Below are 144179 nucleotides of genomic sequence, written 5' to 3'. Positions count from 1 at the left end.
GCACGATATTTGCTTTCATAGTATAAAACGCACAAGCTCAGAAGGCGAATATATCATAAATATCCGATATCATCTTCGATAGTACTTCAGTCACATGGGGGATAAAAAAAGTATTAGAGTCTTATTTGTGCCTTTACTTCTTTTCATACACAATAATATAACTTTTAATGACCTCACTGACAACGAGATTGGTTGCACATGGTCGGCTTTCTTATTGATTGATAGCTGTACGCTTTCTTATTGATTGATAGCTGTACAGGTGAGAGAGTACACACCGAATGTCTTCGGCATGTACCATATAAAAAAATACCAAGAGCGCTAAACGAACCTAAAGCATGTTTCATGCTAGCTGATCTGCAGACTGCATTAGGGTTGATTACTCGGGAGATCTGCGTACCGTGACGTCATAACGCGGAAAAGTGGCACAGGGGATGCGAACGGCGCGACGTTAGCGTCACGTGTTCTGTCTCTCAGTGCTCTCTTGTGCTACCAAACAGGGCCGCGCAGTGAATAGCTGTGTAGAACATCATTAGGCATTTGATATAATTTATTTTTCATAAATTAACTTGCTAATGGCCTTCTCCTTTTCCTAGCGCCTTTATTTTGAAGGCAGGCAAATTACCACAAGTCAGAGGGAGAAAATGGAAGCGAAAAGAGCGAGTTGGTAGTCGTTCATACTTTCTTCTTGCTCTATACGTATATAGTACAAAAAAGAGACCGCAAACAATGAAGATAATTATAATGCGCAAACATAAACTGCCGTCAATACTGTCATGACACACAGACACAAATGGAACATATAAAGTTCAATTGAAAGATTAGAATTCTGCAATAGATATTTCATTCGTAGGTAAAGCAGAGCTTTTGTAAGCTAGAAAGTGATGAAATATCACGACCTCTTATTTTGAATGAGTTATTTTCGACACAACCCGCAGTGTGACATTGAGACGACTAAGGGTATTCACACATTTATATCATTTTCGCTTCCTCGTTGTGTTGTTAATGCTAATCAATAAATGTTACCAATATCTGCTTCATTCTACAGTGTTCTGGAGCAGAGCGTGGCACACTGAGGGGAGAGGAAACCAAGCTGGCTCCTCCTGCTGTCGTCGAAGTGCGGCTGTAAGGAGGGGCTGTTACGTTTCAACAAACAGGGCTCGGTTGTGCGCCTCTTGATTTTTCCCACTCGTCACATCGCCGACCCAGGAAGCTGTTAGGAAGCCACTGAACACCGCTTCCCATCGCCGATATGGAAGTGTTGCAGCGTCAATTGAATGTGTTTTGAGGTGGTGGCGTTGAAGCAGTGGAGGAGGCGTCCTGTCGTTTTCCTCGTATTACTTCACGTGACATGAAAGGCGATTGGAGTTTGCTTGACACGTGCCAATTTTGGAACGATGGCAGCGTGCCCATCTTTCTTTATTGACCCTGATTTCAATCCTGAAACAAAGCTTAGATGTATATATCTCTCTCCCGATACTATGTGCAGCTGTTCTTTTAATTTGCATGCTGCACTTCGGAGCGAGTGATTTGAGGCATTTATTAAGCGCTAGTGTTCTGCAAAGTAATGTCCATGGTTTTATTGCGGTAAACAGTAACATGCAATAACGCGGACGTGTGTCTTTCAGCGTGTCTACCACCATGTGTTCCAGTGCAGAGAGCAATCTTGTCCTTTTGCATTACCCTGTCCGTAAAGTGTCAATAGTCACGCATTCAGAGTTGCGTTGCATAATTGTAATCCTCATGCCTGATGAAAGTAAGAAATAATCCATGCGTGCTTCCGCTGTGCAGCCCGAGCTAGCATTAAGAGCTGGAATCTGTTCGCTACCAACACTGAATGTGAGAGACTGGAGGCAAAAACGCGAATGTATTTGAACTTGAACGTGACGGAGTTTCGTTTATTTCCTTCAACAGATTCTCATTCGCATTTATAGCATTGTATTTAAGTTTCTTTTTACACCGGGGAAACGTCAAGTATACAGTACCACGCACTCGACATAAGCTATCAGGTATAGTTATATTATCGAACCTTTTACCTCGGTATGTAATGCTACATCGACATTCAGAGTGCGTTTTGTTCTTGAACTAGAAATATAACAGTATGTATAAATCTGATCTCTAACCACGCGTTTATACTACTGTTGTGGAAGTCAACGGACAGTTAGCTTCCCAGACAGATAAGAGTAGTGATGGTAGGTATAGCCATGTATCGAGATTGCCTAACTCTATTACGATGACATATCCACACTGTGGATAATTGACGGCATGTAAATGGGGGGCGGAGAGCAGTGAAGGACTAGGCGCACTGACAATTTTAGTAATTTTGCCACCATAGAGTGAGTTTCATTCACACAGGAACCACTCATCTTGTGTTAGTAGCAGAATGTCATAGCCACAGTGGCACGTGAATAAACTGGAGAACAAGTTCGTTGTCGACAGATTTGTGTTTTTGTTGCCTGTAAGTAAAGATTGCAATAAATGAGCGTGTCATGGCAAAAAGACTGTTTGTGGACATTTAATAAATAAAGTGCATGCTGTGTATACAAGAAATGCAGAAACTTAGCACTCCCAGGGTTAGTTTAGTAGCAAAACATAAATACCCCAGAAGGTGGATGGCAAAACGGCGCCGCGGTAGCTCAACTGGTAAAAGTATCGCTTGATCCACTTGCATGTCCATTGATTTAGCATGTCTTTATTTCAATTTGTAAGTACAAGTGATTTACCCTATGTTTTCCTTGTGGGCTTCTTCTGATATGGTTAATAAGAATCGGGCCTCTCGGCTCCCTTTCTTCTCGATCATTACATTACGAGGGTCTCGAATCCGGCGACATTGATGCCTTTAGGTAGCTTGTGTGCGTTTATAGGCCGGTTGTCGTCACCCAAATAGATCATGTACTCGTGTCGCCTGCGACAAAACGGATGTTCCACATCCGACGCCTAGGTTCGTGAGTGGTGGCGCTGGCTAACACTCCCAGGGTTAGTTCTAGCAGTAAACCGAAGAGAGTGAATGGCTAACCGGGGCCGCCGCAGTAGCTCAATTGGCAAGAGCATCGCACGTTTGATGCGAGCACGTCGGTTCGTATGTCACCTCAGTTATTCCTCATACAGGTCAGTTATTCCTCATACACTCATTTCCATCAGCTTCTCATTTCTATAATTATTAAGTGTGTAATTTCCACTATGGTGCTCCTGGTGTCCTTGTTGTTGCCTTATGATATGGTCAACAAAAATGGGGGCCCTCGGTTCCCTTTCTTCTGGTTCGTTATACATATATATACGGAGAGAGAGAGAGAGACAGAGACGTGAAGAGGGAGGAGTGGTAATTTTCGGCAAAGAACCCCCCCCCCCCCCCCCCCTGAAATAAGTTTCTCGCTACGCCACTGTCTTCGTCACCTAGAGACGCACTTGTCGTCGGCTTCCCACTCATGCCAGCGTATCATCGATATCGCACTCTCTTATGAATGTTTCCCGTACGTTTAATGAGCGCGACTAGATCATCAAGGCATATTGGAAAATTTTCACTAAAAAAATACACCACGGCGTTTTGCGCATTACCACTATAATATTGGGCACGCAGTCCAGTAAGCTTCACGTTGCAATAAATCAACGGGTACCATAGAGATTGGTTGCCAGTCCCTTTAAATCGTCGTTTGCAATCTTTGCGGGGCCTGTTGAGGTGAACGAGTGACTTTCGTAATTCGTAAGAAAAATACCACCATTTCCAAGCGAGGGCCAAGGAATGAACGCGAGAGCCATGATTATGCGAAGTGCAATGTACGTAGCTGTAGTGGCAGCACCAATTGGAGTAAACGTAGGCAGCCTATGTAAAAACGAGCTGTTGCGTCAGACCATGCACATATGTTTCAACCTTGCCATCGGAAAATCTCATTTTATGTATTTTTTAAATGTTTATTTAAGCATACACTATAGACCCTCCGTTAACCCTACGCACAATCAACACAAGTAAAATATGTATTTTTTAACAAGAAAATATACACGTATGTCCGAAAAATTGCGTCCGAAAAACCTGATATCCCTCCTTCCATGTTCTTTTGTCTATTTAATAAGTAAAGCTAATATCACACGAACTTTTTTAAATATATCAGTTCGAAACCAGCAAAACAGTGCATGCTGCTGACAATTGACAAGAACTTTATCGAAGTGTCCCGAGGAACATTATTGGGGGAACCCAGTCACGTTGGCAGGGCCGGATTAAGAAAAATGGGGGCCCTGGGCTAATGCGCATGCAGGCCCCCTTTCCCTATACTGAACCTTTCCCCCCCCCTGTCGCCTGCTACGCTACTGGAAATATGTCATGTTTCATTTTAATTCCACGAAATTAAAAAGAACGAAGTGCGATCAACTGGATTATTATTATTGTTATTAATATTATTATAAGAAAAACAACACAACTTGTTTGAAACGCGTGCTGTTGTAAACACCAACACATATGTTCACTTTGTGACTAATCTGCATTCTGTTTTCATCAAAAGCTAGGCTTTAAGGAAAAGTTTAGTGCAATCAAGACGAACAAGACCATAGAAAATACAACACAGCTCAGATATCGATCCTCTGAAGCCAGGCATTGTTTGCATCACAAAGTTTAATCCCGGGAGGAGATGCATGGTTGTATCCAGAACATTCTTTATTGATTGATATTTATATACAGTATCAGATTGCAGTAATAGTTATGCACGTTACTCTCTAAATATGCAATAGACATATACAATACTTAAGGCAATACAAACACCATAAAATGCACTAGAATACCGATGAAAATTGCCAACTGTAAATACAAAACATTATTTGAAAATATTTTCGCTGAAGGTAAGACCAGCAAGGACGACACCAAATAAACGTGGCAGTATCAAAAACAACAAAAATACAGTTCTTTATAGGCACGCTAAATATCCCAAGAACAAACGTGAGACCAAAAACGAAGATTTCGATATCTTGAATTACACTGCTCGGCGTTTCATTACCAACATGGAGGCTGGGAGGCGACACAACAAACTCATTGGAACTATTCATGTATAGCACAAACAGTCCTGTTTTAAAATGGCATCTTTCGCGCCTTCGCTTTGGCGAAATCAAATATAGTCTCTTCGAAGGATAGATCGCGGCGGAGGTCACTTTCACTGGCCATGACAGCAAGCGAGTTCACCTTGTCGTCATGGAGGCTCGAACGAAGGCCATTTTTTATTACCGACAACTTGGAAAACGATTGTTCGGTCTCACAGTTTGCCACGGGTATGCTTAAGTACATTCTCAAAGCAATAGAAAGGTTCGAAAACATATCAATAACCTTTCTTTCGCGCAGCAACTTCATTCTTCCCAGGGGACTCGTGTCCTGGCATACAGAGTTGTGGAGAAAGATCGCAAACTAAACGATTTCAGAGGAAAATGCTGGCTCCAAATCATTTTTGTAGGTTTTCACGAACTTCTCAGCCTGCTGTGCCAGAGAGGCCTCACTCGCAACTTTTGTCAGCAATTATAAGAATCCGAACCTTTCGCACAGTTCAGTGTAGGCAGCATTTCGCACCCGTAAAGCAGAGTCTATAGACTATCAAGTACAGCAGTGTAGGTCTGTATACGATAAACATTTTTCAACCTTGTAGCGCACTATCTCGACTGTGTGTGGAGAACAGTGCGCGCGTCCTCGACTCTCCGTCGCTGGAGCCAAGATGAGTGCGACGAAGCGGGCTTTGTGCCTGAGCCCGCCACCGCCAACCTGGTCTGCTGTCAAGGAGGGAGTCCCCGAGGGAACGTAGTTCAAGGCCCCTTCCCACGCGCCGTTCGATACGCAAGACAATGGGCAGCCGGCCGCGCTGCGGGTGTCAGCTCGGGGAACAAAGGGCACCTTTCCTGACGTGTGCCCCGAGTTCGGGGAAGACCACCTGACCTCGGTTGAGGACCGTGAACCTCGCGCAAAGAAGTGTGTGTGTGAGAGTGTGTGTGTGTAATCCCTCGTGCAGAGAGGCGACTCGTTTACGATGACTGGTCCAACGTTTCCCTCACCGTTGGATCGAGGGTGGACCGAGTGTTTATACACCGTCGTTGTGCGGCTGCTCGATGGTACTTTCTCTCGCAGTCATGCTAGACTGATGAACTGCAGCATCCTGATGTAGATAGTGTAAATAAACCCATATTCCTCGTTCTCGATGAAAAGCAGTGCTTCCCTTTACCAACGTCCTCAGCGTGGGTAAGTTGGACGACGACATGGGCCAACTACCTTCTAATTCACGCCCGACTCCAATCTTGACAACTGATTACGAGTGATGGGATTGAGCCCCCAATCCTGACAAAGCTTGACTCCTACAATTATCACTTTAGATACCATTGGTCGTCAAGAGGGACATCACGGTATGGAGAAGATAAAAGCCGGTATGCGATTCAATTGGAGCAAATTCAAGAAAGCGTACGTACACTTTCCCATTTAAGTAGTATCGTAAAACAACTTACGTGAGTAAGGTCTGGAGTCGAATAAAAAATTTAAGAGAAGTATTTCGCACGATTCACTTCGTCAACGAGACGTTCCGTGACAGCCTTTGCCATATGCTCGATAAATTCATCACAAATGGTTTTTGACAGATACGATGGGTGACTTTTTCCTTTGTTCCCGTAGCGTTTGATGTGCTCCTCTGGAAAGGGGTCAAACTTGGCAATGGCCTCAAGCACTCCCACATAATTGCCATTTCTCGGTGAACCAAAAATCACCTCATTGCCCCTAAACGCTAGGTTGCGCTCAGCTAGAAGCTTAACTACAACGACTACGCGCTTCAACACCTCTGTCCTGTAAGCGGTCTCAGTGACAAGATGCTTAACCAGCTCCTTGTCAATTGTGCTGCTCGATTTAGAGCGGGCGAGCCATGCTGCCACGTAGTTCCGGTGCTGGACGCTATTTTCATGTCCGCAAACCTTTTGTTCTGCTCTTTTCCAATCATAAAGGCCTTACGTGGTGAAAACACTGGGGTTGCTTGAAATCGAAAATAGTTTCACATGAAGCAGCTAACAGAACCTTTGGACTCCGTGTACATTAACCAGTGTCGCTCATACGCCTCCCCATTTACAGCCTTTCGCACGAAAAGATGAGATGACATATAGCGTTTCTGAGTTTTGTATTGCCTTTAGGAAGAATGAAAGTTTTCTGCCCGATTTTGAAAATGCAATGACCATTTCTCACTGCATACACTCCGAATGCTGTTAGTAATAAAGTCCGGCCACTTAGCAGGGTCACTTCGGAGAATCACGCAACGTACCTCTTGCTGCGGGGGTGTCTCCACTTTTCTGTTGCCGCAACGAGAAGCCGTATCATTCGTCCTCCCGAGGCAAACTTTGTGGGTGGGAACATGATTATTTGAAGCCGTACTAACAGGAAACAAGTCAGTCGGTTCTTGGAGTGTTGTTTCTTGACGCTCATCAGTAGAAGGAGGCTCATTGGGGAGGTTTGGCACCTGTTGATCAGCAGTATAGTAGAAATCGGGCATGGCGGACTGGACACCTGAAGCTCTGTGGCAGGGGCCCGGCCGAGTAGCATAGACGTTGCTGACTCAATAACAGGACAGGGCTCGGTTAGCGTCGGCTGCTCAGAAATATGGACGACCGAGGTTGGCACCTTTTCACCGGATCCACACGACCGAGATGAGTCAAACCTTGCTTCTTGCGAGGAAACCGTGGTGATGGAGTTGGCAAGTCCTCCACTGAAGCACAGTCGGAACTATTGGGAGTTTGACACGGGTAGAGCCATCATACTGCTCCGCGGAAGCTGCATTCAGTAGGTACTTTGTCATCTTTGGTAGCTTCTTTTCGTGCTCTTCTCTTTCTAACTTCGCGTTTCGTTTAGACGAACCACTTTGATGCTTCAACCCGAGCATTTTCGCACGAATGGATGCTAATTGTTCACCGGGCACTTCGTCAGTCCGAACCGACCGTCGGTGTCCAATGGTGGCCCTCCCTATGACTGGCGCGCGCTGCCTGGATGGTCCGTGGCTGGCCGAGAGTGGTGCGTCCCCCGGGAGCTCCTCAGCGGGCGGGCTTATGCAAGCTTAACCGGCGGCTCGCGGCTGAATCGCAGCCCGCGATCAACTTTGTTTTATAAACGGGCGCCGCATCTCTCTGTTACTAGCGCCAAAGCAGGCGTTAACTTGCGCATATAGTTCCTTGTACAAATTCCCTCCTTCTCTGTACAAACTCACTTCTGCCGTTCCGGTCTCGTCTTCCAATTGGCTAGAAGTAATCGTCTGTTCTGTAAGGTTCTCGATTTTTCTTTCGCCCGTCGATGTAGCACGCGAGAACGAAGAAGAGAGCGCGACTCCTAGAGCGGGCGAAGTTACGCGCCCTCCGTCGTCTCTGAGTCATCTTCTTCTACTTCTTTCTGGAAAGTTCGGCGGCCAGTCTGACCTACTTTTTCCGTCGAGCGAGTGCGAGGGTGCGCAGCCACCAGGCAGGAATGGGCCCTGGAGATGCGCCTTCGTGTCCAGCTCTCCAACTTCCCTCTTCACTTTTCCTCAACCCTAGACCAAACAGTGAACATTCCATGCCCCATGGCACGCGGACAAAAGCACGTGCGACGTCTTCCTTCCTTTCGTGCCTAGACTATGCCATCGGACTCATCATCATCTGCTATCGGACTCATCCTCCCCCGCCCAAACTACCATTACGGTAAAGAAAGTCGAATGGGAGGCATTGTTAGGTACTGCCGCACATTCTTTCTATATGAGAAGGACAACGGCGGAACTATTCTATAGGTGGAGGCTGGCGTGTTGGTGGGGCAAGGGAGATTTTGGTCCTCATCCCACATTACATGTTTCAGGTGTTTCCCCCTTGCCCCTCGTCTCCAGACAGCACTGGACAGACGGACTGACAGGAAACCGCGAAATCTCTTCCAAGCAAACGCACATCGCTTCTTAAGAAAGAGAGCTCCGTCGGAGTGGCGGGGGATTCCTGTTTTTGCAGATCGACAAGCTCTCCCCAAATGATCAGGCTAAACGCATGCTGTTACATTAGGCGGGGGGCCCGTCTGCTCGTTCTGGTTATCTCGCTTCATACAAGTCGCTCGAAGTTCCGCTGCACATGGTTCCATATAGAAAGCAGGTTAGAATAAATGGGCCCCCTTCTCCTACAGTCCGAGCTTAGGCCCTGGGCTGACACCCTTAGACCCTCCCTTAACCCAGCGCTGCATGTTGGTGGCTGCACCCACGACGGTACCGGGAGGTGGTGACAATCTGCGACGTCGCGGGCTCTCTGGACGGCCTGTGGTTGGTGCGTGAATTGCGAGCTCTTAAGCAAGGCGTCCCACTGGGACTTGTATTGAAGATCGGAGCCCGCGTTGTACGGCCACAGCCAGAGCATGTGTTCGAAGGAGCAGCATGCCTGACCGCATTTGGAACAAGTCCTGGGAAGTTGGGGTCTATCCAACATAGCGCTTTGGGGGTGAGGTACGATCTCGTCTGTAAGAGGCTGAAAGTAACGGGCTGACCTCCGTTCAGTTTGGGCTGGCCGGAGGAAATTTCCTCCTGATTTGTCTGTAATGCAACATAACTTCGTGATAGTTGGCAAGAGGATCTTTGAAGAGGCGATCCTGTGCGACAACCGAACTGTTAGCTCGGGCGCGGTTCGTGAATTTTGGATCCAGGCAGTTGGCCCGCTCGTTAGGGTTGCAACCCGCTTGGTTAGTAATATCGTTCACGTGTGCCTTATATTAAAAACTTAGAGGCCATGAAATGAACAAGTTGAAGACAAATATCTTAATGAAACTTTGTCATTCAAAAACCTCATTTACATTTTTGTACATATAGATACAATGGCCAGGGAAAAACCTTAATGACGCTTTCCTTCATTCCAATGTTTTGCGCAGAAACAGCTGTCACCGGTCGTGCATTGCGAGTAACTGCACCGAAATTAGAGTCTCAAAAGGGAGCATATCTAAAAAGCAGCAGTTCTGCAATTACGAGGGCGAGGCAAATGAAAGTGAGCCAATGCGAATATGTGACAAACGGGGTGCTTTATTTAAAGGTAGCCTCCACGAGCATTTAGAGATTTGTCCCACTGACTTTCGGGTCGCGTGATTCCCGTCCCATAAAACTCCTTGGGTTGATGCTTCAAAGAAGTCTGTAAATGACTACTACAAGTCACCGTCCGACACGAATCAGGTTCGTTTGAGCTGCCTTTTTGCCCTAAAATGTGGAAGTTCCAAGGCGAAAGGTTTCGGCTGTATGGCGGATGTTGCAGCGTATCCCCCTTGAAGTTTGCCAGTTTTGTGTTTATCCCATCAGCAATGTGGGGACGGGCATTATCGTGGAGCAAGATGACCCCATTCGTCAATTTTGCACGTCGTTTGCCCTTGATTGCGACATGCAGCCGATTCGGCCTTTCCCAATACCGGAAACGATTGACATCCTTTCCAGGTTTAGCAAATTGAATGAATATTGGCCCTAGACAGCCGAAAAAAGTCAACAACACCTTTCTGGCGGAAATGACAGCCTTTGCTTTCGTGAGGGTGGTGAATTCGAATGTTTCCACTGCAAGCTCTGCAGTTTTGTTTCAAGCTCGTAAAAGTGACACCGTGATTTGTGCTTGGTCTCAACTGCAGACAAGAGGTCGTCACCTTCATTGTGATACCGGATCAGACGAGTCAAGGCAGCGCCGGACCTCTCCGTCTTCTGGCGGTGGTTCAAAATCTTGGGCAAGCATTGCGCACAAAAGAGCCGATAACCGAGATGTTCATGAATTATGATGTGAATCGAACCTGGGCTGATGTTCGCACACTCTGCCAGTTCATCGATACTTATTCTCAATTCTTGCCTAATCAGCTCACCAACCTTTGCAATCGTGTTGGGGGTGTTTCCGCTGTTCCTTTGGCTCGGTCTTGGATCGTCTTTGCATCTTTCACGTCCTTGTTTGAACCATTTGCTCAAACACTTTACAGTGGCCAAAGAAATGCCATGTTCAACGCAAAAGGCAGCCACAAGGCTACTAATTTCCTTTTGGGAATCTCTTGCAGCCGTCAAAAACCTCACGACACCAACTTTGGCGCGTCCATTAGGTCCTGTAACCATGTTCAACCAAGTTTATCAGAGCATTAAAGAGCATTTATCCTCACACCTGCCTGTAGCTTTGTAAATGAGAGATGCCTGTGTGCTACGCGCATGCCTGGCAGATAAAGAAGCAAACAATTATTGCGTAGGGTGGGTTGGCTCACTTTCATTTGACTTGCCTTTGTACATTAAAAATGCGAAGATACAATGTGATATACAAATGTGAAGACACAGCTTCATAGAGGGCAAAAGAAGTGTCACTGGAAACAAAGTTCACTGCACGTATGCACAAATCCTCGCAACAAGAAAATTGAATATAGGATAAATCTAGATATGTAAGAAAAAGCGACTGTATTTCATGCGGCAAACAAGCCAAATAAACATGTTGTGAAATCACAGATCGCATAATCCTAAGGCCCCCTGATAATCGCGGTCGACGGGAGAGGCAGCGCGCTTCCTACGCGCTTTTCCCCCTTGCACCCACAAGGCTGCGCCATCATCGTCGGCACGCATGCCAATATCCCCCCCCCCCCTTTTCACTCACACATACAGCATGCAGCGCGCGGTCATGATGTTACCGCCCTCGGAATTTATACGCAACATGAGGGAGATGGGGACGGCAGGAATGTGCCTGGAGTGTCCTAGGAGAGAAACAAAGAAACAAATAAACAAATAAAGTGGCGTGGCAAAGTACGTCCCGAGCGCATGCCAGCTAGCCGGAAGATTAGGCTATTGTGTCATTGGGCCCACGAGAAGTGCAGATAAAGTAAGATGCCAGAAATTTCATGGGTGCTCCTTTTTCTTCACAAGTGACTGTGGAAGTGTTCTTGACGTGCACAGAGGACTTGCCCTCGCCTCCTCCTATCGTTCCCACGCTTAGGCCGATTACTTCGCTTCGCGGTCAATCTCTCGGCCCTGTGGAGCCTTACAATACCCTTACCACGTTGGATGTTCCTGTTGGATCCTCAGACGTCAACAGCCTCTATGCTGTAGACCCGTAACTGCCGTTACTGCGCGCTCCTACCACCGGCAAAGCTACTCGATAAAATGCAAGCGGTCGCGTTTAGGCGACTCCAGATAAACACATACCCACACCCAAGGTACATTAAGAAAATCGCAGCGGGCAAGGAAAGCGACCAATGTAGGCTCTGTTCACAAACAGAGACACTCGCACACATAATGTAGGAATGCACGTCGCTCCCGTTTTCTCAGCCCCCGGTCAGCAGCGAGACTGACTGGACAGCCTGGCTCAGGTCCGGTGACGTCACCCGACAGGGTGAATTGGAGGACTGGGCGGAGAAGGCCAAGCAGGCCCAGGGCCTTACTTGAGCCCGAACCCTCACGCAACCTCACCCTTCCAATAAAGCTTACCACCACGAACACCACCACTTCCATTTAAGACGTTTTCAGCTACGTCATCGACACCGCCTTAAACCCCGAGCAACGGGATGACCTTCTCCATCTCCTCGACAAATTTCGCCCTGGTTTTGACTGCCATAGCGCTTCCCTGAGCCAAACGGAAACTGTATGACGGGATTGACACCGATGCTCACTCGCCGCTAGCGTAGCGACCATACCACGTTTCATCGACAGAACGCCGCGTCATTGATGAACAAGTAGGTGAAATGCTAAAGCGTGGCGCCATTGAACCGCCAGCTGTTTATTTTGAAAGTAGGATGCCCCGATCCGCTTTTGCGTCGATTACTGTCGCCTAAACCATCGTCAAGACCTAGGCCAGACTACGTGATATAGATCTTATTGGCGCGGTATGTATACACCACTCTGCAAAAGGACATTCGCTCTTGCATGGACTGTCAACGCCGCAAGCCTTATCCTTTTCGCTTCTCTGGACCAATGGAACCTTTGCAGTGCCCGACACTTTGAGCGGCTTGGGATATACCTATACAGGCCTCTCTGTTGACAATCGCTAGGTCGTCGTGGCTATAGACCACCTCACGAGGTATGTAGAAACGGCCGCTTTGCCAGCCGCGACGGCACCTCACGTAGCCTCCATCCTGCTTCGACGCTTCGTTCTACGTCACGGCGCCCCAGGCGAACTCCTGAACAACCGAGGCCGCGTCTTTCTCGCCGATGTCATTCCAGAACTTCTCACTGAATGCCGCGTTATTCATCGCTGTACGAACGCATTTCGGCTGCAAACAAACGGCTTGACAGAGCGCTTCAACCGAACTCTTGGCGGCATGCTTTCGACGTATGTCGCCTCCAACCACACCAATTGGGACCGCGTGATTACATACGTAACATACGGCTGCAATACGGCGCCCAAGGCGACGACGGGTTTTCTCCCTTCTTTCTACTGCATAGCCGAGAACCGTCATCTCCCATTGACACTATTCTTCCTTACCGTCCCCAATTTACAGAGGGTAGAATGGCTTCCGAAGCCTCCCGGTATACCGAATAATGTAGACAATTAGCATGCGCAATTACAACGCAAGAACAAGCGCTACAGAAATTTACGGTTTGCTAAAATGCCGTTGCGCATGCGCGAAGACGCCTGTCACGAGGGCCCTATATAGCGTCCATTTCATAGCTGCTATGTCGCAAGCGCTCTGCCCTAGCGGATTAGTGACGTAACGTTTTGGAAGGGTCGGGCGCGTGGCCGCGCGCCGCAAAGTCCCCCGAAAAAAAAAAAAAGCGCCAGGAGGCGCGCTGTTGCAAGCACTCGTGCCGTGTACCGTGTTGGAATGCTACTGGTAGCTCGATGTCGGTGCTGTGCCGAAAACATGCGTAGCGTAATACTGAAAGTCCACTTTCAGATAGGAATCCGCCAGGGCTTCGTCCGGGTCGTCCGGACTGCACCGTGAGCCGGGCAGTTGCCGCCTTTCATTGATGGCTGGCAAATTTAACGAAAAACCTGTGCGTTAAACTTGGCCCACACTTAAATACATCCCGCTGCTGACGAAGTCTTCTTGCAACGTCGGTCCCCACTTGCTGGTGGTGGCCGCGCGTACCTGACTTCACGTACTTGAAAGGCGCGGTAACACTGGGTCGATACGAGACCGACAAGACATTCACGCCGACGATTCACCGACTATCGTGCGCCACCTAAACCATTTCATCATACCAAGTGACAACGCTGCCACCGACGAGAGCTATTTCTCGTACTGCGACGGGCTTTCCTGTAGACGGCACCGGAAAAATCAGCGTGCCAACCATCGTTCCACCGAACCAGGCGCAATCGGCCGTCGAACCGGCAACACGGTAGCGACAGCGTCTTCGCTATTATATATAATTATACGTGCCCGAAATGAGCCAAACACGCCTACCAAGTTGAAGTTCACAAGCTTCAACCATATCAAGCCGTGCCCACGAAGTTTGAGCCAATGTCGATCCTGTTCAGCGAAGGCTAAGCCTGGCGCCGTCGAGTTCATGCACCCTCTACCGGTGGACCTGAACTGAACTGTTAGCAGTCACGTCGAACGAAACTGCTTATATAATGAAGTTCAGGCCTTAGCAATTTGAAATCAGCTACACTTCACTTCGCATGGCGCGCACACAATGCGGCCACACAGCGCTGTGCCAAAATCTGTACGTCACCGCACACCTGCAGGCTGTCGGGAAGATTCGCTATGCGCATACGGGTGGGCCTGTACATGTTTCTTTGCAGACACATTTCACAATTTCAGAGGTGCACTGTTTGCGTCGGCGTCAAACGGAATACAAGAGACGGCGCATTCGGTATACAGCAGCATAAACAACCGCCTCGCCCTGTTAAACCAACGCCGTGTGAGCGATGGCATCCGCGCGTTCTCGAGAGAGAATAAAACGGTCTAGAAATGAGCGCTTATGCGAGCACTGTTTTCACTGATAATGCTCTATGGCAGGCACAAGCAATAACTATGATGGAGGTAAAGAAAAGTGTGAATTGGTGATAAATTTACAGCCCGTATACGTATCTGGATAACAGGTGCCGTTGTTTAAGTGGTTCGACCACTCATATTAACACGTCTCAGGGTGTAACAACACAGCACATAGGCACGGATATGTATGTTTTGCTACGTCTTGGCATTATTTCATATCAGCGATGCGTTTTTTCCAGAATATTTGACGATAAGAACGATATGCGGCTGTAGATGTCGATATAAACAAGTGCGCCGTTTCGATAAATACGACGACGAAGGCTGCGCCAGAAGGCTTCTTGAATAAGCGAAATGTCTAAATAATGCGAAAAAAGAATACAATGCATAATTGCAGAATTCTGCGACTAATTGCAAGGCAGCCGCGTCGCCCAACGGAACTTGGCGTGCCTTTATCGGCCGCACTGCTTGCAGAGCAGCGCACTCAGGCCTGCTCACCCAGCCATATAGTTCCTCACTATATAGAGGGAAATCTGGCGCTGCTAGTACAGTCTAGCTGCGCTGTGGTATGCATGCGAATGCCAGTATATTGTTACTTCGGATTGGCATCGTTCTTGGAGAGCCAGGGAAGCACAGTGCCGTCTGTCCCAATGACTAATTTGCTGCTACACCAGCACGTAAAAAGCTGTTTTATGTTTATTATTACAGAAAAACAATGTTTTGTTTAACTATGAAAACTTGTTATTGCATCTGCAATTATATGAACACAAGGGATCCTTCCTGGTCAAAGCACCTTGACCCAGTAATAGCAAACTTTCGCCGCAAGTTGTTTTTTTCTAAGACGCGTATTAAAATCCTTCACACCAATAGTACGTCTTTTGGCATACAAAACACTCGTCCGCCCTGTTTTAGAATATGCTATAGTTCTATGGGACCCGTTCACTGAAAGGCGATATTGGAAAGTTAGAAAGCTAACAGAAAAAAGCAGTTCGATTCATCTACAATACATATGGTCGTACTTCTGTTACTAACCTTTTATCTCGGAGCGGCTTGTCTTCTATAAGTGATAGAAATCGTGTACGTCGTCTAAAATTCTTTTTCCAACTAATAAATGGTCACTACAGTATCGACCTGTCTCACATTATGACCTATACAACAGGTTACGCCACCAGACAGCGACACTCACTAGCTGTAACTCCATTTACAACACCTGTCGACTGCTTCAAATATTCATTTTTTTCCCTTGAATTATAGTAGATTGGAATAAGCTGGCCGATAAAACTGTAACACAGGACTCATTATCACTTTTCGAGACATATCTTTTTAATACAAAAAAAAATTTTTTACACTTGCTGAGATTGTTAGTGATAGCACCGTTTGACTGTATGATTGGGAAAGATCGCTGAAGTAACGTTGAAGCGCTTATTTTTGCGCCTGTTTTTTGCGCTTGTGTGAAGAATATTTTAAGTACAGTTCCCCATTTTTGTATTTATTTCATTTTGTAAACTTACTCGTGTAATACGCTGCTAAGGTCTTGTTTAAGATCGCAGTATTTATAAAGAAATAAGAAAAATGAAACGTAAAGAGTATCAGCGCGCCGCTAAAGCTAGTGAACAGACAAAATTCGCGCTCGCTTTCAAACAGTTTTTCGTCTGTTCTTGCTTTTCTTCAATCGGGCATGCATTGTATGTGAGTAAAGATGTAATTTGCGTGAATCGAAACATTTTATGAAGATTTTACTTCAAGAACACGTTATTTGTGTAGCCATACCCACGTTTTAGACGAAGCCTCTAACACCACCAGCCAACATAAGCACCGCAGACAAGTATACCGTCATTCCCGTGACGGCACAGACCCCATTAGGAAACTCCCATAGACGGTGGCCGCAGATTTGCCTCTGGGTGTTATAGTGAGAAACTCTATGTACCCAGCAGTCGGTGAGTGCTACATAGTTTCCAGGAACTTCATGCGGTCCCGAAGAAGCCATGAATGATGATTCGCGATCCACGAAACGCACAACCGACGTGCACTCAACGTGGGCGCAGGTACACAAATCAAGCAGCGAAAGCCCCGGGATCCTTCCAAAACGTCTTCAGCGGAATGGGGCATGGGGCAGCGCAGTAAAATGAAAAAGGCCGATTGCGACCCGGGTCGGCCTGTGGTGACTCTGTCTCTAATAATGGCCCGTTTCCGCTTAATATCCCTTCGGGCGTCCCATCGAGGACAGCACGGGGCAGGTCCTGTGCTGATGTCAACCACGTCGTTTTCCGCTTTCGTGGAAGTAGAAGCCCAAGGTGCACAAAACCAGTCCCCACGGCAAGGGTCAGCAGATCTCTGGAATTCTGAATGCTGGCAATGCATTTTTCGTGGAGCTCTGTGGCCTCGCACTATTCAGTGCTGAAGGGTTCGACAGTTTCGTCGAAGTTTGCCTGCAAAAAGGGAAAGCACTTCAAAAGAACAGGGTGGGTAGAGTGGGGTGTCATTTCCTCCTTCCTTCGAATCACTATATATATTTGTAATCACTCCCATGAAGTTCTCGTTGAAAGTGTGCAAAAGTGGTGCCTCTCTTTTTTGCAAGCAGTTTAGTCTCGCTTTTCCTCAATCGCGGTCGACACAGTATATAGGAGCAGGCTAGCCTGTCACCACGAGACCAAAGGAAGAGTCGCTCTGTGTCATTTCGCTTTTGCTTGCCTGCAGTGAAGTGCGTGGATATTATTTGAGTGCTCGCATCGCCTATCAGGACCGACGCCACGTGCAGCCGTGCGGGAACTCAACTCAAAGCATCCGGCACTCGTATAAGGTGAGTCAATAACTGTGTTTTCTCGATGCATTATATTACGGCAACAAATTTAGGTCGAAATTATATTTTACAACGTTTTTCTGAGCGCTCGCCCAACAAGCGTGGACGAATGTTTGGAAGATGACGAAGGCAGTGATGAATGTATGCAATTTACCTCGTTAATAAGAACTCGTGTAAACGGCATTTGCATCTTTTTTGGTTGTTGAGACGAGGGTCCGTAATTGCGAAGCAGTGGCTTTTTGTCCTTAGTGGTTGATGTCAGTGAGCCGCATGTAAAATTACATTAACACTATCTTGACAAGGTCACTACTACCAGGGCCGGGCGCAGTTGTCGCCTAAGCATTTGAAAACGGTATTTTCATTGCGGCGCTTCTGTCCTAATAGATGCTGAGAGAGGGACAACGCTTCGATAACGCTGAAATATTTCAGCATACCTCCTAGTGATAAAGTTGGATGGAAACTAAAATACTGCCGACCGACATAATCGTTATCGCTGTTTCTCAGGACAAGTCGGGCTATTATAGTTGTGTTTATTTACGTTACTGTAGAACTTCTATAGAAAGGGGGCATATTCTCTTCCTATATTTGCTGTCATACATATAAAGACATTTCAGTTGCATTGGGCACCTGATACAGTGGACGCGTTCAGAAATACTTTATTATACATGTCGGCGTCCCCCTGCACACTATGATATCTAAAATAATCACACGGAGGTATATCTTTTCATGAGAAAACGGATATTTGTGGGGACGACACGATAAGTAAGAAAAGAAATATATGCGGATTTCAACACTCGCCTTGAGCCTGCTATTAGTTTACTATACTGCTAAACGCTAGGCACCGCTATGAAGGCATGCGCTCGCCGTTGACAGTACAGACTGACGGCATATCGTCTCTAGCTATACGGGAATTTGTTTAGCACCGTCTATGCCGACAATCTACGTCTAGCGTGAGCTGCTCGAGAAAGTTGTTTATGAATGCAGGTTACTATGTCAGGACCTGCAAAAGCAGCTGTTCTGCACTATAAAAATTTACGCCCAACAGTGGCGCAACAAGTCCTCGCTGCAAATGATAGGTGTGATGCACAGAATCTGCGCCTACATGCCACTGTTATAGACCCCTTTGTAGTCTCTCTATCGGCTTTGTCCCGCTCTTATGATTCCTTGCTGTGGCGCTCTTACGAGCAGGCTCTGGCGCGCAGCTAAGGCAATTGCAGAAGCCATTACTCGCGACATTGCAACGACGACGGGGCGACCGCCTTCGTGAATGAACTTTCATGAGTCAAGATGGCGGGAGCGAAAGATTTTTGCAACTCGGTCGGCCATATTTGGCTCTAAAATTAGGTGGCAAAACCGCACGCCTTGGGAATACGAGCGCGCGGCTTTGCCAGCAGTGTTTTAGAGCGAAGCACACCGCGTCGTGGGAGGTGGGGGTGGGTCACTGGGTGTGCATACATGAAAGGAGCGAGTCTGCGAAGAAACGCGACGCTAAAAACTAGTTTTCCCCCCACCGCATCGAATGTGCACAATGCCCTCTGGAGCTCCCTGGCCATCGCTACATTAGCTTCTTGACAGCTTTAATTATACGTGACTCCCTTAAGAAGCTGCAACGCTTCCCTTTCTACTATGGTGCGAGTCCAGAGGGGGCGTAGGTAGAACTGTAAAGAGGAAGGAGGAGAAGAGGCAGTTCCCATACAAGGGAGGTCCGGACGGAAGGCAAGCAAACCCTACTACTATACGAGATGGCTAAGCTTTGGTACAAGGTACGGTACAGTATGTTGCTGCTATTTCTGAAAAATAAACACCTTGCAAATATCCAAAGGGGACAAACAACGCAGGGCCCGCAGAAGCAGAGCCGCATTAAGTAAAGCGCACTGCAACGTCCAGGCAACACTAGTCAAGCAGTCGACCGTCAAATGAACATTTCTGTGCCTGCCGGGGAAGCTTTGCTGCTATTCCATTCCTAGATGTCGTGGATGTGATTTCAACCACTGCAGCCGCATTTCGACGGTGGCGTAATCGAAAACGCACGTGCACTTGGATTTGGATTTTGGGACATGTTAAAGAGATCATGAAAGAATTTTGACGATTTTCTACAAACGTACTGAGTCGTTAGAGTAGGTCCTTCTGATCATTATTTGACGCATATAAGTGCTTTGCGTAAAGCGTGTAATTTATTATAAGGTTTTAAAAGTGCACATCGTTGCCAATCGCAGCACACTGCGCTGAGGAATTTTAAGCCGCTCCTACCCATATGATGGAAATCACCCCAATGGCGTAAGGAGAACGAGCTGTCCGATTGGCTGACCAGGGCGCGTGATCGATAATTTTTCCTACATTATGGTAAACAAATGAGTTTACGTAGCGGCTCGTAATATGTCAAGCCGCGACATCGTGTCCCTCTGTAAGCCAGTAGACGAGCGGACTGACTCAAGTGCATCGGACTGCCGCTATCCGATCGGCGCCAGGATTGGCGAGATTTCGGCTGTCACTTTACACCGGAAGATTACAAACGCCATAGCGTTTCGTGAGTCCGGTATTAGGGCAAACGCAAGTGCAAGGGGACAGGGCCCGGCCGTGTCCCCTTGCGTGTCGTTTCATAAGATGAACCTAAGCGCAAACGTGAATGGTCTGCACGGTGCAGCCACCTGGTGGCTGAGAGCTCAACCAGACACAGTAGTAGCAACAAAATGTATTCTTCTTTGCTGGTGGTGTAAATTTTTCGCAGGAGTGTAAATGTTTACACGTTGTTTTTGCAAATGTTCATAATGTTACACTTGGTTAGAGCAATATTAGCTCTTTGGCTGGTTAAGCTCTGCGCCCACTGGTGGCTGGACCGTGGAGAGCAATCAGGCAGCTGACGTACGTTTACGGATCATCAGTTCCTTTATCAGCTTGAGTTTATGCTTCCACCGTTGTGTCGAAAAGTTCCGCTAGTGTGTGCTTAACTGAATACCAGACACGTTCGGCGCTGCGACAGAATGGTCGCAACGAACGCTGCTTCGATGGCTCTCGGTTGGGGTCGACGGCCAAGCGGCTAGCGGAGAGGTTTCGCGCAGGCGGGGGGGGGGGGGGGGGGGAGAGGGCTCCAAAACAAACGGAAGTGGACGATGTGACGTCGCATTGTGACGCAGGACCAGTGAACGAGGAGCTTAGCCGCCATAGCTAGGCGAACGAATTGAGGAGGAAAGAGCCTGGCTAGGGAGGAGGGTACCTTGTAGTCGCTTGTAGCTTCATTAATACGTAACGCTGCGCTTAAATTGTGGTGCGAATGTTCTACTTAAGCTGTACCCTACGCATCTACATTTGTCTGCACCACTTCAGGGGCCCTTTAAATTACATTACAGTGTCGAAATGAACCCGGAGTCTGCCACTATGGCATGCCTCATACTCCAGTTGTGGTTTTGGCACGTAAAGCCCCATAAACCAATTCAAGTTAAATTCTCCTTCCACAACGCGATGTGCCATGCGAGGCAATGCCTATGGTCAACCCTCTCAGAGGTTATGAAATATGGCGCCCAAGAACGCCTCAAGCAAACCCCTCTCCCTGTGTATTCTGTGTACAACACAGACAAACAGCAGTGGTGCACGCAAGGTAACGTTTAATACCAACTCATCAGTCTCGCGTTGGATAAACGTTGCCGAAATTAAGATTTAGCCATCAACATCGGCGCTAGTTATCGTCAATCAAAGTATCCAACACGGAATGCTTCGCTTACATCTATTCCCACACTACGTGGGATATGCATAATTATTTCGTTCTCTTCCTTTCTTTTCTTTGTTTTTTACCTATGTTCCGAGTAAAAGTCCATTCGTCATCCGCAGTTGTCGAGCCTAGACTTTACGCTTACGTGCCTTAGTACTGTGATAGTACTTATGATAGCCGTCTGCCTATGAAAATAACCAAGACCCTGCGTAATCGCCCAAGTTGCAGACGCTGAGTCCAGCACGAACTGGAATCTCTTGCCTGCTACCTTGAATGATTCACTATATGGTGGCGACTTGTGCATATGGGCATGTGACTCGAGTACTCACTGAAGCCGGTCATTAAAATCTACAAGGTGGCCTAACGCTAATTAATTATACATTTAGAAGCAGAGGCATAATTATTTCACACGAGAAAACTGCTGCATCTCCTTTTACAAGGAAATGCCTCAATAAGTAGGTGATAGTGCGTTGTAGTCGCAGCTCCCGAGGCGGACACGAAAGACCTCTGGCATAAACGTTGGCAGCCAGCGCTTTTCGCGTTTCCTCAAATGAACGGAGAAATCGTGATGAACACCGGTGCCGCGTATTTACGCTGGTGTTTTCACAACAAGGGTTTAATGCTCCGGGTGCATATTGAGCGAAGCCGAAGCGAAAGGAAGCGTTTGATTCCTTTTTGTGCCGCCGAGATGCGGAAGTTACCAGCTGCAACGTCGACGTCCCTGCACTTGAGTTGCAGAACGCATGCGTCAGCAACGCCGTCAACATTTGCGCTCCTGGCTTGGAAATCCGGTGGTCAGGACGACATTTTCGGTCCAATGGACGGATGGGCGGCCATTTCGTTCTTGTAAGTGGCCACTCCGGCGCACATGTAAGACTCGCTTCCAGTAGCACACTCGTTGGAAGTCGGTTGCGGCTCGGCACTGCAAGTCTCCGCCAAAGCGATGATGTCTGTTTTCGGCATTGCGCAATCCAGTTAAATGTCTGGGGCGTGTGGGCTGAACATTAATGAACACGACTGAGACGTGTCCGTTTCTTGCGGCTCGTTGCAGTCTGTTGATCGCGTGATCAAGTGCTTAATTTCCGCTGGTTTCAAGTCACTGTTTCAATTTGTTAGTTAGAAGCCTTCAGCAGCGGTGGCACGCGATAGTGCGACGTACACGAGATGCAGATGCTGCCTCTTATCCTAGTCGTGCATAGCCTGTCATTTTTGGATGGTCATTGCATTGGCTTGTAAGAGGGGAAAGCTGACCCTCTCGCAAGTGACGTTATCGCGCATGTACGAAGTAACGGTCACATTGCGCCTCGGTATGGGAACCCACTGGGGTCATATTGGAGGCTGGCGCATTCTAGCGTGTTTTGCCTTGGCTTTTGCGACGACACCCGCAGATGTACCCGGACACTCCGAGTCACAGACATTGTGGATTGTCGTTCTCGTTATTTCCTATGTAGCTTAGTACACCCGACTTTGCCGCGGATTAAGCCGTCTTTGTTGACTGTTACAATGGTACGTTTTGCAATGTTTGATTTGAGTTCTCTGGGCACAGAACGTGCAGAGGCATGTCGTTCATTTACTCACTCCTTTAGTGAAGAGAGCTGAAGAAAGCATTGTTCATTTGCAAAGGTTTCTCGACTTATTCGGATGTACCCTTTCCCTACCTCCTCCCTGGGCAGTCGTTGCTGTCACGTGTGAACACGGAGGCAAGCGCAGCAGTCCCCGCAATGCTTCTGCAGGGGGAGGGAGGGGAGTCACACCTAATTACGGCGTCCAGAGGGAATTGTAGACCCGCTCTACCCAAACGTGGTTGTCGTCGCCTATCTTGCCTCCCGCACCCCTCCCGTGAGCTTAACCCCCCCTCCCCCCTCCCAACGCCCGCCGCCTTCAACGTGGCGTTCAAGTCAGCACAGCAGCAGCAGCAGAAAAGATGAAGATAAAAAAAAAAGCTTCGTTTTATAACAGCGCTGTCGCGTCCCACATTCCTTGCGGTTAATGCATGAAAACAGAATACGGCCCAGGTGTGTGACGAGCTGAATGCCATGCAGTCGTACATTGTCTGCATTGCCCTGCACCACCGTGTTGGTTCTAGCGATTCCAGTATGGCTCTCTTGTCACGTTTTTCACGTCGAGGACAAAGCTAACCGTGTTATAGGTCTCTTCAAGCCGACAACTAAGGCTGCCGGCATTGAATGGGATTCAAGCTCTGCAGCGCCATGCTAAGATAAAAAAACCCCGTTTTTTATTTCCTTTTTTTAACACACATAAGACAACCAGAGCCATTGGTGCCTCGTATGACGCGGTTTATGCAATATAACCGCGACAGCACTGGCGAATACATATCTTTCGGCCAGCAGCATCGAGAAGTAAGCACGAGAGATTTCAGCGAAGCTAGTCAATGAGCAGAAAATAAAGTGCTTCTACGGATGAAATAAAGGATGTGTTTAGCTTTTCTCGGCGTGTATTATTTCAGCACAATTTTAACGTAATACAAGAAATACATATAGGAATTCTACATTGCGTTTCTGAATTGTGGAAGAGGGCCCGATAATGAGCACATGTCTAATGCCCCTAAATTGTTTCACCAACATAACATACTTTCAATGAAATAAAAGCAATTTAAATTAGGCGGTTTTACGTGCCAAAAACACGATCTGATTAAGGGGCACGTCGTAGTGGGGCAATCCGGAATTGTTTCGGCCACCTGGGGTTCTTTAACGAGCGCCTAATTCAAAGTACCGGGCTGTTTTTGCATGTTTCAAGAAAATCAAAGCTGATGAATGTGATATTGCTTATTCCGCTAGCTTTGCGTTCTTTATAAACACCAACGAAACGGCATTGCATCGGGTCATTCTATGTCACGATTTATTAATTTATTACGCTTAACTGCGGGTTATGGCGCAGCATTTGTTAGCATATAGAGAGTAAGCAAACAATCGAGAAGGCAAAATATCTGAATGTTAGCAGAATCACAACTGCCAGTAAAAATGAGCGAAAAATGAGCCAAGGAGAAAAAATGTTGCTCTTAAATTAATTGCGCTGAAGCCTTTTTGAGAGTTTCATAGTTAAACCAAAATAACATAAAATGTAAGTAACACTCACAAACACGCATCAGAGTTTAGTTAGCTACCGCGAAACAGATGTCGACGTAATTTCGAGGCCGATACACGTGCTCGTACTTGCTTAGCCATGTTGGCAACATGAGCCCAATACCGTAAAACTATTCCAATCTGTTTTTATTCCCATCTCCTGACGTCAAATTTCCGTAACCGACGACGTAAGCATCAGCCGGCGACCTGCAGCGTTGTCTGAAAAGGCCAGTCAAAAGTTTGTATATAGGGGGTCACTTTCGTTTGCCTTCACAACGAATAACGCTGTCTACATTAAGCTGTTTTTCTTATATAATGGTCTGTAAAGAAGCGAGGAGTACGCTCAAGCAGAGAGGGCTTCGATGGGGCTGAGCCAGCGCAGTGAATGTCGATGACCGCGTAAGGGCGCTGGAGTCCCCGATTGGTCCGCTTCCCCTTACTTGGCTTGAGGTGGCTGGTCGAAAATCGCGGTGGCGTGCAACGGAAGGCTAGGATTGGACCATAGGTTTGGAGTGCCGTTAAAACGGATACTCAACAAGGAGGTGGCAGTGCGATGCCGTATACGATCCGAAAGGCTCAATAATATTATACTATCAGGCAAAAAGATTTATTATACGGAAATAAATCCACGCTCTACCTAAGGTGCGAGTAGCCAGTGCCTGAGCGCTCGGCGAGCAGCCATCTTCTATTCTTTTCGGAACGAGGCAGTCTTCGGCTAATGATAAAACAAATGCAGTTTTGTTCCGCATCTTAATGCATCTTTAACGCGGTCAGTTCTCGCGGTTTTAAGATGTTGCGTGCCAGACAGGCCAAGTGGGGCCTGAGCGGAAGCGTTTGCCCAATAGCAGAGTGCTAACAGCGAAATGGCGTCGAATGAGAAATGACGATTTTTCTTTCGTTCGGTGTAATCATGCATCATCAGCGTGTGCTCGTCATATCAGATGAGGAGCTAACATGGTTTTGTGACGTCGCGTGACCGACAGGCGAAGTCCAGGTGGCCCGAAAATGTCTTGACCAATCGTGGAGGACTGACTGCACAATTGGAATAGAAACGTTTGGTATAGCTTTACGTTATAGCACCCCTTACTGCGATCTAATTAAGACTCCTTGTAGCTCTGCTTTCCGCTTGATCTACGCGCTCTAGATGCGTGTACTCGTGCTTATTTGGCTGGTGCGATGTGTACCGGCCCAGTGGAATTAACGCTATAGCTGTACGTTAAGATACGCCGTTTTTTTAGAACTTTCATAAACAGACTGAGTCCAACGCTGTACGCTAGTGTTGTTTCGTTTTAAACTGGAGCTAAAAAATTGTACGTGCAGAATCTGCTCCGGGAGTTATTTGAATGATGCGTACGCATTTCGTAGTAAGGACGTGGTGTTGCGTGGTCGTGCGCTGGTGCGTATGGTACAATCGCCAGAACGACCGCGAAAGATTCGCGAAAGGGAGAAGCGTGGTTTCAACACCGAGCTGTTGAGTGAGACCCTACACGAGACAACGTAAGAGAGGCGAGTATAGAAGCAAAGTTCCCTCGTGTTATGGAGAGCCCGCAGCGGATGTGGACGTGTGGTGAACTGAAGAGGGAGACGTAGGAAATGAAACAAATGGATGCAGCTTAGCCTGGAACGTCGGCACGGCGTCGTTCTCGGTGTCGCTTGAGTTCGGCAGCATGTTGCTGTACCCGCTTTGCGCAACGTCGTTCATTTGTTTCTGGCGTAATCTGTGTTCACGCCGATACTCTGCTTTCCTGGGTTTCCGTTCTCCTTCACTAAGCAGTTGCGTTCTTGTTGGCGCCATTACGGTAAATACGACAGCGCTACGCCGACACCAACTGCAGCGCAAAGCGGCACCACGTGACTAATGAGGCAAGCAAACTACTGCAAGTGGCTGCTCCGCCGCTCTGGTGCGTGCCCGACTGTGCTCGTCACGTGGTCACAGAGACACGCTCGTGCAACTGATAGTGGGATCGTCCTGCCGGGCGCGTTGGTCGCGTCTGGTTACGTTGGCGGCGCCAGAGCGTCGAACCATCGGTCGCAGAATAGACGCAGGTTGTTCTCGACAACGTGACGTAACGTGTGGGCGCGCTCACGCTACGTCGGAATATATTTAGCCTTCTAAAGGGCAATTCCGCTGTTTTTAAAACCAGATAAGACGGTTGTCATTTTCGAACGGTATTGACAGTCCTGTCACCGGTAGGGTGGTGCAATTTGGGTGGGTTGTCTGCCTTGTGGAAGGTCACAATGAGTCGATGACGCGAGATCCTACACTACCACAGTGTAAACACGCATGGCACAGTGTACACGCGCGCTAGACACGCAATACACGTGGCGGTAACGACAAAGAAGCGGAGCTGATGGCTGTTGATATCTCTTGATGACACAAGTAGATGTTGAGATTTTCCGGATTAGACAGCGTCGATTTCCGGCAGGATTTCAGCGACAGTGGCGGCGTAGTCTATGATGTCCGAAACACAGGGTGGCTAGTAAAAAGACGTAAGCAGAGAACTCGTAACAGACATTTAAAATTCATTTTCTGCAAACCTAAATGTCTTGCAGCAATAGAGTTTGGCACCGGTTGATAACCCGAGTGCAAAAACGAGCGTATATTGGAGATTCTATTAATATCGTTGGATACCGAGAAATCGCCCGAGTTGCCCGTAAACGTTTTCCACCCGCCGCTGTCGCAGCAGAGGGAAAGGCCAACGCACGCGCAGACACCACTGGCGACTGCCTCAGCGAGGAGGAAGAGAAGGAAGGAATGCGCACACGAAGCGTCTTGCTCGCCGAAGGGAGACAGTAATGGCGAGCCCACACCAACCTGAGGCCTTCGAGTGCGCGGTGGGGAACGAGGCGAGAAACCGCGCCCAAAGGCCAACGTCTTTTCGCGGTTGCGGCCTTCTAAGCGTTTTATTGCGAGAGCAATTATATGGGCAGTCCAGGCGCATTCCTGCCATAGCCGTGAGGTTCCGTAGTCCAAGGGCGATAAAACCATCGCCGCGCGCAGGCGACGGTTTTATGCTGTATGTGCGAACGAAAGCGTTCGAGGGTGAGCCGGCGAAAGCGGTTCGATCCAGCACCTCGCGTGCGCCAGCGACGAACGCGAGCCGGAAGCGTGCCCTCTCCTCATGCGTGCGATGCACAGGGGTGAGGCGAGGGAGGCGTGGCTGTTCTCCGGCGGCTGCTAGGGTGCGCCGATGTCCTCCTCGCTCACCGCTCCGAAGAGTGGAGACAACCGCGGCGTCTACTACGGCGTATCACGCGAATGGTGGACGCCATAGTAGACGCCTTTGACGGAAGCTGTAGGCACGCGTTGCCGGTGCTCGTGTGTCTTGAAAGCGGTCTGCGACGTGGTGCAAGTGGACGCCTGCACGGGCATCGTCTTCAAAGCGATCTTTGATGTTTGTAGAGTGCGCGTAGTGCCGGTAGCTTGGTATGCGCTGTGCTTTCGGCGTTTTGTTCACGCTGAAGCGACAGATGCACGAAGATAAATTCATTTGGTGCTGCTGCGATTCCCCACTCCAGCATTTTGACAGCGAGTTTCCGCGCTCATGAGCGCGGTGGGTTCATTTTCACCTGTGCGTGCGTGACACTGCGCTTGTTAATTTAGATAAATTACGTTGGCGGGCTTGTTGGTTCCAATTCATGATAGAATGTGTAAGCGCGACTGAACAACGACGCAGAAAGCAGTCGACCCACAAAGACACAGCAGCCTGTGGATGTCTGCTTCTTTCTACGTCCTCGTTGAGTCAGGCTTACATATTCAATCCTTGCTATTTTCGATAGTAATGAATGTTTACAGATTATATACGGTTGCTAAAACTACTCTCCTTACCCGGTACAGCTATCCACTAATTTGCTATCGCAATCGGTGCTTCGCCTTTCGGACGAAACTGCGACTTTCTTGCAACCGTTGTGGGCGGCTTGGCGTACTTCTAACGTCAGGGAACTCGCCGTGGATTTGGCGACGTGACACAAATTGTTCATCACATAGGCGAGTAGTAACATTGCCCAATCTTCGCAGCGTTTCTTGTCTTTTACATAAATGGTCAATGCTTGGCGATATTCTTTCTCTTTGTGGTCAAAACATGCTATACAAGAGAACTAACATCCCTTGAGCGAAACGCGCTGGTCATCTATAATAGTGAAGCACCTGTTTAGTCGCTAAATCTTTGCCACACCTTTTTTTTTCTTCTGCGCGCAGGTTCTACGTGAGACGACTGAAGTCTGCATTCAGGTCTGCGTCAGCACAGCGTTTCGCCAAACAAGTGGCCGGTGAAGCATGTCTGAATCCACGCAAGCTCTCGTCACCAAACCTGCACCCGACCGGCTCAGCATCGACTGGGACTTGCTGAACATCCCATGCACTAAGAAGGATGGTGCCAGCTGCAGCCTAATGAAACACCGCCATGATTTGAACAAGATCCTACGAGGTGCTTGCCTGGAGCTTGGGGAAGATGGGGGAGGAAAGATTAGAGGTGCCGTCTTAATCGAGTGTGGCCAGGAACGCGCATGCGCGTACGGTGCACACGGCCCTGAGCAAGTCTCACGCGAAGCGAGGGCACTGGATCTCGCCGAGCGTCTACTCGCCCAGCATCGCTGCATCACAGCGATAAAATTCAGGTCCACTTGGATTGGTCGCGCCTCGATGCGTTCAGCAATAAATCGCAATCGCTTTTTGAAAAGCATTACCATCTGTCCAGCAAATATATCATCACCTCGGGACGAAGCTATCTTGCTCGAAATGCTCAATCCAATGCCACAGCGTGGAAATGTCGCCTTCAAGGTCAACGAGTTCAAGGAGGAACGGGGAGTCAACGTGGCCACGCCTGGAAGGTCACTCGGCTTAGGCATGGATCACCTGACAGCACTCGACGTGTCAGAGGTCGAAATGGCCGGTACTCAGGCGCATTGGCTTATCCGGGAGCTCACTGAAAACAAGAGCATCACTGAACTCGGTGTCTCACACTGCGTGTCCCGCTATCGCGACGAAGCCTCCAACGCACTGTTCGCCAGATACCTCGCCAAAGAAGACTGCGCGCTGCGAAAACTGACTCTCAAATCGACTCTCATTTACGGCAGAGGGTTGGACCTGGCCCTGACGGAAATCCTCGATGCACTCTGCAAGATGAGTGCTTTGGAGGAACTGAACGCAGACATCGTCTTGGCGCCCGTAATATTGTAAGTATTGCTTATAATTGCTCCACGAACAGATGGTACACCAACAGGGCATCTCGAAGCACGTATTCGCCCTGTAATGCCCAAAATGTCATTAGGAACATTAGAAGTATCATACTTAGTGTCAACTGTAATCTAATGGACACAACCTAACGTAATGCCTATGTTATTGTATTTCATGCGCTGTAGCGAGCTTTTGAATTGTGGAGAGTTCAGCGAAAAAATAATTATTTGTATATTTGGCCCACAGATAGAGTAAAAATAAAAGCGCACATGTTTGATACAGGGTGCTTCAGCGAACACTTTCAAAATTCTTTAAAGGTTGCCTGTAGCTGACAACTCAATTCTAGTTTATGAACCGGTCTACTCGAAGTGGTGGAAACTATTTGCACAAAAGATTGAAATCGAAAATCGACTTATTAAGAATTCACTGATTATCTTTCTAGCCGATTATCTTATGACCCGTATTGCAATTTACAACCTCTAGCAGTGGACTTCGCAAGGCGGGTCCACTTGGAACAAATTCTCAGGACGACACCTGTTTCGAGATATAAATCGGAGAAATGGAAAAATGCACCGCGGAGAAATGCATTCTTTCGTTCCAGTTACTTGTGTGCTTCAGTGCAAGAAACGACGTTTCGTTAAGAAATTAACTGGAATGCCAATGCATTTCTTCGCAAAGTGCGGGAATTTATATCTCGAAACTGGTGTCATCTTGAAAATTTGTTCCAAGTGTTTCCGCCTTGTGAACTCCACGGCTAGAATTTCTAAATTGCACTAGGCGCCAAAAATTGTAATTAGTTAAAAGCTTCATTAGTGAATTCTTATTAATTTTCACGCTTGCATCTCAATTTTTTGTAGAAGCATTGTCAGCCGTTTCGAATAGACAAGCTCATGAACTAAAGTTGTGATATCTGCCAAAGGAAACCTTTAAATGTTTGTTTATGTGTTCTCGTGAAACATCCTGCATTTCCTTGATGTCGAACTACAATTGGAAATTACGCGCCTATGAACGCGATTTACGTCGCTCCGAGTTAGCTGTTTTCTTGGAATTTGTATTGCCATTAGTTAAGATTGCCATTGGTGTCGTGTATTAGAGCTCCTGTTTTATTCGTCACTCTAGGGGACAGAAGTGAATGATCATTAGACAAAATTGAAGTTGCTCTTAAAGACACACGAAAACGCTCTTTTAAGTGGGTAGAATTACGTATCGTTTTCAAATTACTAGTACTTGAGAAGGGAAATGGTCACCACTACCAGGGAAAAGGCCAAACTTGCTTCTCGTTGAATTTTGTGCCGGAGCCTCAGCCCCTCATTTCGATACGGCCTCACGGATATCAAATTGCTTTTATTTTCATTTGCGCTGTTTCATTGACGCAATAGTTATCGACACCTTTGGATCTTTTGGAATATAGTGTGGTCCTCATTTGTCGAAACATAAGTTCTCTTCTACACCTTCAGAAACGTCGATTTCTGTTTCTTGCATTAGAATGCATTGGATCTCTCAAGAGCTTTTTACTTGAGGCATAATTTTTGAGCAAATAGCTTTTTTTATCCCTACATGTTTCCAGCATGAGCACGGTCACCCTCTTCGCCGAAGTCATCACACGGAGTGCCACACTACGGCGGCTGAGACTACCTTCAACGCATTGCGAATGTCTTGCGACATTCTTGAATTACACTCTCCAGCTTCCGGATCCCCAAGCTGCGAAGTGCATGGACTCCTTGTGCCAAGCCCTGCAGAAACAGAGCTCGACGCTCAGCCGGCTCTGCATCGACATGCGGATTTTCGGAGAAGCAGAGTGCCACGCCTTCTTCTGTGAACTCGCGAACAACAAGACACTGAAGACGGTGGTCGTCGACACCTTGCCCTGCATCGACGGACTCGACAGAGTCTCCAAAATTATCCGGGAGCGGCTACTCAATGACCGCGTTGTCGTCAAGGGACAATGCGCGCACGACAACACAAGGCAGCTGCAGCAGTGCCCGCAAATCTGCAATGCAACGATCAATGCGGAGATTCCAATTGCCAACGTCCCGCGCTCGATAATCCCATCTTTACGTGTTGTCAGTGGTTGCCATCACATAACTTCACTGCGGGTTCAAGGCTATGACTGCGAAGTGAATGAATATTCCGCCTTGACAGCATGTATAAGGAGCTCTACCGCGCTCACTGAGGTAGACATAGACTTGAAACCCGCCTGGGTCCTTGGGACAAGCCCGGAGCTTCGGGAAGTAGAGGGAGAACTGGTGTCAGCTCTCGCTTCTAACATCAAGCTAGCCAGAGTCAACCTCAAGGGTTTGCAGCTGTCCTACGACGACATGAACGTGCTCGCGCGAGGCGCTAGCAGGAGCCTGAGCCTCACCGAATTCACCGTGAGTCCTGTGTGCATCTATTACAACAGGTATGATGAAGGCAGCTGTCCTCTGCACGTGACCCAAGAGTTCCTCAAAGCATCCGACCACAAGGACGGCGCGCTGGCGGACATCATGGTATGACTCTCTCGTAAATATTTTTTTTTGTCCGTTCGCCATAACAAGGAAAGTGACAACATACTAAAGACAGCACCCGCAGAGGACTGTCCACATTGAATATTCTGAGAAAATTACTAGGCAGAACTCTTGATTGTCATTAGCATATTGCGTCATAAACCCAACCATTATCCATGGTCTGCGCATATGCACTATGACAAATAACATTGCTTTGAAGAGTGTGAGTACCTGCAAATTTAGAAATCGAAATGCTGTCATTAAAGGCGTCACACGAATGCTCAATGCCACAGGAAGGCGCAGACAAATGTACCTATTATCCATGATTCACATGTCAGCTGAATGATGAACTCGCCAGAGTGCCCTGTGGAAGACTCCGTATAAGACTTACGGAATTAATCTTGGTACCGACTAGTCGTACAGTAAGCTTCGCTGGGTCGTTGACACATAGACTGCGACACACTGCGCCTTTCTTTGCCTGCACCTTTTAAAGTTATGAAATGTATCGTTAGGTCTGATACATGTAAGATAAACCTCCGACATTTCATCAAATTGAACTTGATTTTCCCCTTCCGTTCACGTAAAGACGCTTGTTCGAGGTATGCGAGTCGAGCATGACCGAATCACCAGAAAAAGTTACTGCGAGAGCGGTTAAGTACTCGAAACTGGGTGTGGCACAACGATTATGTTTTTCTTTCGACGTCCCAAGCCACCTCGTAATCCCCAGCTTCACCATTTCCCTAAGCGCGAAGAAAAAAAATTACTACGGATTTGCACAGCCGACCACACTGGAATCTGAACTCCGTGCCACTGGAGCAATGTACATTGCAGAGTCGAACGCGCTAACCACTAAGTAATCGCAGAACATTGATGCTGGGTAATTATTTCAAGGCTTCACGCTCCAGGCGTATGCTCGAAGGAGCAGCATTGCAGTGCGCGAGGATTACATTACGTGGGCGCTGGAAAACAATGTGTTCTTGACAAGATGGCAGTGGTGTCCTTTTCGCGATGTTCCTAGTTGTCGTGCTCGTGAAAACAGCGTCAGCGGTGCAAAAGAGGCCCTAAGTGAAAATGATGATGATAAGCCTCAAACAAGGTACGTCACCACGACAGAATATCCGCCGAAATTTAAAGTTGGTGGAAAACAACCTGAATATGCATCGCCAACGTAGATGCTCAACAGCGACGTCTAAGCGTCAAACGTCGCACGCATATCTCGTGGAGCGGCACTCCGTTATTTAACTCCTCGCATCAGTTGTAGTGAAAGATGTTGGCTCCAAACTCTACTTGAAAGTCTCAGGCGGGAACTTCGAAACGATTCACCGAACCTTAAAACCATGAAGCGTTTTGATAGCGCAACGATTCGTTCATCGGCGTACTACATGCTGATACAAAAGCCAAATTAATGAAGCGATGGAAGGAGATTTGAAGTTTGTAAGACATTTCAAAAGCCCCGTTGGAGTGACTAGACGTTGCACTAAGACTTTCTGCTAACGAACGAAGGAAGTACGAACTGTGTCTCTTTTACAAAAAACAAATGAAAAAAAAAACGATTCACCAAGTTTACCTGAAGTATATTTAAATACTAAAACGTTGAATGGTTTCGAACAAAAGAAACGGTTACCATTAGCCTTTGGAATAATAATTGCGACTATAAAGTTCTAGAAAGCCGTACAGTTTACTAAATAAACATACGCTACTTCGACAAGGGGAGTGTGAGAATGCTAAAGTGTGTGTGTGAAGGTATTTCGAATGTAATAACATGTTCAGCGTCACGTAACACTTGATCTTATGTGAGTACGCATGTGGCCAATAAACCTTCGCTACCTAGTGACATCAATATTGCCAGATTCGATACCCTCGCCAATGGGCAAAAAAAGGCATGTCACACAGACGTTTAGCAGGAAGGGTGCTGGCCAACACTCCTACGGCCCTAGATCTAGTAAGTATCAATACCCAAGTTAGTCGCCGGATTAATGAACGTGGCTGTAGCACAATTGTTAGTCCAACGCACGTCTAATGCTGACGTTGTGGGTCCAGCTCCCAACGGCGACAAGTGACCTATTCGCCCACTTTCATTTCCCTTGTTCTTGGGTATTGTGTACATTTCAACAACAGCTGATTTCCCCAATGCGTGCCCAATATATATTCAGGGAAAGAGAGGATACGCGCTACGCAGGAGCAGCAACCATTCGTTGGAGACACGATTTACGACAAGTGTTTTTATTAAACGGCGAATGCTTCAAATTACGTGGGTCTTGACCGGGTTGCACCGGCTTAACGTTTAATTACACGACCAAGCTATCGTGTCAGCAGATGCCGAGTTCCGCGGCCCATTGCATTTCCAACGAAGCATGTGTTACGCACTACGGCCATGACGATGTGACAGCACGCTCGTCAATCACGTCGGGTGCCTGCGTCTACTGCACATATGCCAAAATGTTTTGAACGAATAGTTGGAATCAGCTCGCACAGCGATGATTGGAAATCGCTGGGAGAGGCCTTCGTCCTGCAGATGACATAATAGACACTGATGATAATGATGACTGTTATCTTTCTGCACCCACAATGGCGTTCGCCTGTATTGTGTGGTTGCTCTATGTGAAATCACGTGGTTGCACTGGATGGCGCTTGACGCCAAAATGCTCCTAATCACGTTGCGTAGGCTTCATATGGGCAATCTAGGAGATTATTTCTGCGACGATGCAAGCGATGCTACGATCGAGACGGCGCGTCACGTTTTCATAGTGTATGCACAGCTACCTTCAATTTCCTTATCGATTCGCACGCGCTAACCACTTCAGTTCCGTTTTCACGTACACTACCGAAGTGCTTCGAACGGTTTACTTTCGCAGGCTTACATTTCTTTGGCTTTTCAAACCGTGGCTCATCTCTGTACACGCAGGAAGTGACCAGGAGGAATGCATCCGCCATATTGGACGCTGCAGACTTCGTGCTGGGCGAACAAGATGGCGTCGAGGGTGCCCGCGCCATCGAGCTGATGCGTGAGCACCCGCGTCTCCTCGAAATGGTGATGGAAAGTGCTGACGTCACTAAGGCCGAAGCCAAGAAGAAGATCCGCAGCGCCCTGGTTCGCGTCCGCAGCAGTAGCATTGACGAATTTATGACAATGACTGGCGTCGTCAAGGAGGCGGTGGAGTGCCTGAGTCATCCCGGTGCCAGGAGACGTCAGCTAGCCGACATTGGCCACGACTGCTGGCTCCACATTCGAAGTTTCCTGAAGATAGCGGACGTCCGTTCACGTTGAGCCAGTCTAGGTCGGTGAAAACAATCTAGCGACTAATTTTTTTTTTTTCGCCGTCTGCATGGGGTCGGGGCTTGAAGGAATATCGCTAACCACTGCATGACGAAAGTGAATGTGGCTGTCTATTCACAAAAAGTGAAAATAACACGAATTTGTCGTGGATCGCTGGAAAGGAATTCGGCAGCAACTTGCGAAGAAGTTGTTAAGTTTGTCAGATTCCTGCTACGATCGCCATTAGCCTTCTTATGACTTAATCGTAAAACTCAGATTGATTTATCTATGTGCCACATATTTGCTTTGAACGCACAAGCTCAGAAGGCGCATATAACATAACTATGCAATATCGTTTTGGATAGTATTTCAGTCACATGGGGGATCGAAAAAAATTACCGTCTTATTTATACCTTTACTATTTTTCATACACAATAATAAACTTGTAATGACCCCGGTGACAACCACATTGCTTCCAGGTGGTCGGCGGTCTTATTCACCTATGGCTGTAAAGGCCACAGAGTTTATTGAAAGGTGAACATGGGCCATCCCGATTATGCAGGCCTTGTTAGCTCATTTGGTGAGGGTAAAATGGTACGAGGAGGTAGATTCAGAGTAAACGAGTAAAAAGTAAAGATGGTAGATTCACAGTAAACGAGCTTGACACTTGAGATTCCGTGTAGCATTTACCAATTCATTTTTTCCGTGTATATATAAAGGAAAACTGACATACCCTTTCATCTAGTCTTTTCAATTAAGGGAATGTCTTCGGCATGTACGACATAAAAAAATATCAACAACGCTAAACAAACCTAGAACGTTTTTCATACTAGCTGGTCTACAGAGTACATTTGCTTTCATTGCTCGGGAGATCTGTGTATCATGACGTCATTATGCGGAAAATGGGCGTACGGGATGTAAACATCTGTCTCTCGGTGCTCTGCTGTGCTACCACACAGGGCCGCGCAGTTAATAGCTGTGTAGAACATAGCTGAGCATTTTACGCGAGTTAATAAATTATTTTTCATAAGCTAACGCGCTAACGGCCTCCTTTTTTTAACGCATTTATTTCCGATGCGTAAAAATTACCAGAACGTAGAGTAACAATATGGCGCTGAAAAAGGCCAGTTGTTGGTCGCTCATATTTTCCTCTTGCTCTATGTTTATAGTACAAAAAACCGAGACCCCAAGTTATCATGCGCAAACTTCACCTACTGTCAATACTGTCACGCCACAGAGACGCAAACGGAACATATAAAGTGCGATTGATTAAAAGATTAGACTTCTGCAATGCATATTTCACTCGTAACTAAAACAGAGCTTTTATGAGCTAGAAAGTGATGAAATATCACGACCTCTACACAACCTGCAGTGTGACACCGAGACTACTAAGAGTATTCACACATTTGCATGATTATCGCTTCCTCGTTGTGTTGTTATTGCTAATCAATAAATTTTACCAATACCTGCTTCATTCTGCAGTCTTCGGCAGCAGAGCCTGGCAGCCTGAGGGGAGAAGAAACCAAGGTGGCTACTCCTGCTGCCGTGGAAGCACCGCTCCTAAATAGAGACTGTTACGTTTCAACTAGTAGGGATTGGGTGTACATATCTTGACTTTTCTCACTCCTTACACCATCGACCCAGGAAGCTGTTCGGAAGCCACTGAACACCGTTTGCCATCGCCGATGTGGAAGTGTTCCAGCGTCTATTCAATCTGTTTTGAGGTGGTGGTGTTTAAGCAGTGGAGGTCGTGTCGTTTTCCTCGCATTACTTCACACGACATGAATGGCAATTGGAGTTCACTTGACACCTGCTAATTTTGGAACCATAGCAGCGGGCCCGTCTTTCTCCATTGACCCTGATTTCAGTCCTCAAACAAGGCTTAGACACATCTCTCTCTCACCCGATACTATGTGCAGCTGTTATTTTAATTTGCATTGTGCACATCGGAGTGCGTGATTTGAGGCACTTATTAGGCCCTAGTGTTCTGTAACGTAATGTCCATGGTTTTGTTGCAGTAAATAGTAACACACAATAAAGCGAACGTGCGTCTTCCAGCGTGTCTAAGACCATGTGTTTGAGTGCCGAGACCATTCATGTAGTTTTGCATCACTCTCTCCGTAAAGTGTCAACTGTCAGTGTTGTACTGTGCATTGTAATCGTCATGCCTGACGAAAGAAAGAAATAATCCATGCGTGTTTCTAAAGTGGAGCCCGAGGTAGCATTTAGAGCTGGTATCTGTTCGCTACAAACATTGAATGTAAGAGACTAGAGACGAGAAGTCGAACGTAGTTGAACTTGAACGTGACGGAGTTTCGTTGATTTCCCTCAAGGGATTCCCATTCCTTTTTAAAAGCATTGTACTTTAGTTAGTCTGTTTTCACACAGGGGGTAAGTCAAGGATACAGTACCACGCACTCGACATAAACTGTCACCAATAGTTATATTATCGCAATTATTACCTCGGTATGCCTACATCGACAACCAGAAGGCGTTTCGTTCTTGAATGAGATATATCTTCGAATGTGTAGATCTGAACTCTAACCGCGCATGATGCTACTGTGTTGGAACTCAACGCACACAATTAGCTTCCCAGACCGGAAATAGTAGTGATGTTAGGTATAGCCATGTATCTAGATTGCCTAACTCTATTACGGTGACATCTTCCCAAAGTAGATGTTGACGGCATGTAAATGGGGGGCCGAGGGCAGCGAAGGACTAGATGCACTGATATTTCTAGTAATTTTGCCAGCATGAAGTGAGTTTCATTCACACAGAAACCCCTCGCCTTGTTTTACCAGTGAAATGTCGTAGCCACAGTGGCACGTGAATAATCTGTAGAACAAGTTCCTTGTCGACACGTTTGTGTTTCTTGTTGCCTGCATGTACATAAAAATTCCAATAAATGAGTGTGTCATATCAAAAAGACTGTGTGTGGCCTTTTATTGAATAAATTACATGCTGTGTACACTAGAAATGGAGAAAGTGAACACTCCCGGGCTGAGTTTAGTAGCAAAGCATAATTACCCCAGAAGGTGGACGGGAATACGGCGCCGCGTTAACTAAATTGGTGAGAGTACCGCACGTGTTACGTTGAAGGCGTGGGTTCGTATGCCACCTGCGGCCAGTCTTTTGTTTCTTCATCCACTGTGATTTCCATTAATTTATCATTTCTTTATTTCAATTAGTAAGGGCAAGTGACTTACCCTATGTCGTGCTTGGTGCCTTTGTTTGTTGGTTTGTTATGATATGGTTAATGAAAATCGGGCCCCTCGCTTCCCTTTCTTCTCGTTCATTGAATTACAAGGGTTTCGAATCCGGAAGCAGTGATGCCTTGAGGTAGTTTGTATGGGTTTACTGACCCGTTGCCGTCACTCAAATGGATGACGTACTCGTGACGCCTGCGGCATATCAGATGTTCCACATCCGACGCCTAGGTTCGGAGTGGTGGCGCTGGCTAACAGCCCTAGGGTTAGTTCTAGTTCGTTACATCGCCGACCCAGGAAGCTGCTAGGAACCCAGTGAACACCGTTTGCCATCGCCGATCCGGAATTGTTCAAGCGTGTATTCACTGTGTGATGGCGTTTAAGCAGTGGAGGAGGCGTCCGGTCGTTTTCCTCGTATTACTTCACGCGACATGAATGGCGATTGGAGCTTTCTTGACACGTGCCAATTTTGTAACGATAGCGGCGGGCCCATCTTTCTTTATTGATCCTGATTTCAGTCCTGAAACAAAGCTTAGATATATATCTATGTCACCCGATACTATGTGCAGTTGGTGTTTTAATTTGCATTATGCACTTCGGAGCGAGTCATTTGAGGCACTTATTAGGCGCTAGTGTTCTGCAAAGTAATGTCCATGGTTTTATTGCGGTAATTAGTAGCATGCAATAACGAGGACATGTGTCTTCCAGCGTGATTAAAACCATATGATCCATTCTTGTACTTTTGCATTACTCTCTCCGAAAAGTGTCAACTGTCAGTGTTGTACTGTGCATTGTAATCGCTATGCCTGATGAAATTAAGAAATTTTCCATGCGTGTTTCTGCAGTGGAGCCCGAGCTAGCATTTAGAGCTGGGATCTGTTCGCTACACGCATTGAATCTGGGAGACTGCAGACGAGAACTCGAACCTGTTTGAATTGAACGCGACGGAGTTTTTTTCATTTCCCTCAACGGATTCTCATTCCTTTTTAAAACCATTGTATTTAAGTTTTTTTTTTTTACATAGGGGAAAGTCAAGTATACAGTACCACGCACTCGACATAAACTGTCAGGTGTAGTTATATTATCACACTTATTACCTCGGTATGTAATGCTACATCGACAGTCAGAAGGCGTTTCGTTCTTGAACTAAATATAGCACAGCATGTATAGTTCTGATCACTAACCACGCATTGATGCTACTGTGGTGGAACTCAACGGACACAATTAGCTTCCCAGACCGAAAACAGAAGTGATGTTAGGATTAGCCATGTATATAGATTGCCTAACTCTATTACGATGACATATTGACACAGTAGATGTCGACCGCATTTAAATGGGGGGCGGAGTGCAGTCAAGGACTAGGCGCAATGATAATTTCTAGTAATTTCGCCAGCATAAGGCAACAGGCCGCCATTGGAATATGAACCTGGCAACGTTTAACGCTAGAACGTTATCTAGTGAGGCGAGTCTAGCAGTGCTATTAGAGGAATTAGAGGGCAGTAAATGGGATATAATAGGGCTCAGTGAAGTTAGGAGGCCAAAAGAAGCATATACAGTGCTAAAAAGCGGGCACGTCCTGTGCTACCGGGGCTTAGCAGAGAGACGAGAACTAGGAGTCGGATTCTTGATTAATAAGAACATAGCTGGTAACATGCAGGAATTCTATAGCATTAACGAGAGGGTGGCATGTCTTGTTGTGAAACTTAATAAGAGGTACAAAATGAAGGTTGTACAGGCCTACGCTCCTACATCTAGTCATGATGACCAGGAAGTCGAAAGCTTCTATGAAGACGTGGAATCGGCGATGGGTAAAGTCAAAACAAAATACAGTATACTTATGGGCGATTTCAATACCAGGGTAGGCAAGAAGCAGGCCGGAGACAAGTCAGTGGGGGAATATGGCATAGGCTCTAGGAATAGCAGAGGAGAGTTATTAGTAGAGTTTGCAGAACAGAATAATATGCGGATAATGAATACCTTTTTCCGCAAGCGGGTTAGCCGAAAGTGGACGTGGAGGAGCCTGAATGGTGAGACTAGAAATGAAATCGACTTCATACTCTACGCGAACCCTGGCATCATACAAGATGTAGACGCGCTCGGCAAGGTGCGCTGCAGTGACCATAGGATGGTAAGAACTCGAATTAGCCCTGACTTAAGGAGGGAACGGAAGAAACTGGTACATAAAAAGCCAATCAATGAGTTAGCGGTAAGAGGGAAACTAGAGGAATTCCGGATCAAGCTACAGAACAGGTATTCGGCTTTAACCCAGGAAGAGGACCATAGTGTTGAAGCAATGAACGACAATCTTATGGGCATCATTAAAGAGTGCGCAATAGAAGTCGGTGGTAACGCCATTAAACAGGAAAGCAGTAAGCTATCGCAGGAGACGAAAGATCTGATCAAGAAACGCCAATGTATGAAAGCCTCTAACCCTACAGATAGAGTAGAGCTGGCAGAACTTTCTAAGTTAATCAACAAGCGTAAGACAGCGGACATAAGGAACTATAATATGGATAGAATTGAACAGGCTCTCAGGAACGCAGGAAGCCTAAAAGCAGTGAAGAAGAAACTAGGAATAGGCAAGAATCAGATGCGTGCGCTAAGAGACAAAGCCGGCAATATCGTTACTAATATGGATGAGATAGTTCAAGTGGCTGAAGAGTTTTATAGAGATTTATACAGTACCAGTAACACCCACGACGATAAGGTGAGAGAGAATAGGCTAGAGGAACTTGAAATCTCACAAGTAACACCGGAAAAGGTAAAGAACGCCTTGGGAGCTATGCAAAGGGGGAAGGCAGCTGAGGAGGATCAGGTAACAGCAGATTTGTTGAAGGATGGTGGGAACACTGTCCTAGAAAGATTTGCCGCCCTATATACACAATGCCTTATGACCTCAAACGTACCGGAATTTTGGAAGAACGCTAACATAACCCTAATCCATAAGAAAGGGGACGCCAAAGACTTGAAAAATTATAGACCGATCAGCTTACTGTCCGTTGTCTACAAAGTATTTACTAAGGTAATCGCAAATAGAATCAGGAATACCTTAGACTTTTTTCAACCAAAGGACCAGGCAGGATTCCGTAAAGGCTACTCAACAATAGACCATATTCACACTATCAATCAGGTGATAGAGAAATGTGCGGAATATAACCAACCCTTATATATAGCCTTCATTGATTACGAAAAAGCATTTGATTCAGTCGAAACCTCAGCAGTCATGAAGGCACTACGGAATCAGGGGGTAGATGAGCCATATGTAAATATACTGGAAGATATCTATAGTGGTTCCACAGCCACCGTAATCCTCCACAAAGAAAGCAACAAAATCCCACTAAAGAAAGGCGTCAGACAGGGAGATACGATATCTCCAATGCTATTCAAAGCATGTTTACAGGAGGTATTCAGAGACCTGGAGTGGGAAGAATTGGGGATAAAAGTTGATGGAGAACACCTTAGCAACTTGCGTTTCGCTGATGATATTGCCTTGCTTAGTAACTCAGGAGACCAATTGCAATGCATGCTCGCTGACCTGGAGGGGCAAAGCAGAAGGGTGGGTCTGAAAATTAATCCACAGAAAACTAAAGTAATGTTTAAAAGCCTCAGAAGAGAACAGCAGTTTACGATAGGTAGCGAGGCACTGGAAGTGGTAAGGGAATACATCTACTTAGGGCAGGTAGTGGCCACGGACCCGGATCATGAGACTGAAATAACCAGAAGAATAAGAATGGGCTGGGGTGCGTTTCGCAGGCATTCTCAAATCATGAACAGCAGGTTGCCACTATCCCTCAAGAGGAAAGTGCATAACAGCTGTGTCTTACCAGTACTCACCTACGGGGCAGAAACCTGGAGGCTTACGAAAAGGGTTCTGCTGAAATTGAGGACGACGCAACGAGCTATGGAAAGGATAATGATGGGTGTAACGTTAAGGGATAAGAAAAGAGCAGATTGGGTGAGGAAACAAACGCGAGTTAATGACATCTTAGTTGAATACAAGAAAAAGAAATGGGCATGGGCCGGACATGTAATGAGGAGGGAAGATAACCGATGGTCATTAAGGGTTACGGACTGGATTCCAAGGGAAGGGAAGCTTAGTAGGGGGCGGCAGAAAGTTAGGTGGGCGGATGACATTAAGACATTTGCAGGGACAGCATGGCCACAATTAGTACATGACCGGGGTAGCTGGAGATGTATGGGAGAGGCCTTTGCCCTGCAGTGGGCGTACCTAGGCTGATGATGATGATGATGATGATGAAGGCAACTTTCGTTCACGCAGGCACCACTCACCTTGTTTTAGCAGCAAAATGTCATAGCCACAGCAGCACGTGCGTAAACTGGAGAGCAAGTTCCTTGTCGACAGATTTGTGTTTTTTGTTGCCTGTAAGTAAAAATCACAATAAATGAGCGTATCATGGCAAAAAGTCTGTTTGTGGCTTTATATTGAATACAGTGCATGCTGTGTATACTAGCAATGCAGAAATTTGACACTCCCAGGGTTAGTTTGGTAGCAAAGTGCAGATACCCGGGCTGGTGGAGGGCAAAACGGCGCCACGGTAGCTCAAATTGTAAGAGTATCGCTTGATCCACTTTCGTGTCCAATAATTTATCATTTCTTTTTTGAGTTAATCAGTACAAGTGATTTACCCTATGTTGTACTTGGTACCTTTCTTTGTTGGTTTCTTATGATACAGTTAATAAAAATCGAGCCCCTCCGTACCCTTTCTTCTCATTCATTACATTACGAGGGTCTCGAATCCGGCAACATTGATGCCTTGATGTAACTTGTGCGCGTTGATTGATCGTTTGCCGTCATCCAAATAGATCACAGATTCGTGACGCCTGCGGCAAAAAAGGTGTTCAACATCCGACGCCTACATTCGCGAGTGGTGGCGCTGGCTAACACTCCCAGGGTTAGTTCTCGCAGTACACCGCAGAGAGTGAATGGCAAACTGGGCTCGCCGCAGTAGCTCCATAAGTAAGAGCATGGGAGGCATGATGCGAGCACATCGGTTCGTATATCAGCTACGGCCAGTTCTTCATCCACTTTCATTTCTATTAGTTTCTAATTTTTTTAATTATTAAATGTGTAATTTCTCCTACCTTGCTCGTGGTGTCTTTGTTTGTTGGCTTCTGATATGGTCAACAAAAATGAGGCCCCTTGGTATATATATATATATATATGGAGAGGGAGGAGTGGTAGTTTTCGGCAAAGAGCCCCTCCTCCCCAGCAATAAGTTTCTCGCTACGCCACTGCCTTCGTCAGCTAGAGCTGCACTGGTAGTCGGCTTCCCATTAATGCCAGCGTATCATCGATGTGGTACTCTCCTATCCCTGTTTCCAGCATGTTTAATGCGGACGACAACATCGTCATGGCGTATTGGAAAATGTTCACTAAAAAATGTGCCACGGCGTTTTGCGCGTTCCCACTATGTGATTGGACACTCAGTGCACTAAGCTTCCCGTTGCACTAAAACAGCGGGTACCATAGAGATTGGTTGTCAGTCCCTTTAAATTGTTGTTTTCAATATTTTCAGAGAACTGTTCAGGCGAACGAGTGACTTTCGTATTTCGCAAAAAAAAAAAAATCAGTTTCGACGTGAGGGCCAAGCAATGAATGAATACGTGGTGGCCATGATTACACGAAGTGCAATGTTCTTAGCTGTAGTGGCAGTACGAATTGCAGTAACCGTAAAACAAAAAATGAAAAAACGAGGTGTTGTGTTAGACGACCTCTGTTTGAATCCTGCCATCAGACAATCTCATTTTATGTATTTTTTAAAAGCTTATTTCAGTATAAGCTAAAGGTCCTCCGCTGGAAGGAATTACATAGGGATGAAATGCAACATCGCCTGAGGTAACATGTAGCAGGTGACAACAATATGAAAAAGAAATATAAAAATGAAAGCCAATGTCTTTCTTTGCGAACAGCATTTTTCCTTATCGGGCATGTTTCAAATCTCTTTCCTGGGCCGATGCCGGAGGTAGTGCAAATCCGGGTCAATAATGTTAGCATCATTTCCAGGTTTCAGCTCTGTTATTGTTTCGCACTTCTAAAATTTAAGTCTCAAAGGAATTATGCATGCGCTGTCGTTGTTTGGTTTCATGGCATTTGTTTGTGGGATGCCATTCTCAAAATTCTGAGGAATAGCTTTGTCAAGAAAGTAATTCCTGGTGTGAGCATCTCTAGTTCTGGGACTGAGGATGCCTGATGGTGTTCTTTTAAGGAAGGCATCAGGCTTACCAAGCGCCGGGTAACAACAGCTGTGAAGATATTGTAGTGAACGATCAAAAGCGTGATTGTCCTCCATTCCTCTGGACGAACCGATGATGATGGATCGTGCTTAGGTATGAGCACAATGCGACCGTCGCAGAAACTACACGGGTATTCAAAGTCCTAAAGGCAGCGGCTCATAACAGATACTAAGGTGGCGCCAATATCTTCCCTGAGCCTTAGACAAAACTCAACGTGCAACCAGTCTGGCTGTAGGGCCGAGCCACGCTTCCTGGAAGATAATGCTCCCTTCTCTTCATCCGCTGATGGTCGCGCACAAAGGCGGTCAGCTACCTCAGGTGGAACCTGAGGCAGCGCACTAAGCATTGTACGAAATCCTCGAGAGCCAGGATCTATTTGCATAGTCGTACGGGCCATGTTTTCAAATTGCGTTACGTAGAGCGAATCATCACGCGTTTGAGGCGACGTAACACAAAGTGCTCTTGGGGCCGCCGAACCGAATGCATTCACCTGTCCAAAAAGCGAGTTTCTTGCAAACCGCAGAACTACAGGGTGTACGCAAGGATTACGTCTACATCGCCAAGCAGCAGCTGACAAAGAGGACGCTGCGATGAGGCGTTGGAAGCGGCTCCGTAGCTCACGCTGCCATGACCGCATCAACTGAGTCACTTGATTGACCCGAAGGGTGACACGGAGCTTCGTGGCAGTATCCGCCAGTTCTTCAGACACACGTCGTCTGAGTGCACGCCCCTCAATTGACACACTCTTGACACACAAGAGCGCGAGTGCGCGTGTAGATCACGGATGTCTAGACGCGAACGTTTAGCTGACGAGAAAGTTGGGACGCGAGTTTCAAGCATAACTGGTCTCTGATTGGAAATATAAACAGGGGATGAAGGTAAGGTTATCACATCAGATCGGGTGACATACTGAGCTAAAGAGCTTGGCACACAGGCGCGGTCTAACCTGCTTGACGAAGCGCCGCGTCGCCACGTCCAGGCAAATCAAGAACCACTAAAAAGACGATGTAAATCCAGCAACGAAAATTGCTGGACGAGGAGACGCAACTCCCGTGCGTTCCATTCAGGTCGACCCTAGCGCAGGCCTTGCACATCTGCTCGCGTATCTTAGACGCAGCTAAAATCCCCAACAAGCATCACGTGATGACCATCCTGGATATATATACGTCCAGGTCACGAAAAAAAAAATCATTGGACATCATTGGCCTGCGCGTGTCCATATATGCACAAAATCCGTAGCCTAGATGAACATAGTCCACAATCAAATGCCGATATCCGCCCTGTCCGATCATAAGATACATGACGATCTCGCAAGTGAGTTCTGTTGAAAATAATCATACCGACTCCACTAGAGCCTGATGCCCCTAAGGAGAAGGAAACACTCAAAATTATGTAGTCGCAATGCATTTGAAATGTTAACAGAGCAGATTCAATGGGTACAGTTAAACATAGGGCTCTTTGGTATCAGCAACATCTGTGGCACAAGCGTTCTATTGAATTTTTTTTTAATTTATGCGTCTAAGCTGACAAATATTTTTGGCGATAAGAAAGGAGAAAGCAATTTTTAGGCAAGAAACGTCACACCTTATTTCACACTCGCGAATTTACAGAATTGAATTTGTTCAAAGCACAGTTGTCACCGCTGCAGCTGCAACAGTGTTCTACATTGGCGTCTTTGACCTCGAATTTTGCCTCGCACTTTGTGAAGGGACTGAGAGCTGGCCAGAATGTGCTGTGAGATGCTGATCGAAATGAAATGACCCTGATTCATAGAGATAGAATGCAGCACGCTGTTCGCGATTTAAGTAGGAATTATAGTTTTATAATTTTGTGCGAGCAGCATTCCTCGGGATAGTTACTCGGGCGAGTTTCCAACACTAAGGTGCTAAGCGTGTGGCGCCCGCCTCGCACCTGCTTAAGCTTTTCCTGTAGTCTCTAGAGCCGCTCGAGTTCCCTCTCATCAACGGTCCGCCAGTTTTCCAAGAAAGTATGCCTTTAACCACTGGGAATCAACCATCGCGGACAACGTCAGGCTCTTTCCACGTAAGTATGAGGCTCTGGACAGGAGCTAGGCCGCTTTAAAGTAACCTGGGGCCTGGTGAACCAACCGACCCAGCCATCTTCCTGGCCAACATCCAAGGGACACGAGTTCAAATCCCAGACTTTCTTCCTTTTTTCCCCTTTTTTATCTCTTTTGTTCTAGTTTATCATTATAAAAGGGAATTACATATCTTCGCCACGACCGTCCACATGGGGACCCTCTTAAAAATTTTTTTTCATGGAACACTTGTAATTTTGTTTCCTCTATTATTTATGGCCACTAACGTGCAGGTCATAAACTACCCGGGCATGGCTCAGAGCGTGTGCACGCATGACAGAAGCACGGCAGAGAGGAAAGCGACGAAAGAAAGTGGGTCGTTTGTGCCTTTCATCCCGTCGCATGTGCACAATACCTTCTGAAGCTCCCTCGTCGTCGCTACATTAGCCTGCTGAGAGCTGTAATTATCTGTTGCCATAGGCTAAAGCATTGGAGAAGTTGCAGAGCTTGCCTTTCTGTTAACGTGCAAGGCTAGAGGAAACGAGAAGAAAAGGGGTTAAACGAGGGGCCCAATTTTTATTAATAATATCATGAGAAGCCAACAAACAAAGATACCAAGGAAAACTTATGGAAAATTGCTTGTTGCACCTCAACTCACGACTCCCGTACTGAACCAAACGTTGAATAAATTAAACAACTCCGTGAAAATCGCAACAAATTATCGCCAGTCAAACAAACAGCACAGCAAGCTTCGCTTACATCTATTCCCACAGTACGTAGGATCCGCATATCTTTCTTTTTCTTTTTATGTTTCTTGATCTGCAGCCGAGAGCAACCCCACGTGACGTCACCCTAATAACTTGATCTAACCTGCCGAGGATGACAAGGCCGCCTTTGTCGAAGGTAGACCCTCCTATCCAAACGTCATGCAGCCTGTCTGTGGAGCTTTATTCCTGTTTGTAACTTTTATACCAAAGCGTGGTACTCGATCTGTCGCCCCCTTGATTTTGAAGCAGTGAGCAGCATTCTTGAACCGTTCCGCAAACGGGTGAAAGTATTGGAAATTTATTATAACTTAAGTTCTATAATATTCTTTGTTTTTAATGTTTACTTTCGCTCCCAACGCAATCTCTTTCCGCCTGAGTTTGTTACAGTTGTAACCATGAAGTGCACTGTGCGAGCTACGCATCGCGAGCGCCACGCAAGTGGGGCTCGGGCTCGGCGTTCTTCCTGGTGTGTGACTGTCTAAGCCTACGGTGATGCGTCTTCCAGTCGGCGTCAGTCGTGTCTTCCACAGCCGTGTCAGACTTCTTTCTCATAATTGGTGGAGCTTTGCTGGGCATCGTGCTAGTGTGGAATTCCGCAGCCGGACTCTCCATGTTATTGTTTTGTTGCTTTACTGTTATATTGTACATTGCTTTAGGTTGGGATTTCCTCTCCCGTCACCAAGCTGTCATTGATTTCTCTCGTGCAGAAGTCGCCATCTCTTCGCTTGACAATGCCATATCTGACGACGTCCAGATACCTCCGCATACATCCGTTTTGGCACCTGTGCCCTGTTCCGTTGCCTCCGACTCTACCGTACTCTTCACGCCTTCCACTGCTTTCGTTCATCGCCACCTCTCCCCACACCGAAGCGCGCTGCTTGGCCTTCAAGCTGGTGCGACTCACCTACCTGTAATATACAACCACTTCCCCTTGCCGATTACGTTGCTTCGCGGTGAATCTCTCGGCACTGTGACGCCTTACGACACCCTTACCGCGTTAAAACTTCCTGTTGGATCCACAGAAGTCAACAGCCTCTTCTGTAGTGCCATAACTGCCACATCGCCTGAAGACGCTATCAGCCACGCCATCGACAACGCCTTAAATCTTCTCCTTCTCATCGACAAATTTCGCCCTGCTTTTGACAGCCACAGCACTTCTCTGGGCTGAACGAAGCCTGCATGTCACCGCATTGACACCGGTGCTCACTCGCCGCTAAGGCAGCGACCATACCGAGGCCTCAAATGGAACACGAGCTAGTGTTATTTGGGTGATGCAGTGGTGTTCGCGCCAGATTTTCCTACTGACTTTCGTCACTTGTAGCCGGCATTACGCTGTCTCAGTGACATTGGCCCCCAAGTAAACTCTAAAAGAAAGTCACTTTAGCGCACACAAGCTCACCATTCACGGGTATGTCGTGCCAAAGGACGGCGTTCATCCCTGATGCCGCCAAGCTGCGTGCTGTAAAGAATTCCCGAGACCCACGTCTCAAGAAGACTTTCGCGGTTTCATTGTCCTCTGTTGATACTTCCGCCGCTACATTCGACATTTCGCTTTGATTATGGCACCACTGACAGACTTCAATCCTTCCGCATGGTCCCCGCCTTGTGATGATGCCTTTGCGACGCTACGTCGCCTGCTTGCAACACCACCGATACTGTGCCATTTCGATCCAGCTGTTCCCACGGAAATCCATACGGATGCCAGCGGTGTTGGTCTTCGCGCTTCGCACGCCCAGCGAAAGCCCGGCGACAAGGAACATGTTGCTTACACGAGCCGCACTCTCACGAAATCTGAAGTCTATTATCCAGTCAAGCATAAGGAATGTCTAGCGATTATCCGGGCCATAACAAAATCTCGTCCATAGCTGTACGGCCATTCCTTCGTTGTCGTTACTGATCACCACGACTTTTGCTGGTTGTCATCCCTCAAAGATCCCTGCGGTCGCCTATCTATAGCGCGGTGAACACTGAAGCTCCAAGAGTACGACATCCGGTTTGTCTATATACCGCTCAGACAAGAAGGACGCCGTTGCCGATGATCTTTCGCGCTCGCCTATCCACTCCGACATCATCAGTGTCTACATCCTAGACGAACCATCTGATCCAATTGCTTTCGTCTAGATGACTTTGGAGCAGCACGGATTCCTCTATTTCATATTTGATAGATTACCCCTCTGATACGCCTGCGCGCCCGCCATTACGAGCGCTACGCCGCGAGGCGTCGCATTTCGCCATGCGCGACGAAATGGCAGCTATAGTAATACCCCGTCATCTCCACGCTGATGTATGCGCCGCCATTCCACGCCGGTCGTTAGTGCGCACACGCTGGTACCTCTAAGACTTACGCCAGACTATGTCATAGGTTTTATTGGCGCGGTATGTATACACAATTGTGCAAAAGTACATTCGTCCTTGCACAGAATGCCAACGCCGCAAGCCCTATCCTTGTCGCTTCTCTGGACCAATGCAAACTTTGCAGCGCCCTTCGCGAGCCTTTGACCGGGTTGGGATAGACATATACGGCCCTCTGACATACACAGCTGCTTGCAATCGCTGTGTCATCGTGGCTTTAGACCACCTCACGAGGTATGCAGAAACGGCCTCTTTGCCAGCCGCGACGGCTCGTGACGTAGCTTCCATCCTGCTTCAACTGTTCGTTCTACGTATCCGACGCTTCACTTGAACTCTTGAGCGACCAAGGTCGCGTCTCTCTCGCCGATCTCATTCCAGAACTTTTCAATGAATGCCGCATTATTCATCGCTGTGCCACCGCATATCGCCCGCAAACAAACGGCTTGACAAAGCGCTTTAACCGAACTCTTGGCGACATGCTTTTGATGCATGTCGACTCCAACCACACCGACTGGGACCTCGTCCGTCTCCGCTGTCACGCACGCCTGCAATACGGCACCCCAGGCAATGACGGGCTTTTCTTCCTTCTTTACACTAATGGCCGAGAACCGTCATTTCCCATTGACACTATTCTTCCTTACCGTCGCGAATTGTCAGAGGAATGCAATAGTTTCTGAAGCGTCCCCATATACCGAAGAATGTCGACAATTAGCATGCTCACTTACAACGCAAGAACAAGCGCTGTAGAAATTGACGGTTTGCAAAAATGCTGTTGTGCATGCGCGAACACGCCTGTCACATGCGCCCTATATAGCAGCCATTTCATGGCATTCACGCGCAAATCAATGTCACATTATCCAATCGTTGTCGACGGAACAGCGCTCCCTTTAGTCACCCACCAGAGATATCTTGGCGTGATAATAGACCGCAGCCTTTCTTGGACCAAACATGTTACTGCGCTTAGGGCTAAACTGACCAACTTCATACACGTTCTTCGTGTAATATCAGGACTGAGATGTGGCCCCTCTGAGCGAAGTTTGCTCCAAGTGTACCAGGCACTTTTTGTGGGCTACATACGCTACAGCATGCCTGTGTTATCTAACATGGGGCCATCTTGTATACGCACGCTGGAGAGCCTTCAGGCACAAGCACTACGAATATGTCTTGGCTTGCCACGCTGCACGTCAACTAAGGGTACAATAGCGGAAGCACGGGCTTGTGCTATCGACATATACAGGTCTTGTGAACCTGTGCGAACCTATCTTCGCCTGCTAACCAGACACTCACACCATCCACTGTCAACACTTCCAAGCACCAACCTTGACTGTGCTTTTTCTAAAGCTATTGCATGTCAGGCAAGCATTGTACCTGCAAGATTCCAGGCCACCGACATCCCCGTGACACCTCCATGGACATTGCCAAGACCACTAGTGAGGCTTCAGATACCCGGAAATCGGAAGAAATCTCACGTTTCCTCCATTGGCTTAAAGCAGCTCACCCTGTCCCATATATTTACATCATATAGTGGGACTGTACAAGTATATACCCATGGTTCGGTCACACCATCTGCCACAACGGCCGCATTTGTCATCCCACAACTTGGAATTACTCAACGATTTCGATTAGACCACAAATCGACATCTACGGCTGCAGAACTTGCGGGAGTACGAGAGGCTGTCCGTTTTATGAGAACGCCGACACCCCATAAATGGACGATATTGTGCGATGCCAAATCAGCGCTACAGGCGCTAAAATACTTTTTAAATAAAGGACCATACTATCTGCTCGTGCTGGAAATCGTCGAACTTTATCACAGTGCCGAGTTAAGTGGCCACGTGATCACCTTTCAATGAATGCCTAGCCATTGTGGTGTCTTTGGTAATGAACTCGCTGACAGTGAAGTAAGATCGGGCTCCTCTTCCTCTAATGAAGTACGGATTGCCTACTCGCGACCTGACACCAACTCCATTATCAAGGCACTCATGCAGGACCTTACAAAGGCTTATAGAGCCCACTCTGATAATATTCACCGACGTCTACATACGATTGACCCAGACGGTAAATTATGTTTGCCCCCGAAGCTTACACGGAGCAAAACATCATTGCTACACAGGATTCGGCTCGGCGTTGCTTTCACCCGTCGGTATACGCACACCTCATCGGCCAATCGAACAACCCTGATTGTGTACACTGCCAGATGCCCGAAACACTGCAACACGTACTGTGCCACTGCCCAGCATATATGCTGGAGCGAAGGACATTAGACAGTTTCCTAGCCAGCGTTGTCAGACAACTACTGTCGGAGGAAGCTATCCTCGGCCCATGGCCTGACACTGCAATTTCAGTGCGTGCAACAAAAGTTTTGTTGAAGTTCCTGCAGGACACCAAGCTCGACGAGCGGCTCTAGCGAGGCAACTGTCTCATGTACATAAGCGCTCACCACTTCTCTTATCATCATCATCCATCCCAATACTTTCACTCCCCTTCCCTCTTCCCCAGTGCAGAGTAGCAGACTAGAGCGCACTAGCTCAGGTCGACCTCTCTGTCTTTCCTATCAATACATTCTATTCATTCATTCATTCATAGCTGCCATCCACAATCCGCCTTTTTCATGGCGCGGCAGCGCATGAGCTCTGCCCTAGCGGATTAGTCGCGAAACAATTTGGAAGGGTCGCGCGCGTGCCCTGACGCCGGTAAGTCCCCCGAAAAAAAAAAGAAAGAAAAGCACTCCGACGCGCGCTGCTAAAACACTCGTGCCGTGCGTGTACCGTGTTGAAATTCTACTGGTAGCTCGACGTCGGTGCGGTGCCGAAAACATGCGTAGCGTAAGACTGCAACTCCACTTTAAGATAGGAATCTGCCAGGGCTTCGTCCGAGTCGTCCGGACTGCACCGTGAGTCGGGTAGTTGCCGCCTTTCATTGATGGCTAGCAAATTTAACAAAAAAGCTGTGCGTTACACTTGGACGGCACTTAATTAGATCAAGCCGCTTACGATGTCTTCTTGCAACGTCGGTCCTCACTTGCTGGTAGTGGCAGCGCGTACCTGCCTTCACGTAATCGTAAGGCGCGGTAACACAGGATCGATACGCGACCGACAAGACGCTCATTTCAACGAATGACCGACTATTGTGGGTCGCCAAAACGATCTCATCATACCAAGCCTACAACGACGCAACCGACGAGCGCTAATTGCCGTACTGCGACGGGCTTTCTTGCCGACGGCACCGGCAAAATCAGCGTGCTGACCATCGTTCGACCGAACCCCACGCGATCGCCCGTCGAACCGACAACACGATAGCGACAGCGTCTTCGCTTGTATGTACAATTATTCGTGCTGAAAATGAGCTAAAGACGCTTACCAAGTTTAAATGCACAATCTTCAACCATATCAAGCCGTGCCCACGAAGTTTGAGCCAATGTCGATCCTGTTCAGCGAAGGCAAAGCCTGGGCCATCGAGTTCGTTGACCCTCTAACAGTGGACCTGAACTGAACTGTAAGCAGTTAGGTCGAACGAAACTGCTTATATAGTGAAATTCTGGCATTAGAGATTTCAAATCAACTATACTTCACTTCGCATAACGCGCACACAATGAGCGGCAAGCGGTGACACCGCTGTGCCAACATCTGTGATATATGTATCTGGATCACAGCTGCCATTGCTTAAGTGGTTCGGCCGCTCATATTAACACGTCTCAGGGTGTAACAACACCGCACAAAGGAACAGATATGTATGTTTTCCTACGTCTTGACATTATTTCATATAAGCGATGCACCTTTTCCAGAATTATTGACGATAACAACGATCTGCGGATGCCCGATGTCGATGTAAAGAACTGTACCGCTTTGAGAAATCTGACGCAGAAGGTTGCGCTCGAAGCCTTCTTGAATAAGCGAAATGTCTAAATACTGCGTAAAAAGAATACAATAAGCGATGTCCCAGTGCTGAATTCAGAGACAAATTCCAAGGCCGTCGCATCACCCAACGGAACACGCCGTGACTTTACCGGCCTCACTGTTTGCCGAACAGCGCACTCAGGCCTGCTCACCCAGCCTAGAGCGAACCATATTACCTAGAGGGAAATATGGCGCTCCTGCGCTAGAGTACGCCCTAGCTGCGCTGTGGTATGCATGGCAATGCCGGTATATTGTGAATTCCCATTGGCATAGTTCTTGGAGAGCCAGGGAAGCACAGTCCCGTCTGTCACGATGATTAATTTTTTTACTAAAAGAGCATGTAAAGAAATCGTAATCTTTATTATTACACAAAAACATGTTTTCTTTAACTATGAAATCTTGTTATTGCATGTACAAGTATATGCAATGTAAAAAGTATCAGCGGGCCGCTAAATTTGCGAGAGAGACGACAAGATTCGTGCTCGCGTTTGAACCGTTCATCTTTTGTTCTTTCTTTTCTTCGCTTGATTATGAAGTGTAGGTGAGTGAACGTCACTGGAAGATGTATTATACGTGAATGGAAACATTTTATGAAGATCTCACATTAAGAATGCTTTATTTGTGCAGCCAAATCTAAGTTTTAGACGAACCCTGTTACAACACCAGCCAGAACCAGCCTCGCTGACACGTACACCGTCATACCCATGACGGCACACGGCCCCTTAGGAAATTCCCATAGACGGTGGCGCCAGATTTGCCTCTAGGTGCTATAGTGAGAAAGTCTATGCACCCAGCAGTCAGTGAGCGCTACGTGGTTTCCAGGAAATACATGCGGTCCCGAAGAAGCCACAAATAATGATTCGCGATCCACGAAACGCACAACCGACGCGCACTCAACGTGGGCGCCGGTACACAAATCAACCGGCGAAAGCCCCGGGATCCTTCCAAAACGTTTTCAGCGGAATGGGGCATGGGGCAGCGCAGTAAAATGAAAAAGGCGGATTGCGACACGGGTCGGCTACTGGTGACTCTCTCACTAACAATGGGCAGGTTCCGCTTAATATCCCTTCGGGCGTCCCATCGAGGACAGGACGGGGCAGGTTCGGAGCTGATGTCAACCACGTCGTTTTCCGCTTTCGTGGAAGTAGAAGCCCAAGCTGCATAGAACTGGCCCCCACGGCAAGGGTCAGCAGATCTCTGGAATTCCGAATGCTGCCAATGGATTCTTCGTTGGCCTCGGTGGCCTCGCACTATTCAGTTCGGAAGGGTTCGGCAGTTTCGTGGAACTTTGCCTGCACCAAAGAACGGGGTGGGGAGAGTGGCGCTTCGTTTCCTCCTTCTTTAGAATCACTACATATATTTGTGATGGATCACGAGAATTTCTTGTTGAAAGTGCCCACAAGTGGTGCCTTTCTTCTCGGCAAGCAATTTAGTCTCGCTTTTCCTCAATCGCGGTCGACTCAGTAGGAGCAGGCTAGCCTGTTAGCACGAGACCAAAGGAAGAGTTGCTCTCTGTCATTTCACTTTTGCTTGCCTGGAGTGAAGTGCGTGGATATTATTTGAGTGCTCGCATCGCCTATCAGGACCGACGCCACGTGCAGCCGTGCGGTACCACAACTCAAAGCATCCGGCAATCGTATAAGGTGAGTCCATAACTGTGTTTTGTCGATGCATTATATTACGGCAACAAATTTTAGGTCGAAATTATATTTTACAAGGTTTTTGTGAGCGCTCGCACAACAAGCGTGGAGGAATGTTTGGAAAATGACGAAGCCAGTCGCCAATGTAAGCGGTTTGAATTGTTATTGAGAACTCGTGTACATGGCCTTTGCTTCTTCTTTGGTTGCTGAGAGAGACATTTCGTCGCCGAACCGAAACGGCCGAGAGTTGGACGAACGTCGTTGCTCCTTAACGTCGTAAGGTAAAACTAGCGCTGCATGCCAGATCTTGCGTGCACATGCACGATATTTCAATGACGAACGCTGAAAACACGGGTCCGTAATTGCGAAGCGGTCGCTTTTTGTCCTCAGTGGTTGATGTCAGTGAGGCGCATGTAAAATAACATTAACACTATCTTGACAAGGTCACTACTACCAGGGCCGGGCGCAGTTGTCGCCTAAGCATTTGAAAACGGTATTTTCAATGCGGCGCTTCTGTCCTAAGAGATGCTGAGAGAGGGACAATGCTTCGATAACGCTGAAATATTTCAGCATACCTGCAAGAGATAAACTTGGATGGGAACTAAAACACTGCAGACAGACATAATCGTTATCGCTGTTTCTCAAGACAAGTCGGGCTATTATAGTTGTGTTTATTTACGTTACTGTAGAACGTCTGTAGAAAGGGGGCATATTCTCTTCCTATATTTGTTGTCGTACGTATAAAGACATTTCAGTTGCATTGGGCACCTGATACAGTGGACGCGTTCAGAAATACTCTATTATACATGTCGGCGTCTCCCTGCACACTATGATATTTAAAATAATCACACGGAGGTATATCTTTTCTTGAGAAAACGGATATTTGTGGGGACGACACGATAAGTAAAAAAAGAAATATATGCGAATTTCAACACTCGCCTTGAGCCTGCTATTAGTTCACTATACTGCTAAACGCTAGGCACCGCTATGAAGGCATGCGCTCGCCGTTGACAATACAGACTGACCGCATATCGTCTGTAGCTATACGGGAATTTGTTTAGCACCGTCTATGCCGACAATCTACGTGTCACGTGAGCTGCTTGAGAAAGTTGTTGACGAATGCAGGTTACTATATCAGGACCTGGAAAAGCAGCTGTTCTGCACTATAAAAATTTACGCCCAACAGTGGCGCAACAAGTGCTAGCTGCAAATGATGGGTGCGATGCACAGCATCTGCGCCTACATGCCACTGTTATAGACCCCTTTGTAGTCTCTCTATCGGCTTTGTCCCGCTGTTATGATTCCTTGCTGTGGCGCACTTACGAGCAGGCCCTGGCGCGCAGCTAAGGCAATTGCAGAAGCCATTACTCGCGACATTGCAACGACGATGGGGGGCCGCCTTCGTGAATGAACTTTCATGAGTCAAGATGGCGGGAGCGAAAGGTTTTTGCAACTCGGTCGGCCATATTTGGCTCTAAAATTAGGTGGGAAAACCGCACGCCTTGGGAATACGAGCGCGCGGCTTTGCCAGCAGTGTTTTAGAGCGAAGCACACCGCATCGTGGGAGGTGGGGGTGGGTCACTGGGTGTGCATACATGAGAGGAGCGAGTCGGCGAAGAAACGCAACGCTAAAAACTAGTATTCCCGCCACCGCATCGAATGTGCACAATACCCTCTGGAGCTCCCTGGCCATCGCTACATTAGCCTCTTGACAGCTTTAATTATGCGTGACTCCCCTCAGAAGCTGCAGCGCTTCCCTTTCTACTATGGTGCGAGTCCAGAGGGGGCGCAGGTAGAACTGCAAAGAGGAGGGAGAAGAGGCAGTTCCCATACAAGGGAGGTGGGAGGTCCGGATGGAAGGCAAGCAAACCCTACTACTATACGAGATGGCTAAGCTTTGGTTCAAGGTACGGTACAGTAGGTTGCTGCTATTTCTGAAAAATAAACACCTTGCAAATATCTCAAGCGGACAAACTACGCAGGGCGCGCAGCAGCAGAGCCACATTAAGTAAAGCGCCCTGCAACGTCCAGGCAACACTACCGAAGCTGTCGACCGTCAAATGGACATTTCTGTGCCCGCCAGGGAAGCTTTGCTGCTATTCCATTCCTAGATGTCGTGGATGTGATTTCAACCACTGCAGCCGCATTTCGACGGTGGCGTCACTTGGATTTTGGGACATGTTAAAGGGATCCTGAAACAATTTTGACGATTTTCTACAAACGTACTGAGTCCTTAGAGTAGGTCCTTCTGATCATTATTTGACGCATATAAGTGCTTTGCGTAAAGCGTGTAATTTATTATAAGGTTTTAAAAGTGCACATCGTTGCCAATCGCAGCACACTGCGCTGAGGAATTTTAAGCCGCCCCTACCCATATGATGGAAATCACCCCAATGGCGTCAGGAGAACGAGCTGTCCGATTGGCTGACCAGGGCGCGTGATCGATAATTTTTCCAACATTATGGTAAACAAATGAGTTTACGTAGCGGCTCGTAATATGTCAAGCTGCGACATCGTGTCCCTCTGTAAGCCAGTAGAAGAGCGGAATGACTCCAGTGCATCGGACTGCCGCTATCCGATCGGCGCCACTATTGGCGAGATTGCGGCTGTCACTTTACGCCGGAAGATTACAAACGCAAGTGCAGGGGGACAGGGCCCGGCCGTCCCCTTGCGTGTCGTTTCATAGGATGAACCTAAGCGCAAACGTGAATGGTCTGCACGGTGCAGCCACCTGGTGGCATGGAGCTCAACCAGACACAGTAGTAGTAACGAAATGTATTCTTCTGTGCTGCTGGTGTAAATTTTTCGCAGGAGTGTAAATGTTTACACGTTGTTTTTGTAAATGTTTATAATGTTTTACACTTGGTTAGAGCAATATTAGCTCTTTGGCTGGTTAAGCTCTGCGCCTACTGGTGGCTGGATCGTGGAGACCAATCAGGCAGCTGACCTACGTTTGTGGTTCATCAGCTCCTTCATCAACTTGAGTTTATGCTTCCACCGTTCTGTCGAAACGTTCCGCTAGTGTGTGCTTAACTGAATACCAGACACGTTCGGCGCTGCGACAGAATGGTCGCAACGAACGCTGCTTCGATGGCTCTCGGTTGGGGTCGACGGCCAAGCGGCTAGCGGAGAGGTTTCGCGCAGGCGGGCGGGGGGGGGGGGGGGGGAGGGGGTGCGCTCCAAAACAAACGGAAGTGGACGATGTGACGTCGCATTGTGACGCAGGACCTGTGAACGCGGAGCTTAGCCGCCATAGCTAGGCGAACGAATTGAGGAGGAAAAAGCATGGCTAGGGAGGAGGGTAACTTGTAATCGATTGTAGCTTCATTAATACGTAACGCTGCACTTAAATTGTGGTGCGAATGTTCTACATAAGCTGTACCCTACGCGTCTATATTTGTCTGCACCACTTCAGGGGCCCTTTAAATTACATTACAGTGTCAAATTTAACCCGGAGTCTGCCACTATGGCGTGCCTCATACTCCAGTTGTGGTTTTGGCACGTAAAGCCCAATAAACCAATTCAAGTCTCATACTTCTTCCACCATGCGATGTGCCATGCGAGGCAATGCCTATGGTCAAACCTCTCAGAGGTTATGAAATATGGCGTCCAACAACGCCTCAAGCAAACACCTCTCCCTGTGTATTCTGTGTACAACACAGACAAACAGCAGTGGTGCACGCAAGGTAACGTTTAATACCAACTCATCAGTCTCGTGTTGGACTAAACGTTGCCGAAATTAAGATTTAGCCATCAACATCGGTGCTCATTATCGTCAATCAAAGCATCCAACACGGAATGCTTCGCTTACATCTATTCCCACACTACGTGGGATATGCATAAATTTTCGTTCTCTTCCTTTCTTTTCTTTGTTTTTTGACTATGTTCCGAGTAAAAGTCCATTCGTCATCCGCAATTGTCGAGCCTAGACTTTACGCTTACGTGCCTTAGTACTGTGATAGTACTTATGATAGCCGTCTACCTATGATAATAACCAAGACCCTGCGTAATCGCCCAAGTTGCAGACGCTGAGTCCAGCACGAACTGGAATCTCTTGCCTGCTACCTTGAATGATTCACTATATGGAGGCGACTTGTGCATATGGGCATCTGACTCGAGCACTCACTGAAGCCGTTCATTAAAATCTACAACCTGGCCTAACGCTAATTAATTATATTTTTAGAAGCAGAGGCATAATTATTTCACACGAGAAAACTGCTGCATCTCCTTTTACAAGGAAATGCCTCAATGAGTTGGTGATAGAGCGTTGTAGTCGCATCTCCCGAGGCGCACACGAAAGACCTCTGGCATAAACGTTGGCGCCCAGCGGTTTTCGCGTTTCCTTAAATGAACGGTGAAATCGTGATTAACAACGGTGGCACGCATTTACGCTGGTGTTTTCACAACAAGGGTTTAATGTTCCGGGTGCATATTGAGGGAAGTTAAAGCGAAAGGAAGCGTTTGATTCCTTTTTGTGCCGCCGAGATGCGGAAGTTACCAGCGGCCAGTGCAACGTCGACGTCCCTGCCCTTGAGTTGCAGAACGCATGCGTCAGCAACGCCGTCAACATTTGCGCTTCTGGCTTGGAAATCCGGTGGTCAGGACAATATTCTCGGTGCAATGGACGGACGGGTGGCCATTTCGTTCTTGTAAGTGGCTATTCTGGCACACCTGTAAGACTGTCGCTTCCAGTAGCACACTCGTTGGAAGTCGGTTGCGGCTCGGCACTGCAAGTCTCCGCCAAAGCGATGATGTCTGTTTTCGGCATTGCGCAATCCAGTTAAATGTCTGGGGCGTGTGGGCTGAACACTAATGAACACGACTGAGATGTGTCCGTTCCTTGCTGCTCGTTGCAGCCTGTCGATCGCGTGATCAAGTGCTTAATTTCCGCTTGTTTAGGAGAACCATCTCGTCACGCAGTGTTCGATCCGTGGTATGGCTGCGATGCTGAAATGAAAAGTCATTGTCTCAATTTGTTAGTTAGAAGCCTTCAACAGCGGTGGCACGCGATAGTGCGACGTACACCAGCCGCAGAGGCTGTCTCTTATCCTAGTCGTGCATAGCCTGTGGTTTTTGGATGGTCATTGCATTGGCATGTAAGAGGGGAATGCTGACCCTCTCGCAAGTGACGTTATCGCGCATGTACGAAGTAACGCTCACATTGCGCCTCGGTATGGGAAACCACTGGGGTCATATTGCAGGCTGGCGCATTCTAGCGTGTTTTGCCTTGGCCTTTGCGACGACACCCGCAGATGCACCCGGACACTCCGAGTCACAGACGTTGTGTATTGTCGTTCTCGTTATTTCCTATGTAGCTTAGTACAGCCGACTTTGTCGCGGACTAAGTCGTCTTTGTTGGCTGTTACAATGGTACGTTTTGCAATGCTTGATTTGAGTTCTCTGGGCACGGAACGTGCAGAGGCATGTCGTTCATTTACTCACTCCTTTAGTGAAGAGAGCTGAAGAAAGCATTGCTCATTTGCAAAGGTTTCTCGACTTATTCGGATGTGCCCTTTCCCTACCTCCTCCCTGGGCAGTCGTTGCTGTCACGTGTGAACACGGAGGCAAGCGCGGCAGTCCCCGCAATGCTTCTGCAGGGGGAGGGAGGGGAGTCACACCTAATTACGGCGTCCAGAGGGCATTGTAGATCCGCTCTACCCAAACGTGGTTGACGTCGCCTATCTTGCCTCCAGCACCCCTCCCGTGAGCTTAACCCTCCCCCCCCCCCCCCGACCCCCGCCGCCTTCAACGCGGCGTTCAAGGCAGCACAGCAGCAGCAGTAGAAAAGATGAAGAGGCAAAAAAAAGCTTCGTTTTAAAACAGCGCTGTCGCGTCCCACATTCCTTGCGGTTAATGCATGAAAACAGAATACGGCCCAGGTGTGTGACAAGCTGAATGGCACGCAGTCGTACATTGTCTGCATTGCCCTGCACCACCGTGTTGGTTCTAGCGATTCAAGAATGGCTCTCTTGTCACGTTTTTCACGTCGAGGACAAAGTTATACGTGTTATAGGTCTCTTCAAGCCGACAACCAAGGCTGCCGGCATTGAATGGGATTCAAGCTCTGCAGCGCCATGCTAAGATAAAAAAACACAGTTCTTTATTTCCTTTTTTTAACACACATAAGACAGCAAGAGCTGTTGGTGCCTCCTATGACATGTTTATGCAAATTAACCGCGACATCACTGGCGAATACATATCTTTCGGCCAGCAGCATCGAGAAGTAAGCACGAGAGATTTCAGCGAAGCTAGTCAATGAGCACAAAATAAAGTGCTTCTACGGATGAAATAAAGGATGTGTTTAGCTTTTCTCGGCGTGTATTATTTCAGCACAATTTTAACGTAATACAAGAAATACATATAGGAATTCTACATTGCGTTTCTGAATTCTGGAAGAGGACGCGATAATGAGCACATGTCTAATGACCCTTAAATTGTTTCGCCAACACAACATACTTTCAAGAAAATAAAAGCAATCTAAATTAGGCGGTTTTACGTGCCAAAAACACGATCTGATTAAGGGGCACGTCGTAGTGGGGGACTACGGAATTGTTTCGGGCACCTGGGGTTCTTTAACGAGCGCCTAAATCAAAGTACCGGGCTGTTTTTGCATGTTTCAAGAAAATCAAAGCTGATGAATCTGATATGGCTTATTCCTCTAGCTTCGCGTTCTTTATAAACACCAACGAAACGGCATTGCATCGGGTCATTCTATGTCACGATTTATTAATTTATTACGCTTAACTGCGGGTTATGGCGCAGCATTTGTTAGTATATAGAGAGTAAGCGAACAATCGAGAAGGCAAAATATTTGAATGTTAGGAGAATCACAACTGCCAGTAAAAATGAGCAAAAACTGAGCCAAGGTGAAAAGATGTTGCTCTTAAATTAATTGCGCTGAAGCCTTTTTGAGAGTTTCATAGTTAAACCAAATTAACATAAAATGTAAGTAACACGCATCAGAGTTTAGTTAGCTACCGCCAAACAGATGTCGACGTAATTTCGAGGCCGATACACGTGCTCGTACTTGCTTAGCCATGTTGGCAACATGGGCCCAGTAACGTAAAACTATTCCAATCTCCTGACGTCAAATTTTCGTAACCGACGACGTAAGCATCAGGCGGCGACCTGCAGCGTTGTCTGAAAAGGCCAGTCAAAAGTTTGTATACAGGGGGTCACTTTCGTTTGCCTTCACAACGAATAACGCTGTCTACATTAAGCTGTTTTTCTTATATAATGGGCTGTAAAGAAGCGAGGAGTACGCTCAAGCAGAGAGGGTTTCGATGGGGCTGAGCCAGCGCAGTGAATATCGACGACCGCGTAAGGGCGCTGGAGTCCGCGATTGGTCCGCTTCCCCTCACTTGGCTTGAGGTGACTGGTCGAAAATCGCGGTGGCGTGCAACGGAAGGCTAGGATTGGACCATATGTTTGGAGTGCCGCTAAAACGGATACTCAACAAGGAGTTGGCAGTGCGATGCCGTATACGGGCAGAAAAACTCAATAATGTTATACTATCAGGCAAAAAGATTTATTATACGGAAATAAATCCACGCTCTACCTAAGGTGCGAGTAGCCAGTGCCTGAGCGCTCGGCGAGCAGCCATCTTCTATTCTTTTCGGAACGAGGCAGTCTTCGGCTAATGATAAAACAAATTCAGTTTTGTTCCACATCTTAATGCATCTTTAACGCGGTCAGTTTTCGCGGTTTTTAGACGTTGCGTCCCAGACAGGCGAAGTGGGCCCTGCGCGAAAGCGTGTGCCCAATAGCAGAGTGCTAACGACGAAATGGCGTCGAATGAGAAATGACGATTTTTCTTTCGTTCGGTGTAATCATGCATCATCAGCGTGTGCTCGTCATATCAGATGAGGAGCTAACGTGGTTTTGTGACGTCGCGTGACCGACAGGCGAAGTCCAGGTGGCCCGAAAATGTCTTGACCAATCGTGGAGGACTGACTGCACAATTGGAATAGAAACGTTTGGTATAGCTTTACGTTATAGTACCCCTTACTGCGATCTAACTAGACTCCTTGTAGCTCTGCTTTCCGCTTCATCTACGCGCTCAAGATGCGTGTACTCGTGCTTATCTGGCTGGTGCGATGTTTACCGGCCCAGTGGAATTAACGCTATAGCTGTACGTTAAGATACGCCGTTTTTTTAGAACTTTCATAAACAGACTGAGTCTAACGCTGTACGCTAGTGTTGCTTCGTTTTAAACTGGAGCTAAAAAATTGTACGTGCAGAATCTGCTCCGGGAGTTATCTGAATGATGCGTACGCATTTCGTAGTAAGCACGTGGTGTTGCGTGGTCGTGCGCTGGTGCGTTTGGTACAATCGCCAGAACGACCGCGAAAGATTCGCGAAAGGGAGAAGCGTGGTTTTAACACCGAACTGTTGAGTGAGACCCTACACGAGACGACGTAAGAGAGGCGAGTATAGAAGCAAAGTTCCCTCGTGTTATGGAGAGCCCGCAGCGGATGTGGACGTGTGGTGAACTGAAGAGGGAGACGTAGGAAATGAAACAAATGGATGCAGCTTAGGCTGGAACGTCGGCACGGCGTCGTTCTCGGTGTCGCTTGAGTTCGGCAGCATGTTGCTGTAACCGCTCTGCGCATCGTCGTTCATTTGTTTCTGGCGTAATCTGTGTTCACGCCGATACTCTGCTTTCCTGGGTTTCCGTTCTCCTTCACTAAGCAGCTGCGTTCTTGTTGGCGCCATTACGGTAAATACGACAGCGCTACGCCGACACCAACTGCAGCGGAAAGCGGCACCACGTGACTAATGAGGCAAGCAAACTACTGCAAGTGGCTGCTCCGCCGCTCTGGTGCGTGCCCGACTGTGCTCGTCACGTGGTCACAGAGACACGCTCGTGCAACTGATAGTGGGATCGTCGTGCCGGGCGCGTTGGTCGCGTCTGGTTACGTTGGCGGCGCCAGAGCGTCGAACCATCGGTCGCAGAACAGACGCAGGTTGTTCTCGACAACGTGACGTAACGTGTGGGCGCGCTCACGCCACGTCGGAATATATTTAGGCTTATAAAGGGCAATTCCGCTGTTTTTAAAACCAGATAAGACGGTTGTCATTTTCGAACGGTATTGACAGTCCTGTCACCGGTAGGGTGGTGCAATTTGGGTGGGTTGTCTGCCTCGTGGAAGGTCACAATGAGTCGATGACGCGAGATCCTACACTACCACAGTGTAAACACGCATGGCACAGTGTACACGCGCGCTAGACTCGCAATACACGTGGCGGTAACGACAAAGAAGCGGAGCTGATGGCTGTTGATATCTCTTGATGACACAAGTAGATGTTGCAGATTTTCCGGATTAGACAGCGTCGATTTCCGGCAGGATTTCAGCGACAGTGGCGGCGTAGTCTATGATGTCCGAAACACAGGGTGGCTAGTAAAAAGACGTAAGCAGAGAACTCGTAACAAACATTTAAAATTCATTTTCTGCAAACCTAAATGTCTTGCAGCAATAGAGTTTGGCACCGGTTGATAACCCGAGTGCAAAAACGAGCGTATATTGGAGATTCTATTAATATCGTTGGATACCGAGAAATCGCCCGAGTTGCCCGTAAACGTTTTCCACCCGCCGCTGTCGCAGCAGAGGGAAAGGCCAACGCACGCGCAGACACCACCGGCGACTGCCTCGGCGAGGAGGAAGAGAAGGAGGGAATGAGCACGCGAAGCGTCTTGCTCGCCGAAGGGAGACAGCACTGGCGAGCCCACACCAACCTGAGGCCTTCGAGTGCGCGGTGGGGAACGAGGCGAGAAGCCGCGCTCAAAGGCCAACGTCTTTTCGGGATTGCGGCCTTCTAAGCGTTTTATTGCGACAGCAATTATATGGGCACTCCAGGCGCACTCCTGCCGTAGCCGTGAGGTTCCGTAGTCCAAGGGCGATAAAACCGTCGCCGCGCGCCGGCGACGGTTTTATGCTGTGTGTGCGAACGAAAGCGTTCGAGGGTGAGGAGGCAAACGCGGTTCGATCCAGCTCCTCGCGAGCGCCAACGACGAACGCGAGCCGGAAGCGTGCCCTCTCACGACGCGCGCGATGCACGGGGGTCAGGCGAGGGAGGGGTGACTGTTCTCCGGCGGCTGCTAGGGTGCGCCGATGTCCTCCTCGCTCACCGCTCCGAAGAGTGGAGACAACCGCGGCGTCTCTACGGCGTTACTCACGGGAATGGCGGACACCATAATCGAAGCCGTAGGGATGCGTTGCCGGCGCTCGTGTGTCTTGAAAGCGATCTGCGACGTGGCGCAAGTGGGCACCTGCACGGGCATCGTCTTCAAAGCGATCTTTGATGTTTGTAGAGTGCGCGTGTTGCCGGTAGCTTGGTATGCGCTGTGCTTGCGACGTTTCGTTCACGCTGAAGCGACAGATGCACGAAAATAAATTCGTTTGGTGCTGCTGCGATTCCCCACTCCAGCATCTTGACAGCGAGTTTCCGCGCTAATCGAGCGAGATGTGTTCATGTTCACCTGTACGCGCGTGACACTGTGCTTCTTAATTTAGATAAATCACGTTGGCGGGCTTGTTGGTTTCAATCCATGATAGAATGTGTAAGCGCGAGTGAACAACGACGCAGAAAGCAGTCGACACACAAAGACAGAGCGGCCTGTGCATGTCTGCTTCTGTCTACGTCCTCGTTGAGTCAGGCTTACATATTCTATCCTTGCTATTTTTGATAGTAAGTGAATGTTTACAGATTATATACGGTTGCTAAAACTACTCTCCTTACCCGGTACAGCTATCCACTAATTTGCTATCGCAATCGGTGCTTCGCCTTTCGGACGAAACTGCGACTTTTTTTCAACCGTTGTGGGCGGCTTAGCGTACTTCTAACGTCAGGGAACTCGCCGTGGCTTTGGCGACGTGACACAAATTGTTCATCACATAGGCGAGTAGTAACATTGCCCAAACTTCGCAGCGTTTCTTGTCTTTTACACAAATGGTCAATGCTTGGCGATATTCTTTCTCTTCTTGGTTAAAACATGCTATACAAGAGAACTAACATCCCTTGAGCGAAACGCGCTGGTCATCTTTAATAGTGAAGCACCTGTTTAGTCGCTAAATCTTTGCCACACCTTTTTTTTCTTCTGCGCGCAGGTTCTACGTGAGACGACTGAAGTCTGCATTCAGGTCTGCGTCAGCACCGCGCTTCGCCAAGCAAGCGGCCGGTGAAGCATGTCTGAATCCTCGCAAGCTCTCGTCACCAAACCTGCACCCGACCGGCTCAGTATCCACTGGGCCTCGCTGAACATCCCATGCACTAAGAAGGATGGTGCCAGCTGCAGCCTAATGAAACACCGCCATGATTTGAACAAGATCCTACGAGGTGCTTGCCTGGAGCTTGGGGAAGATGGGCGAGGAAAGATCAGAGGTGCCGTCCTAATCGAGTGTGGCCAGGAACGCGCATGCGCGTACGGTGCACAGGGCCCTGAGCAAGTCTCGCGCGAAGCGAGGGCACTGGATCTCGCCGAGCGTCTACTCGCCCAGCATCGCTGCATCACAGCGATAAAATTCGGGCCCATTTGGATCGGTCGCGCCTCGATGCGTTCAGCAATAAATCGCAATCGCTTTTTGAAAAGCATTACCATCTGTCCAGCAAATATATCATCACCTCGGGACGAAGCTATCTTGCTCGAAATGCTCAATCCAATGCCACAGCGTGGAAATGTCGCCTTCAAGGTCAACCAGTTCAAGGAGGAACGGGGAGTCGACGTGGCCACGCCTGGAAGGTCACTCGGCTTAGGCATGGATCACCTGACAGCACTCGACGTGTCAGAGGTCGAAATGGCCAATAATCAGGCGCATTGGCTTATCCGGGAGCTCACTGAAAACAAGAGCATCACTGAACTCGGTGTCTCACACTGCGTGTTCCGCTATCGCGACGAAGCCTCCAACGCGCTGTTCGCCAGATACCTCGCCAAAGAAGACTGCGCGCTGCGAAAACTGACTCTCAAATCGACTCTCATTTACGGCAGAGGGTTGGACCTGGCCCTGACGGAAATCCTCGATGCACTCTGCGAGATGAGTGCTTTGGAGGAAGTGAACGCAGACATCGTCTTGGCGCGCGTAATATTGTAAGTATTGCTTATAATTGCACCACGAACCGACGGTACACCAACTGGGCATCTCGAAGCACGTATTACGTGCTACGCAGCACGTATTCACCCTGTAATGCCCAAAATGTCATTAGGAACATTAGAAGTATCATATACTTAGTGTCAAATGTATTTTAATGGACGCAACTGAACGTAATGCCTATATTATTGTATTTCATGCGCTGTAGCTCGTTTTTGAATTGTGGAGAGTTCAGCGAATAAATCATTATTTGTATATTTTGCCCACAGATAGAGTTTATATAATATAACAGAGAGTTTTTCAACAAAATCGGTCCTCATGGCTTCAAATAAAAGCGCACATGTTTAATACAGGGGGCTTCAGCGAACACTTTCAAAATTCTTTAAAGGCTGCCTGTAGCTGACAACTCAATTCTAGTTTATGAGCCTGTCTACTCTAAGTGGCGGAAACTATTTGCACAAAAGATAGAAATCCAAAATCGACTTATTAAGAATTCACTGATTATCTTTCTAGCCGATTATCTTATGACCCGTATTGCAATTTACAAATTCTAGCAGTGGACCTTGCAAGGCGGGTCCACTTGGAACGAAGTCTCAGGACGACACCAGTTTCGAGATATAGATCGGAGAAATGGAAAAATGCACCGCGGAGAAATGCATTTTTCGTTCCAGTTACTTGTGTGCTTCACTGCAAGAAACGACGTTTCGTTAAGAAATTAACTGGAATGCCAATGCATTTCTTCGCAAAGTGCGGGAATTTATATCTCGAAACTGGTGTCATCTTGAAAATTTGTTCCAAGTGTTTCCGCCTTGTGAACTCCACGGCTAGAATTTGTAAATTGCACTAGGCGCCAAAAATTGTAATTAGTTAAAAGCTTCATTAGTGAATTCTTATTAATTTTCACGCTTGCATCTCAATTTTTTGTAGAAGCATTGTCAGCCGTTTCGAATAGACCAGCTCATGAACTAAAGTTGTGATATCTGCCAAAGGAAACCTTTAAATGTTTGTTTATGTGTTCTCGTGAAACATCCTGCATTTCCTTGATGTCGAACTACAATTGGAAATTACGCGCCTATGAACGCGATTTACGTCGCTCCGAGTTAGCTGTTTTCTTGGAATTTGTATTGCCATTAGTTAAGATTGCCATTGGTGTCGTGTATTAGAGCTCCTGTTTTATTCGTCACTCTAGGGGACAGAAGTGAATGATCATTAGACAAAATTGAAGTTGCTCTTAAAGACACACGAAAACGCTCTTTTAAGTGGGTAGAATTACGTATCGTTTTCAAATTACTAGTACTTGAGAAGGGAAATGGTCACCACTACCAGGGAAAAGGCCAAACTTGCTTCTCGTTGAATTTTGTGCCGGAGCCTCAGCCCCTCATTTCGATACGGCCTCACGGATATCAAATTGCTTTTATTTTCATTTGCGCTGTTTCATTGACGCGATAGTTATCGACACCTTTGGATCTTTTGGAATATAGTGTGGTCCTCATTTGTCGAAACATAAGTTCTCTTCTACACCTTCAGAAACGTCGATTTCTGTTTCTTGCATTAGAATGCATTGGATCTCTCAAGAGCTTTTTACTTGAGGCATAATTTTTGAGCAAATAGCTTTTTTTATCCCCACATGTTTCCAGCATGAGCACGGTCACCCTCTTGGCCGAAGTCATCACACGGAGTGCCACACTACGGCGGCTGAGACTACCTTCAACGCATTGCGAATGTCTTGCGACATTCTTGAATTACACTCTCCAGCTTCCGGATCCCCAAGCTGCGAAGTGCATGGACTCCTTGTGCCAAGCCCTGCAGAAACAGAGCTCGACGCTCAGCCGGCTCTGCATCGACATGCGGATTTTCGGAGAAGCAGAGTGCCACGCCTTCTTCTGTGAACTCGCGAACAACAAGACACTGAAGACGGTGGTCGTCGACACCTTGCCCTGCATCGACGGACTCGACAGAGTCTCCAAAATTATCCTGGAGCGGGGACTCAATGACCGCGTTGTCGTCAAGGGACAATGCGCGCACGACAACACAAGGCAGCTGCAGCAGTGCCCGCAAATCTGCAATGCAACGATCAATAAGGAGATTCCAATTGCCAACGTCCCGCGCTCGATAATCCCATCTTTACGTGTTGTCAGTGGTTGCCATCACATAACTTCACTGCGGGTTCAATGCTATGACTGTGAAGTGAATGAATATTCCGCCTTGACAGCATGTATAAGGAGCTCTACCGCGCTCACTGAGGTAGACATAGACTTGAAACCCGCCTGGGTCCTTGGGACAAGCCCGGAGCTTCGGGAAGTAGAGGGAGAACTGGTGTCAGCTCTCGCTTCTAACATCAAGCTAGCCAGAGTCAACCTCAAGGGTTTGCAGCTGTCCTACGACGACATGAACGTGCTCGCGCGAGGCGCTAGCAGGAGCCTGAGCCTCACCGAATTCACCGTGAGTCCTGTGTGCATCTATTACAACAGGTATGATAAAGGCAGCTGTCCTCTACACGTGACCCAAGAGTTCCTCAAAGCATCCGACCACAAGGACGGCGCGCTGGCGGACATCATGGTATGACTCTCTCGTAAATATTTTTTTTGTCCGTTCGCCATAACAAGGAAAGTGACAACATACTAAAGACAGCATCCGCAGAGGACTGTCCACATTGAATATTCTGAGAAAATTACTAGGCAGAACTCTTGATTGTCATTAGCATATTGCGTCATAAACCCAACCATTATCCATGGTCTGCGCATATGCACTATGACAAATAACATTGCTTTGAAGAGTGTGAGTACCTGCAAATTTAGAAATCGAAATGCTGTCATTAAAGGCGTCACACGAATGCTCAATGCCACAGGAAGGCGCAGACAAATGTACCTATTATCCATGATTCACATGTCAGCTGAATGATGAACTCGCCAGAGTGCCCTGTGGAAGACTCCGTATAAGACTTACGGAATTAATCTTGGTACCGACTAGTCGTACAGTAAGCTTCGCTGGGTCGTTGACACATAGACTGCGACACACTGCGCCTTTCTTTGCCTGCACCTTTTAAAGTTATGAAATGTATCGTTAGGTCTGATACATGTAAGATAAACCTCCGACATTTCATGAAATTGAACTTGATTTTCCTCTTCCGTTCACGTAAAGACGCTTGTTCGAGGTATGCGAGTCGAGCATGACCGAATCACCAGAAAAAGTTACTGCGAGAGCGGTTAAGTTCTCGAAACTGGGTGTGGCACAACGATTATGTTTTTCTTTCGACGTCCCAAGCCACCTCGTAATCCCCAGCTTTACCATTTCCCTAAGCGCGAAGAAAAAAAATTACTACGGATTTGCACAGCCGACCACACTGGAATCTGAACTCCGTGCCACTGGAGCAATGTACATTGCAGAGTCGAACGCGCTAACCACTAAGTAATCGCAGACCATTGATGCTGGGTAATTATTTCAAGGCTTCACGCTCCAGGCGTGTGCTCGAAGGAGTGCAAAATGCTCATGCATTTCGTAGGCGAGAAGGAGCAGCATTGCAGTGCGCGAGGATTACATTACGTGGGCGCTGGAAAACAATGTGTTCTTGACAAGATGGCAGTGGTGTCCTTTTCGCGATGTTCCTAGTTGTCGTGCTCGTGAAAACAGCGTCGGCGGTGCAAAAGAGGCCCTAAGTGAAAATGATGATGATAAGCCTCAAACAAGGTACGTCACCACGACAGAATATCCGCCGAAATTTAAAGTTGGTGGAAAACAACCTGAATATGCATCGCCAACGTCGATGCTCAACAGCGACGTCTAAGCGTCAAACGTCGCACGCATATCTCGTGGAGCGGCACTCCGTTATTTAACTCCTCGCATCAGTTGTAGTGAAAGATGTTGGCTCCAAACTCTACTTGAAAGTCTCAGGCGGGAACTTCGAAACGATTCACCGAACCTTAAAACCATGAAGCGTTTTCATAGCGCAACGATTCGTTCATCGGCGTACTACATGCTGATACAAAAGCCAAATTAATGAAGCGATGGAAGGAGATTTGAAGTTGGTAAGACATTTCAAAAGCCCCGTTGGAGTGACTAGACGTTGCACTAAGACTTTCTGCTAACGAACGAAGGAAGTACGAACTGTGTCTCTTTTACACAAAACAAATGAAAAAAAAAACGATTCACCAAGTTTACCTGAAGTATATTTAAATACTAAACGTTGAATGGTTTCGAACAAAAGAAAAGGTTACCATTAGCCTTTGGAATAATAATTGCGACTATAAAGTTCTAGAAAGCCGTACAGTTTACTAAATAAACATACGCTACTTCGACAAGGGGAGTGTGAGAATGCTAAAGTGTGTGTGTGAAGGTATTTCGAATGTAATAACATGTTCAGCGTCACGTAACACTTGATCTTATGTGAGTACGCATGTGGCCAATAAACCTTCGCTACCTAGTGACATCAATATTGCCAGATTCGATACCCTCGCCAATGGGCAAAAAAAGGCATGTCACACAGACGTTTAGCAGGAAGGGTGCTGGCCAACACTCCTACGGCCCTAGATCTAGTAAGTATCAATACCCAAGTTAGTCGCCGGATTAATGAACGTGGCTGTAGCACAATTGTTAGTCCAACGCACGTCTAATGCTGACGTTGTGGGTCCAGCTCCCAACGGCGACAAGTGACCTATTCGCCCACTTTCATTTCCCTTGTTCTTGAGTATTGTGTACATTTCAACAACAGCTAATGTCCCCAATGCGTGCCCAATATATATATATATATATATATATATATATATATATATATACATGTTCAGGGAAAGAGAGGATACGCGCTACGCAGGAGCAGTACCCATTCGTTGGAGACACGATTTACGACAAGTGTTTTTTATTAAACGGCGAATGCTTCAAATTACGTGGGTCTTTCTTGACCGGGTTGCATCGGCTTAACGTTTAATTACACGACCAAGCTATCGTGTCAGCAGATGCCGAGTTCCGCGGCCCATTGCATTTCCAACGAAGCATGTGTTACGCACTACGGCCATGACGATGTGACAGCACGCACGTCAATCACGTCGGATGCCTCCGTCTACTGCACATATGCCAAAATGTTTTGAACGAATAGTTGGAATCAGCTCGCACAGCGATGATTGGAAATCGCTGGGAGAGGCCTTCGTCCTGCAGCTGACATAATAGACACTGATGATGATGAGGACTGTGATCTTTCTGCACCCACAATGGCGTTCGCCTGTAATGTTTGGTTGCTCTATGTGAAATCATGTGGTTGCACTGGATGGCGCTTGACGCCAAAATGCTCCTAATCACGTTGCGTAGGCTTCATATGGGCTATCTAGGAGATTATTTCTGCGACGATGCAAGCGATGCTATGATCGAGACGGCGCGTCATGGTTTCATAGTGTACGCACAGCTACCTTCAATTTCCTTATCGATTCGCACGCGCTAACCACTTCAGTTCCGTTTTCACGTACACTACCGAAGTGCTTCGAACGGTTTACTTTCGTAGGCTTACATTTCTTTGGCTTTTCAAACCGTGGCTCATCTCTGTACACGCAGGCAGTGACCAGGAGGAATGCATCCGCCATATTGGACGCTGCAGACTTCGTGCTGGGCGAACAAGATGGCGTCGACGGTGCCCGCGCCATCGAGCTGATGCGTGTGCACCCGCGTCTCCTCGAAATGGTGATGGAAGGTGCTGACGTCACTAAGGCCGAAGCCAAGAAGAAGATCCGCAGCGCCCTGGTTCGTGTCCGCAGCAGTAGCATTGACGAATTTATGACAATGACTGGCGTCGTCAAGGAGGCGGTGGAGTGCCTGAGTCATCCCGGTGCCAGGAGACGTCAGCTAGCCGACATTGGCCACGACTGCTGGCTGCACATTCGAAGTTTCCTGAAGATAGCGGACGTCGTGTCACGTTGAGCCAGTCCAGGTCAGTGAAAACAATCTAGCGGCTTTCTTTTTTCGCCGTCTGCATGGAGTCGGGGCTTGAAGGAATATCGCTTACCACTGCATGACGAAAGTGAATGTGGCTGTCTATCAACAAAAAGTGAAAATAACACGAATTTGTCGTGGATCGCTGTAAAGGAATTCGGCAGCAACTTGCGAAGAAGTTGTTAAGTTTGTCAGATTCCTGCTACGATCGCCATTAGCCTTCTTATGACTTAATCGTAAAACTCAGATTGATTCATCTATGTGGCACATATTTCCTTTGAACGCACAAGCTCAGAAGGCGCATATAACACAAATATGCGATATCGTTTTGGATAGTATTTCAGTCACATGGGGGATCGAAGAAAATTACCGTCTTATTTATACCTTTACTTTTTTTCATACACAATAATAAACTTGTAATGACATCAGTGACAACCACATTGCATCCTGGTGGTCGGCGTTCTTATTCATCTATGACTGTAAAGGCCACAGAGTTTATTGAAAGGTGAACATGGGCCATCCCGATTATGCAGGCCTTGTTAGCTCATTTAGTGAGGGTAAAATGGTACGAGGTGGTAGATTCAGAGTAAACGAGTAAAAAGTAAAGATGGTAGATTCACAGTAGACGAGCTTGACACTTGAGATTCCGTGTAGCATTTACCAATTTATTTTTTCCGTGTATATATAAAGGAAAACTGACATACCCTTTCATCTCGTCTTTTCAATTAAGGGAATGTCTTCGGCATGTACCATATCAAAAATATGAACAACGCTAAACAAACCTAGAACGTGTTTCATACTAGCTGGTCTACAGAGTACATTTGCTTTCATTGCTCGGGAGATCTGTGTATCATGACGTCATAATGCGGAAAATGGGCGCACGGGATGCAAACATCTGTCTCTCGGTGCTCTGCTGTGCTATCACACAGGGCCGCGCAGTTAATAGCTGTGTAGAACATAGCTGAGCATTTTACGCGAGTAAATAAATGATTTTTCATAAACTAACGCGCTAATGGCCTCCTTTTTTTAACGTATTTATTTCCGATGCGTAAAAATTACCAGAACGTAGACTAACAATATGGCTCTGAAAAGGGCCAGTTGTTGGTCGTTCATACTTTTTTCTTGCTCTATGTTTATAGTACAAAAAACCGAGACCCCAAGTTATCATGCGCAAACTTCAACTACTGTCAATACTGTCATGCCACAGAGACGCAAACGGAACATATAAAGTGCGATTGATTGAAAGAATAGGCTTCTGCAATGCATATTTCACCCGTAACTAAAACAGAGATTTTATGAGCTATAAAGTGATGAAATATCACGACCTCTACACAACCAGCAGTGTGACACCGAGACTACTAAGAGTATTCACGCATTTGCATAATTATCGCTTCCTCGTTGTGTTGTTCTTGCTAATCAATATATTTTACCAATACCTGCTTCATTCTGCAGCTTTTGGCAGCAGAGCCTGGCAGCCTGAGGGGAGAAGAAACCAAGGTGGCTACTCCTGCTGCCATGGAAGTACAGCTCCTAAATAGAGACTGTTACGTTTCAACTAGTAGGGATTGGGTGTACATATCTTGACTTTTCTCAGTCCTTACACCATCGACCCAGGAAGCTGTTCGGAAGCCACTGAACACCGTTTGCCATCGCCGATGTGGAAGTGTTCCAGCGTCTATTCAATCTGTTTTGAGGTGGTGGTGTTTAAGCAGTGGAGGTCGTGTCGTTTTCCTCGCATTACTTCACGCGACATGAATGGCGATTGGAGTTCACTTGACACGTGCTAATTTTAGAACCATAGCGGCGGGCCCGTCTTTCTTCATGACCCTGATTTCAGTCCTCAAACAAAGCTTAGACACATGTATCTCTCACCCGATACTATGTGCAGCTGTTATTTTAATTTGCATTGTGCACATCGGAGTGAGTGATATGAGGCACTTATTAGGCCCTAGTGTTCTGTAACGTAATGTCCATGGTATTATAGCAGTAAATAGTAACTCACAATAAAGCGAACGTGCGTCTTCCAGCGTGTCTAAGACCATGTGTTTGAGTGCCGAGACCATTCATGTAGTTTTGCATCACTCTCTCCGTAAAGTGTCAACTGTCAGTGTTCTACTGTGCATTGTAATCGTCATGCCTGACGAAAGTAAGAAATAATCCATGCGTTTTTCTGCAGTGGAGCCCGAGCTAGCATTTAGAGCTGGAATCAGTTCGCTACAAACATTGAATGTAAGAGACTAGAGACGAGAACTCGAACGTAGTTGAACTTGAACGTGACGCAGTTTCGTTGATTTCCCTCGAGGGATTCCCATTCTTTTTTAAAAGCATTGTACTTTAGTTAGTTTGTTTTCACACAGGGGGTAAGTCAAGTATACAGTACCACGCACTCGACATAACCTGTCACCAATAGTTATATTATCGCAATTATTACCTCGGCATGCCTGCATCGACAACCAGAAGGCGTTTCGTTCTTGAATTAGATATATCTCGGGATGTGTAGTTCTAAACTCTAACCGCGCGTTGATACTACTGTGGTGGAACTCAACGCACACAATTAGCTTCTCAGACCGGAAAGAGTAGTGATGTTAGGTATAGCCATGTATCTAGATTGGTTAACTCTATTACGGTGACATCTTCCCAAAGTACATGTTGACGGCATGTAAATGGGGGGCCGAGGGCAGCGAAGGACCAGATGCACTGATATTTCTAGTAATTTTGCCAGCATGAGGTGAGTTTCATTCACACAGAAACCCCTCGCCTTGTTTTACCAGCTAAATGTCGTACCCACAGTGGCACGTGAATAAACTGAAGAACAAGTTCCTTGTCGACACGTTCGTGTTTCTTGTTGCCTGTATGTACATAAAAATTCCAATAAATGACTGTGTCATATCAAAAAGACTGTGTGTGGCCTTTTATTGAATAAATTGCATGCTGTGTACACTAGAAATGGAGAAAGTGAACACTCCCGGGCTGAGTTTAGTAGCAAAGCATAATTACCCCAGAAGGTGGACGGGAATACGGCGCCGCGTTAACTAAATTGGTGAGAGTACCGCACGTGTTACGTTGAAGGCGTGGGTTCGTATGCCACCTGCGGCCAGTTTTTTTTTTTTCATCAACTGTCATTTCCATTAATTTATGATATCTTTATTTGAATTAGTAAGAGCAAGTGATTTACCCTAGGTTGTCCTTGGCGCCTTTGTTTGTTGGCTTCTTATGATATGGTTAATGAAAATTGGGACCCTCAGTTCTCTTTCTTCTTGTTCATTACATTACGAGGGTCTCGAATCCGGCAGCATTGTGCCTTGAGGTAGTTTGTGTGGTTTTATTGACCAGTTACCGTCACCCAAACAGATGATGTACTCGTGACACCTGCGGCATATAATATGGTCAACATTCGACTCCTAGGTTCGTGAGTTGTGGCGCTGGCTAACACTCCTAGGGTTAGTCCTAGTAGTGAAGCGCAGAAAGTGAATGGGAAAACGGCACCGCCATAGCTCTATTGGTAACAGCATCGCACGCGTGATGCGAGCACGTCGGATCGTATCCCACCTGCGACGAGTTCTTTTTCATCCACTTTCATTTCCATTAGTTTCTCATGTTGTAATTAGTAAGTATGTATTTTCCGCTATGGTGATGTTGGTGCACTTGTTTGTTGGCTTTTTATAATAAGTTTAACAAAAATATGGCCCTTCGCATCCCTTTCTATATATATATATATATATATATATATATATATATATATATATATATATAGAGAGAGAGAGAGAGAGAGAGACGTGAAGTAGAGGGAGAAGTGGCCGCACATCTTAGGGAAGTGACATGAGGTGCCTTTTTAGCCTCTACCACAGACATACGCTCGCGCCTCGACGATGGAGCTATAGTATATAGCTCTGCTGCACCTAGTGCTTTGAAGATGCTAGATCCCATTCACCACTTGGATATACGCCTGGCTACAGGCGCTTTAAGGACAAGTCCCGTAGAAAGCTTGTATGTGGAGCGTAATGGATGGTCATTACATCTCCGAAGCACATATATTATCCTATGCTCTCAAGGCTAAATCAAACGTGTAGCATCCGTGCCACTCATCTATTCGTGACCTATTTACTGCCAGGCTACTTCGTAACCGCCCAGCTATTGGGGCTCCGTTGAACCTTCGTGTAATAGCACTGGCAGAAGAAACAGGTGTCTTAGTCCCAGAGAATGTCCTAATGGCACCCACTCGCCTGCCCCCACCGTGGGAATGGCAGACCATTGAATGTGACATTTATTTCGTAGATATATCTAAGAGGGCGCCAGAAGCACATATACAATTTCATTTTCGTGAACTTCAGGAAAAGTACTCCTGTACAGAATGCTATACAGACGCTTCCAAGACCTCTAAAGGAGTTTCCTGCGCAGCTCTGTGTCCTTCATTTTCAGTATCTGGGGCGCTAAATCCACACACACGTATCTTTTCAGCGGAAGCCTACGCTATACTATCGGCTATTCAAAACATAAGGTTCAAAACGATTGTTAGGGATATTCTGTTTACAGATTCATTAAGTGTAGTCAGAGCCCTACTTAGTCCAAGAAAATATGAGAACTCAGTTTTTAGTGAGCTGTACACTGTGTTGTGCAACCAAGTAATTGTCATATGCCGGGTACCTGGTCACAAAGGTATAAAAGGCAACGAAGGTGCTGACGAAAGCGCTAGGTCAGCAGCTTCAGCAGCAGCTTCAGCACCAGGCGGCACGTCAGGTCGGGCCAACGTTGGAAACATATTGGCACTTCTTGGCCCAATGACGGCCTAAGATTAACAGCGCGGTTCGAATATTGGCAGTGCCATTCTGATTCCTGGCCCAATGATGGCCTAAGGTTAACAGCGTGGCGCGAATATTGGCTGTGCCATTCTGATAGAGATCCAACGTTGGCCCACATTACACAGTCAGTAAACAATATTGGCTGTGCCATTCTGATAGAGATCCAATGTTGGCCCACATTACACAGCCAGTAAACAATATTGGCACTGCCGCTCAACAAGGCGGGAATTATTGGACCGACTTTCGTACGGATTTGCCAATATGGGTTACTAGTTGGGTTTCTTTGGAGGACATTGCCCCGTAATAAGCCAATTTTTGCCTTGTCGGCTTTTAGTGCTCTACGACTTGCTGAGATTGAACAACGTGCTTTGAAAACTAACGCACTGATCACAGGCACACTGCGCAGGAACGAGGAATATGTTCTCCCATGTCAACTCCATGCATGGTACACCGCCATTTTTGCACTTCTCCTTCACCGAAATGCGTTCCCTAAAGAGAAAAGCCAGAGTATATACCACGTAGCAAGCAGGGGAAGTCGCATAAAATTAGCCGCAGCTTTATTGATCGTGCATAAGAACATGAGCTTTCCATAAGAAGCAACGGTATTGCTTATTTGCCTGCGCATTGTATATTTTGCATGTACGTTCCGCGGCTTTGGTGGATCAGGATTCTGAGCAGAATCGAGAATTACAGTGCCACAGAGCTGATGGAACCGTTTTATATTGCATCGAGATAGAGCGCATAGGTATTAGTGAAACTTTTGTTTGTTTGTTTGTTTGTTTGTTTAGCATGCATGGCATGTTGCGGCGACATAATTATCATGCTCCTATTCCAATATATTTGTTTGTTCGTGCATGTGTAATAAGCTTCTTGTATGAATACCCCTGACAGAAAAATATTAATTGCACGTTCTGGCTTTTCCGCGTCAACCTCTTGTCTTTGCCTTTAGTTGGCACGGCGCATTCCAGTTTTTTTTCGGCCTAGCTTTCCGTCCTTCAGCCCCCACTCGCCTCTCCCCCACGCACCCACGTGAGCCTGGTCAATGCTATCAGTCAAGCGCTCAGACAGCCATAAGCTGCTGTGTCGAATTGGGTGCTCTGGGAAGCATGGGGGAAAGCGGCGAGGTCACTATTGTCCTCCTTGTCTCCCTCCGTCGCTGCCACACCAAAACGCGGTCGGGCTAAGTCCAGTGGTGGAAAGTGGCGTTTACGCCATTTTCTTCATTCACCCTTTCCTTTCACTCTTTCCTTCTATGTATCGCTAGCACGCCGACTGGATGCAACAGCGCCTGAGTGCTTGCCGTCTTGTCCGTTCTTGCCAGCGCACTCCTATCATGAAAAATGCTCGCTTGCGGTCGTCATTCCCACTGAGAAGCCTACATCTTGAAGTACGCAGCAATGTGGCCACGAAATTTTTAGTGTTAGATTTAATATAGGCGAAACAACTAGAAAAAAAGTCGGCGCTCGTGGCCACCGTCTTCGATGTGGGATGAACTCGGATACACAGAAGCAGGGATCTTACAATGGTGAGTGCATTTGTGTTGCGCATGTTATAAGTTTTATAAGCAGCAATATCACCCAAGCAATATCACGTATATTACTGAAACAGGCCTTGCTCATGTACAGTGCCTGTAATTACATAGCTCTTTTTATTCGCAGCCTTTGAATAGTGCCCGGAGTAGAACACGTGTATATCTCTGTGAATTTTACCCAAATTCCAGGACTATGATTTTATCAAGCCACGCGCGCGGCCTGATCCTGCTAGTGATACCGAGGAACCACGCTTCTTCTCACTGTTCTAGGTCAAGCATCATTTCCAGCCGGCAGTATTTCTTTCTTTTCGTATATTAAATGCCTCTTTTACTAGTGTTTCCCGACGAAACTTCTCGGTTTCCACATTAAAAATTTCGCACGAAGGCCGCATTGTGTCTAGACAGTCTTAAACTAGGCTTTTTGTGCTGTAACAGGTTTTGCTGCAATTCTTTAATTATAAAGTGCTACGCTGACTAGGTGTGGGCTGTAAACAAGACGGACGGATCCTGCGCATTTCATGTGTGTTCTAAATATTACGTTACACCTTCTACAAGATATGCCATATATGTCGAAATATTAAAAAGTGTTACCTGACAAATCCCTTGCAAGAAAGTTTCTTGATTCACCCCTTCGAACTCTCTGCTCAGACTTATAATATTTTTGCAGTACGGCGATTTTTCAAATGAAAACGCTGCCACATACACTTGTCATACCAACATCTCTGATGTTTCTTTTTATTTTACAGTGCAAGCATTTCCTCCATCCATGTAATGGTGAAGTCGCTATGGGATATGGTAGCAATTTCAACGAAACCACGGCGTTATCGTGGTCCTCGGGGGCCTGATCAGCCCGCCGTCATCCAAGCACTGAGAAACCTGACTACCGACGTCAGCTCCCTGCCCTGAAACCCCTGGGCAGCCCACCGTCCTCGGCACCTTGCCCAATTCCTATCCTGAGGGCAGTGCCTGTAAATAAACTGTTTGAAGATAACCGAACGTCACCCATCTAGGTCTACGGAAAATGCCTATTTGTGAAAATTTATTCGCAAATACACTGTCATAAACGTCAATTTTAGTATTCTTTTATTATTATTTGCGAGCATATATGACTTCTGCTTCTTGACTTCTTTTTGTCGAGCTTTCCTAACTGCTATTGAGGAAGACGGTACGGGGAGAATTGCTACAAAAGATGCCGCTAGCAAAAGGTTTGCGGTAAGAATGTCTGCGTGCTCTAAAGCCAGCGTATCTAAAATATTCATCATGCAAAGGGCATTGGTTCAAAGCTGGCATTAATAATGACAACGATATGGCTCAACACTGGTCCTACGCTGGCAGCACGATGGCTGCTGCATTGGTATAACATTGGTCCAATCTTGTCTTTAACGCTGGGCCAGCATTGGATTGGGTTGCACTTTGCCAATATGCCAACATTGGTCCAAGATTGGTACCAATTTCTACCAGCATTGGGCCATGGTTGGACTATTGCTGGTGTGCTGCCTGGGCGCGCGAACAAAAAATCCTTCCGACCAATTACCATAACACCAGTTATATAAAGGCTGGCGATGCAGGCGGTGAAATTAAAAATGAAGTCATGGGTAGAAAGTAATAGAATACTCGGAGAACTTCAGAACGGGTTCAGAAGTGGTAGGCGCTTAGATGATAGCATGTTCGTGCTTACACAGTGCATAGAAATAGCTAAGGCGGAAAATAGAGATCTGTATTTAGCCTTCCTGGACATATGCGGTGCATACAACTTTAACAGGGAACTCCTGTGGAACATAATAAAAGATGAAGGTATCGGTCATGAGGTAATTGATTTTCAACAGGAAATATATCGAGAAAATAATGTTGAAATAAGATGGGAAGGAATGAATAGTACGACAACTGTCGAGGTACACAAAAGATTAAGGCAAGGTTGCCCGCTATCGCCGCTGCTGTTCAAGCTTTATATGTTAAGTATGGAAAGAAGGTTACAAGGAAGCAATCTAGGGTATAATCTGTCCTACAGATTAGGAGGAAACGTTGTTGAACAACGACTACCGGCTTTAATATATGCAGAAGATATTGTACTGTGAGCAGATAGCCAGGAAGACTTGCAAACTCTGTGTAATTACATTGGAGACGAAGGAGACTACTTAGGTTTCAGCTTTAGTGCAGCTAACTCCGGTGGGATGTTTTTCAACGATACAACTGATCAGGAGCTTACAATACAAGGCCATGAAATACCTCGAGTGGTGGAATACAAATATCTCGGGCTATGGATAAGCAAAGGGAAGATGTACACGGAAAAGCACGGACAGTCTCTCATAGCAAAAGGGCGAAGAGACGCCGGGATAATGAATTATAGGGCATTGTGGGGGTACAACAGGTATAAGGTACTAAGAAGTATTTGCAAGGGAGTAATGGGGCCGCGGCTTACTTCCGGGAATGCGGTCCTGTGCTTAAGGGCAGAAGTTCAGTCGAGACTAGAAGTAAATCAGAGAGCTGTTGGAAGATTAACACTAGGTGCCCACGGGAAAACCACAAACGAAGCAGTAAAGGGGTATATGGGCTGGGCATCTTTCGAAGCACGGTAAGCTCAAAGTAAAATCCTATACGAAAAACGTCTTAGGGAATTGGACGATAACAGGTGGGCAGCTAAGGTATTTATATACCTACACAGAAAGAGCATTGACTCACAAAGGCGGAAAAAAACTAGGAAGCTAACCAGTAAGTATAGCAGACACGAGGACGGAGAAAGACAAAGCATTAAACGACAGGTTAAAAACGCGGAAGGTAAAAATTGGATAAGTTCAATGGAAAAGAAGCATAGTGTTGAACTAAATCACTACTGGACAAAGCAGATCAGGAAGGAAGCGTTTCATGATAACGCAAGAGGCAGTGCCCTACTCTTTGAAGCTAGGTCAGGATGTCTTAGAACGCGGAGATAAAAAAAAAGAAATTTAACGAAGAAGAAGACGCATGTACTGTGTGGGAAATCTGTAGAAACAATAAAGCACCTCATACTAAAATGTGATGGTATCCATCCCGATGTCGATGAGGACACAGTCAGGCTTCCTGAGGCCCTAGGATTCAGAAATAACAAAATTCGTGTAAATAAATATGCGGTGGAAATTAGCAAAAGGCGATGGGAATATTGGTGGCTCAAAAGTAGAGCGGTGACACTGCCCAGGCGGCGCGTCCGAGCAGCGATGGTCAGCGCCTCTTGCGGCACCTTCCGTCAAAACTGACACTGAGGGCCCACGCTACTCACGCTGCCAACGTGATCGCATTTTCATGCTTGTCTTGAAACGAACAAATGGAGAAAGTTTTGCTGTGTGGTTTCAGACCAATCTCAAAATTAGACGGTCGGATACGCCCTGCTATTCGTAGCAAAGGGGAAAAGGGACACGTTCACAAGGCGAAAGAAGTCGCCAGTGTGACTGCGCTGACGAAGTGTCACTCCCAGCAAGGCACACATAACTGCAGCGTATCTCTGGCCTGAGTACACTCAACTATTCGACTATCATATCATGCTTTGATCCAGCAGCTCAATTGAGTGTGCAGGCATGGCTGAGCTTATTAAGCGTTAATCGTAGGTGTTCTTATCCAGTCATTTGAGTTACTGTAGACAAAACGTGTCCTTCCGTGGTGGCGTTTTGACACGCTTGCAAAGCCTGGATGATAGGCGCCAAATCTTTTATAATTACTAAAACTAAAGGCTCTTTTAAACAACTTGCACAAAAATTTTGTTAGACTGCTATGTTCTGCGAAGCAACCGCAGTACTTCGTTTACACTCTAAAAGAAAATTACACCCTTTGGGTTGTATCTTGCCACACAACAATAAACGTCATCTGTCTTGTCCGCATTTCCTTTCCTTAACGCTGCGAGCCCGGTTCTTCAAGGTCAAGAACGGCATGCGCGTTATCAGCATGACAGAGCATTCTCGACAGGAAAGTAACGAGCACAGCGTTTTGAAGAAAGGAAATGCGGGCAAGACATGACGATTATCATTGTGTGGCAAATATACAACCCAAAGGGTGTAAAGTTTTCTTAGAGTGTACACTCTATACACTCTTAGAAAAATTTACACCCTTTGGGGCGTATCTTGTCCCACAACAATAATCGTCATCCGTGCTGCCCGCGTTTCCTTTCTTTAACGCTGCGAGCCCGGTACTTTCCAGTCACGAACGGCATGCGCCTTATCAGTGTGACGCAGCGTTCTCGACAGGAAAGTAGCGAGCGCCGAGTTTTCAGGAAAGGAAACGCAAGCAAGGCAGATGACGATTATTGTTGTGGGACAAATATACACCCCAGAGGGTGCAACCGTTTTAAGAGTGTATAAGAAAAGTTCACACCCTTTGACTCGTATCTTGCCACACAACAATAAACATCATCTGCCTTCTCCGCATTTTCTTTCTTTAACGTTGCGAGCCCGGTACTTCCCAGTAACGAACGACATGCGCGTTATCAGCATGACATAGCATTCCCGACAGGAAAGTAGTGGGCGCGGCGTTTTCAAGAAAGGAAACGCAAGCAAGGCAGATGACGATCATTGTTGTGTGGCAAATACACACCCAAAGGTTGTAAACTTTCTTTAGAGTGTACAACTGCCGAGGCACCGGCACGACCTTGGGCCGTTCCAGCCACCAAGATTCGGGTGACCGTATCCGGCAACTTGTACCCAAGCAGAGCCACACAGCGTGAAGTGCTGAGCGACTCACGCAAGCTAGAACACCTGCAGCCACCACGCAGTACGCTTCGTATAGCAAAATAAATTGCTGCGAATGATATGGAGAATTCGCAAAAATATGTAAGTCGGCTGCCCGGCAAGACTCTTACCTGACCAAAAACTTCCAGTCTACTGACTACAATACTTTCTAGTGCGATCCTTAAGGAAGGAAGCGCGAGCACAAAACCACGGCTGGCCAGGAAATCTATAGTCGGAGAGCCGGCAGCCCTGCACGGCTGTTACAGCCTTTGTTACCATTCTACGTGCACACAGAAAATGGCCCGACATCCGAGCATTACGGTAGCCGAGGAGTCCCTCAAGGAGGAGTGCTTAGCCCGACTCTTTTCAATCTCACCCTCAGTGGATTAGTTTACAACCTGCCAAGCACGGTAGGACTTTCCATCTATGCGGACGATATCTGCATTTGGGCATCAGGTGTGACACGACTTCAGCTTCGCGCTCGGCTTCAGAAGGCAGCCACAATGACATCTTGCTACCTTCGTGAACAAGGACTTGAAATTTCGTGCGGAAAGTGCGCAATGGTGGCATTCACGAGGAAGCCAATGTCTGGTTACGGCGTATCTATTAACGGACAACTTATACCATACAGCAGAAGTCACAGATTCTTGGGAGTCATAATTGACAGAGACCTGTCTTGGACTCCGCACGTCAATTACGTGAAAAAGCGGCTGACTGCTATCTGTCACCTGTTCAGGTTCCCAGGAAAAAGTTGGGGAGTATCTATACAGGCTATGTTACAGCTTTACATGGCGTTGTTCGTTGGATTCCTGCGATACAGCCTGCCTGCAATATCCAACACCTGCAAGACTAACCTGCGTACGATTCAGAGTATTCAAGCCCAAGCCCTTAAGGTATGTCTTGGCTTACCACGCAGTGCATCAACGGCTGAAACCATTGCCCTTGCGCAGGATAACCCAATCACGACGCACATTACCGTTGAGACAATGCGTATGCATCTCAGGCATTATGCTAGGACCCCTTCCCACCACTTGGCGAGCCTCACTGCTGCAAGGCCCTGCTCGACATTTAGCAGTATTGTCAGTGCACATCGTGCGTCGTTTACTTCAAGGTACGCACCTGCGGCCAAGCCAGCGTTTCCTCCGTGGTGTTTGAGCCGTCCACAAGTACATCTAATGATTCCGGGACTACAGAAGAAGACAGATCTACCGGCCCTTGCTCTAATACAGCTGAGCTTACTTCTTCTGCACGAAAAGTACAGCAACCACGCTCACATCTATACCGATGGATCGACTACGTCGTGCAGTTCTTCTGGTGCCGTGGTTATACCAACGCGAGGAATGACACTGCGGTTCAAGACATCGCATGTCACGACCTCAACGGCGGCAGAACTAACGGCCCTGCGTCGAGCACTGGAATTCATTGATTCTGAAAGACCTAGAAAATGGGCTGTGTCCTGTGATTCAAAACCAGCACTACAGGGCACGCAGTCAGTTCTCCGACACGGATGTCATGACCAATTGACATACGAAGTTGTGAAACTTTACCATGATGTCCAACAAAAAGGTCACGAGGTCGTTTTTCAATGGATACCTGGTCACTGTGGAATCAGTGGCAATGATTCCGCCGATAACGCTGCTCGCACAGCACATCAAGGAGAGCACAGCGTTTCAATTCCGCTTTCGAGGACTGATGCTGCAAAGCAGCTTCGACACCTGGCACGCAGTCTCACAGTGACCGTGTGGAACTCACCAAACTTACGACTCACGCGACTGCATCGACTAAACCCCTCCCTGCAACTCCGACCTCCACTCGGACTTCCTCGACGTGAAGCTACGCTTCTCTGTCGCCTTTGGTTAGGAGTGGCCTTCACAAAGGCATACTCTACATTAATTGGAATGGCTGACAGTGCAGCTTGCGAGGTCTGTGGCATCGAAGAAAACATCGACCACCTGCTGTGCCACTGTCCAAGATATGCCTCAGAGAGACAAGAACTTGCCAAAGCTTTCCAAAAACTGGACAATCGGCCGCTTTCTGTGCAGGTGCTGCTAGAACACCGCCCCCATCGCCCGTCGGCCCATAAAGCGGTGAAGGCGCTTTTGTGTTTCTTAAGGACGACGGGTTTGTGCGACCATCTGTGACTATTAACGCGATTTCTGTAAGACCACACGCGTCAGCGAACTCGCCGCAATTTCCTTCTTTCCTTCCCTCCTCTCTCTCCCTGTGATCTTTGTTTTCCCCTTTCCCATTCCCCGGTGTAGGGTAGCCAACCGGACGTTATTCTGGTTAACCTCCCTGCCTTCTACTTTTCTCTTTCCTCCTACAGCCTTTGACGCAGCAGTACCGTCGTCCCCACGCTAATTTTTCCTGGGCAGTTTTCGATGTCTCGCACATTTGCCATTGTAAAACACCGGTATGAGAACGTTTACCTGCAGGACGGTGGCGCACGTGGTCCAGAAGTTTCGAATCACACGCGGTCATAACAACAACACGTGCGCCACTGGATTCTACGCCATCGACTGAAGTTGTATCAGTACCAGAGTTGCGCTTTCGACGCCACAGGTGGCGCGGCCGTCTCCGGGAAACTCCACTGTCAGGAGCGCTATTTCCAAAGCTGCCATCCACAATTGTGACCCGCGTCGAGGACGTGAGACGGACTCTTGAAGGGGACGAAGAGGAGCGGCTAGTGGTGACTCTCTCTGCCTAACAATGGGCCCGTTCTGCCTAAAATTCGTTTGGACGTCCCCCCGTCGAAAGGATCGGGCAGGACTAGTGCAGACGTCAACCGCATCGCTTTCTTCTTTCGTCGAAGCAGGAGGCTGCATAATACCACGCTCCACGGAAAGGGTCAGCAGATTTGTGGAATTTTGAAGGCGGCCAGTGGATTCGTCATGGTTATAGTGTACTAGAACGGTACACTGTGGTCGTGGGGCTCCGTGCCCCTGGGCTACTCAGCGCGAACCTTGGAAAGGGTTCGGCAGTTTCGTGTTACTTTGTCCGCACTGAGGGCAACCACTTCAGAAGAACGGGGTGGGGAGATTGGAGCGCTCGTTGTCTCGATGTAGGCAGGCAGGGTTGGCACAACACTTCACACTCTGTCCTATATTTTGGAGGTTATCAGTGGTTCTACTGGACAGGAGTTAACGAGAAGGAAAGTGTGCGTGGCACCAGGCAGGGCATTGATAGCGCTAGTTGTGTATTTGCAATACACCACCAGAAGTTCTTGCTGAAAGCTTCCACAAGTGGTGCCTCTCTTTTTGGCAAGCAATTTAGCCTCGCTCATCCACATTCACGGTCGACTCAGCCGGAGCAGGCTAGCCTCACAGCACGAGACCGAAGGAAGAGTTGCTCTCTGTCATTTCGCTCTTGCTTGCTTGGAGTGAAGTGTGCGGATATTATTTGACCGTCGCATCGCCTATCTGGAACGACGCCACGTGCAGTCATGCGGGACCACAACTCAAAGCATCCGGCACTCGTGTAAGGTGAGTGAAGAACTCGTGTTTTGTCGATGCAGTATCTTACGGCAAGAAATCTGAGTTCCAAATTATCTTTTGCAACGGTTGTTTGAGCGCTCGCTCAACAAGCGTGGACGAATGTTTGGATGATGACGAAGCTAGTCGTCAATTTAAGCGGTTTAAGTTGTTGGAAAGAACTCGTATACACGACCTTTCCTTCTTATTTGGTTGTCGAGAGAGAGAGAGAGATTTAACGTTGACGAACCGAAACAGCCGACACTTCGACGAACGTCGTTATTCCTTAACGCAGTAAGGTAATATTGTAGCGCTGTATGACAGATCTTGCGTGCTTAAACCAAACATGACTGCATGCACATTTCAGCGACGACCGCTGAAAACACGAGTTCGTAATGGGGAAGCGGTCGCTTTTTGTCCTCAGTGGTTGGTGTCAGTGAGGCGCATGTAAAATAACGTTAACACTATTTTGACAAGGTCACTACTACCAGTGCCGTGGTCATGCGCAGTTCCTGCCTACGCCTTTGAAAACGGCATTTTCATGGCGGCGATCTTGTCCTAATAAATGCTGAGAGAGGGGCAAAGCTTCGATGAAGCTGAAATATTTCAGCACAACTCTAAGTGATAAATTTGGATGGAAAATAAAACACTGCCGACACGCATAATCATTTTCGCTGTTTCTCAAGACAAGTCGGGCTAATATAGTTGTGTTTTTTATTTTGTAGTTGCTGTAGAACTGCTGTAGAAAGGGGGCATATTCTCTTCCTGTATTTGCTGTCATACATATAAAGACATATTTCAGTTGCATTGGACACTTCATATAGTGGGCGCGTTCATAAATACCTTACTATACATGTCAGCATTCCCCTGCCCACTTTGATATGCCAAATAATCACACGGAGGCATATCTTTTCTTGAGAAAACAGTTACTTGTGAGGATGACACGATAAATAAAAAAGAAGATTTACAAGTTTTTACACTCGCCTTGCGCCTGCTATTAGTTTGCCATACTACTGAAAGTTAGCGTCGCTATCAAGGCTTTCGCTCGCAGTTGATAGTATAGACTGACGGCTTATCGTCTGTAGCTATACGGGAACTTGTTTAGCACCGTCTATGCCGCTAATTTACGACTCACGAGAGCTGCTTGAGAAAGTTCTTTACGAATGCAGGTTATTATGTCAGGACATGCAAACGCAGCTGCCCTGCACTGTAAAAATTCACGCCCAACGGTGGCGCAACCAGTCCTCGCTTCAAATGATAGGTGCAATGCACAGTGTCAGCGCAGGCACGCAGCTACTGTACGACTGCTGTAGACACCTTGGTAGTCTCTGTATCGGCTTCGTCACGCCCTTATGATTCCATTTTTTCAGCTTGCTGTGGCGCTCTTACGATCTGCTTGTGTCGCGCAGCTAAGGCGATTGCCGAAGCCATTGCTCGCGACATTGCAACGACGATGGGGCGGCCGCCTTCGTGCATGAATTTGCACGGGTCAAGATGGCGGCCGCGAAAGATTTTTGCAAATCGGTTGGTCATATCTGGCATTAAAGTTGTGCGAAAATGCCACCACCCATAAACATCGGAGCGCGCGCTTTGCCAGCAGTGTTTTAAATCGAAGCTTTCTTCGCCTCTTCCTTCGGCTTCCCCATCCTTGCTGCTGCCGCTGCCGTCAGGCACACCGCTTGGGTAGAGGGGGGTGGCGAGGGCGGGTCAAAGCGTGTTCACACATGCCAGGAGCGAGTCGAAGAAGAAAGGCCGCGCTAAAAACTAGTTTTCAGCCCACCGCGTCTAATGTGCACAATGCGCTCTAGCGCTCCCTGGCCGTCGCCACATTAGCCTCTTGACAGCTGTAAGTACCCGTGACTCCCCTGAGTAGCATTGCAGAAACGGCAGCGCTTCCCTTTCTGCTAAGGTGCGAGTCCAGCGGGTACGCAGATAGAACTGTAGAGAGGAGAGAGGAGAGGAGGCAGTTCCCATATAAGCGAGGTGAAGGAGGAGAAGAGGCACGAAGAGAAGGCAAGCAAACCCTATTACTACACGACGACGGTTTCGGGGGAACTGGATAAACTTAGGTTCAAAGTACGCTGCAAGTACGCTGCAAGTATGTTGCTGCTATTTCTGAAAAATAAACACCTTGCAATTATCTCAAGCAGACAAACTACGCAGGGCGCACAGAAGCAAAGCCGCATTAACTAAAGCGCACTGCAACGTCCAGGCAACACTGGCGAAGCAGTCGACCGTCAAATCAACATTTCAACAAAGCCGCATTTCGACGGGAGCGAAATAGAAAACGCACGTGCAGTTATATTTTGGGACATGGTAAAGGAGATTACAGTGATAAAATTAATCCTGAGTATGCCACAACGGCGCGCCTCATACTCAAATTGTGCAACGTACAGTCCAATAATCCGATGCAAGTTTAATACGTCTGGCACAATGCGATGTGCCATGCGAGGCAGTGACTATGTCCAACCCTCTCAGCGGTTATAAAATACAGCGCACAACAACGCCTCAAGCAAACACCTCTCCCAGTGTGTTCTGTGTACTACGCAGAAAAACAGCAGTGGTGCCCGCAAGGCAATGTTTAATATCAACTCATCAATCTCGTGTTAGACTAAACATTGAATAAATCAGGCTTTAGCCATCAATATCACCGCTAATTATCGTCAATCAAAGCATACAACACGTAATGATTCACTTTCATAGATTCCCATGACAGTGCGCGGGATCTGCATTTTGTTTTCTCTTTCTTCCTTTTCTTTATTGGTTAACTATGATGCGAGTAAAAGTCGATCCGTCATTCGGAGTTGACGAGCCTAGACTTTACGCTTATATGACTTAGTACTGTGATAGTACCCATGATAGCCCTCCACCTATAATAATACCCAAAAACTTGTGTTGTCGCACAATTTGCAGACGCTGAGAGTCTAGCACGGGCTGGAATCTCTTGCCCGCTACATTGAATGATTAACTATATGCAACAAACTTGTACATAGAGGAATCTGACTCGAGTACTCTAGCCATTTAACGAAATCTACAAGCTGGCCTAAAGCTAATTAATGATTTTTGTTGAAAACAGAGGCATGATTATTTCACATGAGAAAACTGCTGTACTTCCTTTTACAATTAAATGCCTCAATATTAATGGTTTGTTGTAGTCGGAGCTCCCGAGGCGCACATGGAAGACCTCTTGCATAAACGTTAGCATGCAGCCGTTTTCGCGTTTCCTAAATAAACGGTGAAGTCGCCATTAACACCGGCGCGGTCGTATTTACGCTGGTGCTGTCGCCTCCAGGGTTCAATGCTCCGGGTGAATACTGAGCGAAGTCGAGCCCAAGGAAGTGTTTGATTTCTTTTTGCGGCGCCGAGAGGCGGAGGTTCACAGTGGCCAGTGCAACGTCGACGTCCCCGCACTTGAGATGCAGATCGCATGCGTCAGCAACGCTGTCAACAATTGCGCACCTGGCTTCGCAATCCGGTGGTCAGGTCAACATTCCCGGTCCATTGAACGGACGGGCGGCCATTTCATTCTTGTAAGTGGCCACTCCGGCGCATCTCTAAGACTGTCGCTTCCAGTAGCACACTCGTTGGAAGTCGGTTGCGGGTCGGCACTGCATGTTTCCGACAAGGCTATGATGTCTGCTTTCGGCATTGCGAAATTCACTTCAATGTATGGGGCGTGTAGACTGAACATTGAAGAACACGATTGACACGTATCCGTTTCTTGCGGCTCGTTGGAGCCTGTGGATCGTGTGATCAAGTGCTTAATTTCCGCTTGTTTAGCAGAACCAACTCGTCACGCAGCGTTCGATCCGTGGTACCACTGCGATGCTTAAATGTAAAGTCATTCTTTCAACTTATTAGGTAGAAGCCTTCAACAGCGGTCGCACGCGATAGTGCGACGTAGACGAGCCGCAGAGGGTGCCTCTTATCCTAGTCGTACACAGCCTGTGATTTGTCGATGGTCATTGCATTTGCTTGTACTTGGGGAAAGCTGACCCTCTCGCAAGTAACGTTATCGCGCAGCTACGAAGTTACGGTCACATTGCGCCTGCCTATGGGAACCCACTGGGGTCGTATTGGAGGCTGGCGCACTATAGCATGGTTTGCCTTGGCCTTTGCGACGGCACCCGCAGATGCACCGGGAAACACCCGAGTCACAGACGCTATGGATAGTCGTTCTCGTTATTTCCTATGTAGCTTAGTACAGCCGACTTTGCCACGGACTAAGTCGCCTTTGTTGACTGTTACGATGGAACGTTTTGCAATGTTCAACCTGAGTTCTCTGGGCACAGAACACATGGCATGTCGTTCATTCACTCACTCTACAGAGGAGACCTGAAGAAAGCATTGCTCATTTGCAAAGGTTTTTGGCGGCGCAATTTCGTGCCATCGTGTCACGTTAGGTGAACTGCCATGAGCGCCAGAAGTGTAAGGTTTCTTGACCCGTTTCTTGACTGCGTCGGTTGGGCTGTGCCGGATTGATTCGGTTGTACCCTTTCCCCACCTCCTCCCTGGACAGTCGTTGCTGTCACGTGTGAACAGGGAGGCAGTGGCGTAGCTAGGTGTTCTGGCACCCGGGGCCCATAAGTCCTCTGTCACCGCCCCCCTCCGGGTTTAGCCCGTGGAAAGAGGGGTGTCTTCAGACGTATATGACACCGCCCCCCCCCCCCCTCACTGGCCCCTTGCACCGCGGGACCCATGGCCACCCGGCCCCCCTCGTTGCTTCGCCACTGCGCGGAGGTAAGCGCGGCAGTCCGTGCAATGCTTCTGCGGGGGGAGGGAGGGGAGTCACGCCTAATTACGGCGTCCAGAGCGCATTGTGGCTTCGCTATGTCGAAACGTGGTTGACGTCGCCGACCTTGCCTCTCGCACCCCTGCCGTGATCTCTTTCCCCTCCCCCCCGCCGCCGCCTTCAACGCGGCGTGCAAGGCAGCCACAGAATCAGCAGTGGTGAAACTGTTGAAGACAAAGTTAACCGTGTTATCGGTCCCTTCAAGCAGTCAACTAAGGCTGTCGGCATTAAATTGGGATCAAGTTCTGCAGCGCCATGCTTAGATAAAAACAAAAACACAGTCGTTTATCTCCTTTTTTTAAACACCCGTAATACTGCAAGAGCTATTCTTGCGTCGTATGATATTGTTTATGCAGTTTAAAAGGGACAGCACTTGCGAATACAGATCTTTCGGCCAGCAACATCAAGAAGTGATCAAGATATTTCAGCGGAGCTAGTCAATGAGCAAAAAAAAGTGCTTATTAAAAAAAGCGAGCGTATATTCAAACATTTATTAACATCAGTGGACACCGACATATCATCAGATTTGCCCTTTAAGGTTTTCCGACCGCCACTGTCGCAGCAGAGGGAAAGGCCGACGCACGCACAGACACCGCCGGCGATTGCCTCAGCGAGGAAGGAAGGAGAAGGAGACGAAGCGAGTTGCTCGCCGAAGGGAGATAGCACTGGCGAGGCCCCGCCAACCTGAGGCTGTCGAGCGCGCTGTGGGTGAGGAAGCGAGGATGCGTGCACAAAGGCCAACGTCTTTTCGCGGTTGCGGTCTTCTAGGCGTTCTATTGAGACTGCACTTGTGTATAGACATTCCAGGCTCATTTCTGCCGTCGCCGTGAAGTTCCGTATCAAGTCCAATGGTGATAAAACCATCACCGTGCGCGGTATGCTGTATGTGCGAGGTAAAGCGTGTGAGGGTGAGTCGGCGAACGCGATTAAATCCAACACCTCGCGTGTGCCACAGCGAGGAACGCGAGCCGGAAGCGTGCCCTCTCCTGACGCGCGCGGGGCACCGGAGTCAGGCGAGGGAGGGGTAGCTGTTCTCCGGCGGCTGCTAGGGTGCCCCGATGTCCTCCTCTCCCGCCGCTCCGTACAGAGTGGAGAGCACCGCGGCGTCTACTACGGCGTTGGCCACGCGAATTGTGGACGCCGTATAAAGACCCCTTTGGCGGACGACGTATAGGGACGCATTACCGGCGCTCGTGTGTATTGAACGCGATCTGCGACGTGGCGAAAGTGTGCACCCCTGTGTGCCTCATCTTCAAAGCGATCTGCGATGTTTGCAGGGTGTGCGTATTGCCGGTAGATTGGTAGGCGCTGTGCTTTCGACGTTTTGTTTGCGCTGAAGCGACTGATGCACGAAGATCAATTCGCTTGCTGTTGTCGCGATTCCCCACTCCAGCATATTGACAGCGAGTTTCCGCGCTAATCGAGCGAGATGTGTTCACATTTACCTGCGCGAGCGAGACACCGTGCTTGTTAATTTGGTTAAAACAGGTTGGGGGGCTCGTTGGTTTCAATCCATGATAGAATGTGCTAGCGCGACTGAACAACAACGTAGAAAGCAGCCGAAACACAAAGACAGCGCTGTCTCTGGGTGTCTGCTTGTTTCTACGTCCTCGTTCAGTCACGCTTACATATTCCATCATTGTTAACGTCGTTAGTAAGCCAATGTTTATAGTTTATACAGTTGCTTAGACTGCTATGCTTACTTCGCACAGCTATCCAATAATTTGCTATCGCGATCAGTGCTTCGCCTTCCAGGCGAAACTGCGACAATTTTTCAACTGCTGTGAGCGGCTTGGCGTCCTTCAAACGTCAAGGCATTCGCCTTGGCTTTGGTGGGGTGACACACATTCTTCCTCACATACATACCTGTCGTAACACCGTCCGCGGCGTTAATAATACTGTAGCCCAGGTGTCCATAATGAGTTGTAACCTCCTTCGTCGACTGAGGAATGTTCTCACGCCTCCTACTACTCGAGCGTACGCGTGGCCTATGGTAGCACTGTTGACGTCATGGAATGTGTACTTTTCATATCAGTATCGCCGACCGCCACGTTCCTGTTCTTTTTACAGTGCTGACCAATTGTCCCCATGACCTAATCCTCGGACTCCACTTTCATACGGGGCATTCAGCTTTGATCGACTGTTCTGCCGGTACCCTTTGCCTCGAACTTCCTCTACTCGCGCACATTGGTGCCGAACTGCCGAACAACTTTAGTACGACCGCCTGCCGCCTAAAGCCTTGACTTTCGTCGATTTGCTATCATCTTTTTCTGTGCCCGATGGTAATTACGTTGCGACACCTGTTCCTGATGTCCTTTTGATGCGGAAGATCACTGTGCCCCCCTCCGTCCTCACAGTCGCGGATAACCGGGCATGCCTCCCCGTCGTCAATCATGACTAACAAAGGAAGTTCTACCCCAAGGCATATGGGTTGCAACGCTGCGTGCTAAAGGAGATGACCACATCATGACGTCTACGTCTGCGTCAGTATACGTCTGCTCAGATTCTTCATGTCCACAGGATATTTACCCTGACGCAACATTTCGTCACATGATTACTGCGGACCTGTTGCCTGAACAAGCAGCAGCTGTGTCACCTTTTGATTTCCTACCACATCTTCGACATCAACAATTGCCCATTGGGGCAGACCTCAATTGTTAAGCATCACATAAATTCTGGTAATGCCAGTCCTATTCATCACCGGCCATATCAAGTTTCTGCTTCAGAGCGTAAGGTTATTCAGGATGAAGTGAACAAGATTCTTGCCAAAGGTATTCTTGAACCTTCCTCGAGCCTTTGTGCGTTGCCCGTGGTACTTGTTAAAAAGAAAGATGGCACATGGCGTTTCTGCGTAAATTATCGTCATCTAAACCGCATTACAAAGAAAGACGTGTATACCCCTTACCTGGCATTGACGACGCCCTCGATTGCCTCCACGCTGCCAAATACTTTTCATCAATAGATCTTCGGTCTCGTTATCGGCAAATTTCTGTGGATGAAAAGAACCAAGAGAACACCGCGTTCGTTACCCCTGATGGTCTATATCAATCCAAAGTTATGCCATTCGGTCTATGCAACGCCCCAGCAACGTTCGAACGCATGATGGACTCTTTGCTTTAAGGGTTCAAATGGTCAACATGCCTCTGCTACCTATGACGACGTTCTCGTATTTTCACCTACCTTTGAGACACACCTTGAGCGCTCATCAGCTGCTCTTCAAGTCTTCCGCGAGGCTGAGCTGCAACTAAATTCATCGAAGTATTACTTCGGTCGTCGGCAGATTACAGTGCTGGGACACCTCGTTGACGCTTCTGGTATTCAACAAGACCCGGAGAAAATTCGTGCTGTCCTGTCTTTTTCTGTACATCAGTCTGTCAAACACGTCCGAAATTTTGTAGGACTCCGCTCCTCTTCCGACGCTTCGTTAAAGACTTTGCAGTGATTGCCCGACCGCTTACTGATCTTCTGAAGAAGGACGTGCCGTTTACGTGGGGCCCCGCTCAAACTGTCACGTTTGCCCAGCTCACCAACATTCTCAACACGCCACCTACACTGGCCCACTTTGACCTTTGACCTGACATAGGCGCGTACCGATGCCAGTGGTCACGGCATCGGAGCCGTCTTAGCCCAGTGCCAACAGGGTCAAGATCGTGTTATCGCCTACGCTAGCCGCCTCCTCACAGCAGCGGAGCGCAACTATTCGATTACAGATCGTGAATGCCTGGCTCTCGTCTGGGAGATTTGCAAATTCCGCCCGTACTTGTATGGCACGCACTGCTTTGTAATCACGGACCACCACGCGCTCTGCTGGCTTTCCTCACTCAAGGATCCTACCGCCCGGCTTGGTCGCTGGGCTCTGCGGCTGCAGGAACATTCCTATGCAGTAGTGTACAAGTCGGACCGATTAAACCAAGACACAGACTGTTTATCACATTATCCATCGGACGAACCACCCGTCGACCCTGATCCCGATGCCGACGCTTGCGTTTTCTCCGTTTCTCAACTGCTACACGTTGCCGAGGAGCATCGCCGTGATGCCACCTTGCGCGCCGTCATTGATGGCTTGGAATCTTCGTCTTCTGATTCGTCCCTTCACCTGTTTGTTCTACGGGATGGTGTATTATACCATCACAATGCACGCCCCGACGGTCCTGCCCTACACCTCGTCATTCCTAACCACCTCCTGTCAGCTGTTCTCCAAGAACCTCACGATTTACCAATGGCAGGTCAACTTGGTGTCTCCCGCACCTATACGACGGGATTCACCGACGCTTCTTTTTGCCAGGGCTTGCCCGATCCGTCCGGAAATACGTTGCGGCATGTGAGAAATGCCAGCGCCGAAGAACACCATCGACGCTCCCTGCCTCGTGCCTTCAACCGCTCGGCATTCCTTCGGAGCCGTTCTTTCGCGTTCGCTTGAACTTACTTGGCCCTTTCGCTCTGTCCACGTCTGGCAACAAGTGGGTCGCCGTGACGACAGGTTACGCCACGCGCTACGCCATCGCCAGAGCTCTTCCAACGAGCTGCGCCACAAAAGTCGCGATTTTCTTTTACGCGACGTGATTCTACAGCACGGCGCTCCACATGAACTGCTCCCTGACCGCGGTCGGACATTTTTTCCTAAAGTCATCGACGACATCCTGCAGTCCTGCTCAACCAAGCTGAAGCTGAGTGCGTCTTACCATCCACAGACTAATGGTCTCACAGAGCGTCTGAATCGTACCCTAAAAGACATGCTTGCAAAGTATGTCTCGTCCGACTATACCGATTGGGATCTTGCCCCACCCTATGTCACTTTTACATATAATTATTCGCGTCACGACACTGCCGGTTATTCCCCGTTCTTTCTGTTCTTCGGCCGAGAACCCACATCGCCCCTGGACGCATCCCTTCCATCCGCCGCAGCAGAGACCACCGAGTATGCACTTGACGCCATCACGAGGGCAGCACAAGCACGCGAAATTGCCCGCGCTCGCCTCATGACCTCACAAAAAAAGCAACGGCGTCTGTACGATCGCCAACACAGAGACGTCCACTTTTCGCCTGGATCTCTGGTACTCCTGTGGTCCCCGACTCGTCATATTGGCCTGTCAGAAAAACTCCTGTCTCGGTACAAAGGCCCATATCGAGTGCTGCTTGCAAGTGACTCCAGTTACGTACGAAATCGCCCCAGTCACTACCAGTACTCATCTGCCTCGAATTCCACTGACGTTGTGCATGTCGCACGCCTCAAACCATATTACTCTCCTGTTATCACCGATATTTAGACACACCGGGACGGTGCTTCTGCCGCCGGGGATAATTATGCATGCATATTGCGTGTTTCTTATGGACGATGCCCGCGGGCGCCCTGACGAAGACAACGAACGCTCTTTGGCTCTCTAGCTGTCGGCTGAACTGGCCAGAGCTGCTTTATCCTTGGTAAACATACTTTGTAAATAGTCTCCACTGGTTAATCCTTCGTTCGCGTAATGATATCCTAATCTTGGCTCACAGGCCGTGTGAAAATTTTAACCCCGTCCCCCCCCCCCCCATGCTTAACAATACCAAGAAAAAAAGAAAGAAAAAGAAACCGGTACATCCTCGCAGCGTTTCTTTCCTTTTATATACATAGCCCATGGTTGGGGTAATCTTTCTCTTTGTGGTCAAAACATGCTATAGAACGGAAGTAACATCCCTTGAGGTAAACGCACTCGTCATCTTTCACTGTGAAGCAACTGTTTACTCGCTAAATCTTTCGCGCACCTTCTTGTTTTCTTTTCTTCTACGCGCAGGTTCTACGACAAACGACTGAAGGACTGCTTTCAGGGGGCCGCACAGCGTTTCGCCAATCAAGCGGCCGGTGAAGCATGTCTGAATCCTCGCAAGCTGTGGTCACAAAACGCGCACCCGACAAAGTCAGCACCGACTGGAGTGCGCTGCACATCCCGTGCACCAAGAAGGATGGCGCCAGCTGCAACTTATTGAAGCACCGTGGTGATTTGAACAAAGTCCTTCTAGGTGCTTGCCTAGAGCTTGGGGAAGATGGGCGAGGAGAGAGCAGAGGTGCCGTCCTAATCGAGTGTGACCTGGCATACGCTTGCGGGTTCACTGAACACGGCCCGGAGCACGTTTCGCGCGAAGCGAGGGCACTGGATCTCGCCGAGCGTCTACTCACCGAGCATCGCTGCATCACAGCGATAAAATTCAGTCCCATTTGGATGGGTCGCGCTTCGATGCGTTCAGCAATAAATCGCAATCGCTTTTTGAAAAGGATTACCATCTGCCGAGCACTTATATTATCACCTCTCCACGACCCTATCTTGCTCGAAATGCTCAATCCTATCCCACAGCGTGGAAATGTCGCCTTCAATGTCAGCGAGATCGAGGAGGAATGGGGAGTCGACGTGCCCATGCCTGGAAGGTCACTCGGATTAGGCATGGATCATCTGACAGCACTCGACGTTTCGGAGGTTCAAATGAGCGATAATCACGCATGTTGGCTGATCCGGGAGCTCACTGAAAACAAGAGCATCACCGAACTCAGTGTCTCACAATGCGTGTTCGGCTACCGCGACGAAGCTTCCAACGTGCTCTTCGCCAGATACCTCACCAAAGAAGACTGCGCGCTGCGCAAACTGACTCTGAAATCGGAGGACTTTTTCTGCAGAGGGTTGCCCCTGAGGGAAATCGTCGATGCTGTCTGCAAGATGAATTCTTTGGAGGAACTCAACGCAGACATCGAGACGACGAGCGAAGTATTGTAAGTATTGCTTATAATTGCATTACGAAGCGACGCTACCAACAGGGCATCTCGCAGCACGTATTACGGGACTTTGGCTGCTTCGCCCTGCAATGCCCAACATGTCATATAAGAAAATTTGAAGCATCATATACATAGTGTGAAATGTAAATTAAAGGGCACAACTTAACGCAATGCCTATATCATTGTATTTCATGAGCTGTAGCAAGCTTTTCAATTGTTGAGAGTTTAGCGAACAAATTAATAATTGTACATTTGCCCCACAGTTTATTTAAGCTAACGAAGATTTCTTTTGAACGAAATCGCTCTATATAATTTGAAATAAAAGGGCACATGTTTTATACAAGGTGTTGCAGCGAACACATTCAAAATTTTTTAAACGTTGCCTGTGACAGATAACTCAATTCTAGTTTTTGAGCAGGTCTACTCGAAGCGACCGACAATACTTGCACAAGAAATTGAAATCCAAAATCGACTAATTAACAATTCACTAATTAACTTAGCTAATTATCGTATGACCCATATTGCGTTTTACAAATTCTAGCACTGGACTTCGCAAGGCGCATCCACTTGGAACGAATTTTCAAGGTGACACCAGTTTCCACAAATAAATTCCCGAACTTCGCGAAGAAATGCATTGGCGTTCCAGTTACTTGTTTGCTTCAGTGCATGAAACGACGTTATGTTAACAATTTAGACCAGCTCATAAACTAGAATTATGATATCTGCCACAGGCAAATTTTACAAATTTTTGAAAGTGTTCGCTGAAACACCCAACATTTCCTTGATGTCGAACTAGGATTGGAAATTGCGTGCTTATGAACGCGATTTAGATCACTGCGAGTTTAGTTATTTTCTTTCACTTTGTACTGTCACTTGTTAAGATTGCCACAGGTGTCGTGTATTCAAGCTCCTGTTTTATTCTTCACTCTAGACGACAGCAGTGAATGGTCATTAGCCAAAATTGAACTTGCCCTTAAAAGGATACGAAAACGCTCTTTTTAAGTGATTATGATTACGTATCTTTTTCAAATAAATGCTAGTAATCGCGAAGGAAAATGATGAGCACCACCAGAGGAAAGGCCAAGCTAGGTTCTGGTTGAATCTTGTGCCGGAACCTCAGCCCCTCATTTCAATATGACCTCATGGATATCTAAAGGCGTTTTTTTTTTCACTGACACCGTTTCATTGACGAGACAGTTGTCGACAGCTTGTGGATCTTTTGAAATATGATGTGGTCCTTACTTCTTGAAACATAAATTCTCTTGTACACGTTCAGGAACGTCGATTTCTGTTTCTTGCAGTTCAATGTATTGGAGCTCTAAATAACTTTTTTACTTGAGGCATAATTTTTCAACAACCATATTTTTTTCTCCATATATGTTTCCAGCATGAGCACGGTCACCCTCTTCGCCGAAGTCATCACACGCAGTGCCACACTGCGCCGGCTGAGGCTACCTTCGACGTCATGCGAATGTCTTGCGACATTCTGGAATCCATATCTCCAGCTTCCGGATGACCAAGCCGCGAAGTACATGGAGTCCTTGTGCCAAGCCCTACAGAAACAGAACTCGACGCTCAGCCGGCTCTGCATCGACATGCGGACTTTCGGAGAAGCAGAGTGCCACGCCTTCTTCCGTGCAGTCGCGAACAACAAGGCACTGAAGACGGTGGTCGTCAACACCTTGCCCTGCATCGACGGACTCGACCGCGTCTCCAGAACTATCCGGGAGCTGGGACTCGATGACCGCGTTGTCGTCAAGGGACAATGCGCGCACGACAACACAAGGCAGCTGCAGCAGTGCCCGCAAATCTGCAATGCAACGATCAATGCGGAGATTCCAATTGCCAACGTCCCGCGCTCGATAATCCCATCTTTACGTGTTGTCAGTGGTTGCCATCAGATTACTTCACTGCGGGTTCAATGCTTTGACTGCGAAATCAATGAATATTCCGCCTTGACAGCATATATAAGGGGCTCTACCGCGCTCACTGAGGTAGACATATACCTGATTCCTACGCGTGTCCTTAGGACACGCCCGGAGCTTCGGGAAGTAGAGGGAGAACTGCTGTCAGCTCTCGCTTCTAACACCAAGCTAGTCAGAGTCAACCTCAAGGGTTTGAAGCTGTCATACGACGACTTGAACGTGCTCGCGCGAGGCGCTAGCAGGAGCCTCAGCCTCACCGAATTCGCCGCGACTTCTGCGTGGATACTTTACGAGAGGCGTTATAAACAGGTGCGCAGCTGTCCTGTACACGAGACCGAAGCCTTCCTCGAAGCATTCGACCCCAAGGACGGCGCGCTGGCGGACATCAAGGTATGAGTCTGTCCTAACATCTTTTTTGTCTGTTCGCCATAACAAGGAAAGTGAGAACCTACTAAAGACAACGCACGCAGGGGACTGTCCACTTTGAATATTCTATGGAAGTTACTAGGCGGAACTCTTGATTGTCATTAGCATATTGCGTCCTAAACGCCACCATTGTCCATGGTCTGCGCACATTCACAGAGACTGATAAGATTGCTTTGAAGACAGAGTACATACCTATATAGAAAGCTAAATGGTGCCATAAAAGGCGTCGCAAAGATGCTCGAGGCTACAAGTAGCTGCAGACAAATGTACCTATTATCCATGATTCACATGTCAGCTGAATGATGAAGACCTCCCTGTGGGAGACTCCGTAAGACTTACGGAATTAATCTTGGTACCGACTAGTCGGACGGTAAGCTTCGCTTGGTCGATGACACATAGACTGCGACACACATGCGCGTTTCTTTGCGTGCACCTTTTAAACTAATGAAGTGCATTGTTAAGTCTCCCATATGTAAAATATTCCCTCCGGCACTTGAATGAATGAATGAATGAATGAATGAATGAATGAATGAATGAATGAATGAATGAATGAATGAATGCTTTATTTAGACAATACATTATCTGGTTGTAGGGGCTAAAGGCAGATGCAAATGCCTGACAAAGCCCCCCCTCACCCTGCCCGTACATTGCTCAGGGGGTGGAACATCATGAAAATACAGTGGAACAATGTAGAAACAAGAAAAAAAAAGAAAATGTATACGGCAAGCAATCAAGTATACAAAGAAGTAAGATTGTTACACTTTACACATAGTATATTATCAGTAATGCGCGAGAACATGGAAATATTTTAACAAGCGAATAATACGTATGAGTGTTACAAAACATTATATAGCAAATAGGAGAAAAAATGTAAAAGATGAAACGGCTAAAATAAAAAGAAAAGTTATCGAGACCGCAAGTACCGTTAAGTACCATTAGGAACTTAGCATAAGATAATTCCTAACCTTTTTCTTTATACTATAAGCAGATCTGCATTCCTGAATCATAGTAGCGATTTCTGGATAATTATTGAGGAAATGAGGTACTAGGTAGGCGAGTGTCTGAGTACCATATATGGTTCTAAACATAGGCGTTCTAAGTCTGTCCAAACCTAACGTGATATTGTGAGTTCTCGGATGACAAAAATATGGACAGGGCATTTGAGTCATGCAGAATTTCCCTATGTGTACACATAGCAAGCCTTAGTTGGAATAGATGATCTATTGTGAGTATGTTTAGCTTGAAAAAAGTATGGTGCAGTGTGGTCACTACGTCGAAAGCTTTCTATGCAACGCACAGCTCTTTTTTGTAGGATTATTAACCTATCTAAATTTGTCTTAGTAGTTGTATCCCAGATTAGTAGACAATAGTGTATATGTGAATGAAAAAGAGCACGATATAGCTGTAGTTTTAGCATTTTGGCACCAAGGTCCTGGTACTATACAACATAAAAATTGACCTGCACATATTTGCACGTATCTTGTTTACATGTGGTGTCCAGCTCAAGTTTTCTTCAAAGACGACACCTAGAAACTTATAAGTAGAAACCCGTTCGATAGCACAATTCTTTAAACTAATACAGGTACTATAGCCATCAGGCTTACTACGGCTTTTGAAAATAATATACTTAGTCTTTTGTACATTTAATTGAAGTTGATTACAATGCAACCAGTTTGATAGATTAGTTAACCATCTATTAGCTGTCTTTTCAAGCTCAAGTAAATGTTTACCTGTAAAAAAAAAAATACTTGTGCCGTCTCCATTAAGAACTATGTCAGAAGTTCACGGTATGTTCACAAGATCATTTATATAAAGAATAAAGAATAATCGTCCAAGGATATAGCCTTGCGGTACGCCATATTTTATCGGCTGTAATTGGGAACGGTAACCATTTAGGCTAGTAAATTGCACCCTGTTGGATAGATAACTGCGAATCAGATTTAATACCAAACCTCGAACACCATAGTGTGGGAGTTTGCGAAACAAAATGGGTTGCTTAATAGAATCGAACGCCTTTTTAAAGTCTAGAAATAAACCAAGAAAGTATTACTTACTATCAATATTATTAACTAATTTTTCTTTAATATCTAAGAGCGCCGTTTCGGTTGATTTCTTTTCACGGAAGCCAAATTGCTGTTTGCAAGTATTTGGGGGTCGCCAATAAACTTGGTTAATCGTGATTATAATGTATATTCTAACACTTTAGAAAACAAAGGTAGCACAGATATAGGCCGATAGTTATTCAAGTCGTTATGAGAGCCACCTTTGTCAATGACTACTACTCTGCCTATCTCCATGCCTTCAGGAACGTTACCCGTGGTGAAAGCTTGATTGCAGATGTGTTAAAGTGGGCCACATAGTAATTGAGCAACATGTTTAATTGGGTCAGCCTTAATGTCATCATAGCGAGCAGCAGTATTTTTATTTAACGATTTCAGGTATGTAACTATTTCTAATTCACTACATGGGGCCAAGAAAATAGATTGCGCGAAGGAAGAATAAATGTATTGTTCACAGTCATTTGTTGTATTATTTGCCTGACCTGCTGCACCAGAAGTTAGAAATAATTATTGAATTTCTCCGCTAGGTCAGCTTCAGTGAACTCAACGCCGTCAATGGTTAGTGTCGTAGGAAGGCTAGCCTTTGTTTTTCTTATGAGCAGACGTGCCGAGTTCCAAGCTTTCCTGGTATTACGGCAGACCCCAGCAAACCTTGCCTGATAATATTGAATACGAGCTCTCTTCTAATCTGAGTTTAACTTGTTGCGAACTTTTTTTGTATTCATGTAATATAGATATGTCTCTCAGTCTAATGAAGTCATCGTATAGTTTATCTCGTTCTCTAATTCTGTTGTAAAGATATCTGTTAATCCATGGTTTCCTGAATTGCTGTGCCTTTTGTAGTATTCATCAAATTGAACCTGCTTTTCGCCTTACGTTCACGTAAAGACGCTTGTTCAAGCTATGCGAGTCGAGGATGACCGAACCACTAAAAACGTTACTGCGACAGCGGTTAAGTACTCGAAACTGGGTGTGGCACAACGATTATTTTTTTGTTTCGACGTCCCAAGCCACCTTGTAATCTCCAGCTCCACCATTTGCCTAAGCGTGAAGAAAAAAAAATTACTACGCATTTCCACCTACTAAGTCACTATAACTCAGAAATCCCGGCAAATTGCCCAAACTGCCCAGAACTCTATTGCTCACTGTCGCACATGCTATGGCAATGTACCGCGTTACCAAAGGGCCCTCTCTCCAGTGAGCCCGAATGGGAAGAAGCCCTCAAAAGCCCGGACCTCAAACTCCAACTCAAGGCCGTCCAGAGGGCCCAAGAACTCGCGGAGCGTCACCACGTTCCCGTCCCGACTTGGGCGTCGCCTACGGTTTCGGCCGGAGGAGTTCCCCGCATGGGATCTCCAACGGCTTGAAACTCCTCAGGACTTCAATAAAGTTCTTGACTGACTGTCGGATCTCCGCAGCCGACCACATTGGAATCTGAACTCCGTGCCAATGGAGCAACGTACATTGCAGAGTCGAACGCGCTAACCACTAAGAAATCGCGGAACATCGCTGCTGGGTAATTAGTTCAAGGCTTCACGCTCCAGGCTGATTCTCAAAGGAGTGCTAAATGCTCATGCATTTAGAAGGCGAGAAGGAGCAGCATTGCAGTGCGAGAGGATTACATTACGTGGGCGTTGGAAAACAATGTGTTCTTGACAAGATGGCGGTGTTCTTTTCGCGATGTTCCTCGTTGTCGTGCTCTTGAAAATGGCGCCGGTGGCACGAAAGAGGCCCTACATGACTATGATGATGAAAGCCTCAAACAGGGCACGTAACCACCATAGGAGGTCCACCGAAATTTAAAGTTATTTGTGGAAAACAACCTGAATATGCATCGCCAACGTCGACACTCTACAGTGACGTCTAAGCGTCAAACGTCGCACGCATATCTCGTGGAGCGGCACTCCGTTATTTAACTCCTCGCATCAGTTGTAGTGAAAGATGTTGGCTCCAAACTCTACTTGAAAGTCTCAGGCGGGAACTTTGAAACGATTCACCGAGCCTTAAAACCATGAAGCGTTTTAATAGCGCAACTATTCCTTCACCGGAGTACTACATGCTGATACAAAAGCCAAATTAATGAAGTGATGGAAGGAGACTTCCAAGTGGCAAGTCATTTCGAAAGCTGCGCTGGGGTGACTAGATGTTACACTGAGACTGTTAACGAACGAAGGAAACACGAACTGTGTCTCTTTTACACAAGACAAATTAAAAAAAGAACACGATTCACCAAGTTTACTTCAAACATATTTAAATACTAATACGTCAAATGGTTGCGAACAAAGGAAACTGCGAATATAAAGTTCTAGAAAGTTCTAGAAATAGTTTGCTAAATAAACGTAGGCTACTTCGACAAGGGGAGTCTGAGAATGCTAAAGTCTCTGTGTGAAGGTAGTTCGAATTTAATAGCATGTTCAGCGTCACGTAACACGTGATCTTAGGTGAGTAGGCATGTGGCTAACAAACCTTCGCACGTTACCTAATGACATCAAGGCTGCCAAATTCGAGACCCTCGCCACCGGGCAAAAAGAAAAAAATGGATGTTACACATACGTTTAGCAGGAAGGGTGCTGCTAACACTCCTACGGCCCTATATCTAGCAAATATGGATACCCAAGTTAGTGGCCGGATTGATGACCGTGGCTGTAGCACAACTGGTAGTCCAACGCACGCGTAATGCTGACATTGTGGGTCCAGCTCCCAAGGGCGACAAGTTACCGTTTCGTCCGCTTTCATTTCCATTTTTCTTGATTATCTTCCGCATTTCAACTACAGATAAATTCACCAATGCTTTCCCTCGCTTTATTGTCTGCTTATATATATATATATATATATATATATATATATATATATATATATATATATATATATATATATACACGCGCACACAGACCAGGCAAGAGCAGTAACTGTTCGTTGGGGACATGATTCATGCCAAGTATTTTTTTACTAAACGGTGCATGCTTCAAATTACGTCGCTGTTGACCGGGCTTGCATCGGGTTAGTGTTTAATTACACGACCAAGCTATCGTGTCGGCAGATGCCGAGTCCCGCCGCCCATTGCATCTGCAACGAGGCATGTGTTACGCACTACGGCCATCACGATGTGACAGCACGCTCGTCAATCACGTCGGATGCCTGCGTCTACTGGACATATGCCAGAATTTTGTGAACGAATATATTATGTACTTTGGTGGAGTGAAGAAATCGGCAAATTTGCAAGGTACACTTGGAATCAGCTCGCACAGCGGTGATTGGAGATCGCTGTGAGAGGCCTTCGTCCTGCTGATCACGTAACAATAGACTGATGATGATGATGACGATGATGACTGATCTTTCTGCACCCACAATGACGTTCGCCTGTAATGTTTGTTTGCTCTATGTGAAATCCTGTGGTTGCACTGGATGGCGCTTAACGTTAAAATGTTCACAATAACGTTGCGTAGACTTCATATCGGCAATCTACGAGATTATTTCTGCGACGATGCATGGAGACGTGGCGTTATGTTTTTATAGTATATGCACGGCTACCTGCAATTTCTTTATCGATTCGCACGCGCTATCCACTTCAGCTCCGTCTTTGCGTACGCTACAGAAGTGCTTCGAACGTTTGGCTTTCGCAGGCTTACATTTCTTTGGCTTTCCCAACCGTGGCCCATGTCTGTACACGCAGGAAGTGGCCAGGAAGAATGCATCCGCCGTCTTGGACGCTGCAGACCTCGTGCTACGCGAACAAGATGGCGTCGAGGGTGCCCGCGCCATTGAGCTGATGCGTGACCACCCGCGTCTCCTCGAAATGGTGATGGAAGGTGCTTACGTCACTAAGGCCGAAGCCAAAAAGAGGATCCGCAGCGCCCTGGTTCGCGTCCGCAGCAGCAGCATTGACGAATTTATGAGAATGACTGGCGTCGTCAAGGAGGCGGTGCAGTGCCTCAGTCATCCCGGTGCCAGGAGGCTTCAGCTCGCCGACATTGGCCACGACTGCTGGCTCCACATTCGAAGTTTCCTGAAAATAGCGGACGTCCTGTCACGTTGAGCCAGTCTAGGTCAGTGAAAACAATCTTGCGGCTTTTATTTTCGCCGTCTGCATGGGGTCGCGGCTTGAAGCAATAGCTCGTTTAACACAGCATGACGAAAGGGAATGTGGCTGTCTATAAACAAAAAATGAAAATAGCACGAATTTGTCGTAGATTGCTGAAAAGGCATTCGGCAGTAACTTACGAAGAATTTGTTAGGTTTGTCAGATTCCTTCTGCGGGCGTCATTAGACTTATGACTTAATCGTAAAGCCCATATTGATTTTTCTATGTGCCACGCATTTGCTTTGATAGTACAAAACGCGCAAGCTCAGAAGGCGCATATATCGTAAACATTCAATATCGTCTTGGATAGTATTTCAGCCACATGTATGGGGGATTAAAAATTAGTCTGATTTATACCTTTACTGTTTTTCATACGCAATAATAAGCTTGTGATGGCATCGCTGACAACCAGATCGGTTTTCACTGATGGTTGTCGGGCTTTCTTATTCATCGATAGCTGCACAGGTGAGAGATTTTATTGAAAGGTGAACATGCCATCCCGGTTGCGCAGGTCTTGTTAGCTCAGTTAGTGAGAATAAAATGGTATGAGGAGGAAAAGAATGAAGGGGGAAAATTAAAAATAAATGAGCTTGACAGTTGGGATTCCGTGTAGCACTTACCAATTGTTTTTTTCCCTCGTATATATAAAGGAAAACCGACATGCCATTTCATGTATTCATCTTTTGCATTTACCAAATGTCTTCGGCATGTACCATATAAAAAATACAAACAGCACTAAACGAACCTAGAACCTGTTTCATACTAGCTGGTCTACAGACTACATTTGTTTTCATTTCCCAGGATATTTGTGTATCATGACGTCATAATGGAGAAAATGGTGACATGGGATGCGAACATCAGGACGATTGGGTCACATGTTTCATCTCTCGGTGCTCTGCTCTGCTCTGCTGCCGCACAGGGCCGCGCAGTGAGTAGCTCTGTAGAACATAGCTGGGCATTTTACTTAAGTTACTTAATTATATTTCATATTTTAACTTGCTAATGTCCTTCTCCTTTTCCTAACGCCATCATTTTCAAGGCACACAAATTATCACACGTAAGAGGAACAAAATGGTGGTGATAGGGGAAAGTTGGTGGTCATTCATACTTTGTTCTTGCTCTATGTATTTAGTACAAAAAAGAGACCCCAAACAATGAAGTTAATTATGATGCGCAAACTACCGTCAATACTGCCATGACACACAGAAACAAACGGTACATATAAGGTCCAATTTATTGAAAGATCAGACTCCTGCAATACATATTTAATTTGTAACTAAAACAGAGCTTTTGTAAACTAGAAAGTGATGAAATATCACGACCTCTTATTTTGAATGAGTTGGCATGCGCGAATGCTTTTATTTTCTACACAACCTGAAGTGTGAGACTCAGACGACTAAAGGTATTCACACATTTCGATGATTATCGCTTCCTCATTGTGTTGTTAATGCTAATCAATAAATTTTACCAATATCTGCTTTATTCTGCAGCCTTCGGCAGCAGAGCCTGGCAGCCTGAGGGGAGAAGAAACCAAGGTGGCTACTCCTGCTGCCGTGGAAGTACCGCTCCTAAATAGAGACTGCTACGTTTCAACTAGTAGGGATTGGGTGTACATATCTTGACTTTTCTCAGTCCTTACACCGTCGACACAGGAAGCTGTTCGGAAGCCACTGAACACCGTTTGCCATCGCCGATGTGGAAGTGTTCCAGCGTCTATTCAATCTGTTTTGAGGTGGTGGTGTTTAGGCAGTGGAGGTCGTGTCGTTTTCCTCGCATTACTTCACGCGACATGAATGGCGATTGGAGTTGACTTGACACGTGCAAATTTTGGAACCATAGCGGCGGGCCCGTCTTTCTTCATTGACCCTGATTTCAGTCCTCAAACAAAGCTTAGATATATATCTCTCTCACCCGATACTATGTGCAGCTGTTGTTTTAATTTGCATTGTGCACATCGGAGCGAGTGATTTGAGGCACTTATTAGACGCTAGTGTTCTGCAAAGTGATGTCCATGGTTTTATTGCGGTAAATAGAAACATGCAATAAAGCGACCGTGCGTCTTTCAGCGTGTCTACCACCATGTGTTCGAGTACCGAGACCTTTCTTGCACATTTGTATTACTCTGTCCGCAAAGTGTCAACTGTCAGTGTTGTACTTTGCACTGTAATCGTCATGCCTGACGAAAAAAAGAAATAATCCATGTGTGTTTCCGCAGTGGAGCCCGAGCTAGCATTTAGAGCTGGAATCAATTTGCTACGCACATTGAATGTGAGAGACTAGATACGAGAACTCGAACGTATTTGAACTTGAACGTGACGGAGTTTTGTTTATTTCCCTCAACTGATTCTGCATTCCTTTTAAAGCATTGTATTTAAGTTTCTTTTTACACAGGCGAAAAGTCAAGCATACAGTACCACGCACTCGACATAAACCGTCAAGTATAGTTATATTATCGCATTTATTACCTCGGTACCTAATGCTACATCGACAGTCAGAAGGCGTTTCGCTCTCGAACTAGATAAATCTCAGGATGTGCAGTTCTGATCCCGAACCGCGCGTTAGAACTCAACGGACACAATGAGTTTCGCAGACCGGAAAGAGTAGTGATGTTAGGTATAGCTATGTATCTAGATTGCCTAACTCTATTACGAGGACAAATTGACACAGTACATGTTGACGGCATGTAAATGAGGGGCCGAGGACAGCGAAGCACTAGGCGGACTGACAATCTCTAAGTAATTTTGCCACCATAAAGTGAGTTTCATTCACCCAGGAACCACTCACCTTGTGTTATCAGCATAATGTCATAGCTACAGCGCACGTGGGTAAAGTGGAGAACAAGTTCGTTGTCGACAGGTTTGTGTTTTTTCTGTTCCCTGCATGCACCTAAAGATTCCAATAAACGAGTGTGTCATTGCAAAATGACTGTGTGTGGCCTTTTATTGAATAAAGCACATGCTGTGTACACTAGAAATGGAGAAATTTAACACTCCCAGGGTTGGTTTAGAAGCAAAGCATAAGTACCCCAAAAGGTGGATGGCAAAACGGCGCCACGGTGACTCAATTGGTGAGAGAATCGTACGTGTTACATTGAAGGCGTGGGTTGGTATCCCACCTGCAGCCAGTTCCTTTTTTTTTTATCCACTGTCAGTTCCATTAATTTGTCATTTCTTTAATTCAACTTAAGCCCAAATAATTTCCCCTATGTTGTCATTGGTGTCTGTTTGTTGGCTTCTTATGATATGGTTAATGAAAATCGGGCCCCTCGGTTCCCTTTCTTCTCGTTCTTTACATTAAGAGGGTCTCGAATCCGGCAGCATTGATGCCTTGAGGTAGCTTGTGTGGGTTTATCGACCAGTAGCCGTCACCTAGGTACAGGACGTACTTGTAACGCCTGTGGCAGAAAAGTTGTTCCACATCGGACGCCTAGGTTCGTGAGTGGTGGCGCTGGCTAACACTCCCTGGGTTAGTTCTAGAGGTAAAGTCCAGAAAGTGAATGAGAAAACGGCGCCAGCCGTTGCTCCATTGGTAAGAGCATCGCACGCGTTCGTATTCAACCTGCGGCCAGCTCTTTTTCATCCCCTTTCATTTTCATTTGTTTCTCATTTCTTTACTGTAATTAGTAAGTGTGCAATTTCCCCTATTTACCCCTAATTTCTTAGAGCACATGCTCTGGGACTAGCACACCAATAATGTTATCACGACCCTAGCTCGCACTATAGGATTAATCTACAGGCATCGAGACCTATTTTCTGTAAGCACAAGACTGCTCATTTATCATTCACTGTTTTTATCGCGCATAAATTACTGCGTTTTAGTGTGGGGCAAGACAGCCTCAACAAACATCAGGAAAATGACGATAATGCAAAATAAAGTAATGCGGATTATTGTAAATTCTCCACCAGAGTACTCAGCAGACAGCTTGCTTAGAAAGTTTAGACTAATTAACAGAGAACTTGTACAACTATCACCTTTGCAAAAAGTTAACAGATGGAAAGAAACAAGGCATTAATCTGCAATGCATACTTGCATACAGATTAATTGCATACAGATAATACGGATTAATCTGCATACAGATGAATTAATTAACAATGAATACTTACACTATAGTATACGTTCCCTACTTTTATATATTTTACTGAAATTGTCTAAGCGCGTGCGTGCGTGCGTGCGCTGATCTGTATATGTATATTGTATGAGCTGCTGTTGCCTATGTAAACAAGGGGGGTGGGAGGTTGTCAAGCTGCTGTTCAGCAGCTTTTTCTTCCATCTCCCCATGTTTCTAACAAACATGAAATAAATCCTATTCGTGTTCGTATGTTGCTGTTGGTGTTGGGCTCCTCAGTTCCCTTTCCTCTGGTCCGTGTATATATATATATATATATATATATATAATGAAGAAAGAAGAGTAGGACGTATACGTTGATTTCCCACAGTAAATTGCACTGACGTTTAGGCTGGTGGGCCAGCCTTTGACAAAGGCTGGTCCACCAGGAACAGGAAATACGCCACGCTATAGTATTAATGCCGACCGTTTGCTGCTGCGAGCATCGAAAAAAGAAGAGAATGTGAAATGAGATTAACAGAAATTGTTTTATTTGTTTTTTTTTCCTTCCCGGAAAAAAGGAAAAATATCTGCGTATAAATTAAATTAAAGCTTTGCGGCTTACTTCCGTTGCCTAGCGACCGGCGAATTGGCGAATGACGCGAGCGAGACCGGCCGCGCATTTGAGCGTGTTGGTTCACCCGTCTGCCTGCTTTTCTATTTTCGGATTTAGCTTGGTTTGGTGGGCTGCATGCGAATTCTTGCGTTCCTTCTGAATTTCGACATGGCACCGCTGCACTATCGGACTATGGCAAGGTGAGACATTTCGTTCAACAGTCTGCGACGCATATCAAGCAATTAGGCTTAGGGCACAGCACCTATAGGCTAGACTTGCGACGCAGTTAACGAAAAGCAGCGCGTCCGTCGGGGCGCAGTTAATTTTAATTAATGAACCGTATTGGGAGATGTTTGCGACGCTTTCTATGAGCCCAATTACTTATTTCTTATATAACTTATTTCGGTAGTTTTTGGGCACGCTAGTCGCACAGGATGCTGTGACGCAGTTTCGCGTATACTGAATCTTACTGCGACAGGTTTTGGCGCTTTCTCTGGCCCCCAAAATTACTGTAACTAATTTCGTTACTTTTTGGGGTACTTTTCAAGTTCAGTGAGCGGGCCTGGCGCTGTGACGCAGTTAGCGAAAAGCAGCTCGGCCGTGGTGCGCAGTTTCGCGCGTTAATGCACCGACTAGACAAGTTCCTGGCGCTTCCTCTGACGCACAACATTGTTGAAAATTATTTTCGGTACTTTTGTTTTTGTTACTTATGAGGCACGCTCGCCGCGCCTGTCGCGACGCAGCGAAAAGTAGCTCGGCCGTGGTGACAAAGTTAGTTTGGCGCGTACTGAATCTTACTGCGACAAGTTTGTGACAATTATGGCCCCGCAAAAATTCAAGCCTTCTTCCGGACTCACGCTTGTCGAAAACGCGACGAGCAACGGTCAAGAGTGATAACACGGGAGTGTGTTGCTTGATCCGGCAGAACGCGCTAAAGATAACGTTAGCCAAGGAGCTCAAACGGCAGGAACTGTAGTAGCTCGAAAATTCAGTCTTCTGAACGGCACCCACGCATTTGTCTTGAGTGCGAGTAGAAGCAGGGTGTCTACCAACCGGGAAATGCGGGAATTTTCAGGGATTTTCAATAGTCTGGGGAAACTCGGGGAAAACTCGGGGAATATGTGCTTCTATCAGGGAAAATTAGCTGTACTTTTATTGAAAGGGAAAGAAAGTCGCGGTAAAGCTGGCTCGAGTAGGAGGAGTTGCCAGTGCTTAGTCAACGACCGACTTTCCGGAATCCCGATAATTCGGACGGCTTCCAGGCACCACCCGGCCCGTACCCCATAGAGCATATGTATAATAACGTCTGAAATTTCGGATGCAAGAACCCTTCGCCATCCGATTTTCCCGACTTTTTGCCGACATGGCAGGTCCGAAACGGCATTAATAAAACCACCACCACCGCCACCGTTTTGATTACCTCGTCGCTCCTCGAACGCTCTCGCACGCAGAACCGCTAGCAGCCGTATAGCCACCACCGCAGCAACGCTAGGCCTAGCTGCTTCTGCGTTCGCTATTAAGCTTCTTACCGTTCTGTTCCGTGTTTTTGATTGAAAGGATTCGCCGCTATCAGCAATGGCAGCGACTCCGCCTTTGTGGTCCTCGCGATTGGCTTCGAAGCTCGGAAAGCACGACGCGTTGCGTAATGCCGGCTGCCGAAAGTCAGCTTTGCCTCGCTACAGCAGTATTACGCGGTGAAGCGTGCAAAAATTATTGCGGTGAAGCTCAACAAGCGTGGGAAGGGGCAATAGTTACGGAAGACGCAGGATGAGCAGCGATGTGCCTAATAATTGTACTGGCAGGCCCTCAGATCTTTTTCTTATGTTCTACGGCAGTAAAAGACATGCAGTGGCGCACCAACTATTCCTAGAGTGTGTGCCTGTGTGTGTGTAAACCGCAGACGGTCTGACCTTCCGTTCCCTCTCGCACGCTGTGTATATATATATATATATATATATATATATATATATATATATATATTGCCAGTTACTATTACAATAAGTGAAATAGCCTGGGAATGCTTCTGTTATACGTATATTTAACCAACAGGGACCTATTAATCCCACATGGTGAACCATAGGGGCCCGAAAATGAGCTGCATTTACATTTATCTCTTGCAACTATATAACATCTCAAGATGATACAGGGGCAAAAGGCAATGAGTGCACCCACAGTGGTCTCAGATCGCACCCAGTAGTAGCAGGGCGGCGTACATAAAAAGGCACATTTGCTACAAAGAATTTAAGCAAGTCAACAAGGAATCGTACTTGCTGTTTAATTCTACAAGATAAACGTATCGCTAGTTTAGGTAACAGTACTGTCTAGGTTATAGGGGGCGACGTACAATGCACATAAATTACTTGCAATATTCACACATTAAAGAAGTGGACTCGCCATCTCGGCCCTGCGACAGTGGACGCCTAGCGAACCTGTTAAAAACCACCACTACAACTGCTGGGGGGGGGGGGTGTATGCAATGCTATATTGCCTCCCCCCACCCTTCCCACACACTCAATTTCCACTAGATTTGATATCTGTTGAGTTCACAGTTATTTCAGGGCAATGGGATAAATTGTTTGTTCGCAAAACACATTCATAAAGCTCCGAATAGCTTACATGCGTAATATACTAAAAATATCATCGAAGTTTGCCTTCATATTGGCGATAATGCGCCCTTTATTTTCGCCAAATATAAACAAAATGTATTGTTTAGTTCATGGGGGACATCGCTGAAACAAGGACGGAAGGTGTTATGACACATGAAGATAAGGAAAGAAAAACGACGGCTCATTATTATTTACGCTTTTAGCCGGACCAGGAACGTAAAACTTTCGTCACACATTGCAGTTACAATGGCCCCGCTCCACTTTCCACAAAATATGAGCCTGTTGTAAACTACAGCTAGGTCGGGACACCGGGAACCTGTGGGGATGCGTGACTCTCACGCCTCCCCTGAGATCTAGTTTTTCCGCATAGCTCGTCTCCTGCAGGGCGGCTTCGCCCGCCGCGTGGCCTGGCGCCCGCGGCGCTCGGAGTGGTTGAAGCGCAGTGCGGGAGATGGCGCGAGTGTTGCGCTGTGGCGGGGTTACTTGGGTGCGAGAAAGACAAGGCGCTCTGTCTTTGGCGGTGGTACGGCAAGCAGCTCGGACGTGCCGCGCGTGCGCCAATCCATGCTTCAGACTAGGCGCGGGCTCTTTCCCGGCGGGTCGGGGGACAGCGTGGACGTCCCGCGCGCCGCCGACCCATGCTTCTGCGAGACCGCCTCGCGTGGCCGCCTTGAAACGCGCCGCCGTCCGCGTGACCGTACACGCGAATGACCAGGCGTTGGGATCCAGCATGGGGCGAACATATTCGCTCGCCATGCGGTCGCGGTAAGTCGGACTTCTAGATTTGTCGCGCGCCCATCGGCATGTTTTGGGGATAGCAACTCGGCTAGCAGGTATTGATCTATGAAAGGTGCAATAAATGCCCTTGTGATTGTTTGCACTACTGTGTTGTCGTTCCTTTGTCCCAAGAGTACGGAGGAGAACTCCATATCTCCCACAAACCATAGTTGATAGCGGCCATATCACACACTAATGCTTGAATAAGAATTTTTTTAGAAAAGCTGTATTTGATCCAACCACTTCGCACAGGAAGTTTCCATTGGGCACCACCAATTTTCACTAAATTTGGTCTTGGCGGCTTTTATAGTGCTGCCAGACCAGCGGGCTCAATTCTTCCGCTCTCGTTAGACACGCTCAAACACGCTGGAGTGCTTGCATACGTAATTTATTACAAAAGCCATCTATTTTGAACTTCACCTACACATCACCCATTAATTTGTCCTTACAGTCACCAAACTTAACGAAGCTGCCTTCTTTAGTTCAGTGAGGATACCAGCCGAAACTAATATATCACGCATGACAAAGCAAGTAGAAAAAAATGAGGGTTCAATGATTATTCGTAACGCTTCTCAATAACCCAGATATATTAAAACTATGCAACACATTCCACTTGAAATGCTGCCTATTTCTTCAAAGTATAAAATATCTTAAGCTCTCTTGGGAAAATAGCAGTAGCGTGATAATTTCGAACACTTGTTCACAATTTTTGATGCTGTGTTTGATCAACATGCATGTACCATCGCACATAAACTTGGCGTATTCCTCCTCTTATCTTCGCACAATTTTATTTCATTTGTTATTGTAATTATGCAAGCGCAGCAGTCTAAGTCTTACACCGCTCATAAAACAGACAAATAAGGCTATGGACCACTTGCATACCTATTCTACTTGAAAATGTGCATTTAACCCACCAATTTGGAGCATTGCCTACACCTTATCCATGCCATGCCCCTAATTTCCCCTAGAAATAAACAAGATGCCTTGCTTAGCTCACCAAGAACACCGGAGAAACAAACTGCGAATCTCGTAATATCCCCTTCGCTCACGGCATAACATTTGCGAACGCAACTTATTTTTGCCATTACGGCGTAGTGGTTACAAGGAATAGACAGTGAACATTAGGCTTTGAGTAAATTGCACGTTCTGCTTTTTAAGGTACACCCATTCCACTTCTCCGTGGCATTGCCCTCTTTGACGTCCCTTCAAAGAGGGCAATGCCTTCGTGAAAGCGAAGTGGGGGGTTTCGGTAGTAATCGCAAAAGGTTATTTCTTCCCTTGTTGTAATGCTTGGGCGGAATAATTAGCCTTTGCAAGTAATTTGAGCGGATGATTCAATATATTTATTGAAGAAACGTAGTACGACTCACTTTACAATTAATGAATATTAGTTACTATATATTTACGATGGGTCACTATAAAATTCAGAGGCATTCTCCCGCCTTGGCTTGCCTTCTATATGGAGTCTCCAGCAAATAGCTAATCATCGAAAATATTTGCTTCTGTATGCATCTCGTTTTCATTTGTATTTGAGAATGTCTCACTATGAGCTTTACGCATTTTTTTCCAGTATATCTTTTTTTCGCTTTGCATTTTACTAACTCCTCCCTTCCGTTTTCTTTTTGAATAAAATGAACACTACCCCTTACTAATGAAGCTGGATTAAGTCTATTTTTTTTTAGCATGCTTACTAGAGAGTGACACCATTGTGCGACATGGTGTCAGCCCGTCTCTTGACATAAAACAAAGTTCTCTGTCGCTCAGGGAATTTGGCAAAGGCACTCAGGGAAAACCTGGAAAACTCAGGGAATTTAGAAATGTCAATTTGGTAGACACCCTGAGAAGGAATTCTGCGAGCGTCCAGCATGGTCTGCTTGAGAGCCTGTGTTGTGGCCGCCTCTGTGTATTCGTAGCGTACTATATCGCGTCGGTTCTAGCCAAATTCTGGAAATGCGAAGTAGCCCGTGTATTCGTGCCATTAAAGTGCTGGAAATAAGGCCCGGTAAGTGGGGAATGCTTGGAAATAGAATGTTTTCGTGGTATGTACGGTATTGTTTGGGATGAGTCGGGTATATTCTACGCCGTGTGTGTAAAAGCGAACTGCTTTTGTTTGTAATGCCGCCCATTCACCACTGTCTCACGCTTCGCCCCCACACGCACAATTCTTGCATGTTAATGCCATAATAATACTTGCTTGCAATTTAATTTTTTTCAGCTGATGGTGGAGCTTCCTACGGAAACTGCTGCTGCTTACCTGGTGCAACAACGTTGGATGAATGCACAAAAAGCCCGCAAGGAGCAGTTATAAAGCATTAAATAAACATTTCGTCAGTACGCAAGGCGTCTTGCGTCTTTATGAAATTGCACGTGGCACATATTCGATGGCGGCTTGTGAAGATCGTTCGCAATCAATTTTACTTCACCATAAAACGATTTCGCGCGAAGAGCGCGCGCGGTTGAGCTGTAGAAGGAAAAAAATGAGAAAACAGCGGAGCCGGCGTCACGCGAACGAGCGAGTATTCAAAACGCGCGCGCACAAAACCGAAACCGGAAGTGCGGTTGAGGTATTGGAGACTTTTAGCTTGTACGCTATTCCGGTAAACGGGAGCGGTTTGGGCGGATTACCGGATGGTCGGGGCGTGAGCGGCCGGAGCGGTGAAGCCGCCTGGTGTTGTAGAGCTCAACCAGACAAACGCATGGCTAAAACTGCAGTAACTCACCATATCCTGCTTCGCCACTCGTGCAAATTTTTGGCAGCGGCGTAATTGTGAACACGATTACGCCACTGTCGAAAATTTACGCCAGCAGCTAAGCAGTATATAGTAATCAGCTCTGTGTTTGTGTGGTTGAGCTTTGCACCACCAGCTGGCGCCACCAATCTGGCCGCTCACGTTGACGCCCCCGCTAAACCGGAAAACCGCCCGCGCTTGCCCGAATGCCGGACACGCTAACGCCGACTGCTTGGTGCGCTGCAGTCAATTGGGCCGCTGGCCTCTATGGGAGTGTCAGCTCTTGTTGTATTCCTTTCTCTATGATTTTACTACCGGGGCCAGCGTGATTTCCTCAAGCCATAATTATATATACAAGAGCGGACACTCCCATAGAGGCCGGCGGCCCAATACATACATATATATATATATACAGAGAGAGAGACTTGAATGAGAGGGAGGAGTGGTAGTTTTCGGCAAAGAACCCCCTCCCCCCCTCCCCCCGAAATAAGTTTCTCCCTACGTCACTGCCTACGTCAGCTAGAGCCGCACTTGTCTGCTTCCCACCAATGCCAGCGTATAATTGCTATTGCACTCACCTATCGCTGTTTCCAGCATGTTTATTGGGCCCAGGATCGTCAAGGCATATCGGAAAATTTTCACTAAAAAATGTGCCACGGCGTTTTGCGCGTTACCACTATGTGACTGGACACTCAGACCAGTAAGCCTTCCATTGCACTAAAGCAACGAGTACCACAAAGATTGGTTGTCAGACCCTTTAAATCGTCGTTTTCAATCTTTTCAGGCGAGTGTTCCCGTGAATGAATAACTTTCGTAATTCTTTAAAAAAGAATACCACAGTTTCGCCATAAGGGCCAATTACAATGATTGCGGTAACCATGGTTATACGAAGTGTAATGTTCGTAGCTGTAGTGGCAGTACGAATTGGAGTAAACGTATGCACCCTGAGTAAAAAAGAGCTGATGCGTTAAGTGAACTCTGTTTGAATTTCGCCACTGGACAATTTCGTCCATTTTCTATGTTTCTTTTAAATTTTATTTCAGTAAACCCTAAAGGCCCTCCGTTGGGGGGAATTGCATAGAGGTGACATGCAACATCGTTAAAGTAACATGTAACAGGTGACAACGATATGAAAAACAATGCAGATATGAAAACCAATGTCTTTCTTAAGGAATTAACACTTTTCCTTATCGGGTATGTTTCTAATCGCTTTTTCTGGGCCGATCCCGGAGGTAGTGCGCAGCCGCGCTAATAAAATAAAATTATTTTCAGGTTTGATCGCTGTTATTGCTTCGCGGTTCTAAAATTTAAGACTCAAAGACAAATTGCATGCGTTGTCGGTATTTTGTTTCATGACATTTGTTTGCTGCCATTCTCAAAATTCTGAGGAATAATGTTGCCACATATGTAACTGGTGTGAGCTACCTTAGTGATAGAATGATGTGTAGCTCGCACATCATATCGCATTGCATATAGCATACATGCATATACATAAATATTTACGGAACCTCCCGGTGACGCCTACAACGAGGGCAAAATTCGCCTGGAGTGTACCTGTACAGCTATCCCAATAAAAGCTGGTGCGAGGCTAAGCACTTGTGCGCAATTGGCATCGGGTTAATAATGTTCCATCACGTTCAAAACCAAGCAAACATGATAAGAACCACACTGCAGGAAAACATATGCAGCTGCGTAATATTTCGAGTTCTCCTCGCCGTTTCTCAAGAGAAAATGCTCAAATTTAGGTTTCCGGTTACTGTGATATGCGAGATGAACATGACATTGACATTTACGCTCCCTGGATACGAACAGTTCGCGCTGAAACAAGTCGAAACCACAGCTAACTATTTACTACGCTACGATGTGATCTCGCGTAGTCTTTAAGCCAAGTCACAAGCGCACCTCGACGGAGTTCCCATCGGCTGCGACGCCACGTCACGAGCGCGCCTCGACGGAGTTCCCATTGGCTGCGACGCCACGTCACGAGCGCCCCTCGACGGAGTTCCCATTGGCTGCGACGCCACGTCACAGGCGCGCCTCGACGGAGTTCCCATTGGCTGCGACGCCACGTCACGAGCGCGCCTCGACGGAGTTCCTATTGGCTGCAACGCCACGCCACGAGCACGCCCCGACGGAGTTCCCATTGGTTGCCACGCCACGTCACAGGCGCGCCTCGACGGAGTTCCCATTGGCTGCGACGCCACGTCACGAGCGCGCCTCGATGAAGCAGAGCGGGCAAAAAGGAACACCTACTGCCGTAGTAGTACGCCAGGCGTTGCGTGAGGGTAGAGGGCATCGTCGAGGAGGACTTCGGTGGAATGCGGCGTTCGCATCACAGGCTGCTGCTGCTGTTACTTGCTGGCTCGGACAGCATGTACCGCTACGTTACATTACTCGCAGCGCAAAACCCGAAGGACCGCTCAGCGGCGTTGAATTGGACATTAATGCTTTCGCACTCACAACTCATAAGAACTGCCTAGGTGTCCTCGGATTTTCTTGCGATTGCAATTATACGGACATTAACCTAGCGAATTGTTTGCCGTCGTCGTCGCCGTGAGGTATAGGTATATGTACGCTCTATGCCATGCCATGACATGGGGCATATGTGGGTTATATTGCTACACCATTCTTTCACTAAAGTTGCTCATGCCAAAGCTTAAATTCCTGACAAAAAAGTTCCTCAGAATTTTGAGAATGGCAGCCCACAAAGAAAATGCCCTGAAACAAAACACCGAAAGCACACATCTTTTTTTCTTACACTTCTCAGATTTAAATACTAAACGTGCGAAACACTACCAGAACTCGTACCTGAATATACGAAATTTCATTGGCGCGGCTGTGAAGGCCCTCTGGGGTCGGCGCAGGAAAGATGTTTGAAACATACCGGATACCGAAACATGGTGGTCAAGTCATAAGAAAGACGTTGGCTTTCATTAGTAAACATAAACGAAATTCTCCGATGGCAGGATTTAAACAGAGGACCCCTTGCACAACAGCTAGTTTTTACTTAGGCATGTTTACGTTTACTTGAACTCATACTTCCACTACAGTTACGAGTCTTCATTGAATTCATTGCTCCGCCCTTATGGCAAAACTGTGATAGCTTTAGGTTCAATGTTAAGTGAACAAACATTAATCATTAGAAAGGAACCAAGCGTGAATTTGTGCGGCTGCTAATGCGTTGATATAGATTAATTTACTCTTCGTTGCTTTTCCCTCCATTTTTAACGCGACAGCATTAAGGAGCTCATGTCGCAGAAAAGCCAGTGTCGTCGGCGTTGGCCGTGAACGATAAATCCCAGAAGGCACTTTTTTTCCCCAGCTCGTCACGGCAGCTCCGCGCATGATCGCGCGCAGTGAAGCACAGGCGGAACACGCAGCAGCGTTAGTAGGAACGCAAGCTCGATCCAAATAGGTCGCGAAGCTTCGGGCGAAAAGCGTTTCATTACAAATCGTCACCGACTCAGCAAGGGTGGGTATGGGAGCAGCGATTGAAGCGCGACTACGTTTGGAGGGAACAAACATTGGCGAAGAAAAAACAATTTTTTTTAAATCCAAGCGAGACGCAGTTAGGTTCATTCAAGGAAAATAACATTTCTGGTCAATTTTATATATTCGTGAAGAGTAAAGAAAATACTAGTTTATTTAATTTTATTATTATTAACGAAAACTTTTTTTTTCAGCGCCCATCGTTACAGGGGGCGTGGACGCCGCTATCACTCGCAATGCAATGCTCCTCTTGAAATGTGCAGAAAGGCGCGCTCGTAAAGTTCGCCTGTTGAAATGCGCCCCCCTCATACGTTGTGCTGTTTTGCCTGTCGACGTTTGTCTGAATTTGGTAACGCGGGTAGCTTCATCGCTTCTTGTCCTGTTCAGTGAAAAGTAGTGTTACGACCGCCAGATAATTGTTGTTTTCGTGCGACGGCGCTGGCCGACGGGTTTGGCGTGCGACGATAGGACCAGCACTCTACACCTACAGTTTTCGTCGGCCTTTAAAGAAACTATCTTCTGCACAGGGGTGCGATTTCGACAACCGTACGGCTGGCCTTTTCCTGCATCGCCTTCCGCGCTGAAAGCTCGAAACGCCCATCAAGTGGAACGGCGGGTAATGTGAATATGTAGCTGCAAAGGCAGGCCACCAAAACAAATTTCGCGCCTTCGAAAGCAAAATGACGTCGCTTCTGTTTTTAACGGATATAGCGTCACATTATTTTTTCTTCGGCCGGAAGTGTTCCCTCCCCCTACAGATGGCGCTAAGCTCCATGAACCGCCATGAACCGTCTCTGAATGGGCGGCGGCAATGGAAAAGAAACCTGCCATAAATAACTACTTAAGAGAAAAAAAAAATGAATTCAGGAAAGAAACAATTTATGATAACTCAAAGGGAAGCGCATTACTTTTCGAAGCGAGATCAGGGGCCGAATATTATAAGGGTTCGGAATACGAACCATTCGCTTCGCCGCTTCAGTCACTAAATGTGCCACTCCCAAGCCGGCGGTGCAAGAAGTGGAGGACACGACCAATAGATGAGAGGGTGCCACCTCTGAAGTGTACGTCATTATATGACGCGCTAATCGAGGAATTGCAGAATGTTTCTGCTTGCTAAATAAATGTAAAATATAAATTAAATATTATACGCCAAGTTCTGAAGTATAAACGGGTGGTGCCTGGCGTTTACGCAATGCAGAAGTAATTTATCAATGTCCTTCTTTTTCACTCTCAGCCGACAGGCGGTATAGCAAGGGTGGTGCCTGGTGTTTACGCAATGGAGAAGTAATTTATCAATGTCCTTCTTTTTCACTCTCAGTCGACAGGCTGTATAACAAGCGTAAATGCATTACGCTTGCAACGCTATGTCGTCTGCTACCAGGAGCTCGCACGATGCACGCAACAGGAACGCACTGCCATTACTTTTAAGTAGCGAGCATGACAAAACCGTGAACCGGTTTTTAGGGACACCTTTACTTGCTGACTATATCAATTTTCCTTCTTTTTTCGCCCTTCGTCATCGGCTCGGACATGACTAGCTCGTCGCCGCGCTGCCGCTATCCCTGCGATCTGTGCCCCACGGCACATCGCGTGATAAAAGCAATGGAACGTGAAATCGAACATTACGATACACGGGCCCTGCATTGCCTGCGCGAAGTAAAATCGAAGAGTGTGGTGCTGACGGTGCACGCTGCGCCGTGAAATTAAGGAACAAAGTGTTGCACACCCGAACTAGAAAAAAAGAAGGGCACCAAAATAAGATATCTCCACAATATCTTCCCGTCCTGACTGTATGGTTTTATCAGCCGAACCAAGGAAGCGTTGAACCAGCCTAGTTTGAACCCATCTGATTGCGAAGGCGATCTGCGAGCTATTCACGCTGGCGATAGCACGGAAAATTCGATCTAACCTTGCAAATATCCCTTTGGCTCTGGCTTTGAAGCGGAGGTCATGAGAAAGCTGACTCAGACCTTCTACCGGCCAACACAGTAAGTGCGAGAGCAACTTTATGGACAGCGTCGGCAGCAGAGATCTAGGTCATTCCGATGAATGCTTCACGTCCAACCGACCTCTGGGAGCTGCAGGCCGGTGGCGACGAACCGGAGCGCGCAATATTCTTTCCTTTGGGTGGAATGACCACATGGTACGCTTGCACCAGAGTCTCCTCCATTTGATAGCGCAGCCTGCAAAAGGTCTACTTAGAAAGCCGGCAGGGGCGGTGCAACTCATTATCCTTCATTTATTCGAACGCGTGTCGCACTTCCAGCCGTGGTTGATACTGAACGAGCAACGCCGCAACGCCAAGCAGACGACGAAGGCTAGTAATAGCCTCTGAAGCAACCAACGTACGCGCGCGCGACGCCCGCGTGTCTCCGGGGTCGCGCGACCGGCGCGCGCGGCCAGGGCCGCAAGCCCACAGCCAAGCCACAGCAACGGAACCCAAAGCGGACTACTCCTTCGCCGGTTCCTACGACCGGTTCGCTTTGAAGATGATTGACAGATGCGTGACGTATTCAAAAATTGCGATACCGCCCCGCTGCCTCTGACGACCTGTGACGTAATCAAAATTTTGGCCAATCAGGTGAGGCCAAAGGAACGGTTCCTTAACCGAACCGTTATAAGATTCGGCCCCAGGATGCCTTAGAAGACGTACCTATAAAGCGAGGTATAAGAAGGAAGAAGCACGTGCTTGCTGCGGTAAAGCTAGGGAAACGATGGAGCATGTTTGATTACAATGTGAAGACGTCTGCCTATAACGGTTCATTTAGGCACCCCTGGCCTCCTGAAGCCCTTGGGTTCAGCGAGAGCAGGGGGAAAGTAAACATGTCCGCAATAGAGATCAGTAAGATGCGATTGGAAGATTGGTGGAAGTAGGGAAACGACAAAAAACGGAGACGTACAAAATCAAAGTTCACAACAGGTGTCAGAAAATTTGGTTATCGGAATTCATCGTGCGTTTTTGTTTTTTTAACCTCGGTAGGACATTAAGCACTATAATAGCAAGAGCGTGGTGGCGCAACCCACCTCACCGTTCCAAAGGAGACGCTCATGACATCCATCCATTCATCCATCCACCGATGAACCGCCATATTTTGAACGTATGGGCTCCTATGGAAGCTTTGCTAACAGGTATATTTATTTTGAGGAACGTGCGAAGTCATACGTTTTAGTGGCTGAACTTCTTGCCTAGCTTCCATAGCGCTTCGCTGTAATGGTACATTCGGCTGGTCGTTGTCCAGAGCTCTGAATGCATTCAAGTTGTTTTTTCAGGGCACCGCGCTTCTTAGCTAAGAGCGCTCGGAGGCGTTCCCACCTTCGACCTGTGAGGATGACCAAGATCTGGCGGAGTTCCGGCTACGTGGCTCCCTCAGGCTTCCGTTGTTGAGGTGACCGTCAGCCGAGATGACAAATTTCCAGGTCTGCGTATACATTGTTTGTTTACAACAGAAGTGGTGGCGTGCTTCGTCTTCCAGCCTGCGATTGCTCTGGCGAGCGGCCGCGCGTTCGCCTTGGCCACGAATTTCTGTGGCTCCAATAAATTCGAGCGGGCTCTCCATCGTTGCCGTCCGTGTCAGAGAGCGACAGGGACGAGCTTAATGTTGATTCCCGGTACGTACGTTTACCGTTGCGCAATGTAATTTCTTCCCGATTCTATCGATCCCTTCCACTTCATTTCTGCCTTTCCCCTTATGTAAGGTGCAATAAAACTGAGGTACGTCCAATGGAAGGTTCGTGGTGCCGGAGACTCTCGTTAAAAAAGTGCTCCACATGTACCATGACACTCCCCACTCTCGCGGTCATGATGGGTTTCTGGCGAACCTATAATAAAATTCTACGAAGGTTCACATGTAAGAATATGAAGAGAGACAAATATGTTCGGTCATGTCACTTGTGCCAGGTCAATAAGGCAAAGTACCGGCCACGGCCGGACGAGCTCGTATTACCGCGTCGCTCAGACGCACCTTTCGAAGAGTAGTGCATGTGGACTTTGCCGAGTTGAAAAAGAAGAGCGAAGGTGTGCGCCAAGCACAGTCATTTCTAGTGGCAATCGACCAATGCACAAGAATGGTGGCTGCCCGCGCTGGAAAAGAAGATACAAATAGTGTTATTGCGCTTCTTGACCGAGCGATGTTTTCCAATTTGAAAGTCGTAGTCTGTGACAACGGACGCGCATTCATGAGCAAGAAGTTTCAGCAGTGGGCAGATAGTGGCGGGGTTGTGCTGCGGCGCTGCTCTCCGCATCCCCCCCAAGCCAATGGATTGACGGAGGGAGTTATCCGCGATGTAAAGCAGTTTATGTCCATGTACCCAAATTTCCGAGGAGGATGGAAGTGCTGCCTAGAAGCAGCCGTTGCACACCATAACCGGACACATACCACAAGCCTTGGATGTAGCACCCATTTTGCCGCGTATGGCGAAGTCCCGAAACTGCCCGCCGACCACGAGCTTGGAATTTCCGACAAACTTCAGCTAACCGAACGAATCAAAACCACTGAGGAGCGCAGCAGGTATCGCTAAGCGATGAAACGCCAGTTCGACAAGAGGCATCGGGGACACATACCTGATATCAAGTTACTTTGTTCTTGTCCGAAAGGGACTACCAGGAACCGACGTAAAAATTCTTGATCCGTTCCAGGTGGTGGAAACATGTGTGCAGCAAGGCGTACGTTGGGTACATGAACAGTAGACAATTAGAGGTTGCAGCTGTAAGCAACGTCCTTCCCTATCACCCAAGGAGGGGTGAGGCTTAAAAGAGGGGGAGTGGAAGGGAAAAGATGATGAAAGGTGTGGGGAGGAGAGAAAGAAGAAGGGAGAATAAACAAGGATGGCTACCTTGTCATATTGACGCATCTCAGTTTTATTACATAAGGTATCCGTCTTCCGTCACTAAAATTTAGTTGACAGTCAGCGCTTGTGTCTCGTCCTTATTACTTTGTGGATGCATGTGTTAGAAGTATGAAAACGAAGTATGCACGAACTCGCCCAGAAAGAAATTTTAATGAATGTACCAGAAGTACGAAACCGGGTACTGCTGACAGTGCGCCGATTTTGCTTCGTTGGTGTTGCAGCAAAACTAACTCCGCGACCGTGGCGCGAACTTTCCTCGCTTTAGCCGCGCATGCGCCGTCAAGCGGGACAGCACGACAGTGGCGGCGGTGTTTTCGTTTCTCGAGCTTCCGTGTAATTGATATCGCAATAAAACTAAATCTCTTGCGAATTAGATCCCTGAAGCTAAATTCGCGAACCACATGTTCTTTATGATGGAGTGATTCGTAAGAACAGGCACTGGCCAATCCTACCTGTGAGGGAATGATATCGTTACGGGAATCGGCCGGCGCCTTTATGTACGAACGGCTGTATACAGCGGAAGAACACGCTTTGTGAATACGGGCCCGGTCCTTCATGGGCCCAGTGCCTGGTACGCCCTGTACTAAGCCGCTTCGCGCGCTGCATACTAATCGAGTGCTCCCGTCCCGTCAGGTGACAAAGCCACGTGATGGATGACGACGGAAGGCGCGCGTGGCTGCGTCACGCCACGTAGTACACGAGGCACGCTGTTCGCCACGCGCGTACGCGCGCGCGGCAGATGCGCGCAGAGCGACCCACGACGCTTCCTAATATGTTGCCTAATCTTAGAGCAGAGGATCATTTACCTTTTAAGAGTCAGTCGCGCCCTTTCTATCTTCCCGCCTTTCGTTTTCTATATTTCTGCTACCTTCATATTTTTTTCAATCTCATTTTTTTTTTTTTTTCGTGCAGACGAAGAGCAGAAGGAAAAGTTCATGACGATCGTCTGCTCGCGCGGCGCGTGTCGTCTGCGTGCCGCACAGGATGACACGCAAGCACCTGCGCCGGAAGCCGCGCTGCTGGGACCGCTTCCGGTTTTTTTTTCTTAGCGGGAGCGGCCCGCCTGGAGGGAGGGCACGACGGCATCGTCCCAGATGTTTGGCAGGTTTCCCACTTAGGTTACTGGCGCGCCTTGACCCTGGCTGTTGTTAAGCGGCTGCTCGGTGCCTTCCACCGAGCGCATGCTATACGTACATACATGTACGGCAACGGGAAGCCAGCTGCGTGCGTAGAGCGAATGTATACGACTGCATGCGCGATGCGTGAGCCGTATCTCTCTCTAGGACGTACGGGGCACGCTCGAGACGCCTTCCGTTCGTCGATTTCACCTGTCCTCGCACGCCTGAATGTACACCACCTGCCTCGTGGGCGCGGACGTTCGTTCGGTGGTCATACGCAGGACGTTTCCAGTGTGCGTTGGTGCTTGACGAGGTCTCCCATGTCAAAACGTTGGCGCATCTATACGCACGTTGGTGATGACCCTCTAAGAAGGCGGTGCATGCGTGCAGCTCACTTATGGTCGGCGCGCGTTATAGGAAACGTCTGTCGTGGAACATATACACTATTATTGGGTTCAGAATTCGGAGCGTTCGAATTGCGGCTCCTCGGACAAGCGTGTCGTAGTCCTATCTTGCATAACACTGCACAGCAAACACAGATGGGGACGGGACAGAAAGAAGCAACGCGACAGGGCTCGCAACTCACGAGATTTGTTGGAACCGAAACAACGTTTATACGTACATTCGATTGTGACGTGAGCACTGGAGAGTCGAAAACAGAGATACAGAAAACAAAAAATACTACTCTCGGGATCATCGATACCCAAAGAAGAATAGTTCTATCTGTTAATGTTTGTGGCGCAAATGTTTAACGGAAGGAATAAAAAAAAAAAAACGGACACTGACCTATTCCCTAAACTAAACGACTAGATATTTTGCTACCAACAATGACAGTTATCGAACTATAGTCCAACATCGGACTTTACTGCGCATCAACAGACGCAACAAGCGCATGTGCCCACAAATACGCTTGTGAATTGAATTGACTTGAATTTTATTTCCTTGAAGGCCTTATGAGTTTCAAGTGGAGACAGAAACCAAAGGCGCGGAGTGCCTGACAGGTTGCGGTAGCGGCAGCATTTACAAAGATTACATTTGTTTACACATCAAACCCGCATAGCACAGTGCATACAAACATCACATTTATGTCCCAGTTTTATCACTTTTGTTTTATGTATCGATGATTCACAGTGCAACTTCTCTTTTTTTTATGTTTGTGTTCCTGGCGTTCAGGTTCCCATGTTCGCGGTGCTCATCGGACCTGATCGAGCATGTAAATATTGTTTTGCTTAGAGTAAATGTTGTAGTTGCGAGTGGGGCGACTGTCCGGATGATAAACATCCGGTGATGTTTTAATAAACTTTATTTGTTTGTTATTTTTTGTAGTCCGTTATTTGCGCGGTGTTATTTAAGATAAAGCTACAATACCAACTCGACGAAATGTTAGTTCGTGCTGTAGTCGCGAATCGCGCCAAGCGAGACGGGAAAAAAAAAAGAAATAAGTTGACAGCTTTGCTTATACGCTTGCCTCACCATCTTTCACGCTTACCTATAGCGTGTTCTTGTCCACCTGAGCATTCGCTTTGTTGCCCTAGTTCGGTTCGCCACGGATGTGACCCGAGAGCTGTAGAAACGCGAGAAACAATTTGTCTATACGCTTGAAACAAACAGTGTCGGTGATGTACTTCGCATTTGCTGAACCAAAACTGTTTTTGTACGCAGTGCTGGTAGTATCCGCCAACCTTGGGCCTGCTATTTCTAAAATTCTCTTCAGAGAGTAATATCTCCATGGAAGCTCAATAACGTAGACGTAAATCGTAATAACGAAAGGCGTTCTACAACGCTGATGGCTCTCATCTTTGTGCTGTGTTTAACTAAATTGAGCACTAGTTCATTACAGCTAGTGATCGATTACAAATTGCGATAATACCTTGGCATCAAACCTGGTTGAGCGACAAGCATCGCGGATAGACCCTTGCATTTTTTTTTCGTATGGAAGGACTTTTCAAAGCAAGAACGTGTTATATAGAACGTGTGATATATAGTTGATCACAACGAGGCAAGTCGTCGCCGGCAGCGCCGCTTTTACCCCATTCGCTTTTCCGCCATTCCGTTAAATACTCCGCGCTAATATATATAAGCTGTGACATATCAACTCGGATTATTCGAAGTCTGCCCAACCACTACACCGACCGTCAGGCTCTGCGTCCATCTCACAAGTCGTTCACAGCACTGCGGAAGCTGCAGGACTCCTTAGCCAATATGGAGGCCGAACGCCCCTCGAGATGTGTCCATCCGCGCCGTGTCGTCTGCTCGGTGGCTGCCGAGTTCGCGGTATACGACGCGCATGCGCAAAAGCTCTAACATCTCGCGTATCGCTGTAGCGTATCGTGTATATACCAAGCAAAAGCAAAACTCGCCAATTTTGCAATTAATCAGACATTTACGGCCCGGAACTACATTCCGCTGCGCAATTATATTGCCTGTGTACGCCTCGTACCTTAGTGCAGTGCTGCAAACCACTTGTGAGGTGAAGTATAACGCTACGGCCGCACGTGCGCAGATGAAACTCCTAAGGGCGGTAAACGTTAAGCGGTAACGACTTGCAAGAATGTTCAATTCAGCGCCTCATGGTTTTTACAGGTCGTCTGTCGCGGAAGACTGGGCTAAATGTGGCCACATTCGCGTTCAGGAATGGGACCCGCGACCTCGTGATCGATCGATAGCTGGAAGTTCATTCCAAAGAGGCACATGTAATGATTACGGTGCCCGCAAAACATACACGAACAGCCGAAACGAGAACAACGTACAAGATGCTGGCAACCAAGCGACAGAAGGAAGGGCAGTTCTGTTCGGTAGGAAGGGCAGAAAGATGGAAGATTTCATTCATTCCGTTCATTTGCTCTCTAATACACTACCCTCTGGAGCTTTTCTTTTTTTTTCACCTCGAGTGGAATGCGCGATATCTATCGCTGTTCACTGTAGTCGACCCACGCACGATGCGAGTTGGAACCGACAGGCAGACGTGATCGTGGTGCCCAGCTGGCGAATCCAAACTCTTAACTGACCCCAATGGCCAAGCAATTGCTTTCAGCGGGGTCGCCGAGCGGTTGTAATCGGTGACCCCGAATAACTCGGCGACCCCCCGCCCTCTCTCTCTCTCTCTCTCTTTCTCAGTGCAAAGAGCACAGCAGCCCCGATCGTGGGCCGGCCACATAGCTGCTCGCCCGTTTAAAGAACGCTGCGTACGCGTGAACCGATTCGGGACAGCCCGTAATCGCGTACGCATTGCCCGGAGCGGCTGTTCACTATGCGAGGGTGACATTGCCAGTTTTTAAAGGGGCGCTAACGAAGTATACTAAGTTGAGTTGTAAATGAGTGAGTTACAGGCTTCCGCAATAGCGAAAGCAGCCACTCTAATACCGCGAGTGGAGTCTCGGTGCAAGCGAGAAAAGGACACAGAAAGGAAGGACGAGTAACGCCGCAAGCGCACCTTGACGTCACGGAACCTTACAGCACGCTCTCGTGTCGAGTTTATTACGTGCGAGGTTAACCGAGGTTCAACTGCGGAGGTCGGAAGCAGTACGCGCCCGTACGACTACTCCATTTTACTGTCGAAAGTAATGCAAATTTGCTTTAGAACAAAAATTAAATGTGCATTGATAATAATAAAATAATGACACTTTCGGGACGCTTGAACGCTAACACCTAAGAGAATTAAAAGAAAAAAGCAGAGACATCAATGAACCATGGTTCGAATTTACAAACCTCTTTATTCCTAAGTGCTGTTGGGCATTGGCCGACCGCATACGTAAATAATATGTACAGCATCAGGCTTGGCTAGCATTTGCTTTTGCGAAAATTTTTTCCGCAAGAACATTTTGTGAATACGCGTACTGTGTATTGTAGATAAAATTGACTCCAATATTCTTAGCACACGTCCGTACTACTTGAGGTGTCATGGTGTCGATGTGATTGTGGTGTAGTCTCCCTTCCGTCTTTGTTTGCTGTCGCTAAATATGCCTTCAGGATACTACTACCACTACTACCACCACCACCACCACTACTACCACTACCACCACCACCACTACTACCACTAATAATAATAATAATAATAATAATAATAACAAGCCTATTTATGCGCCTACAAACTTCTCAATTTTTCAGGGGACAGAGGAGAGGGAGAGGTAAAGTGATAGAAAAGTAGAGATAAAGAAAGAAAGGAGCATAGACATACAATCACAGTCGGTCACTGTCACCGCATACTGTCACCGCACAGTACAGCAGCACTTGCAGCGCTATAAACATCTGTTCAGGCTACAGCCGCTTGTCCCATCTGGCTGACCTCCCTGCCTTTCCCCTTTCCTCTCTCTCTCTCTTTCTTTCAATTTCGGTAATTGTGGTAAACGGAATGCATACCCTACTCTTTTGATTGAACCATGCCGCAGGTAATCTTCTCACTGACAGTTTTCGTGTTACATATTTGTGAGGCCCTCTCCGAACAGCGGAATGGCGCTTTCCTTCTCCGTGTTAATTATCGTGCGCCTTTCGTCAATTCATCCGCGTGTTCATTTTCCAAGTGTACCGGTAGTATGTTCGACGACTCACTCACATGGAACTTCATGATCGCGAATTTTCGCAACGGAAGCTCCGCTGTTTTCACCACGTGAGCTCGTGGTGAGCTCGTTTTTTTCTATGCGTTGCATATTGCAATCACTCAGTTCAGCCCTTGGGCGCGGCCGGGCAGCCACCATTGACCTTTAGCGCAACCACGTGACGTGACGTCACGACAGCCGGAGGAAAAGCTGGGCCCCAACTCGCGCGGTCGCGCGCGGCCGCAGCCACCACCTGACTCCCGCTCCTCCCGCCAGGGGCGCTGCGCCGGCGCGTGACGTCACGGACCGCGCAATATGCAACGCATTCTTGGCTTAACCAAGCTAAGCCTGGCCATTTTTTTTTCCCAGACGCTGAATAGCTGCTCAAGTGTGCACAGCTAACCTGCGCAAACAGCACATCGGAGGTCGACTCGTCGGAATAACGTAGCTTTCAATACCGCGTGCTGCCTATAGTTAATTTGCTGTCGGTTTAAAGAAGGCTCCCCTTGCATTCTGGGGCAAATAAATAGTGAACGTATCGAGTTCAGTGAGCTCTCCCCGTATCAGAGCTGCCGCAATACGAAGCAAACAAAAGTTGCCTTGAAATCCGTCACGTCACACGGAATCACCGGCGCTGAGGTCTAGCGCCCTATGTATACCAGAATAGAGAGTTTACGGAAATAGCGCAACCAAACCACTGGCAAGCGACCTATAGTTTTGTTAAACCAGGAAGTGTTAGAAACGTCTTGTTTGGAACGAAATGTATCCGCCTAAGAAGGAAACGAGTCGCATACTTTAATGGTTATGGCTACTGACGTCTATGTATCTGTAGCTTAGTAGGGCATTGTCGTCGCAATTACACATAGTTCTGCGTGCTCTATAGTTGAACTCAGCGTCACGAGAAGGCACCGCCAGATCTCCCGCTTCCGTTCGTAGCTCGGGAGGTTAAGTTTTCCATAAACTGTAACACGTACACCGACAATCTTGGCCGTAAACGTATTGCACTTTACCAAATGCTAGAGACGTAGGCGTAAACCGCGTACAGAACAGTCGAATTCGTGGCGCCACGTTGTGGCGCAGATTCCAACTAGAAATGGCACAAAAACTGCTAAATCAGTGGCTCATCAAATTATGTTTACCTACTGGCGTAAACACACCGGCGGGCGCGTCATCGTCAACAACGTGCAATTTGTTTTTACTTTCCTTCGACGTGGCCCCTCGCGCACCGCAAGGATGTTTGTAACGCATTGTTGTTTGTCGAAGCGTTACAAGGTGTCGCTACCAGACTATTTACTGCCGTTCACGTCTGGCGGTAGCCCGGTATTCCGTGAAGGATATAGCACGCCTACTCGGACACGCTAAAACCATTTACTGTCGTTGCACTCATAACTGTACTTCCGCGTGTTATGTGGTTGAAATCAACGTCGGAAGATGGCGTCACCCGCTCGCTTGCTGACTTCTGCTTCTGCCGTGTTTCGCTATTCCGTAAACTGCAACAGGTACGTTTGTGGGCAATCTAAATCTCTTTGATATAGCGCACCCCTTCCCCTCGTTCACTCGGCCGCGTCACGCCAGCGCACGGCCGCTCCAGTGCGTCTCGACTACAGCCGAGGTCACATTTACCGCTCAATGGGGGCGACCCTTCCGCGACAGGGGGCGCGCTCGGCGCAATCAATACGCTCTCAAAAACGGTCGTGCGTGTCGCGCTTTTAGCACCGCGAACTGATCGTGCCGCGGCGATCCACGTTTACGCTGCTAGACGCGAGGAGAGTCCACGCACAACCCCATGCTCGCCCGCGCACGCACGCGCCTGTGTCTACAGGTACACCGCACGCAAGGAGGCGCCACCGGCGTGGCAGCGATTACGTCATTGTCGTTGCGCGCGTGAGCCGCTCGCGACAGACAGACGGACAGACGGCACACTCGCTTGCGCCGCTCGCGGGTGGTCAGTGGCGAGCAAATTAAGCCTGGCAACTCGACCTACCTGCCCACTTTCGTCCAGGCAGCGCTCCGCCCTCGCGCCCCCTCCCCCCCCCCTTTTTTTGTATATTTGACTCTTTGTAACTCTCCGTTTGGAGTGACCCTTCGGTCGCACTTCTCTCCGCAAGCGTGCGGCATGGAAGGGAAGGGGGCATGTGAGGGTCAGGCGAGGGTTGTGTGTAACTATGTATTCTTCTGGGACGCCGGGATGTTTCGAGCGCTCGTAACTGCTGGGACACATGTCGCGCGAATCACGCCTTCTTTCTTTCTTTCTTGTGCTTGTTTCCTAACTCGGTTCCTTTGTTCGTGCAACGACGCTTAGCGCTCATTCTGTATGTACATACAGTCTGCCCGTAAAAAAAGAACAAAGAAAAACTAGGGCTGGTCGCACTGTAACTGCCTAACTGACTCTGCTGATACTTGAAGAGCGGCCAGCAGAAATGTTGAAGGGGGAGGAGGGTGCGGGTGTACCAGGAAGAAAAAAAATAAAGAAAGCGACACAAGATAAAAGAAAGGATAGTATAAGAGGAGGACGGGAAGAAAGACTATATACAGGGTTCCGTGGGTGAATTCCAATACTCGCCGTAGACGGCAAAGTAGGCGGCTAATGTTGAATTCCAATGGTAGATCGCGAGCGCTCGGCCTGATCACAAACGGAGCGCGTCGCTCCGACTGAGATCACTCTCATCTGCTCACACCATATCTGCGAAGGGAATGCGTGCGCTCCCGCGGGGGCACTTAGTACAGGAAAATCAAGTGAGAGGGCGCTAGAATAGAGAGAGGAACAAGCGCTTGGAAGCGCAACCCACCACCCCATTTCACTGTCCGTGTCAGAAGAATCATCACTCGACTTGGAAATTGTACTGTCTGAGTCGGAGCTGTCTAGGAGCGCGAACAAAATCGCACGGCGCGAAGCGTCGTCCACGTTTCCCGTGTCGTCCATAGCTGCCCGCCACCGGAAACAGGCGACCGTGACAGGAAGCAGAGGCGGGTGAAGGAAATACGTCACGAGGACTTCCGGTCAAATCTGCCGATTTCGGCGGAGCAAATATTTTTGCTCCACGGAGCAATCCGGGATCAGCGGCTGGTCCCAATCTGCCATTGGAACACACAGCTCACGCTCCCATTCTGCCATTGGAATAGGATTGCTCCATACAGAGCAGAAAAACTTGATCTGGATCTGCCATTGGAATTCAACATAAGTCTCGTTGCAGCGGCGAAGCTCGCAGTAAAAGAAGACAGCCTCGCGAATTTGCAGCATCGAAGTCAAAAACGATACAGGCTACTTTGCTGTCCAAGTAAAATGGCGGCTGAACAAGAAACCTCGCAACAGGCTCAGGCACGTGTGTACTGCAGCAAAAATCCGGAGACAACTCAGCACACACCAATGGAGTGCGAAGCTTTTCACCCAGCGAGGCCCGTAGGACACGTCATCCTCTCAGAAGCGCTGGGAGCGGATCAAAATGATTTACTCTGTTAGCAGTCGAGATAAGAAAGAGACGTTTAAAGTAACTGTGGAAAAAACAACCAGAGCAGAAATTTATTGAACTGCATCCGTTGCAGCCATGGATGTATACCTAGACAAGATCGATATAGATGTTTTTGAAGGAGAAAAAAAAAAAGACGACGAAGACATAGACAATAATTATAGACGGATAAATACCTCTAGATTAATTGATTTGTTCGAGCAGGCTAGGCGACTATTTGTCGCCGCCCCGTTTAGAAGAGGATGCCCAAAACCATCATCATCGTCATTGTCTTTCACGCATCCTTTTGACGGTTCCAGGCGCGTTTCATTGCTCAGGTTCGAAGCTGCCTCCTTAGCTGTCTGCGTAGACTGTCTCCGATACTGACCAGAATTGGAACACACCCTGTATGTATAGCACACCGTATAGCAGGAAATTTACAGAAGAATACAAATTGGTTGGACTGCATACGGCAGTCATTGCCAAATCCCGATTGGGAGCTTTCCACTGTCATTAAAAAGAAAATTGTACAATTATTGCATTCTACCTGTGCTAACATATGGAGCATAAACTTGGTGGTTAACAAAGGACCTCGAGAACAAGTTAAGCGCCGTGAAATGAGCGATGGAAGGGGAAAAAACAGTTAGGCGTAACGTTAAGAGATAGGAAGGGAGCGGTGTGGATCAAAGAGCAAACGGGGATTAGTTCTAGTTGACATTAAAGGAAAGAAATGGAGCTGGGCAGGCCACGTAATGCGTAGGGTAGACAACCGGTGCAGCATTAGAATTACAGAATGGGTGACAAGGAAAGAGAAGCGCAGTCGAGGACGGCGGCAAACTAGGCCGGGTGATGAAATTAGGAAATTTGCAGGCGCAAGTTGAAATCAGCTGGCACAAGATACGGGTGATTGGAGATCGCAGGGAGAGAGGCTTTCGTCCTGCAGTGGACTTATAGATAGGCTGCTACTGCTGCTGCTGATTCGTCACAGGGTTCGTCACTACAGGCTCAGTACAGGTAAAGGAAGCAGACGACTATACATCGACTCATCTGTTGTTCACCGTTAGCGGCTTCGAACAACGCTCGCAAGTTTGCTTTTGAAAGTTTGTCCGTGGCCATTAATTTTGTCTGATAAGACATTTTACTGAGTTGAGCTAACTTACATATTTTTTTTATTGCCACAGCACTTACACAGACGCTCAAGTAGCCGTCGCCTTTGGCGCCACTGTCGTCGCACAGGGCCTGCTCTGCTCGCGCGTGGTTTCTCAGAAGGTCTCAAGAGACACGGAAGTGCATTCGGCTGCAAAACGGCGATGCGAAGTGGACGCACCGTCAACGTTTCGCTCGATCGACTCGGTGGCCGAGCCAGAACAACCGCTGTCAAAGTATCGTCCTTCTAACGAAACTGCCTTTCTTTTAATGAATGCGGAAGCGTTATACGCCCCATGGCTCGAAAACCCGGTGTCGCCGGTGGCGTGCACGAAGCGATGGCAAGAGAAATGTCCAACAGTGCAAAGAGTAAAAAAAACACGTCAGAAATGGTCGCATTGACGCCCAATTTCTCAGGGAGGTTTCAGTAAGCAGAGTAAATTAATGGCTTTGAAAAGAAAACATGGGTACGTTTCGGTATAAGGGTGGGAATCGAACCCGCGGGCCTACGTGGTGCGAGACGAACACGCTTGCTCCGACGCCGCGGCGGCTCCACGGTTCTGGCTGAGTGAAGTGCGTGTGCTTAGTGTGTGCGTCACTGGACACGTGAAGGCGCAGCCAATGGGGAGGAGGTGGCGCCACGTCAAGAGTGCATGAAATGAACGCGTTCGTGACGTTCCGAGGTCTACAAACGGTGTGGCGCTTTCGCATTCCCACGCGTAAACAGTCTTAAGTGCATCTGCGGAATTTCCTATGCCCACACGGAATGTAGCGGCGCCGCCGCCACAACTTCGTCTCGTGCTGCTTCAGTTTGTAGAGTCTTAAAATTGCACAGTAGGCCACAAAAGCTAACCGCATGCGGGTTTCAAGGCAAATGTGAGTTTCTGCTCAGCGAAAATAAATCGCGACGATTCCTTCTAACTTAGACGATTACCGATTAGGTCGCAAAGGCAACTTACTATACGTGGAAACATTGAATTCGAAGCAGTGAGCTCAGGATAGAGCGGAATGCAGCTTTTTCCGCAGATGCCGTGCCCCGTAGACATTCTGTGCTGCTTCTTTCCTGCTAAGTTTTGTGGTCGTCTAAATGTCGCAACCACAAACGTTTACGTGTGGGAACACAGCACGATCACAAGCGCTGAACAGTGTCCAAAAAAAAGGGCAACGCGTACATCCTCGTCATCCCCAACACTGCAAAAATATGTTTGCTTGTCTATAGAGCAGTGTATAGTATAGGTCAAGGAGGAAAAGAATAATAATAACAAGGGTTATGAATTTTGGCCCTCTAATACCAAGCGTGGAGCCCGATAAATGGAATAAAAGAGGACAAATAAACGACTTATACTGTAGATGTATTATTCACGGCGGTTTGATGTTGTCACAGCCGAGATGCATTTCGTAGCATGCTTCAAATCAGAGGCTTCCGCCCTGTACACCTCTACCCTACGCAACTCAGAAGGACGCGGTAAGTACACTCAAAAGTACACGTGCTCTAAGTACACACCTAAATAGGGGTACGATTAAAGTGCAGCTGTACACCTTACAAGATGGGCTGCGTAGAGCAGACGCATCTGTGGCCCATTCCGTTATTACGGGATTACAGGGGACGTGGGATCATTTGGGAGGTATACCGTCGCCTTAGCGTGACGCAGTGCTCGTCGACCAGTCAATAAGCTCATCCGAATTTGCTCAACCAGCCAATCAGCGCGCGACTAACGGCAGAGGCGATACTATCGCCGAAAGTGATCGTCGCAGAATACGTCACTCAGTACTTGAAAGAGGAAGCTTTATGTCGTTGCCAACTGGGATTCCCATACTCGAAATACATGCGCAAAGCAGAAGTGCTTTTGTGAGGCAACCGCTGGACAGATTTAAACGAAACTTGTCGAAATCGAGAAAGTTCAATTCTAGCAGCAATAGCAAGCAGAATTTTGATTTAGGACCTTGTAATATTACTAAATTTGCCGGAAATTGGCAAGGGTAAAAAATGCATATTCAAGTACAAAGTTCACAGATCCGCAACTCCGCACTGAAACAAAAAAAAAAAAAAAACAGACATAGCAGTTCTGCAAACTGCATCTGCTAGAGCACCTCAAGCGGATGGATGCGATTTATGAAGTTACAGCTTACGTTTAACGCTTCAATTCTTCACAAGAAAATAACGCAGAGACTAGCGCAGTACGGTACAAAACAGTACAAGATTCGCTTAACTCTGACAATTGCCCGCGGTGGTTTTCTGCACATATATGTATTTTTTTTTCCCTCTCCTCTTTATGTCTTTCTTATTCACGGGCAATTGTCTGCCTTTTAACGTCCAGAGAGGGCACACCCTTGAACCCGAACATCAACTCTTTCGACGTTGCGGGGACCGGTCGGCGAGCAAACACAACCACCCCGTGCTGTACCCGAGAATGCGCTTCTATTCAACCCCCCCCCCCCCCCCCCCCGCTCTCCCACTCTGCGTTCAATGCAACCGGCGCGATAATCCAAGAGCATAATAAACGCGGCGGCCGACCGGGCACCGGCGAGGGGTCGGGACGTTGAAAATTTGTAATGAAAATGCGCCGACGGGGAGAAGGAGAGGCATATACTGGGGGGAGGGGGGAGTGAGGGACGGTCCTTGCAAGAGCGCCGTTTGCGGTCGTTCGTGCATCGCAGAGGTGGCCGATTATTCCGCCGCCGACCCGCGCGCGGGACCTCGCCAAGCGCGGGGGCGTGGGAAAGCTTCAAGCGCCGACGGAGCTCGTTCCTCCCTGCAGTTTTGTGGCGAAGCTCGGCCACACCGCACGAGAGGCTCGTACGACCGTTTCTTTCTCTCCCCAACTCCCCTTCTCTCCCCCTTTTATTTTTTGTAACTCGGTCCACCGCTCTCAGTTGAGTTTCAGTTCAGTTTCAGTTTATTATTCATTCACAACAATTTGTTACGTGAAATGGTGTACAGACAAGGGTCCCAAAGTCAGAGACTGCACAGGGACCCATGGATTAGAAGTTATGTAAAAAAAATATAACGCGGAGTACAGAGCAGAGAAACAAAATATGAAAAGAGCAAAATATAACCAAGAAACTGAGTGATGACACACACAAAAGACAAAAGGAAGAGGAAAGATGCGCAATCATGTTAATTACACAGCTTCTAATTAACAAAATACACTATATAGGAAATTCTCGTTCGCCTCGTTTCCTCCTCTCTTCCTTGCTTTTTCTTCTTCTTCATTTCGTAATTACGAGTTGTGCACTACAAGTTAACAGTGCAACTACAGAAAAGAAAGAAATACGATAATATTCGAGGGAAAAAAAAGGACCCGTGGATATCGAATCGAATAGCGAATATTTTCTTATGCAAAGTGAGATATGTGAAGTGTCTGTGTAGTACACTTGGTGGGAAAAAGAAAAAAAAAAAGGATTATGAAGGTCCAATGCACATTTTTTGGAATCTATGTTAAACGAAGCTTTGGTGAACCGGTTAAATCGAGTGCTATAAGTTTGCCCATTTCAGTCCTGCGTCCTTGGCGTTGAAGGACGCTGGTGTGTCCACCCGTGCCGCGCGATGTGACACACGCGGCAAGGAGGAGGAGGAGGATGAGTAAAAGGAAGGAAGGAAAGGTAGGGAGTTCAACCAGACGCACGTCTGGTTTGCTACCCTACGCGGGGAAAGGGGTTTAAGGGAAGAAAGGAAAGAAAGTAGAGGGAGGGAAGAACACGCGGCAAATAATCTCAAAGAGCTAGTCGGCGTCGGCACGACATACGTGAATACGTGCGAACGCGGTTTTCCTTCTTACTTTGGGGGTATATATCTCACTGTAGTCGCAAGAAACCGGAAGATGTTGAGCACGCCTTCATTCACTGTTGGCAGAGGACTATTTCTGGCACGTCCATCAAAGAACAATGAAAAAAAAAGTAACTTCCAATAGATCCACGTGGCACCGGGTATTTCACAATTAAGAAGTGATGATGGGTTTTCCTACGATTTAATTATGCTTACCGGGCCTCCACTGTTTGTGGCAGCTCCGGAATGGCGGGCTATACCATAACGAACTGGGTGCAAAGCCAGAGCGCACTTACTTTCGGGAACGTGCGGCGTGATTTACTGAGTTACAGAAACGACTGCAATGTGTTCCCGAGTGGCTACACAGGATTGAGCCTCAAGGCTGCTCTAAAGAAAAAAAAAGAAATCTTATGTGACAACGTCTCACCAGTGGGGAGAGCGCACGTAATGTACATATACGCTATACATGATGTCATTCGTTTAACGTCATTCTTTGCGTTTGCCATCTGATGAGCATTTGAGAGTGTAAGAAGTCAAAGAGTTTAGATTAACAAAAGAAAAAAAAAACGGGAAAAAGCTGTTGCACCCTAATGATTAGAGGAACGGGTTGCTATGCTGGAAGACCCAGTTTCGATCCCACCACCGGGCAAGTAATTCACATTTAGTGTGAGCTATTCGGCATGACAGCACGCACTTAACAGCAACGGCACAAAAAAGTCCCAGAGGGTCTCACAAAGAAATCTTCGTTTTGAAATCTACGGGTCTCGCCACGCGCTGTGGGAGTCGGTTTAAGCGCAACTTCGATGAATGCTTGTAGAGAACGCCGATCCTGCTTGGCGACCTTTTGCAAGCAAGGGCCACGCGACCCAACTGGACACTTTTCACTGTACGCGCCTCACTCGAGATAGAGTTGGGGTGGGCGATCATGCGCGACATGCGTGGTGATGAACGAACGACGACGGCGGAATGAGGGCGATGATGTGAAGATGACGGCATGAAGGTCATGGGACCACGGCGCCGAAGTCGTACACTGAGTCCACCGCAACTTACACTGAACACACCGCACCTCTTCTCAATAGGCACCGCATAACATAAATTCCTGACTGGTACCCATATAGACGCTCACGGGAGTGTCTATATGGGTGCCAGTAAAGTATAAAGAACCGTATCATGTTACGCTAGTGGAAATCACCAACCTGCCTCGCAATGTACCTGCCTACACCAACCACTGCACAGAAATACGGAATGTTGTACGACCTAGGACAAACTATAGCAAACAGATGCTTGAAAATAATTTATCGTGGTTATTAAATTCTCTATAAGAAATCGACATTGGTAATTGAAGCATGAACCCTCCAGAATTTGATGCTTTCCTACGCTCTTATACACTTACGTGTTGTTACAGAAAATGTAACATATTCTTTCTTCATTTTTTCGATATCACTTATCTCTTAAAACTGATTTGGAAACATTACACTGCTTCGTTTACGGGCCTCTCTTATCCATGTTTGTGTTTTGTTACCACTGCTCTGCCAACTGCATAGGATGCAGGACCGGTCAAGCCTCCAGAAGGCTTTTTACCTGCCATCCTCAACATTGTATTTGCCTTGTAATGTTGCAATAAATACTTTGAGGTGACGACGGTGGAGCGACGACAGCGTGACGGTCGATTCTGGAATGATGCCGATGGTATACGACGACGACCGTACGACGACAGTGAAGTGACACTGTCAAAACGATTGCAATGGTCTGACCATGCAGGAATGACGACGACCGCGGGACGACAATGGAACGACGACAGTGACATCCGTACGTCAGAATGAGGACAACGGCACGACGGCGACTCTGCGACAATGGTATACGGTTCGATGATGGCTCGATGATGGCTCGATGACGGCTCGATGACGGCTCGATGACGGCGGTGTGACGAGATGACGACGATACGACAACGCAGTGACGTCGGCAGAGTGAACACGATGGAAGGATGGCGACGACGCGACAACGACGGGAGTGATTACAACGGCACGATGGCGATAAAAATAACGACAATGGCACACACAAAAAACGACGGCGTGTTGGTGCTGGAAGTGACGTCCGCAGTCACGTGTACCGACACGGGCTGCCTCGATTCGCACTGTATCCGGTGCTTGTTTGCGTTATGTCTTGGCACCGGCCAATTGTGCACGACTGTTGCCAGCAGCGGGGACAATGATACGATGACGACGGCCTGATGACTATGGCACGACGACAAAGGTGTGACGACGCTTGAATGACGACGACGAATGTGGGTCAGCGACGGCGTCACGACAAAGGCGTGACGACGCTGGAATTACTACGACGGAACGACCACGACAACACAACGCAGAAATGAATAGAACGAGAGGTATTAAAGATGAGAGTGCCGTTTCATGTCACCTTGCACACTGTCGTTTCGCAAAATGACGTTTCTATACCTCGCATATCTTGAGATTTTGGGCACACTCCGATGCAATAGCGCGTACGCTCAACCAATCGCCTTGGCTCAGCACACCTCGAGGTTTCAGATTAGGTGCCTCCAAAGTGGGCGCAGTCTGCCTATAATGCTACAAAGAAATGCATGACCGACGTACGGTCGGATCGAACGTGTTCTTCCGGCATAGCAACTCGATGCTTTTACCATTAGGCCGCCACTGCACGCATGATTCCCTCGTGCCAAAGTCGGTGTTTGAAACGCCTGGCACGCGCGTTACGTGCAATCTTGGCAAGCTTCCCTCGTGACAGCTATAGAGCCAATCGTCGAGAGAATGAGCCTGTCTGAGGTTTATGTGCCGAAGCAGTCCTTCAGGACCCGGACACATTCCCACAGGGGATGGTGCGTGCATGCGTGAGAGCGTGCGTGTGTGTGTGCGTGTTTGTTGTGTGTGTGTGCTGAACTCTGGCACAGGCAAGTGAGAGTGACGTCACAGATGTTAATTTAATGCCTTTGGGACGTGGTGGCGCAGTTGCAGAGGTCAGTTTCTGGCTGCTTTAGAAAGTGGTGTACAGTAT

General features: G+C 47.4%; 1 protein-coding gene and 1 long non-coding RNA gene across 2 annotated transcripts in view; one reads left to right on the top strand and one right to left on the bottom strand.

The window, feature by feature from the left end:
- The window catches only part of LOC126517632 (uncharacterized), a 12959-nt gene extending 10294 nt beyond the window's left edge, over nucleotides 1–2665 (top strand). Inside the window, exon 5 of the mRNA XM_055064844.1 lies at nucleotides 1046–2665. The gene's annotated coding sequence lies outside the window, so the exon portion shown is untranslated. The remainder of the gene's footprint in view (nucleotides 1–1045) is intronic.
- Nucleotides 2666–42853: 40188 nt separating this feature from the next.
- LOC140214253 (uncharacterized) lies at nucleotides 42854–129921 on the bottom strand. Its single transcript, XR_011891212.1, has 2 exons — nucleotides 129749–129921; nucleotides 42854–42945 (listed from the first exon to the last, which is right to left on the bottom strand). It is a non-coding gene; the product is annotated as an uncharacterized lncRNA (long non-coding RNA).
- Between the last annotated feature and the right edge of the window lie 14258 nt (nucleotides 129922–144179).

This window comes from Dermacentor andersoni, chromosome 11 (assembly GCF_023375885.2).
Source record: "Dermacentor andersoni chromosome 11, qqDerAnde1_hic_scaffold, whole genome shotgun sequence".
NCBI classification, from domain to species: domain Eukaryota; kingdom Metazoa; phylum Arthropoda; class Arachnida; order Ixodida; family Ixodidae; genus Dermacentor; species Dermacentor andersoni.
The sequence above is the reverse complement of the archived record's forward strand: the minus strand, read 5'-3'. Positions and strand labels throughout refer to the sequence as shown.